Source organism: Marmota marmota, unplaced genomic scaffold (assembly GCF_001458135.2).
Source record: "Marmota marmota marmota unplaced genomic scaffold, marMar, whole genome shotgun sequence".
In the NCBI taxonomy this organism is placed as follows: Eukaryota; Metazoa; Chordata; class Mammalia; order Rodentia; family Sciuridae; genus Marmota; species Marmota marmota.
Genome location: NW_025999900.1, coordinates 60,893,125 through 61,021,535, shown reverse-complemented (window position 1 = coordinate 61,021,535; position 128,411 = coordinate 60,893,125). Strand labels below are relative to the sequence as shown.

Genomic DNA, 128,411 nt, shown 5'->3' with positions numbered 1-128,411 from the left:
CCTCCCTCCTCCTCCCTTCCTTCCTTCCCTCCCTCCCTCCCTCCCTCCCTCCCTCCCTCCCTCCCTTCCTTCCTTCCCTCCTCCCTCCCTCCTCCCTCCCTCCCTCCCTTCCTTCCCTCCTCCCTCCCTCCCTTCCTTCCTTCCTTCCTTCCTTGTACACCTTGCAAGGACATTTTTCTTCTCAGCGGCTGATGGTTGAGGCCTCAACAGAACACCCAGACTCATCCCAAGCAGCTGAGTTGACCTCCATCCATCCTTTGTGCTTTGGACACACAGCCTCCTGGGAGGGCGCAGGAGGCCCGCAGAGCCAAGTCTCCCAGGGCGAGGAGACTACTGTGTCCCCCCACTACCTCAGAGCTCACTGGACAGGGCAATGGCCAGCACCACCTCCCGGAGGCCCACCTAGCATCATAAACAAGAGCAGAGATGTGGCAGCAAGTCCAGGTCACGCTGTCCCTGTGTCCCAGGGGGCCATGACTCCTGCTTTACCTGTGACTAGCTCCACGTCTCATCTATCTTCTGCCAGCTGGGTGAAAGGCCCTTAATCCAATATGACGGTGTCACATAAAGGGGAATTTGCACACAGCACTCAGGGGAAGGCCGTGTGCAGGCGCGAGCTCCTCTGCCGCAAGCCAGGAGCTGCTAGGAGCTCAGGGAGAGGCCCCAGAAGACCCTTCCCTGCAGCCCTTGGAGGAAGCCTGGCCCAGCACACACCTCCATCTGAGCCTTCTGGCTTCCAGAACTGTGCAGCCAGAAATTTGCTGTTGAAGTCGCTCCATGAGTGGCGCTGCTTACGGCAGACCTAGCTTGCTCACACAGGAGGCAAATGTGGTTTATCTCCATTTTACAGATGGAGAAATCGAGGCTGAGAGAAGGAGCTGTCCAAGATCCCGCTGGTAAGAGGTGGAAAGGGGCTTGAGCTCAGCTGAGGCCAACCGGAGACCCCAGGGACCTGGGGCGGTGGGAACCTGCTGATTTTATTGGTGGTTTCCTGAACTTCATGAAGGGCCTCAGAGGAGGAGCTCAGGGACTCCCTCCCGCTGACGCCTGGGTGGGGAAGAGGGGTCTGGAAGCTGCTGGTCTTTATAATTAGCTGGTAATTAGCCTCAGAGAGAGCCCTCACCGTCTTGAGCTTTGGGCCCGTGGTCACATGTCTTGCTCGGGAAAGCGAAGGCCCACGATTCACCTCTCTCCTTAGACTACCTGTTTCCTCTTGAACACCCAAAGGTGAGCGCGGGCAGCTCCGATCATCGCAGGACATACCCAACATCCTCCAAGAGCCAGGCCCTGCACAGGAGCAAGAGTAGCCAGGTGTCCCGGGTATAGAGGGGACCGTTCCACCCTGCTGGCTGCTGAAGCCCACGTAAGGACCTCTCTCCAACAGACAAGAAATGCTGGGAAGGCCACTCTAAAGACCACACGGCCTCTTCAGGGTCTGGTCGCTGCATTGCTTGAAGAGATGTCCTTGCCACTGTGCTTCTTAACGGTGCCGTGGACGCCATAGTGCCCGGCTGCTTCACACACCAGCACGGCACACTCCCGTGAATCTAGTGCATCCTGGTGAGCTGGCCTCTCACTCTCCTGCTGCTGGGCTGAGTCATGAGCAGTTGGGAGGGGAGTCTTGGCCTCACCAGGAGGAAGGAGCTGCTTGGTGGGACAAAACCAGCACAGAGCAGGGTGCCGGGTGAGTACAGGCACTTCCCTGCCCTGTCACTATGGAAGTCCCAACCTACAATTTTTTTTAATTTCTTCTTTTTTTTTTTTTTTCCTGCAGTGCTGGGGATTGAGCCCAGGAACACTCTACCACCTCTACATCCCCAGCCCTTTTAATTTTTTATTTTTTATTTTGAGACAGGGTCTTGCTAAGTTACCCAGGTTGGCCTTGAACTTGCTATCTTCCTGCCTCAGCCTCCTGAGTCGCTGGGATTACAGAATGTGCACCACCACACCCCGCCCAACCTATGATTTTTCAACTTTATGATCATGCAAAAGCAAAACATCTCCATAGAAATCACACTTTCCGTTTTTAATGTCAATCTTCTCCCAGCCTGGTGACATGTGGTCCCCTCCCCTCTCTCGGTGCTGGGCAGTGGCACCAAGCTGGAGCTCCCAGGCAGCCCCACGCTCAGGAGGGGACACTGCCTACACTGCAGCACGTGGCGTGGCTAAGCCAGGGTGGACGGTCAGCATTTTCAATTACGATGGGTCCCTCACTTGTCAAGGAGCCCCGTGCTTGGCTCTGTGAGTCTTGCCCCGGCCTCACTTCTGCTGACCAACCACAGACCCTCTCTGATTCAGCCAGACATCATTGTCACTCCAAAGCCACCCCCAGCCACCACGCTCAGCCCGGGCAAGGTGCCCACTGACCCTGAGAGCCCCCTGCCTACTTCCTCTGTGTCGTAAGTGTACGGATGCTGCTCAGACACGGAGATGCCGAGTGGAGAACCTCCAAGTGCCTCATGGTGCTGTGTGTTAGAAGTGCCCCAGGGACAGACCTACAGGCTGGCAGAGGGCTTTGCCTGCGTGGTGGCCTGAACTCCTCGCTGGCCATTTGGCGCTTGGGTAGGGCTGGGAGTGCTGCATGGGGTCTGGCAGCAGATCGTGGCTCTGCCCTCCCATCGCTGTTTGGAACCTTGGATATGGTGCTTCCCTCCTCGCTGTCTCAGTTTCCTCATCTGTAAAATGGGGGAAGTGAAAGTGACCTGTGGGGACACTGTGTGTCTCAAGTCCACATAAAGTGCACAGGAAAAGGTCAGGTTTCAGAGAGTGCTGGACAAGGGACAGCTCCTCCTACCATCACCAGATGGGGTTCAAAGTGACCCCACCGAAGGGAGAAAGGGACTCGACTCAGCCCTGGCAGCTCTTGACTCACGCCATGGAAAGGAACTTCAGGACACCCCAGAGGAGGCACGAAGATTCGTTTAGGAAAGCACAGAGGTTCATTCAGGAAAGCAAGCCACAGAGCAGGCAGACACTCGGGAGGAGGAGGAGGGCAGGCGCTCGAGCCCAGGAGTGCTTTGGGGGCCTTGGGTTCCTCCTTTTAAAGGAAACCGTCAACAGTGAACAGGAGAAGCGCATGGGGACGTCAGCCTGGCAGCTCGATTCTCTTCATCATGGCGCCCGGGGCTGGTCGCGTGGCCTGGGTCTATTCAGAATCTCCAGGTTGCCGCCATCCAAAGATACCCAGATCCTAAGTCTCTAACAATATCATTCCCGTAGCTTCATTTAGTCTAAAACCCCACATTGTGGAAGCCAGCGGTGTGCGCAGGCGTGACTCACCTGGACTCCCAATGCTCCAAGATTCAAAGGCTCTTTCAGAATCTCTGTCTGAAGGAAAGTGACCCTGGGGATGGCAAAGGTGCAGGTGTCTGTGGAGCTTCTGAGATTGAGTCGCAGGGCTTCTCCCTTCCCTGGGGCCTCCTTTCTGCCCACCCTTATTTCTTCTAGCCTCCCTTCACCAGCATCCTCAATCCATCTTGTTTCAATTCCCCGGCTCTGGGTGCTGGTGATGGCTCCAAGCACATGCCCCTACCCCCATCGACACCCCCCTTAGTTATGAAACAAGGGACTCAACGAACCAACACCCACTCTCTTCTACTCTGAATTTTCCGATTCTGTGGTGCATTTCCGACTGCCATGCACAGTCTTCCCTCAGCTCACAGGACGGTCCCCTGAGTCCCTTCCAATGCTAAGAACAAGCACCCAGCAGGAAGAAGCAAGGGGGGCCACCGTGAGGCACAAGGACAAGTCTTGCTGGTGGACACGCAGAAACACTTGTGCTAAGGTTTAAAACTGTACCTAGACACCTTCTGGCTGAGCAGTTTTACTATATCCAGGTACGCATTTTATTTACACCCAGAGAACAGAGTGTGACAATGAGTATCCTGTAACGATGTCCCCTCCAACCAGTGGCACTCCTTCCTCCCCGCTCATTAAGACGAAACTCTTGTTAGTGGGTTTGCAAGTTGGGGAGACGAGTAATAATCAGGAGCAGGTGGTGGGTGCCTGCAAGTGCAGGAGTCTCACTTCCTCCCAAAGCAGCCACCTCCCTCACACCAGGTTTCCCTCCTGTCCCCGGGCAGGTGGGGCCAATGCTTCTCATCTGCCTAATTGTTGAAAAGGATAATATGCTAGATTTCAAAATAATTAGGCTGGTGGTAATGAGGGTTTGATTGTTTCTGAGCAATTAGATGGATGGACACAAACACTTTGCTTTCTAACCTGTGCTGAGGCTAATGACCTCAGGTGGGAATATGGAACACCACGTTTTGAAAGGAGGAAAAAAATATCCTGAGAACCTCAGAGAAAATAAATCACAGGGTGGGCTCCTTCCCGCAGATCTGTTGCTCCGGATACCCAAGCAGATGTTCCCTAGACATCAATAATGAAAGATTTCAGGCCAAGGGGAGCGTGGCGTCAGGAGGGACAGCTTGCTTGGGGTTTGAATCCTTTCTGCCGGATTTATTGGCTCTGACCTGGAGCAAGCCACCTCGTCCTGCTGGGGGTGGCACTGTCTGCTTCACAGGGCTGCTGCGTGAACCTGGCACACAGGAAATATGGAATAAAACTGTGGTGGGATCGGAGCAGGAGAAGCTCAGCATGGAAGCACCAGGAGCCAGGGCGTGGCAGCGGCCAGAAGCAGACAGTGGGTCCTTCCAGCTGGGAAGGGAGAACAGCATCGTCCACATTGCAGGCCAAAGTGGCTGTTCACAAATTCCCACGGTGCAGGGGAGGAGAGGAACCACCAGCTGACGGGGCTTGGAAGATCTGAGTGACAGTTCTGCCAGCACAGAGCCATGAGCCTTGAGGAAGCCCCTCCTCTCCAGGAGCCTCAGTTCCCCTCTGGGGTCCAGCGAGGGGGTACCTTCACCTTGCACGACACCACTGGGGAACCCAGTGCACACGCTTAGACTTAGTGGCAGGAACCTGGAAATCAGAGCAATGGAGCAGGGGCAGGGCAGATGTTGGGGTGGCTGCTGGGGCTCCCCAGGAACTGCTACCTTCAAGGCAGGTGTCAGAGCAGATTGGGCAACAGTGAGCCCAGGTCCTGGGTGGAGGCGTGGTCTTTGGAGGCCATCATGCAACACACATCTTCTGAGTGGTTGGCCTGCTTGGAGCCCAGTGATCATGCTTAGGGACAGAAAGAAATAACGTCCAGCCCCTGCCAGGTGAGCTGTCACAGTATAAACTGGTAGGCAGCTTAAGTGACATTTGGAGGGGACAGAGGTCAGAATGATCAGCTCTGCCTGGATGAGTCAAGAGGGCTTCCTGGGAAGTTTCAGGCTTGGACCTTGGAGGACGGATTGGTATGACAGGAGACCAGGAACCAGGGCTCCTTCCCTGGCTGGGGGTCCAGCTTACAACCCTGGCCGACAGGTAGCATGTGGGTGATCCAGAGAAAGGAGTGGGTGATCCTAGGAGAAAATGAAAACCCACTTTCTTGGCTACCGCAGTATGTGAGAAGTCCGTTTCTCTGCCTCCCAGTTCTTTGAGCCACTCTCATCAGACCTCTACCGGTGTCTCCCTATCCTCCCACACTCCACTGCCACACCAGCACCAGGCTGGCAGCCCCTGGGAACACTTGGTCAGGAGTCCCCAGAGACAGCAGTGTGAGGCGGGTGACTGGTCAGCACCATGGACAGAGGCATGGTCGCCTCCGCAGGGCAGGCTACTCGCCTGCCACTCTTTCCCAGCCACCCACTGGGCTGGAGAGAACTGTCCTCCTTGTCTGTATTCACATCCACTTTCTCCTCTCGTGACATTTTGTCTGCTGTTGGCAAACCAGGCACCGAGTCTCACTAGGGCCATTCACATCTTAGCGCTGCTCTTGGAGACTCTTTCCAGGTGCCCTTTTGATCCAGGTTGGCAGAAAGCTCCCAGAAGGGTGAACGAGCCCATGTTCTCTGAGAGTGGGTGAGTGGCAGACGGGATGGAGCTCACCAGGGCCACAACCCTGGGGCAAACGGAGAAAAAGGGCAGATGTTTCATTGAGAGCAAGATCTTGGGACTCTCCTGGGACCCTGTGAGTCCCAGGCTGGGGCTGCCTATAATCCCCCCATTATAGGATAGAAGCCCAGGGGGCTTTCTCTCTCTGACTCCTCTATGGCTCTGGGGAGCTTCCTCCCCCACAGGAAGATTGCAGTGACTTCAGAGAAAGTTCTGAGCAAGGGCACACCTGAGGTATGGAAGTACCTACGTTGACCGTGGGAAACTCGATGGGCCCCAGAAGGTGGGGTGTGGGGTGGCACCTGGGCACATCGGACACCTGGATCGAGGGTTTTCTTAGCATGAGCCAGCAGGACGTGGTGGAGCTCTGCATCACATGCAGACTTTGTCTCTATCTGTAAGCAGAGGTTTCTTCTAGAATCACCAAGGTGGAAGTCAGGAGAGACACCACCTGCGTCTGTAGGAATCCCCAAAAAGTCCACTGTTCCCGGGACAGAGCTGGGGGAGGGGCCCACAGTCGCTCAGCCCAGGCCCCAGGTGCAAAAGCTCTGACCTCAGTCTCAAAGCCAGAGCCCCAGGGGTCCCCTCTGTTGACATGGTTTCCTAGTAACCCGTGGGCCCTGCACGAGCCACCCTGAGGACATGAGCCCTGAGCTCATGACACCCACCTGTGTCATAGGGTGTCTGGCACACTGTGGAGCCTCTCAACTCTGCACTCACTCCTCCCATCCCAGGCCTGACTGGACAAAGCAGCCTTGTGACATTCTTCAAGTGCCCGCTCGTGTTTAATTTGGGGCATATTCTGTCACTTCCAGTAAATGAACTAAGAGAATTGGAAATATTCTGAAAATACTGCAATGCGTTGTGAGGATTAATAACAAAAAGCAACCATTCTAAGTGCCCTAGCACTCTGTCGGAGGTGTGAGGGCCGGGAAACAGCAGAGAGATGGAGGGCCTGCTCACAGTTCACTAATGCAGGTGAAGGGCACTCGAAGATAAGAAGCAAAATGTCACCCACCACCCGGGCTGTGTGAGCTGAGAGCCCGAGGGGCACATTTTAGCTGGTGGTCAGAGAGCCGCCCATGGCAGAGAGACATTCAGCTTGGAGATGGTGAAGGGCCTAAGGGTCAGGGCATGTCGGGGGAGGGTGGGCAGCAGGTCTGTCGGGTCCACTCTGCTCAGTTCTTTAACACACAGCTCCTGGGCCCCCCAGGATGGGGATCTAAAAAGGGGTCTCAGAATCCCTATTTCACCAGATCCTGAACAAGATTTGGTGGCAGAAGCAGACTTCTAGATGGACATTCAAGGTCATAAAGGGGTGGGGGACTGGATTAGAAGTCAAGGACAGGTCACTTTGGCCCTTAAAAGATGGAATTTAATAGAAAGGCATGAAGGAGACACAGAAAGCTCTAAGTTGAGGGGTGCACCGGCAGTGCTGGAACAGAGGGGAGGGAGGGATTTGGGGAGGGGGGCCTGGAGGTTAGGAGCCCCCATAGAGAGCCAGACCTAAAGTAATGGTGGCCTACACCAGGGAGGGACAGCAGCAGCGAGGGAAAGCTGGGGGTGGAAGTGATCGTGGCGTAGAACTGGCAGGACCTGGTGACGGCTGGATGTGGGGGAGGGGACCGCTGAAGATGATTTATTCAAGATGCTCTCAGTGTTACCTTTTAATATCAAATATAAATCTAAGCACACATCGCCTTGTATTCCTTAAGACTTTACCTGATTTGGAGAAACAGCTCCCCATTCTTCAGCTCCCAGAGACTTCCAACGGCTCAAGACAACATTAATAATGATGTATTTTATGGTATATGAACTTTGCCATCTGCGGTGCAAACACCAAAAAGTCAATATGAGTCCATTGACAGGCTCGTCAATGAGTGAAATTAATTTTCTTCTGCTGCTGCATCACTAAACATAATTTCAGAATGTCCTGCTAATATCTGCCACCCATTATCATGGCCAGGCAACAGAGACGGTCGAGTTAAAATATGGAGAGAAACGGCTGTATCACCGCCTCGAACGCCCAGGAGCACACCAGCCACCAAACGGGGGCTTGTTCCAGTGGGTGGCCAGCCCCCGGGATCTTGTCTCAGAATTTGTCATGTTTGCAGCCGAGAGACCTCTGCCCTTTGAACGTGATGAAGCAGATTTTAGCACGTTGCCCAATTTGAACCTGGCCCCAAGTGTTCTCCGTTAGAACAGATGGTCTGGCCCACAGTGAGACCTCAGGGATCAGAGAGCCCTGGCTTCTCATGTGACAAATGGAAGGAAGAGGCCTCAGAGGATGCCACATGGCGGGGGCAAGACCTGAACTGAGGCTTCCCGGCTGGCATCCGGCGCTACCCAGCATCCCTCCTGGTGTCGGGGAGAGGGGAAGGCCACCCTGAGGGTGCAGCCATTGTTCTGTGGGAAGAAAACAGGGCTGCCTGACCACACAAAGGAGTGGGCAGGCATAGGTGCCAGCCACCTGTCTGCCCACTCCACAGCGAATGTCGAGCACCGACTGTGGACACGCTCTGTCTGAAGCCTTGGGGACACTGGAGAACCAACACACAAAGCCCCGGCCCTTGCAGAGGTTGGGGTCTGGTGGGGAAAGACCAAAGATACCCCGTGGATAAGTAAATCAGGAACAGGCAGGAAGCAAGCAGGGCGTGAGTCAGAAAGCAGCCGGGAGGTGACGTGGTGTGACTCAGGGGACCTCCTCAGTAAGGACCCCAGTGGCTGGTCCCTGAGCAGCAGAGAACAGAGAGAAGCTGCTGTTCCAGGGCTTAGACCTCGCTCAGCCCGACAGGACACGGCCTGCTGTCCCCATGGAAATGACAAGGCCACTGAGCTGCAGAGAAGAATGGCAGCAGCCTGAGGCGACAGGCGGACACACAGTCTGTCTGGCCCCAGAGCCTTGCCCGGGACCCTGCCCCAGGTGCAGTTTTGCTGACAGCCCTCCTGTTTGCCCTTCCCACCAGCTCTGGCCCTTCAGGACCACAAAGTGGGCAGGGATGACGGATTCCCAGGAGCCCACGGTGGGCATCAGAATCAGAGCCCCACAAAGCCACGGTGGCATCCTGAGGTCACGCAAACAAGGCTTCAGGAAGCGGGACCTGTGCTGGCCTCTAAACCGGGAAGAACACTCACCTGCCCACAACCCGGGCTCTGGGGACAGTAGAATGGATGAGCATGTGCAGGACTCACTGCCTTTGCCACAGCATGCTCTTGGTGTGTGTGTGTGTGTGTGTGTGTGTGTGTGTGTGTGTGTGGCCTGCAACATCACGAGCCCTTTGCAGCATCAATGTCCTTATTCTGACAGTGGTGGCACATGGAGCCTCAGGACAGTCGACTGGCTTCTCTAAGCTAAGGTCAAAGCCAGAAATCAGGTCCCCTGACGTGGAAGCCCAAGTTCTGCCACTCATGGGAGAAACACCTCTGCACTTTACAAGGCCAACTCAGCCTCGTCCTGCCACTTGGCTCACTGCAGGGGGTGGGGGAGTCTCCCCAAGGCACCCTGGGGCTGCCTGGGGGGCACTGGCAGGACACAGAGCAGCGGCCACTGCCACATAGGACCTTAGGTGAGGCGCTACAGAGGAAAACCAGGATGGTGGCTTCCACCCCAGACCCAGCTGCTCAGTCTGGGCCACGCCCACAGGTGCTGCCTCTCCTTGTTCTTGGAGGAAACCGCCCCCAAAGTGAGTGGCCTTTCTTACGTTCTCTCGCTGGCTGGAGGGTTTCTGCCTTCCCGTTGAGGAGATGGTGATGAAGACGGATCTCCAGGCCGCTGGTGTGCCTGTGAGCCATCTATACGGTGGAGCCTGCAGCTGGGGAAGCAGCCCCTCTGGGAGAAGAGCCAAGGGCTCTGTGTTTTTGCACCTTGGTCCTTTTGGGCCATGCCACTAATTGGAACTTGCTGTCCCATTAATGAGTTTTCTCTCCTGAGAGTCCTGTGACCATTGTGACTTTCGGTCCCTGCCTAACAGACGAGCAAGTGACAGAGAGCCCACGCAGTGCTTCCCAATTAACCCAGGCTTTAAAAACAGAGTGGCAACATGACTCTCCGCCAGCCCCTGGAAAAGAGTGAACTCAGTATGATGTCAAGGCTCTCCCTCCCTGGAAAAGGCCAGCATGGCCACCATCTGGGCAGGGGACGCCAGGCTCCTTGGTGGCCAAGAATCAATTTCCACCCTGACTCTGCCACAGCTCCACCTTGGGTCATTAGGAGCCTGACCAAGACCCCAGAGGGCAAGGCCCACAGGACCAAGTCTTCCAAGGGCTCTTTCACTGCCTGGGAAATTGGTCCGTGATAAGAACAGAGACAGTAAAACTGTCCATCCCCAAGGAGGTCCAGGGAGGGGTCATAAGCAAGCTCCTCCAGCTGGGGTGACTGAGGGCCTCCGCTACAGAACCCTCTTGTTTCGCCCTGAGATTCCAGAACACCTCTCCATCTAATGCACTTGCAAATCTAATCCCAGTCCTCCCCTGCCCATGACCCTTTCATGGCCCACAGAGCAGTGCCCGTTCCCGTGGTGCCATGCGAGGCCTCCGGCTGCATCTCGGGCCTTGCATTGCCCCACACGTCTTCTCAAACCTGATTTCTAGAAATCCCAAGTTGCTTCTGGTGTCTGTGCGCCCTTGCCATCTCACACACTGAGCCCTGATCCCAGCTGCGTCCCCTCCCCAAATGTCCCTCCTGCCACTCTCCAGGTCTCACTGTAGATCCAGCTCTTGAGAAAAACATCTCCAGCCAAGCCCTCTGCTCCCCTTAACCCCACTCCACCCCCCGGCTCAGGTTTAAGTTCCCTCGCTCTCCTGCACCGTAGCTGGTAGTGACCATGACCATGACCACCTTCACTGCCATACCTGAGGTGAGGGGTGTGCATCTCTCTCCAGCCACACAGGGTTTCCCAACCTCGCACTATTGACATTTGGGGACTGTTAATAGTTGTGAGACTTCCTGTGTGCTGTGACAACCCAAGGCGCTCCAGACATTGCCAGCTGTCCCCTCGGGAGCAGAATAGTCCCCAGTTGATCACTGGGATCGACTGGAAGCTCTGGAGGGCCACAGGACAGAGCATGGAGAGACAGACGTGTGCACAAGCAGGATGCTTCTCCACCCGAGCCCCGGGTTCGCCCATCAAGTGGGGAGAACAATGTGGTAGCTTGCAGGCTGATGAGTCGGGCTACCACCATGATGCCGGCCGTCAGCCCATGTTGCCTCGCGCCGGCCGGGAAGCTGAGAGTTAGGTTCAAAAACTGGTGAGCCCGCCATGTACGCCAGGCTCCTTTCACCCGCACCCTTTCACTGGATGCTCACCATGAACACTGTCGCCACATCTTACAGACGAGGACACTGAGGCCCCATCATGGACTTGCCCAAGATCTAAGTCAGCTGCTGTCCGTGGAGCTGGACCCCTCCCCCAGCTCCAGGATGGCTGGTGTCTCCTTCCACAACCGGGCAGGTGCTCTCCCCTCTCCTGCTAGCTCCCCTGAATCTGGTCTCCCAGTCCACCCTCCGGCTTCAGCCTCATGCCCATTCCTGCCACAGCACCTGTGCTTCTCATTAGGGCCCCATCCACGTCCCCACTGAGCCCTGAGCTTGGCATGAGAGGGCCGAGACAGTGGTGGAATGCTCGCCTCCTTGTCCAGGGTGTGGCACAGTATTTACCCTCACCTGTAGTTAATGAGTGACAGGAGGAACTAAGGAGCACAGGGTGAGGGCCAGGACTGCACTCCAGCCGGGGACACGGCAGCCAGTGGGCCAGAGGGAGGTCTTCTGCACGGGGATCTCCAACCTCATCTAAGACACTGCCTCTTTATGACAAGCCAATGTGCCAGCCACATCAAATGGGGACAATCACAGAGGCAATAGCCATGCCAAGCCCATCCATGGATTGTCAAACAGAGGCACAGAGCCACCAGAAGCTGCCAGTGGCCAGCTCCAGTGGCAAAGCCATCCCATGCCTGCTGAGGTCCGTGGCTATGCAGGGACTTCCGGGGATGCCTGGGCCCTCTGGCCGGGCTGCTCTGCTCCCCATGCTCACTGGGCAACAGGCCTTGCCCCTGCACTTCCAGCTCCCCACACCTGCCAGGCCCTGCGCAAGGTTTCCAATCACCCGTGTGCTCCTGCCTGGCTTGAAACCCCACCTAGATGTGGCTCCTAGAATAGCCGCTCCTCCTGACCTGCTCTGCCTCGGCTCCCATCAGGTCTGCACTCACATGGGAAACGGCTCCCCCACCTGCATCCCCAGGAGACCTTGAGTTCTCGGCTCCTTGAGTGCAACATCCCCAGCACCTGGCCCCACACAGGTAAGTATGGAGGGAGGAATGGACACCTTTCACAGGACACTCACATTTGGTGCTGGTGGCCTAGTGCCACTGAACACTGAATTTCTGCAAGTCCCCTTCCTTGGTTCCACAATTTCCAACAACCCTCTGAAGATGACTGCATGTCTCATGAGGTCTACCCACAGGAGAGACGGGATTCTGAACTGCACACCTGTTTATAACCATCACTCGGAAATGAGGAAATTGGATTCTGGCTTCATCCAAGTAAAGCCAAGTACCAGGGTGACTCCCTTGCAGGGAATTGTCCACACAGATTTGCTGTGACCATGCTCTCCCAGGATCAATGTTGAAATAGTTTCCCTTTGTCTCCTCCCATCCCCCAACAGGCAGGAAAGGAGGGAAGAGGAGAAAATCCACACAGACCTTGCCTCACGATCTCATCTCGGCAAAAGAAAACTAGTGTTTACTGAAAAATATTGTACAAAAGAACCTTTTCCCACAGGAAGGAAAATGCAATCATCTCTTTAGTGGAAAAAAATACAGTTCCTTAAAAACATAGCCATACCCTGCATATGGTCTGTTTAAATGCATTTTATTAAGATTTATACCACTTAATGATGGCTTTAAGAATTGCTACATAAACAATACCGTTTTAATGCAAGAGGGTTGGAATATTTCTCATTTGAGCGAGTAAAAACTCACTCCTCGGTGGCTTATGGAACTTGAGTATGTTGATGTGGCACTGCTCAATTAATGACAGGCCTTATGGATTTCAATCTGGCTTGAAATATATTTAAACAAATGAAGTAGATACAAATGTTGGCTCTTTGGCCAGCCAGAACTCAAAAATCCATTTTCTATCCCATTTATAATAAGAACTAATTTGAATGTAATTTATCTGGAGCACAACGTTGCCTAATTTTTACATGCAACCATTACTTATAGTTTAAGTAATAGTTATATCCGTGGATCTTAGTGCACTTAATTGAAAATGCATGTTATTAAAAAGCAAGACTTAATCCTTCAAAAATAAAAGCATTATCCTAAAGAATAATTGAATACTCAGGCTCAGAACAAGAGCGAATGGGGGGGGGGACTCCTCCCCTTTAAATAGAGCACTTCTCTGTCTTTACGTGGCATTAGAATTATGTCAGAGTGAAATTAGCCACTCTCAACCCGCTATTTCAATTCAGATTACCACCGCCTCTCATCCGAGTGTCAGACTTGGCACCGGAGTCAAATCCGTCTGCCGAGGAGTGACATGTCAAGGGTGACAGTGACAAATTGTCACTAAGTGAGGAATAACACACGACAGGGTATGTGTCCGTAATGAGGCATATGCATGCCAGCGAGCCTCGGGACGCGCGAGGCTGAGGGCGGATGCTGGAAGCGCTCCTGGTGCCGCGGGTTCTCATTAGGGCCTCGCGCCTCCTCCGAGGGAGTTTCCATCATTAAAATAAATAAATAATAAATGCGCTCCTAAGTGAACAACACACGGACAAAGCCCGAGTCTGTGTTGTTGTTGGTTTTTTGATTTTTTTTTTTTTCCCAAAGAAAAGGAAATTCAAACATTTTTGAGGCTCCAAAATACAGTAAAGGCCTTCTTTGCAACCTCATCCTCCATCTTTTTGATTTGTTTCTTCATTTTCCTCCTTTAACTTCACCAAGATAAGCAGTAACAGACTCCAGGATGGAACAAACCTCCCTCCTGTGCTTGCACAAGTGTTTGAGAGGGGGCCCGAGTTCCCAAGCAGGGCCGTTAGAGGCACCTCACACAACACCTGGAGAGACTGCTCCTTCCTGGCTTCCAGGGCAAATCGCGGCAGTTTTACCCCAATCAAAATGCAAACCCCTGGGAAGGGGAGTGAAGGCAGGTAAGATATATCACTATGGAAAATTAGCACAGGAGGCACAAAGATAGGGAACATTAGGGACGGGAGAGAGGCCTGTTGTTCTGTTTTATTTCATTCTGTCATCTTTGGTTTCCCACATGGGATCTCTGGAATGGGTTTCCCCACGAACAGCAATGTTTTTATGCCCATGTTGCATGGATGTAAAAAGAAGTGCTATTGGATTTTACTGGATGGATGGATGAATTGATAGATGGATGGGTAGATGGGTGGAGGGGTAAGTGGGTGGATGGATGGATGGATGGTTAGATGTGTGGATGGATGGATGTATGGATGGATTGATGGACAGACAAGTAGGTGGGTGGGTGGATGGATGGATGGATGGATGAACAGTTGGATAGAAAACTGAATGGGTTGGGTGATGGATGGATGAATGGTTGGACGGGAAAGTAGGTGGAGTGATGAATAGGTGGGTGGGGTGTGGAAAGATGGATGGATGGGGAAATGGGTGGATGGATGAGCACAGAGGTAAGCCCACTGTGAGAGCTCACAGGTGTGGCTGGGGTAGGTTCTCTGGAGAATCAAATGCCACATTAATAACTTAGACTGTGTTCAGGTAAAGGTTTGAAGCTGGGGGTGAGATGGCCAGGTCTGCATGACAGAAAGGTCACCTGGCTTCAGTGTGTGCCATCCTGGCAGTTCCATGGAGCCTCTCCAGGAAATTTCTTAATAAACCATCCATTTAGAAGTGACTTATTAAATTTAGTGCCACAAACTTCTAGGTATCGATTCTGGGTGTATTTCAGACAGGGTCCTTGAAGTACGCAACCTAAATGCCTAACGGCTTAAGACAGCAGTTAACTCTCTGCTCATCCTTGACATCACAATGTCCATAATGTCTCTGTTCCAGATGGTTCCTCAGGGACCAGGGTCCCACTATCGTGTCCTTCCACCATCTGGAACATTCTGCCTCCTTGGTCACCAAGATCTTGGAGAATCCCATGTGGGCTTTCTCCTGCTCCAATCCTTGCCTTCCCACCTGTGAGCAGTGCATGGGCCAGAACTAGCCACATGACCTGTCGATCTGCTGGGCAATGTGGGATGAGCAATGGAACACCAGTGAGCGTCCCTGCCTCCGCCATCATTGGGAGCGTCCTCAAGCTAGAACAACAGAGTAAGATCAGTCTTCCATCAAATGCCCACAGAATGATACGAAAGATTAGAAACAGCCTAAACGCCCATCAAGGAGATCAAAATAAATTAATTATGCTACACCCATAAATAGGAAAAAAGAACTCACTTATGCAACAGTATGAAATAATCTCAAAGCATCTTAGGAGGTGCAGTGTGGCACAGAACAGGAGGTACAGAATCCTGACATGTACACTTGTTGGTATTTGTGAAATGTCTCTGATAGGATGAGCCAGAAGCTGCACCGCTGGTGTCTTTAGGAGGAGGGTGGATGGCTGGGATAGGGTGGGAGGGACAATTTCCAATGCTATCTTTTGAATGTTGAATCACGACCTATTCAAAATAACAAATGCATAACCTGTTCAAAAGTACACAATTATATTGTAAAAACCTTTGTCATAACACTGAACCTTTCACAGGCCTAAACAGGAAACTACACATACACACTCACACACACACACACACACACACACACACACACACACACACCAGCATGACTGAGATGCTCTGAGCTGCTGCCTTGTGCCCCTCTGGGCCTCATGCAAAGCCACCCAGTTACAGCTGTGGCCACAGGAGCCTAAGAAGTTCCCATACCTCCGAGCAAAGCTCTTTTGTGGCTGACCTTGCTAACACTGGCCTCTGGAACTCAGGAGGAGCCACTGCCTTGATTCCTTGGCACAAGACACCAAAGCTTCAGGACCTTTCCATTCATCAGAGAAGCCTCGAGCTAGCCACGTTGCTTCTGGACTGGGAACCTCGGAGGCCACAGACCTTGCTGAACAGCTTCCCCTGCCACCCCAGGGACCACACGGCCCACATCCTGGGAGTTGCACCTCCAAGCCCAGGCCAGCCTCCGGGGTAGGTCCGGGGAGAGGCAACACATCAGGGGGAAGCCCCTCCCAGCTGGCAGTTCCTGTCCAAGGATGGGCCCAGGAGCAAGATGATTGACAGTGATGGTAGCCACTGCCAGTGGCCTTGCCCCTGCCCAGTGGAACAAGAGCCCCAGAACCCAGTGGTGCGGCATCAGCCAGGCACCGGCACATTTGGCAGAGGTGGGAAAAGACGAAGACTTGGGTGGGAGGCAGCCTGCTTCCGGGGCAGCCAAAGCAGCAGGCACATGGAACAGGCCAGTAGCCATGCGAGAAACCCTGGGCCAAACCCAGCCTGGCAGGGGTGGGAGCCCCACCGAGAGGGAGGCTCATGGAGGCTCCGGTCCACCTAATTAATTTCAAGCGTTTGGGGAAATCAGAGAAAATTTGCTGAAGACAAATCCCAGACCTCCAATTGGACAACTGCTCCCCTGCTTATTTACCCCTCAAGTATAGTTCTCATGCAAATGTGTCCCCAGCCAGCCCTCTCCTCCTGTCAGTCCCCCTCCCTGCCACCAGCCCTCCTCAGGAGGAGGGCTCCCCCACTCCAGGGAGAGCCCAGACTAAGCTCCTGGCAGCCCCTGCTGTTACCCTTGCCTCACCTGGGCAACAAGTGCGACCCTCCAGGTGAAGATTTCAGTTGTCACGTGTGCGGGATGCAAGTCATGAGTCTGGCTGCTGAGATCCTGTGAGACCACAGAGGTCCCAGGTGGGGGAGGCCTGCTCCAGAGCACACACACGCATCGACTGTGTCCTAATCGCTGTTCTGGACATGGTCCCCAGGTCCTGCTCTAAGGGAGGACACACCTTGTAAAACAAGCAAGAGTGGCCAGGATGACAGCCCATAATACTCACAGCCCTGGAGTCCCACAGGGCTGCAGCCAAGGGTGGAGGCCAGAGGCAGGGGAGGGAGTGGACACTCCCAGGAGAGGCCAGGAGGAGGAGGCTGTGGAGCGGGTCAGCAGCGGGCAGAGGGAGCAGGTGTACACATGCGCCATAGAGGAACGAGCCGGGTGTGTTCCAGAAACTGGTGGAAAGGAGGGAGAGTGGGCCTGGGCAGACAGAGCCGGGGAGCTCACGTGGGGAGGGGAGGGGATTCTACTCCAAGGGCAGCGGGAGGCCATCAGGGGGATTTAGCAGGACAACTGGCAAGTGTGAGAACAAATTCAAACTTCATTAGAATTCATACCACCAAAAGACCCACTCTGGGGAGACAGTGCGCTCAGCCTTCGTATCTGTGGGCTGCACATCCACAACCCAGTAACTGAAGATTGAAAATAACCCAGGGGAACTTTGCCTGTACTGAGCACGCGGGCCCTTCCTGCCCCTGAACACTCCTGAACCACCACTACGGACACAGCGTGGGCACGGGAGAGGTGCTACAGGCTCTCTAGAGACGACCTAAGGTACACAGGAGCACATAGGTAGGTCACATGGAAACACCATACCCTTTTATTACAGGGAGTTGAGCAGTGTGGATTCTGGTATCCGCAGGGATTCTGGACCCAGTCCCCTTTGGATGGCAGGGGACACCTGTATTTGCTACTTGTATAACCAGCAAAGGGAGATAATCCAGGACATATACAAAGAGCATCTACAAATCAATAAGAAGACAAACACAACTGAGGAGGAAAGAAGCCCACAAATAAGAAGATAACCACCTCAAAAATAGTTGGGAGGCTGGCGGGTAGTAGAGGATAGGTTTAGTATGTACAAGTACTGGGTTCACTCCCTTACACACAAAAAAAGTCATAATAATAATTAGGAGAAGCAAATTTGTTGTCCATGGGTTTGAGAAGTTGTGGAGACTCAAGAGGGGACACCTCCAATTAAGAAGTAATCGTGTTAATTTAAGAATAAAATAAGAATATATTTCTTCAGTTTGCATAGATGTGTCCTTCAGATGGCTGCTGTCGTTAGCATATAAATATGTACTTAACAAATGGAGCTTTTGGTTCCTTCTCTTGGTTAAGGGGTGCATGGGAAGCAGCCAGAACCGGAACTTTTTTGGGGGGTGGCCCTAGAGAAGATGACACTGGCCTGGATGAGGCCATGAGGCAACCCCATAAGCCACTGAGGCATGGAGAGGGTAGAACTAGCTAAATCAGGGACAGCATTCTGCTGGGGTTGAGGTGACAGAAGAATGGACATGAGTTTTACCCTTGGGGCATCAGAGTTCCTCTGAGTGACAGCCGTAGTGCCCTGCCACTGCAAGTCTGACCAGCTATCAGTATGACCAGAGGCCTGATGGGGTCCAGAGGCAATAGTCCAGACCCCATGTCCCCTGAAAGAGGTATGCCCAGGCCCTGACCCCTGACCCCTGTGACTAGGACCCAGTGGAGAGTTAGGGCTCTTCACCGACAAGACACAGTGGGGACTCTGGGTGAGACCGGGCTGGAGCCAGGAACCCAGGATGGGCGCTCTTCTCAGAGGGATCTCCGAGGGATGCCCGGGGGATCGAAGACACACGAGACGCTGCAGGGAGACCCTGATGTGAGTGCCGAGGCAGACTGCAGCCAGGCTGCCACCCCCGAGGAAGGCCAGAGACACAGGAGGCCTGCCCTGGCTCCGTGGGAGGACCGCCTGCCCATGCCCTATTTGGATCTCCAGAACCTCGAGAGAACAAACGACCCGTTTGTGGCAACTGTCGAGGCTGCCCCAGTGGACAGCAGGGCCGGCCGGATCCCACCCGCCCCAGGAATCAGGGCCTGGGTCGTTCGGGTTCGGGACAGGGCTGTCACCCACCAGATCATCCCGTGAAGCAGCAGCTCAGGGCTGGACATGGCCTCCTGATGCAGGCTCACTTATTTTCTTCAAGGTCAATAGCTTATTGGGGGAAGTAACAGACACACACAGAACCTAGGAGAGGCTGGGGAGCCGTGTGCTGGGTGCTGGTCCCAGTTCCCCCATGTGGAGCTGTGAGCCTCTGAGACAATCATGTCCTTCTCTAGGAAACCAGGGCCCTCTGCCAGTGGCCTTGCTAAGGAACACACCGCATCTGACCTTCAGACCACCTGCCGAGGACCCTGGTATGTGCCTGTTAGCCTGAGGCACCTCCAGTGGAGTCACCACCATGGTGACGGTGACGTTTCTAGCCTGGGGAGGGCCGAGGAGGGAACGCTTCCTGAATATATGATTTGCAAGCGTTGCTGTGACGGTCCCCCACACCAGGCACACCGGGCGGCAGAAACAGCAAAATGTATAGTCTCAGCTCAGGAGGCTGAAAGCAGGAAATCAAGATGTCAGCAGGGCTGTCCTTCTAAGGCTCTGAGGAAGAATCTGCTCTGTGCCCATCCCCTGCCTCTGGCAGCTGAGCGTGCTCCCGGCTTACACATGCCTGGACGCCCCTGTGTCTTCACATGGTCCCCCCTGCGTGTCTGTGTCCACATGTCCCCTCTTACGAGGACACCAGACGCATCAGATGAGGGTCCACCCCAATGACCTCGTTTTAGTATGTCACCTTCTATAAACTCTATCCCTAAATAAAGTCACATTTCAAAGAACTGGGGGCTGCAGGACTTCAATGTACCTTTTGGGGGAGGTCACAATCAACTCATGAAACTGGAACCAAAAAAAAGGAATAGAAAATCATGTTCAAGCAGCTCTTCCTAGCCTCTCACCGTCGTGGGGACAGACTGTCCTAGAAGTCAGTCACCTGGGGAGGGAGGGAGGGTGTGACATTGACATCATGGCTGGGGTCAAGCCCGCGGCCACACGGCCTGGTCTGAAGTCCAGCTTTGTTCTTTTCTAAAAGCGGAGGCGATTTTCTTAGACTCACTGCTTCTTCTGTGACATAAGATAAAGTTAACAGTCCCAAGCACACACGTGAAGTGCCCAGGACAGTGCCTAGCACAAAGCAATCCCTCAATAAAGTCTTCCTGTCCCCGACTTCTGGAGACTATGGGAATGTCATTCATGTGTGATGAGAAAGTGGGATCATAAGGGATGACAGAGACACAGACCAAGAAGTCGGCACCATGTTGATGGGCTACAAATGACCTTAGCTCACTCACCCACAGAAAAACAAATGGACCCAGCATCTCACTGAGGCTGAGGCTCATCCCCACCAACGAACCCTCGGAGGGAGAAGGTAGGTTCTCCGTTGCTCCCACCGTCGACTGGTAAATGGTGTAGACTTATTTACCAGGCAGAGCAATTATGTATAATTATTCCATAATGCAAACACATTATGAATACTTACAGAGCCATTTTTCCCTCCTCCCAAGGAATCTGGCTGAACTCTGTGTTAAAGATATTTTGTGTAATTGAAATTTGGAACAGGTGTAGAAAGGAGAAAAGAGCCCTCCTAACTGAGGTTAAGGAAACTGCAACAGCCTCCTTGTTAAAATAGGAAAGCTATTCTGGAACAGAACAGAATCGAATTCTTTGTGGAAGAATCCTGCGCATTAGGGGATCAAACACAGATGTGCTGAGAAATCGAGAACACCAGTGAAGGGCCCCCCAACATGCCCAGTCCTAACATGTCACTCTTCTTCATCGCTTCACATTCTTAGCGTTTCTGAAATGATTCTTTATCGCTCACTTGTCCATGGCCTGCCTCCCTGACTCCAGGGAGAGAATTGTTGGCCCAGTTAACCAGTATGTACTTGTACCCCTCAGCACCCAGAAGAGTGCTGAGCAGGCAGTAGGCACTCAATAAATGCCTGTTGAAGGAACAATACACAAATGCACAAGTCCCTCCCTGAAGGGAAGGAGCAGGAGAAAAGGAATTATCATTGAATAAGCACTTACTATATCCACATAAGTCACATGATCTCATTTAATTCACACACAATCCTGGATTTGGAATTTTACTCCCAGTGCACAGATGAGGAATCTGAGGCTCTAAAAGGTGGCATGATTTGCCCAAGGTAAGCCAGGTGCAAAACTGTGAACCTGGCCTCTCACCCAGGCCTCCACACCGGCCACCCATAGACAGTCTTCTGTATCAAACACAAAATGATAAAAGCAGCATTGGGTACAAGTAGCCAGAACATCGTAAGTCACCCAACAGGACAGGCCTGATGTCATTGCACAGGAGCAGTCAGACACAGGCTATTTGTAAAAGGGAAAAGAGGATCCAAGGGGCAGGGGAGGCCACTGTTGAAGGAGCTCACTTTCCTGACATTGGAGGGAAACTTGAACTCTAGCCTCGTGGCCTGAAGGTAGCTGTGGCCTACGTCCATACAGAGTGGCGGCAGTCGGCCATCTGCCCTGGCCCTGCCTCCAAGGACCTCAGGCGGTAGACCTCACCCCCCTCACTTAGCCTTCACACACATCCAGACCGATCTCACTTAAGAACCAGTAAGGGCCTGTATTCCGCCACCCTCACAGCTGCTGGACAGTCACCTGTCCCCATCTGCCACCCCACCTGGGAGAGTTAGAGGTGGGGACCCCACTTTACAGGGAGCATGAGGCGGATAAGCCCTCCTGGGGGAGAGTGTATTACCTGAGGTGTGACAGATGAAACTCACCCTGAGCGTCACCCTCAGGGCCACAGGAAGAGACTGTGGACCTGGGGTCACACAGGCCGTGGCTTGGATCAAGGCCCCTCACACACCAGCTGTGTGACCCGGGCAAGTCACTTTCCTCCCATGCTCAGATGTCTCCGCTATAAAAACCAGTCCTTGCCTGTGGACTCACTGCTAAGATTTAATTCACTGGGACATTGAGAATGGGCTTCTTAAACATTGTCACTGTTGGATTAGGTGGACTCTTGGTGAAGGTCCTGCTCCCAATGTGGCTACAAATCTCATTCTTCCTTGAACAACCCTCCAGAAAGCTCCCTGTGTCCCGGAGCGCCTGGCTGGCAGCTCCCTGTTGCTCTCCGCCGCAGGGAGCTCGGTACTGTCACCAGTATGTGGGTCTGTATGCCCCTGCCATGCCTGAGCTTCAAAACAAGACTAATCAGTGAGCAAAACCAGATCTCTTCCTGTCCACATGACCCAGAGAAAGTGACTAGTACCTGGAAGGCACGTGGAAATTCACAGAGAACTCTGCGGAACAGGAAAACATTCGCAACGTGTAAGTCAGCAAAGGCTCACCATCTAGACTGTGTAAGACGCTCCCGGAAATGGGTGAGAAAAAGAGCAGACTAATAGAGAAATGGGCGAAGGAAAAGATCAGGCTAGCTTCAGAGGAAGAAAAAGGAGCAACAAATATGGCAGGGGGGCCCCCTGAAGAGGGAAGCAGAGAAACGCCACTTACCAAGGGGAGTCGTGGGGTGCTGGCGATGCTGCGGGACACGGAACCCCTTGGTCAAATCAGATGTCCCTTGCCTCGGCGCCTCCTGCTGGTTTACAGCCCAAGGGATACTCCCACCAGCCAGAAGGGGACACGTGAGGGCCAACGCGCCCATGCAGTGTCACCATACATCACTGAAGCCAAGGCTCACTGCACCATAAGACATGCCAGCGTCTGAGGCATTAATAAGAAAGGCAGGAGCGAGTGCTGCTGATTAAACAATGACCAAGTGCGTTCCTGCACTTAGGACTCTCATACTCATTGACAGGGCTCTTGTAGCTTTGCTCAGATCATTTGTGGGTCATTCTTGTCTCCTGTGCATGCAGTTCAAGGACAGCATGGTGGAACTGGCAAGTGCCACCCCCCACTCGTCCTCCCGACCCGACTCAGAGCCATCGGCACCAGGGACCTTCCAGAGTGAGCCACAGAGCGTCTCCCAAGTGTGCGCCAGTCCCCTTGCTGGGGGCCAACCCTAGTACAGAGCTTGTATGGGGGCCCCAGTGGCCACACATCATGACCGCAGAGGGCAAGTGTAAGAGGCCACCCAGTTGGAGATGCTAAATGTGCACTTAGGATCTCTGAGACGTGGCATCTGTGGGGTTTTCGGGCATCAGGGAAAGTTGAGAAAATGAGGTGGCAGGCAGCTCAATGGTGTGAGGGAGGGGGAGGGGGAGGGGGAGGGGGAGGGTCCCACCCTGTTGGCAGCTGCCCCCGTGTCACTTTGCCTCTGTAGAGGGAGAACAGTCACACCTGCCCTGGCGGGTGACTGGGAGGCTAAATGAACATGTGGAACATGCAGGTGCTCAACTCAGGGCCTCAGTTTCCCCTTCTGTGAATTGCAGATTTTAGTAGTTGGAGGATCGAATGGGTTGCATGAGTGGCCTCTCAGCATTTCTAAGACCCCACTCTGTTGTTAACTGCTTGTTTAATTAGTTGTTCCACTTCTCCCCACTCGGCTCTCCTGTGCCCTCCCACCACACAGCCAGCGGCTAGATTGTCATTGCCTTGGTTCACAAGAACAGTGCTCAACAGCTCCCACCTGCAGCTCTAGCTGTTGCAAAGGTGAAACTCAGAAGGGCAACTCTTTTTCCTGGGGTCACACAGCTCTTAAGGACAAAGTTGAGATCTGAGTTTGGATACGGGGCTTAAAACAGTCTCTCTGTAGCTGCCCTTTTCACCTTGAGGCCAGGTGAGAGGCTCAGGCCAGGAAAGGAAGCAGAAGGAATTCCATGTATCCCGAAGCCGAGTCTGCTGTGCATGCAAAGGCCCTGTCCATCAGGAGACCGAGGACCGGGGGCAGCTGCCAACAGGGTGGGGAACCCCCCTCACACCACTAAACTGCACAGAAATCAGTTTCACTTGCTGGGGGCAAGCAGGGTCAGCTTGGTGCACAGACCACCACAGGCATCTCTGCTTGACCTCCAGGCAAGGCACAGAGCATCTGACTCCCGAGCCCCCATCCCTCTGTCCTTCCTTCTGCCCAGGAACACTCTGAACCTAATCGGAGGAAGATGATTGACACCCCAGGGATGATTCTGATGCAGCTGGGAGTCAGGGAAGCATCTAGAAGAAAACCTCAGAACTGGCAGAAAGAGCAAGGGCAGCCACTCGGCAGGGGGAGAACCCTGTGAAGAGGAAACAGCAAATCTGGGGGTCAGACAAGGACCCACCCCCACCTCTCCAGCCAACCAGAACTGGAAGTCCTGGCCAGAGTGGCCAGCAAGAGAAAGAAGCAGAAGTCACCAAGTGGAATGAAGAAGTGAAATGGCCTTCGTTTCCTGATGACGTTTCATATAGAGCACTGTCATGGTGTGGACGTGAGGGGTCCCCCCAAAGCGCCCGTGTGAGGCAGTGCAACAAGGTTCAGAGGAGAAATGATGGGGTTATGAGAGCCTTGACCCAGTCAGTGGATTAATCTCCAGATGGGATTAACTGAGGGGTGACGAAAGGCAGGTAGAGTGTGGCTGGGGGAGGTGGGCGTCAGGGACGTGGCTTTGGGGCATATAGTTTGTATCTGGTGAGTGGAGTCTCTCTCTCTTTCTCTCTCTCTCTCTCTCTCTCTCTCTCTCTCTGCTTCCTGATCACCATGTGAGCTTCTTCCCTCTGCCACACTCTTCCACCATGTTCTGCCCCACCTTGAGCCCAAGGAATGGAGCCAGCCTTCTATGGACTGAGACCTCTGAAGCCGTGGTCCCCAAATAAACTTTTCCTCCTCTACAATTGTGCTGGTTGGGCTTTCAGTCACAGCAGCAAAAAAAAAGTTGACAAAAACAAACACCCCTAAAGATTCCACATAAAAACTGTTAGAACCGATGAATGAATTCAGTGAAGTCAGAGGACATCAAACCAACACAAAAAAACAGTGACATTTCAGCTACACCCCTTCTCAGTATTTATCCTAAAGAATTGAAGTCATCGTGACACAGTGACACAGGCACACCCATGTTCATAGCAGCACAACTCACAATAGCCAACCTCGGTGTCCATCAGTGGATAAATGGATAAAGAAAATGTGGTCTATATACACGATGGAGTTTTATTCAGCCATAAAGAATGAAATCGTGTCATTTGCAGGAAAATGAATGGAACCTGGGAACATTATGTTAAGTGAAATAAGTCAAACTCAGAAGGTCAAGGGGTCACATACCTTCTCTCATAAGAAGCAAGAGAGGGAGAGGGAAAGAACAGCTATGGGGGCAGGATCTCACGAGAATCAAAGGGAATCAGTCGAGTAGAGGAAAAGGGCCAGGGGAAGGTAGGGAGGGAAAGGGGGAATACTGGGCCATGTGATGTCAGCCAAATCATATAGTTATATTGTCTACATGTATGAAAATGTAACAACAAAGCCTACTCCTGCAACTACAATACACACATAAAAACACAGAAGAAAACACTAACTGACATTTCTATGTACTCACAATCAACTATTCAAAAAAGAAACCAAGAAAACAATTCCATTTTGCAGTAAGTGTTAAAAAAGAAAAAAGTGTTAAATACTCAGGAATAAATTTAACCGAGGAAGTAAAAGACCTGTACACTGAAAACTATAAAATGTTCATGAAAGAAATTACAGAAGACATAAAGAAATGGAAAGGTGGCTCATGTTCATGGATTGGAAGAATCTGGATTGTTAAAATATCGACACGGCCAAAAGTGATCTACACCTTCAATGCAATCTCTGTGAAACTCCCAAAGTCATTTTTCATATAAGTAGAAAAAGTAATCTTAAAATTTGTATGAAACCATAACAAAACCCGAGTAGAGAAGGCAATCATGAGCAAGAAAAGAAAAAACAAAAAACACTGAAAGAATCACAAACCTGACTTACGACTATACTTCAAAGCTATAATAACTAAAGCTTCGTGGTACTGGCAAAAAATACACACACACACACACACACATACACACCTCAATGGAACTAAATATAAAGCCCAGAAACAAACCCACAAAGGTAAGGCCAACTGCTTTTTTAAAATTTTTTTTAATATCCATTTTTTAGGTATAGATGGACACAACACAATGCCTTTTTTATTTTTTTTTTTTATGTGGTGCTAAGAATCGAACCCAGGTCCTTCCCGGGCTAAGCGAGCGCTCTACCGCTGAGCCACAATCCCAGCCCCAGGCCAACTGCTTTTTGACAAAGGTGCCAAGGTTATAAAATGGGGAAAGACCAGGCTTCTTAAAAAAATGCTGGTGGGAAAACTGGATACCTACATGCAGAAGGGTGAAAGTGAAGCCTTATCACATACAACATTAAAAAATCAACTCAAAATGTATTAAAGACTTAGACACAAGACAAGAAACTATAAATCTACCAGAAGGAACTATAAAGCATTGATCTGGGCAATGACTTTTTTGGAACAGGGAACAGAAAGCAAAAATAGACAAATGGGATTACAGGGAGCTAGAAACACACAGAAAACAATCAACAACACACAGCGACAACCTATGGATTAGGAGGAAATATCTGCTTGTCATACATCTGATAAGTGGTTAATATCCAAAATACATAAGGAGCTCAAACAAGTAGAAAGAAAACAAAACAAAGAAAACCCAATTAAAAGCAGGAGACCTGATTCGACATTTCTCAATAGAAAACATCCAAATGGCCAACAATTGTGAAAAAATGCTCAACATTACTAATCACTGGAGAAATGTTCGGTAAAGCCACAGTGACACATCATCCCACACCTGTCAGAATGACTGTTACCCAAAAGATGAAAGATTACAAGTACTGGATGAAGGTGTGGAGAAAAGGAAGGCTTTGCACACTGTTGATGGGAATGTAGGTTAGTACATCATCATAGAAAACTGTGGAGAAGTTCCTCAAAGAAATAAGTAAATAAAACTGAAAATGGAATTACCAGGTGACCCAGCAATCCTACTTCTGCGTATTCACCCAAAATATTTGAAATCCGTCTCTTGAAGAGAGACCACCATACCATAGTCACGTCAATCTCAACAGCCAAGCTGTAGAGTCTGCCTGCCTCAGTTGGCAGATGAATAGGCAAAGAAAAATGTGGTGCCTATACACAACAGAACACTACTCATCCATAAAAAGATCGACGTCTTCACCACACAGGAGTGCTGTTCGAGGTGACAGATACGTTCAATCTGATTTAAACATTATACAATGTACACATGTATCAAAACACCCCATTACCCTATAACGACGTACAATCTCATGTGCTTATACATCAGTTAAAAAGCAGATTCAAATTTTTAGAATTCTGAATTAAAAAAAAAAAAGAATGAAATTCTGTCCTTTACCACAATATGGATCAAATTTCAGAACATCATGCCAAGTGAGAGAAGCCAGGCACAGGAAGAGCAGCACCACCATTCCCACCCAATGCCGAATTCAAAACAGCTGACTTCAGGGAAGCAGAGGGAGGAAGGGCAATGACAGGGGCCGGGGGCTGGAGGAACAGGGGAGGATGGTCCAGGGTACAGAGTCCCAGACAGAAAGAATATGGCGGCTTTTTAGATCTACAGCACAGTGTGGTGAATGGGGTTTATAAGAGAGTATTACACGTTTCAAAATTGTACAAAAGAAAGTGAATTTCAAATGTTTTCACCACAGAAAACGTTAAGTGTTTGAGGTGATCATATGTTAATTTGATTATTCCTCATTGTGTTCATAAATTATAACCTCATTGTTTGCCCTATAAATATTACGACTGTAAATATGAACATAATAAAAGATGAAATTTCCTCAAACCCATCAATGATTTAACTCATAATTCAGTTGGTTAGCAATTTGGGTGGACCTCCGCTGAGAGGCTCTCCTGCTGGCCCGTCAGCTCAGACACTTGTGCGGGTTAAGTGGAAGCTCACCCATGTGTTGGATAATCATCTGATGGCAGCCAGATTACAAGGGTACCTGGGCCACGCATCTCGCTCATCTTCCAACGGACCATCTTTGGCTTGTCCACATGGTGGAAGAATGACCAGGCAAACCCCTAATCATTTGTACATGTGCAAACCCCTAATCATTTGTAATCATTTGTACAAGTTGAACACGGGACACAAGAGGGAAAATGATGATGTTACATCCCTTTGCTGATATTCAGTTGGCTAACACATGTCACATGGCCAAAGAGAGGAGAAATGGACTCTATCTGTTGATGGAAAAGAAGACTTGTGGCCATTTTCACAATCTGTCATTGCCATTATTTCAGAAATGTCACAGGTGTCTAAAAAAGAACTTAGGAAGTCTTTGTCAACAGTCAGATTCAACGGAAGCCTGGGAGTCCCACTGGGTATGCGAATGTCTCACCTCTCTCCCTACTTCCCAGCTCTCTGTGATAAAAGCCAGGTATTTTGAGTGGCAGAATAGCTAATGGCAGAAATAGGTTTGGCTCTGTTTCAAAGGGCCCTTCCCCTTTGGGGGCAATGGCTGAAGCGCAATCTTGGAGCACGCCTTCTCAGGGACAGCCACAGCCCTCTGCGTGAGGCATCATTCTGAGGATGGCACTTGGAGCCTCAGCCTCCACAACCCAGTGGGGAGAAGCCTGATCTCACTTATCTCCTTCTCAAACAATCATTTGAAATCAACGAGCTCCACTCCACCATCCTCCTCCCCCGTGATTACGGAGTTGGAGACAGGGAAACAGGCATCTCTCCTCAGAGCCTCCACCAGTGATTACCATCATTGCATAATTGCGGACATCAGAAGCAACGCGGTGCCGCTCGTGGCCAGGCCCAAGCTCCCCGTCAATGACACTCTGAGTTCAGCTGCCAGAACACAGGGAAATGCAGCTAATTGAGACTAAAGACTGCTCTGCGCAGCTTTCTAATTTCCACAGTCAGTTCCTTTTTATTCTGCAGTGGTATCCTTTGGTAATTGACTTTCAAATACTACTTGTTACATATCACACTTAAACAGGAGAATTTCTGGCAGAATTGAGCTGCCCAATGGATCTCGAAGTGGATGTCATTAGGGGAACCTGCTCTGCAGATCGGAGGCCCCTCCACAGTGCTGGCCACACGCTGATGCTCAGGAAAGGTGAGCCCGTGAGACATGTCCACAAGGTCCTCAGTGTGCAGGAATCACGGACCCATCTGTGTGCGTGTATGGCGACCGGGCACATGATCAGAGAATTCTCTTTTTTTTCCTCTCTCATTTTATGCTACCCAGTGAGTTTAGGAGGACAGGTGGTCAATGGGAAACTGAAGTTCATCAGAGTTGGGGCACTCATTCTCACGGCTCGCCAGCATGCACATCCGCTCATGCCAAGCCCTGGAAACAGACGTGAACAAGGCAGCCCCAGACTTCAAGATGGCACAACATAGGGGAGAGGTGGGGGGAAACAAAAGGCCAATAAATTATAACAATGCTGCAGGTGAGTGTACCTAATGTTTATACACATGCAAAACAGGGCAGAGAGGAGAGTAACTCTGTGGGTCCTGGAGGAGGGGGGTCCAAGTTAAAACTTGAAGGACAGCGAGGAACCAACCTGGTGGAGAGGGATCTAGACAGCCCAGGCAGAACAGCAAGGCTGCCTCCTGCCAGGAGGGAAGCTCTTGGGAGACGCTCTGGCAAGGCCATGGCAGAGCTGAGACCGACCTCAGCCCCCACGTGACATGACAGCAGCACACGGTGGCAGGAACTCTGCAAGGGAGTGGCCGTGCCCCACTCCTGTGCTCCGTGGAGCTTTCCTGATGCCGCTTGGAAAGCCGCACACTCATTTTCCTGGGGCTGTCACTGCTCCAACCTCATTTGGATTCTTATTTTTAGAATTGCCACTGGAGTCCATTTGTAAGCCATAGAATGGTTTTGTTTTTATAGCAATGCATTGTTTTTGATCCCAAGTGCTATATTCCTCAGCACAAATACCCACTTTGTTGCTAGATTTGGCTCCAAAGAATTTGGAACTATTCCAAGCATTAAATATACCCTCAAAGGTTGATGATGGCCACTTCACTGAGCATGTACAAAGAAATGCGCTCTTGTAGAAGGAGGAGACACCTCAACCTGCTGCCTTTCTCACCCCTGGCCAGGGAAAAGGCACCTCTATCAGACAGGTCAGCTACCAGGACACACTGGACTACTCTGGGCAGGCAACTGGCTAGAAGGCCAACAACCTGTATGTCCACGGGTGACACTTTCCCTCCATCCAGTGGGACTATTAAATTGGCTCTGTCCCTATGTCTGCCTTGAACGTTCAGCCAATTTTTCCCCTCTCATCCCAACATGTCTACACTTCAAACTGGTGTTGCACCAGGCCAGCCAGAGGAGCCTGAAACCCTAAGGTTTGGATTACGGTGAGGAGGAGGGTCCGCTTACCTTTGTAGACAATGTATTTATTAAGACACAAACAAGAGGGGCTGGGGCTCGGGGCAGAGTGCTTGCCTAGCATGTGTGAGGCACTGGGTTCGATCCTCAGCACCACATAAAAATGAATAAATAAAATAAAGATATTGTGTTCATCTACAACTAAAAAAATATATGTGTGTGCTTAAAAAGAAAGAAACAAACAACATGGAATGCTTGTCTTAAAATATCTGACCATTAATTAAAAGACACATCTTATGAAAAAAGCAAAGGCCGAATGTTTTCTCTGATAAGAGGATGATAATCCGTAAAGTGGGGGGGCATGGGATGAGTGGAGGAACTTCCGATGGGCCAAAGGGAGGGTGGGGAGGGGAGGGGGCATGAGGATAGGAAAGTCGGTGGGATGAGACAGACGTCATTACCCTACTACATGTATGATTGCACGAATGGTGTGAGCCTACTTTGTGTACAACCAGAAGTGAAAAATTGTGCTCCATTTGTGTGCAATAAAACAAAGAGCATTCATTCTGCTGTCATGTATAACTGATTAGAAGAAAGAAAGAAAAAACTTTTAAAATCATAAGACTTAAAAAAAAAAAAAAAGACACACCTTATATCCAGTCAACACCAGAAAGGTATATTCCTGTTAAAAGTGATTACAAAATCCTTTCCTTGAAAGGATCATGATCTGAACCCAGATGGGGACTAGGGACAAAGAGCCATTTCATGCCCAGCGTGCCGGCCGCAGCTTCTCTTCCAGGCTCTGTGCACCTCTCCTCACACAGGGGAGCCTCCCCCACCGGAGACTGGTGTGAAGCCACCACCCAGAGGCCTGGCCCCGGGAGGAGATGGGCTACGCTGCCCAGCCAGCACTCAAAATCACATGCTGTGAACTATTGGAAACAAACCCCCAGGGCCACACAGGGCACCCGAGAGGAGGACTGGCATTTCTAGCTGGGAATTGCAGATGGAGGCTCCACGGGGGGAGGTTGGGGGTTCCTGCTCCTGAGGGCAATCAGGGCACCTGGCTGCCCTGCTTTCCACGGGTGCTGGCGAGCACTGTGACACTGTCACTCACTAAGAAAAGTCACTTCCCAAAATACCATACGTTGCAGGTAAATGGAAGAAAGGTCAGAATGATGTCGGCGTGCGTGTTATAAACCACTTCGTACATAAAAATTGCCTAATTACTGGAAGATACGGAAGAGGATCTAGCACTCTGTGAGCAGCTAACCCTCCGGCTGGCTTCGATGGGGCCACGTCTTGGAGCAGCTTAACCCATCAGCTCTCAGGCTGGCTTAGCTGCCGAGAAAATGCCAAAATTCTGTATGCCCCCAGCCCTGCCGCATTGTTACGTAGAAAGCAATCTGTAAAAACAGCATGAAAACATCATATGTATTTGAATCTTTGTATTCATTTCATACTTAAGTAATATGACTAATCATTGTTTTTTTTACCCTTTGTCCTTGGATTTTCATTATGAAGATTCAAAAGGTATAAATTTCATCTATTAGGTTTGGGAGCATACATAGTATGTTATTTGAATGAATTAAATTTTGTTGACGTCTTTCTGCTCAGCCAGATTCTGAAATAACGTGGGCAAACCTCGCATCGGCCATCATCTGCTTATTTTGCTTGGTATCTAATCTCTGTGCCCCCAAATCTACAAATGGGGTTATTACTCCCCCAAATCCCTTTGAAAGCAACATAGTTCATTAAAAATTCACTTTTTTTTTTGGCTGAGTTTTCATTATATTGTGGGTATCAAGGACCAAGTTGGACCCAATATTTCTATGAGCTTGTTGAAAAATACAAGGACAGATATATAGTTGTAAAAATAGCCATTTGTAGATATGAAACAGGGAGAGAATGGGAAGGACAGCTAAGCCGGACAGTGGCATCAGGGGAGGCTTCCCAGAGAGAGCTGTGCAAGACTCCCACATCAATAGGAGTTAGCAAGGTGGAAAGAGGAGAGGCTGCCGGGTAGAGGGGGTGCCACATGGTGAGGACATGGGGCTTGACAGCGGCGGCAGCTCATCTGCAGAGGGGCAAGCAGCTCTGGAATGTGCATGCCGGACAGGCATTCTGAGCGGCAAGACCATTGCTTCCAGTTGGTTTTCTGGGCAATGGATGTGGGACATTCCTGAATCTTCCTTCTTTTTATGGAAACCCTCAGGGTATGATTGTAAATCCAGGCATTAAGTTTATACCTTTGTTTTAGGTAATAGGCAATATTAGAGAGAACACATAAGCCAAGGTAACAGGTTCCTAGAGACACAGAGGAAAGTTAGGGGACTGAGAGAGCAACGAGACCATGTCTCTGAGTGAGTGTGTGAGTGTGTGTGTGTGTGTGTGTGTGTACCCTAGGGGACATCTGGGATAGCTCTTGGGTCGTTTATTGAGGTAGAGGGTTGACTAGTGACAGTGATTACATGACTTAGGAAGAAAACCTCAGAAACAAGAGCTACTTCATCAAAAAGGAATAATAATTGCAGAGCAGACACTGAGTTGTGTATATCCCAGGAATTGCCTGGATGCTGGTCACAAAAGCAAGAATACCCCCAAGATCCTACCTGTTCATAGGAAGGAAATGTCTATAACTATGGTGTGGAGGGAACCACTTTGATCTCTTGAGGTCTTGCAAAAATATTGCTTCCTTGTGAACCTCACCCACCAAATGTATAATGCAAATATCACCCGGTACGTTCCCTTCACTGGAGTTCCTTAAGCTTGTAGTTTCCTTGCACTGTTTTCTAAATTTCCAATACTCCCATTTCCCCAAAGATAACAGAAATATATCAACCAGAACTCTTCCCAAAAGTCAATCACACAAGAGAAATTCCTTATCATATGCACTGATCATGCCAACACAGAGGTTCCCACTTAATCAGTCTTTCCATTGGTGCAATAGCTTCTGTGACCACAGACACGGAGGGCATGGGCCCAATGCCGATGAAATTATGGCCCTAGTTGGAAAAATTCGATTCGCTTAGGATGTAACAGCATACACCAGAAGGAAGCCAACAGCCTGAGACACCCGTGCAGAATGGGAGACCCAGTCTCCAGAACTTTACTGAGCGTTTAATCACTGGCTCACCCTTCCATCCAATATCCTACGTCTACCAAGCACCTTGCAGGTGCCAGCAGCCATGGGGATTCCAGGGAGAGAAAGAAGTATGTTTCTTGCCACTGAAGAGCAAGCTGTGAAGACATGACTGCAGTGCGGGGGCTCAGCCTCAGAGGGCTACACCTGCACCGTGCAGGATGGAGAGGAAGAGTGGTACCATCTGCCCTTCCCTAAGAAGGCCATGGGGCCCACTGGGCAGGCTTCGAGCAGGTGGAGCATTTTATCCAAACCTGGAAGGACAGGGAGGAATTGCATGCACCTCCAATTCTCAGGGGTGAGTCTGGGACTCTCATGTGCCCCCAGTCTAGATGGTTATGCTCTTGTGCCACCTTAGCACTGGAGTCACCCACAGAAGACCTGCAGACTTCAAAACGCATGGGAGCTGCTTGTGCTGAGAAGAGCCATGGACTCGCTGTGGTGGACCTTAGCTGGATTCCAGATCTGCTATTGGCTTAGTGACCTAGAAATGACAATGACCACCCAGATGCTCCTGCAGGACTGGGGGACCCTCCTCCCAGCTGCTCCCAGCACCAGTGGCTGGTAGCTGCGAAGAGCTGCCCACAGTGAGAAACAGCCGCCTGACCCTGGGGCAGCCTGTATCTTATGGTCCACGGGGAGTGAGGGGAGAAACTTCAGCCAGGTGTCTCCAGCGCTTCCTAGGACTGCCTGAGGCTTTTCTTGTGACGGCTGCAGAGTTGAACTTCTTCCCTGCCTGGTCCTGCTTGCCTCACCCCCATCTGCAATGGGGTGCTGGAGCTGGCAGCCCAGCCGGTAGAAGTGGACGCCATGCCCCTTGCCCCACTCTGCACCTGCTGACATAAAGCTCATGGGAGAATTTACACCAGGAACCAGGAGCCCCCCCAACCCCCACCCCATGGCTGTCAATTGCAAAGCCTTCTCAGGAAACCTCCTGGTCACAAGACTCCTTTGTGTCCCAGAATCTATTTCTCAGGGACTGAACTCAAGACAATTGGTGACTTTAGGAGGGGTACATCTGCAAACCAGACAGGCCACTGACTTTGGGCATTTCACCTAATCTCACCTAGCCTGTTTCCTCATCATAAAATGAAGCACTTGGTCTAGACCTTTGAGTTTGGGGCTGTGCTACATGGAGCTCTTGAAGGCCCAGGGTATCTTAAGATCAGGAAAAGGACGTCAGATCCCTGAGAGGTCTGAGACCTAAGTACTAGAGCCTCATCTACAAAATGGGGACAGTCTCAGGTTGTAAGACATCCAAGACCACTGACCAGAGGGCTCCTAGCAACACCAGCCTACAGGAAGCTCCGCAAAGGAATGTCAGGTTGGACAGTGCTCCTGGACAGGGTCCCAGGAAAGCAGTCATCACTCACCCACAACCTAGGACCTCAAACACGTGTCAGGCGATGACAGGAAACAGCCGAGATCGCAGAACACAGCATGGAGGCAATCACCGACCAATCCAAACCCAAGATCTTCACTCCAATTTCTTCTTCTCTGTTAACGCCATAAACAGAAGACAGTTGGAGAATTCTAGGAGAGGTTTTCAATGGCCAAATGGTCTGTTGGAGCCACATCTTTAGAACTGCATTTTGCTTCCGCCACTAGGCTACCTGCTAGTGCCTAGGAAAGCGTCTGCCTTGGGGCTGTGCAGGGCCCTGGTGCTTCACAGCGGAGATCACGGTGCCCTACCTCCCTTTGTCCAGCCACAGTTGAGGCTAATTGTTACCGTGGAGTGGTTGCGGCCGCGCTTCTCCCTAGCAGAGGGCAATGGAGAGGACGTCTGGTAACACAAGACACAGCATCATGCCTCCCCTGGAAGCAGATGAAAGCCACTGTCTTTGACATTCTGTCTCGATCATCCCTGATTCCCAAACTACGTGTTCAGGAATATAATCTGAGACGTTGCTACTGCGTGGCTGCTCGGCAGTGTAGTTCCTGAGCTCTGTCTCATAGTATCTGAAAATTAGCAGCTGCCGTGTCTCAGGTGGGGCTTAGCAAGTAGAAATGCAGGATGCCCAGCTGAATTTGAATTTCAGATAAATAAGGATAATGATTTTAGTATAAACATATCCTTGGCAATATTTGGAGCATATTTTTGCTAAAATTCAAATTTAACTGGACATCTGCTATGGTTACAATGTTTGTGTCCTTTCAAAATTCATGTTGAAACATAATCCCCACTGTGGTGGTATTCAGAGGTGCTGTCTTTTGGGAAGTGATTATGTCTTGAGGGATTCACCCTAGTGAAAGGGATTGAATGTCCATTCAAAAGCGGCTTCAGAAAGCCCCTGTCCTTTTGGGGTTGTCCAGTCTGTGAGAGGCACTGGGTTTGATTCTCAGCACCACATATAAATAAATAAAATAAAGGTCCATTGGCAAATAAAAAATATTTTAAAAGAGAGAGAGAGAGATCCTACCCTTTTGCCTTCCTGCCATAGGAGGACAATTGGTGGCTTTAGGAGGGGTACATCTGCAACAAGAAGGCAACATCTTGGAAGCACAGAACTAGCCCTCACCCCATGTGGAATCGGCTAGCACCCTGATCTTGTATTCCCAGCCTCCAAAACCATAAGAAACAGACTTCCAGTACTTAAAACTTACCCAGTCTAAGGTATTTTCTTATAGCAGCAGAAATGGACTAAGACAGCATCCTATATTTTATCTGGCAATCCTAACTTTATGGACTTCCGGAAATCAAAAAAACGTAAGAAAAATTGGTGAAGTTCCAATTGAAGCAGCTTCAGCCATTTCTTATTCTGTGTTCTGAGGGCATCACTGCAAGTCATCTCCTCTTGTCAACTCTAGCCTCTCTAGTAGAAGGTCACAGTTGAGAGGAATATGGGAACATGCTAATGAAGGAGACCCAAACCCCTCGTATGGCCCAGGACTTGCCCTGCAGCTGTAGACCGAGATCCCAATGGATTCCTGCATTCCTGGACCAAAGGCAAGAGCACAAAAGCAGGGCCCATCCAAAAGGCTCTATTTCTGTTGACTGTAGTACAATGGGATCACAGCTCACCTGTCCACCAAGACTTACAGCCAGGGGGGTTACTGAATGAGAAAGTCCACTAGTCATCAAACATCCTTTCCACAAGCTACAAGGGAATTCAAGTCTCATACTGAACATTCGTGCCATTTAGGCCATGATCTGACGTCAACACTTGACTGTGGTTTCTGACTTCCTATTGCAGAGGTGAGAAGTCACTCGCATTGGCCACCAAGTCGCCCTGGTTCTCCTGCTGCAGCCAGGGTCACAGAACACTGAAGAGAAGCAAATCTCTGTTTTTCTGTTTGGTAAGATTTTATTTTTTTAAGAACAGTTTTGGGTTTGTAGCAGAACTGAGAGAAAGGTATAGAGTAGGGTTTATTATTGCTGTTATGCATTCCATAGGTTTGAACAAATGGGTGTCTTATTTCCACCATTATATTATCATCCTTGTGATTTTTATGCTACTGAGATTTCAGGACCTTGTTACTGCAGCATGACTTAGCCCATGCTAACTAATGCAATCAATGCTGAAATATTTGGGTGGTTGGTGCAGGGCCCAGAGTGTGCAACTATCATGTTACTCACAAGGATTACAGCTGCAGAGAATTGTAAAACTGTGGATTTTGAATGATAATGATCTGTCAATGGAGCCTCATAAGTTGTAACAAATGTGTCACTTTGGTAGGGAATATTGAGGATGGAGAGACTGTGTATATAGTGACAGGGCAGTGGCTGTAGGCAACTCTGTAGGCTCCAGAACCAGGGTTGGGCTCTGATGCTATTGTATGTTGAGAGCCACAGCCGAAGGGGCCCCAGCAAACTTCCAGCTGCCGGCTGATGATTGGCTCACAGCGGCCCCAGCAACATCTAGCTGATTGGCTCCTCTGCGGTGATGCTCATTGGGCTGTTTCCCTGCCCTTTCAGACCACGGAGCTGCTCATTGGGGGACTTTTTTGGCTCCGCCCACATGACCCAGCCAATCGGCCTCAAGAGCAGGAGGATTGTGGGAGGTGGAGAGAAGCTTGTGTGGGAGAGAGAGGCTTGTGGAAAGCCGGTGGTGGCAGTTGAGGCTCTGAGGGTTTTTCCTGAGAGGCTGTTTTGTTTGGCGTGTGTGGTTCTAAAAATAAAGTTAGTTTCTTTTGACAAGTGGCTCCTGATTGTGCCCAGCCAGACTGCGGCAATTGTACAGCTCATTAACTATGATTCTGGGCAAGCCACTTGACCTCTTTAAGCATGAGATTCCTGGGAAGTCACAGCTCTCTTGTTATGAAGATTAAATGAGACAATACCTACCAAATAGCACTGCAGCTAGACACAGTGAGCACTCAACAAGTTAATATTAATAATTTTATTTTATTATTAATAAGATGGTGGTTCTAACTAAGAATTCCCACAATGCATTTAGCAATCTCCACTTGAAGTTTCCAGAGGTGAGGAGTTTATAGCCTTGGGGTCTGCTGGTTTCATTTGGACTTAAATTGCTATCAGTCATTGCTTGTGTTGGGCCATCTCCCTTTAACTTCCACTTCATTGGACCTAGTTCTGCCTTCTCCATTGACTCAGAAAAGTCTTATTCTTGTTTCACTTGACAGATTTTCAAATACTCAAAGACACTGACCTTCTCCATCGTGCTCCCCATGATCACCTCTGCCCTCCTTTCCAGATTAAATGATCCATTTTCTATTTCCTCATGTAACACGGTTCTTAACTATGCTCCATGCTGACCCCCTCATTTGGAAGCGCCTCAGTTTTTCCAGGCCCATGTAAATGGGGCACCAATATGAGAGGTCTGTGGGTGCCAAAAGGAGTGAGTCTGCTGGGTGGCCTCTAGTGCCACTGCCCTCAGTTGACCTGGCCTAGGAGGGCGTCCAACTCCAGCCTCCTGCTCCTTCCCCACTTTGCTGTTTTGCTTGTCTCCTGCCTGTTCGTGGGCAACTGACCTTTTTCCATTAAAATATATTGATTTAATTTGCTAGTTTCCATCATATTCTAACCATTCATTCATTCCACAAGCATTTCTCTGACTCCAACCATGGGGCTGACACTGTGCTTCATACTAAGGCTAAAAAGATCTAGACAAGAGATCTGAGGGCTGCTGAGACGGCAGGCCATTGGTGACTCCTCTGGGTGAGCTGCACCAGCCGGCTGACTCCACCCAAGGGCACTGTGTCCATGCGCTTCCTCTTTCCCCAGGCCCCTTTGCCTTGTTTAAATAAAGTCACACTCTCTTTAGTCCTCCTTAGTACTAGCAAAGTAAACATATGGTGGGGCGGGTGGGGTGGGGGAGGGAGAAAGAGAAAAGAAAGAAAACTTAAAAAGTGAAGAAAGAAGAAAAAGATTGAGCATAGCATTATCTACTGAAATAATTTCATGCTATGGTGGAACACTGTCATTTGAAGAGGAGTACAACACTTGACCATTTCAGGTCTCTGGAATTTTCCACAATCATTCAGAATTCCCCAACAGTGCCTCTGCCACCACCCACTAGCACATTCTAGCTGTCCCCTGGCGTGCACTGGTCAATGCTTGGACACTTGGATTTTTGAAGTGTGAGATTGTTCCTCTGAACTCCACACTTCTCTTGAGCCTTGAGCATGCCTTAAGGAAGAATTTTCCTTATTAGGAGAACTGAAACAAACACGGAAATAGTCCTGCCTGTTCTTTCATCTGCAGCATGAACACAGAGCCTGGCAGAGTACGAATCCAATCAATATGTTAAATGAGAAAATTTTCTGCAAAAGTAGAGAGGACGTAGGCAACTGACCTACAAAGCAGAGGAAGTCCTTGAAGCACCCCCTACCCTGAGCAGCTCAGGATTCCACTTTCCTCTGGGAGCTGGAAAGGAGGTGGAGGGTTGAAGATGAGGAGGCCCCTCTACTACTCAGCATAAATATACTTATATACTTTAGAGCATAAATAAATAAATAAATATAAATGGTGAAGGATAAAGATGAATAGCTCAAAAATTAAAAATAAAAATAGGTGAGGGTTTCAAAACATGGCGCCAAAAGTTCTTCTAGGCTTCGTACTAATATGAAGCAGAGAAACTAGAAAAAAGGAAGAAACCCAGGAGCAGCTCCTCACACCAACAAGCACAGCACTCTGGTCTTTGAGGGCCATTGAGTCAACACCACATGGTGTGACAATCTGAATGACCTCCTTCCTCATGGGTCAGCCTGCCACCACTCTTGGCACTCTGGAGCCTCTTGTCCAGGGCTGCAGGGGAGATTCTGGAAAGTGAACAATGAAGCCCCATTGCTCCCTTGAGTCTCACTCTCCAAGCCACCTCCCTCCTGTTGGCAGTCCTACGTGATACGGCTTCCGCGGAGCTCACCCTTCATTTCCTCGCTCTATCCTTTGTCTGTCTCGCTCCAGCCACACCATTCTCCATGTTCCTCCAACACACCAAGCTCAGGCTTCCCACTTGCTTTTGCCTCTATCCAGACTGCTTTCCTCCTCCCTCCTCCAGGCCTCAGCTGTAACCTCACCTCCTGGGAGAGATGTCCCCTGGGCACACTAACAGAGTATCTACCATCCAAAAGACCGTCTTCAGCTTCATCTTTCTGTTTTATATTCTTTGTACTTGTCACTGTCTGAAATTGTATTTATATATTTCTTATCTTTTTTCCCTTACCAGATTATAAGTTCCATAGAGTACAAATCTTATCTTTCATATTCACTACAGTATCTCTAGAGTTTAGAGCAGAGCCTGGGACAAAGTAAGTCTTCATTATTTGATAAAACTATTGAGTTCCCAGGACAACAAATGACAAGAAGTCTCACCAAATCACATCACCATGAAATATTATAGCACCAAATATAACAAAAGGCTCCTAAGAGTCTCAGAACAAAAACAGAATCAGAATGGATGAGATTTTCCCTCAGCAACATTAAAGGCTAGAAGACAATGAGTGTTTGACACCTTAGAAAATCTGAAGAAGATAACTTCCAACATATGGTTCTATACCTAGCCAAACTATCTACCCAGATGTAAAGGTGGATCAAAGATATTTTCAAACATATTAAGACTAAAAAACAAAAACAACAACAAAGTTCTTCCCATTCACGGCTTTAAAGAAGATTTTGAGGTTGTTCTGGTGCAGAGCAGGAAAGAAATCAAGAAGGAGGAAGCTTTGATAACCAGGAACAGGAGATATGACACCGCAGGGTGGTCAAGAAAGTTCAGAATCATGTCAAGGAGGAATGTTAGGTAATGACGTGTGCTGAACCCAGAAAATTTTTGACTTTGGAGGGAACAAGGAAGAAGGTTCCAGAAGAGTGTCCCCCAATTAAAAGAGAAGAAAAATGAAACTGAAAGCTACTGGTGGTATTCTAATGGATCTGGTAGAATAATTGCAAATAATAAAATATGTGCAGAAAAGTTAGAAGTAATAAAAAATGAGTGAGACAATTTTTAATTCCAGAAGAGGACTTTACAAAAAAATGGAAAAGATATCACAGTGCACTAAAATAAATAGGATCTACGAGGTCAAAATAATTTAACTCCAGATTATTGATTTATCTAAAAAATTTCAGTACATAATTGTGGAAAACAGAGTATAAAGAGAGCCAAATTCCTATCTACATAGCAAGACCTCAATACTAAATTGATAGTGGAAAAAAAAAAAGTAATTTTGTAGAAAGCTATTTAATGATGTAGAAAAATTCCAAGCTATGTAAAGTTAAAAATAATATCAGAAAATACATATATTATAATCCTCTTTATAAATGCATACATGCATGCAAAAAAATGACAGTGAATTTGTCAATGTCCTGGGATGCAAGGTCAAGGCATATAACTTAATCGCATATTTTTAAGCTAACAATGAACCTGTGGAAAACAAAAATTAAACACACAATATATTTACAATTACTTCAAAGAAAATTAAATACTTAGATATACACTTAATAAAAATAAGTACAAGATTGGCATATTGAAACTTAACAGAATACTGATGAAAGAAATCAATTAAAAGCCAAATAAATTGTCACATATATGTTCAAGGATTAGAAGAGTCAACATGGTAAAGATATCAATTCTCCCATAATTGATTTGTCATTTTAATGCTATTTCTATCAAAATACCACCAAGGTTGTTTTGTTTTGTTTTTAGTAGATATAAATAAGCTTATTCTAAATTTTACACAGAAAGACAAAAGTTCTAGAACAGCTAAAACAAACTTAAAACTCAAAAGTGGAAAGAATCAGTCTAATGCGAAGACTTACTATATTGATATTTTAAAAGTGTGAAATTGACAGAAAGGTGGACACATAGAAGAGAATGGAAATCCCCAAAACAGACTCATTTATAAATATTTCTAAGTAATTTTTTTATAAAGGTGCAAACTCAATTCAACAGAGAAAGAAAAGCTTTTCAGAACATTGTCCTGCAAGAACTGAACACCCATAGGTAGGAAACTAAACTTTGACTTAACAAGAGATAAAAATCTTTTGTAAGGAAGTCGACCAGTTCAGGATGAAAGACTCTAAGACAACCACATGGCAGGGAGCAGGTTACCTCTTGTGCACTGATTCAAATTGGCTCTCATTCCAGCCCACTGGCAAAGCCCAAACCCATAGCTTCCCCAGTGCAACCCATTAGCCCTCGCCCTTCCTTGTCTGCAGGTTGCACTGCCTGCCAGGAACAGTGGGCACTCCACAGGCTCAACTTAGAAATGTGAAGAGTTAGCACCCAAAGACGGGTCCTTAGGTGCATTTCACATGCTCTTAGGAAGAGCCCGCATAATAAAGAGTGCCAGTCACCCTGAGCTCTGGCCAGCTTAGTGATGCACCAAGTGATTCTCCCTTCTTGCCTGCTATTCCACCCTGTCTCTCACTTCTTCCGGGGACTACATTCACAAGTAAACTACATACATGCCTTTGTCTCAGGCTCAGTTTTCAGAAGATCCTGGATTAAAAGATGACATTCTTCTAGAAATAAATAGCCACCCAAGGAGTTGGGAAAAAAATAAATAAATGACAGCTCCAAGTGACCTCCCCTCACACACACAGACTCAGAACTCCCCATCAACTGGTTAAAGGTTTACTTTTTCATATCAAGATAGCCAAAGATTACCAGGCATTTGAGAAAACCAACTAAAATTGAAGGCAAGACCAAAACAGGACCAGCCACCATAGCACACACCTGCAATCCCAGAGACCCTGAAGCCTGAAGCAATAAGATTACAAGTTTTCAGCAACTTACCAAGACCCTGCCTTAAAATCAAAAACAATAAAAAGGTCAGGGGATATAACTCAGTTATAGAATGTTCAAACCCCAGTATTACAAAATAAATAGACAAAACAAACAACAACAACAAAACAAAGACCAAAACAAATAGCATAACTTGGAAAAATAGAAACTATGAGGGACAATGAGGCTTTAAAAATTATAACAAAAATTCTTAAGAGATATAAGAAGAACCTGCATCTGTGAACTAAGATCAGGATGATTTTTTTTTTTTTAAATAATGGGGATTGAACCAAAAGTGCTTCACCACCAAGCTACATCCCCAGCCCTTTTTAATTTTTATTTTGAGACAGGGTCTCTCTAAGTTGCAGAGGCTGGTCTACTTGCAATCCTCCTGCCTTAGCCTCCCAAGTAGCTGGGATTACAGGTGTGCACTACCATACCAGATAGAAAATTAAAAAAAAAAAAAAGAAAAATTAAAAGGGGTGGGGATATAGCTCAGTTGGTAGAGTGCTTGCCTCGCATGCACAAGGCCCTGGGTTCAATTCCCAGCACCATTAAAAAAAAAACAAAGAGCTCCTAGAAATTAAAAACATGATGTCAGGGAAAAAAAGTCTTCAGTCCAAAGATCTAGAAGAGGACATTAAGGAAACTTCCCAGGAAGTAGTGCAAATAAGACAAAAGAGAAAATGTATAGAAGTTCCAGAGAGAACAAAGAAAAGGGAAGAAATCAACAAAATCTTATGACAAAAATTCCCAGGACATGTTTTCTGATTAATAGGATGTTCCCAGAAAACAGACCCACATCAACATATCTTTGCAAAACTGAGGTCATTTGGGAAAGAAAGAAAGCCCTTCAAACATCAGGAAAAAAAAAAATAAGCCATACGCAAAGACCAGAAATCAGAATAGTTCCAAGTCTGCTCAACAGCAGTAATGGAACCAGAGATAGTAAGCAATGCCATCAAAATTCTTAAGTGAAATTATTTCCAAATTGATAATTCTATACGAGTCAAACTATCAATCAAGAGGAAAGGAAGGACAAAGACATTTTCATATAAACAAGATTTCAAAAAAATTGTATCTCCCACACAACTTTTCCTTAAGCAAGTAATGGTGGATGTGCTCCCAGATGAAGAGGGTAAAGCAACAGGTGCACACCAGATCAGGAAGCAAGTAACCCAGCATGGGAGAAGCACAAGGCCAGGGGCAAGAGTAGGGGCGTCCCATGAAGACCACCGTGCAGATGTGCAGCAGGCAACTGCTGCAGGCCAGCAGGGCTTGGGAGACCGGTGCCTGCCTGCGTAGGCTTGAGTCGGTCACTTCCCTCTGGATTCCACTTAGAGGTGAAGCCAAAGTATCTTCCACTGATGGAAGTAATTAAGAAATCTTCAAAGGTAATGTACAATTGAGACCAAATATATTCCCTCCCTTTATGAGTTAACGTTCACATCTGGCGTTTGAACCCATAGCTTGGTGAGAAGCTCTATTAGTCGGTGTTCTCTAGAACAGAACCAATAGGCTGCAGAGCAGGAGAAACCAGTAGCTCTAAGAAGCTGGAGCCTCAGAACTGGAGGGACCAATGATCCCAGACTAGGAACAAAGGCTGGAAGCTCCCTGGAGTCTCTGGTCAGAGTCCAGTTTGGAAGAGTGAAGGAGTTGGAGTCTGAAGACCTCAGAAGACCACAGAAGTGACTGAAGCACCACTTAAGAATGGAGCTGGGTCTGCTGCTACTTCCTCATTCTGCCACCTTTTGTTTCAACCAGGCCCCCACCAAGTGGACTGTGCTGCCCATATGTAGGTGGGTCTCCCCCTCAGTTTGCTGTCCCACGTGCCAATCATTCCTAAAAACACCCTCACTGACATACCCAGAATCTTCTTAATCTTACCCCCCATCTCTTAATCCAATTGACAATTCTGATTAGCCATCACAGAGACTTTATCTCAATAAATTGCAACATAGAAGCTATAGGGACATTAATTCCCTCTCTCTCAGGCCATTATTTTGGGCTCCTTGTTGCAGAGGTTCTGCCCTTGCTTGGCTGGCTCCAAGTCAGAAACACCATGGGAGAAGGGTGTGATGAAGAGAGATGTGGGAGACAGAGAGAGACTGAGATAGGGAGTAGGGGACCCCACTGCCTACAATTGCCATCCAGTAGTCCATTCAAATTATTAATTCATCAAATGGACTAATCCACTGATGAGGTCACAGCTCTCCTAGTCCAATCTTTTCCCCTCCCAACATTTCTGCATTGCCTGACACGTGAGCTCTTTGGGGAGTGAACTAGAATAGAATTTAATTTTTCCCAAGATTTTAGTTTTTTAACACAATATGGTCTTATTTTCTACCCAGATTTCTTGGAGGTCCATGATCTTCAGTATAAGATCTTTCACTATTTACCTTTGTCCCTTTTGATTTTTGTGTCCTGTATTGAGAAAACAAAACTTTCCTAAAGATCAGTTAAAAATGAGGCAGGGGTAGATGAGGGTTAACTGCACTTGGAGCCCACAACCCTTATCAACTAGAGGGGCCTTTAAAAAACCCAGCAAAGTGGTTGCTGCTTCAGTCTGCAGAGAAGCCATCAAGCCTGACCTCTCAGAGAGTCTGCGACCTGATTTCCAAAGTCAGTTCTATTTTTATCAAAGGCCAATTAGCTACACATACATTTTTAATAATGTATTAATTTCACTTCATATAATCTAACAGTGAATTAAATGGCCTCTTTTGCCCTTTTCCATCAGCTTCTGGTATAGAACAAATATCACCAGAGACCTTCCAGCATTTTTGGTCCTTTGTTAAGACACATGAAGCCCTTTCTCTACCTGTGTCAGGAAAGCCACATTCTGGCTGGCAGTGCCTCAGCCCTCTGGCAACAGCTGCAGAAGCAAATGGGATGAAAGATCCTGTGTCACTGTGGGCAACTACATCTGTTTTAAATGGAAATACAACGTAATGAATGTTTGGGTTTCTCTAGAATTACTTCCACTCAGGTGCTGGCTGCCCAGTGGCCTTCTGTAGGGAAGACACTTCAGGTAAAGCTCAGGTGGCTCTGGGGATGAGGGGCAGCTAACGGGAAGAATGGTCAAATACAGGGAGATTAAAATCACGCAGACCAGCGTGGCACTTTAGAAACTGTAGGGTTTAATTACAATTCCTGGTTGTCTTCTGGATGGGCCAGCAAAGGACATGATTTAAAGTGTTGTTTTCTTCTGTACATTTTGAAGCAGAAGAATGATTCATTTCAAAGCTGGATGGTGGCAAAATGGAGCCCTCTGTGGAAGGAGCCTGTTCGGACTCAGCTGAGCCAGGTGAGGGGATGTCTTTGCCTTAAGTTTTGCTCAACATCTTCATTCCCAGGGTTCTCTCAGTTCGAAGATGAAATGTAAACGGCACACACCCTGTGCCCCTCTGATCTGACAGTCTGTATCATAAATCATAAAAATGTGTGAAATTGAGTCTTTTTTAAAAAGTGGAAACCTGACCCAGTGTTCTAACTTGGAGAGAGGAGGACTCAGCACAGATACTGAACTCCTGGTAAACCGACTCGCCATCATGGGCATGTCAAAATGGGCTTCTGGATTCAGCTGTAACAATGGGGACTATCAATTAGGCAATGAGCGCTCTGAGCCCATGTGCTGGCTCTGCTACAATTTTTTTTTTTTTTTTTTTTAATGTCTGGCAGAATGTTTTACAAACTGAACCCAGCAAGACTACAATCCTACCAGAAGGTGCCTCAGATGGTTTTGCTAATAATTTTGATCAGCTGAAATGGAGAAAAACATCATTTCAATTATTCACTTTTCAACAACCGTCAATTTTAATTTGGAATATTAAAGGCCTCTTTCTTCCTCCCTTTATCACCATCAACCAAGTAAATGGAAACCCAAAAGCACCCTCAGAGAAAGGAAAAAGGGGCAGGCAGTGACATTTTTGAATATGGCAGCATGCTAAAAATCTTGTTCACCTGCATTTCTCACCACTGTGAAGGTGGGTTCCGCCTATGTGTAACTTGTGGATGGAAAGTAAGTAGGTTCCTTTAGGAACTCGGGGGAGGCTGGCACTGCTACTGCTGCAGAGATGCAAGTGTGAGCCACCATATATTGGCTTTTGTTTTAATAGCCTTTTAACCAACTTTGTTAATGGACTGAATGCAATTTAGATATGGAACTTGGCTAAAACGTAGCTTCAATTGGCTATTAAAATTTAAGAGCCAACTAAGATAGCTAATTACAAAAAAAGCTCCAGTGATAATGCTGAGCAGAATTAGTAATAGCAAATGACAGTCTGTCTAGTCTTATTCCCATAGGGAAAGAAACTCTTAACTGAGAAGTCAACCAGACAATGTGCAACGAACCTAATTGCATTACTGGTATTATGGCATACAAATCTGGCAGCTCCCTGGGACAAAACAGGGAGGAAAGTCTGTCAAACTCAAGTCAGAAAGCAACTGACCCTCTTTTACATAGCGGTTAGAGCAGATTTCAGGATATTTTCTTTTTACTGAGTTGATGGGCAAATGCTCTTTTACTGAGGAACATTCCTATAAAAGCCTAGTGGGGAGGAAGGGACAAGGAGGGAGGAAACAGACCTTCCAGGACGCACACTGCTGAAGGAGGCTTCACCTGGCAGAGTCCCATTCTCCCTTGGGATATTTAGGTCTAAAAGAGGCAACAATAAATATCTGACTGCTAAAAAGTTGAGCTTAAAGGGAAAATGTTCTGCTCCTTTGCTTCGTTACAGATGCCCTCATCATGGCATGGCGAGTGCAGCCAAGCTCTCCTGTGAAGATTTAGCATGCTTGGTGGCCACTTTGAATCGAGGTACTGGAGTCTTTTAACATTCCCTCGTCAAGTGTCTCCCTGCTGTGCCTGTAAATGTCAGTCCAGTTTTTTCACGGCTGTGCGCACAGATTAGAAACAGCAGGAGAGCGGGGAGCATGACTACAATACCAGTAAGGACACTTGTCTTCCTGGCACTACTCAAGTGATTCTTGGAATGCAGGACCCTGCTGCTTTCTAATATTTACACACAACTGGAGTCATCAAGAGCAGTAAATGCAGTCTAAAGGCAGCTCGATTCTTTTGTGTTAGGGACTTTACATTCAAATAGGGATATCAACAATACCAAAAAAAAAAAAAAACTCCTATTTTAAAGTTTCATATTTCCCCTCAATTTTGTCACTAAAAGACCAACCAGGTATTATCATGACTGTTCACTTAGCTTGACCCTCCCTTCCAAACACTTTCTATGTGCATCACACAGTTCATTGGGAACAGCAGGTGTTTGGGATTCTTGACCTCAAATTGTGTTTTTGTAGGCTGTGGTTTCTCTGACCTCTACAGAAACAAGACAGGGTCTTGGAAACCATTTTGATGTCATTTCAGCCACCTGTGTTTGCTGAACATTTTGCCTGACATATCTAAGACTTACCTTGAGAGTGCAGCATCCAGAACATAGCTTCATTCAAAAGCCTGCTTCGGAACTCAGAAAAAGGGGAAAACTCACCACAACTGTGTATAAGAAATGTCTAAAGGACCCTTCTGCAGATTATAAATGGTTGGGTAAATTATGTATTTTGTCACAAGCTTTTAGATATCTGCCAAGGATTGTACCTGAAACTTGGGCTGCCAGGGGGGTGGGGGGTGACACAGAGCCCAGATATATACCTTTGCAACTCAATGTCAAGCAGACCAAGATGGGGACATTTCCCCAGTTGAGCTGACTCCTGTTAGCACCAAAATATCCTACACCAGTTAATGTAATAATAAAAATAATAATGTAATAAATGAAGACAAGAGAACGGAGTTTGCGTGGGCTTTTGTGGGGGCTGCATGTCTAGAACATGAGAAGTCTTTGAAGAGATCTTCAAGACACATCTCTTGTGTGCCATCCCTCTCTCAGGCATCTCCTTCACCTTTCAAACACCTCCAGGGACATCAATCTACAGCCAGCCCTAAGTGTGCAATGGATACTATGGATGAAGAGCTTTCTGTGCTGGTGCTAGGGCCCAGTTACCTCCAGAAAAGATCAAGAAATAAACTATTACTCTCTACTTTCTTTACAGGCAACTTAATAGAATCAGGATGTACTTCCCGATTGTAACTTCCCCTGCAGTCACTGTCCTAGGACTTCCCAGTCCTCAGGGTTAAGGGGCCCTTCAGTTGATATACTCTTAAGCACTAGCCCATATGGGTGTGATTTTTGTAGTAGTGGTGAGACCGTAAGTGAATTTCTTCTTTTGTGATTTCTGTTAATGCAGTTTGGATAATAAATGGGTCCCTTATAGGGAAAGCCTGAGGAAGTATGCTGGGCCTCTTGGATCTGAGAATTATACCATGGACTACTATCATGAACTTCCGTACTCATTTTTGGTCAAGTGGAGGTCAGAGAGAATATTAAGCACAGCAATTTTCCCATTTTAAAGAAACCATTGCCTAAGTGTTAAAAGCTGCTTGTTTTACTCACTTGTAATCACCTTTCACTACTGTTCACCTTACCACCCCCTCTACTCTGGATTCACTCCTCAACTTCCTGTTTTTGTACGATAAGCACAAGCATTATCTTACAGATCACCCCAACTCATATTTCTGATATTTCAGAATACCATTCTAACTAAGATCAAACTTAGATAAGTTGTGAGGCTCTATTTTTTTTTATTTAATTTTTTTTGGTACTGGGGACTGAACTCGGGCACTTAACCACTAAGACACATCTCCAGCCTTATTATTATTATTAAAATTTGAGTCAGGGTCTAAGTTGCTTAGGGCCTTGCTAAATTGCTGAGGCTGGCCTCAAACTTCTAATCCTCCTGTGTCGGCCACCCAAGTCACTGGGCTCATAGGTGTGCGCCATAGCACCTGGTATAAGGGCTGTATTTATAAAGACCTTTTTACAGCATTTCTTCTTTAGTGTGCCTTGTACATCTCTGTATCATAGAGCTCAATGAATGAGGGGGCTCAGAATAACCCATGGATCTTTAAAAAAAATTTACAAAAATTTTATCCATACAACTACTATACTATGAAAACTTATAAAGCTAGAAACGAAGGTAGGAATAACCTAGCCAAAGGGCAAGAGTGTGATTTTTGTAGTACTGGTGAGGCCATAAATGAATTTCTCCATTGTGATTTCTGTTAATGCAGTTTGGATAATAAATAATAAAGTAAATAGCCTTAGTTAAATCAGTGTGGTACTGGCCTAATGAAATGAAACAGTCCAAAAACAAACCCTGGTAGAACTCAGGATGAACACAGCAGGCACCACGAGCCAGTATGCAGGAGGGTGGGGCAGATGGTTATTCCTGCAGTACTGGTTTGCTCCTTTCCGTGTGAGCCTTACCTCATGGCATAGACACACCAAAATAAATTCCACACAGGCTGCAAAATTAGAATTGTTAAAACAAAAAGTCTAAAAAAAGTCACAGTAAATATTTCTGATTTCAGGATAGAAAATATTTTAAAATGGTGGCAAAATTATGATGAAAAGATCAATAGATTAAAGCCATAAAACTAATCTTCATGCTGGGTGCAGTGGCGCATGCCTGTAATCCCAGGGTCTCAGGAGGCTGAGACAGGAGAATCACAAGTCCAAAGCCAGCCTCAGCAATGGCGAGGCACTAAGCAACTCAGTGAGACCCTATCCCTAAATAAAAATACAAAATAGGTCTGGGGATGGAGCTCAGGGTCCAAGTGCCCTTGGGTTCAATCCCTGGCACCAAATAAATAAATAAATACTAATCTTTATAAAAACTAAAACCATATCCAAGAGGAAATAAATAGGAAAAAATAAGTCAGCAACAAATAGGACAAAGGGTTAATTAAGGTCATTATCATATAAGCAGTATACTAACACAACAAGGAAAAAAAATAGAATGATGGGGCTGGGAGTGTAGCTCAGTGGAAGAGCACTTGCCTAGCACACAGGTGTGAGGCACTGGGTTTGATTCTCAGCACCACATAAAAATAAATAAATAAAATAAAGGTATTGTGTCCATATACAACTAAAAATAAAAGTTAAAAAAAAGAAAACCTATAAAAAAGGAAAAAACAGAATGTCTAGTATATAAATAAAGAATCGTTCAGGTTCACTAGCAATCTAACAAAATTTACCTTATCAAATAAAAATAACAATGTCTTAGTTCGATCTGGTATAACAAAATATCAGATTTGATGATTTAAACAACAGACATTCCTTTCTCACAGTTCTAGACACCGGGAAATCCAAGTTCAAAGTACCAGCAGATTTACTCTTGAGGAGGGCCATATCCTGGTTTTTGCAGATGGCCATGTGTTGAAGAGAGATCATCTGTCTTTTGTGGGCACTAATCCCTAGAGGGGCCCTGCCCTCAAGACTTAATAGGCTCCACCTCCTATAACCATCACTTGGGAATCAGCCTTCAACATGAATTTGGGGAGGACACAAACATTCAGTCCACAGCACTTAGGATAAAACCGTAAGTTTTAGGCTCTCCAATTTACTGGTCAAGGCATTAACGAATAGACTTTTATAAAATAATTTGAGAACATGTATCCATTTCAGTCTTTGACCCAGCGGTTCACTTTTTTAAATCTAAGGAAATATTCATACATGTTGACAAAGATTTCTACCCAATTTTGTTCAAGAATTATTTATAATGTATCAAAAATGAAAATAACTTCAATGTTAAATATTAGGGAAACAGTCATGAAAGCATCATACACCCATGAGAAAAAAAATTAAAACACAGAAGTTATATTCATAAAGCATCTGTAACTACATGAAAAGTATTTCATGTTAGTTTTAAAAAGCAGAATATTAGCTTTACATAAAGTATTTAGACTAGATAAAGTGTATAGAAAATTTTAAAGAAAATGTGTCAAAATACTGACAACACTAACAGTGGTTGCCTGTGGGTGGTAGTAAAGCTGTTTTGCCTTTTGACACTTGTCTATATGTTTTCAACGTTCTACGACAACCACAGATTGTTAACACACCATGATAATCAGAAGAATACAGAACAATGAAAATAGGATTTTAAAGAATAAGAACGCTCAATGGCATATAGATAGATTACACACCAACACATAAATTATTTATATTTCAACACTAATTTACTGTTATGGAACTTAGGTCTTTTAATTCAAAGAAATGATCAGGGTTTTATAGCTCTGCTGTACTGGCATTTTGTCTTCAGAAACACAAAGAAGAACTGTTGAAGAACACCAAGAAGCTACTTTACACTGGGCTTTAGTTAGTTATCTAAGACTTATCAGCTGCTATCTAGAAAACACACAGCACACATAAATTCTATCATGTGGGACAAGAGTTTGGAACAGGTGCTGATCCTCAACAGACTAGAAAACCTCAGCTCACTAAGGACCCAAGAAAATGGCAGAGAAAGCAGGACACAGTGGTGTTACGACAGGTTAGAATATGGAGGCTGGACTGTGGGGGGGAACAAAAATAGAAATCCACTTCTTTCGGATTGGAAAGAAAATAAAAATAATGCAAAATACTGGGGGCAGGGGGAGAACTAAAGAACTGCAAAGGGCAAGGAAAAAAGCTTACCACTGAATGCCAAGTAAGTTGCTTAGCCACTTCTTAAAAATAAAGGGTGGAGGAAAATCCAGTGCACAGTAGGGAATAAAAGAATATCAGAACAGGGGCTGTGGCTGGTACATCAAACTGGCTAGCATGGATAGTAGTTTTGCATTAACTTCTGTAGCCCTGCCAATACAGTAACATTCGAGAAAATGTCAGCACTTGTTTAAAACAATGTGATGAAATATTTGTTTTCTTAATGTTTAACCAACACGTTTTGCTATGTTTTTGTGTTTTGAAAAATAAAAAGGGCTACAGCATATATACAAAAACACATCACACACATTTTATCCTATTTTAAGCATCAATGTGTTTAAAACAGAACTTGAGAGTTGATTTAGGTGTTACAAATAAACTTGGGCCCATAACACTGAACAGTACTAAAATCCAACATTCTACAGGAAGCAGGACTCCCTGCCCAAAATTTTATTCTCTCTTCTGTAAAGACACATAACTCGATACCTTTGGGAGGCATTAAAAATTGATTTTAAAAAACTGTGCAGATCTGTTTTGCATTGAAAAATATCTGCTCATTATAGGGACAAATACTTCACATGACAACTTCACATGACAGTTCTACACTGGAGAACCAAAAGTTATTGTCTTTGGGTTGGTTCAGTTTCTCAAACTTGGTACAACCTTGAAAATTTTTGGTATGCCATACCCCACCTGTATTATTACAAACTTATTATGTTTCTATATCAATTCACTTTTTAAAAACCCAAATATCTATTTTAGGCTTGTCCTAAGCTGTAGAGAAATCAACACCTTAATGTGCCAGTAATATTTTGAATACTTGTTAAAATACTTTAACATTTAAATAAGACTGTGTCCACACACTACTTTAAAACACTGAATATGCTACAAGTGATAAGGTGTTCTACCCACTGGAAAATATGTCTGATCCCAATTTTCTAACAAAGTAAACTTTGAGAAATATATATTGGAATTATTCATAAATATTAAAATTCTGAGGTTTTGTTCCCAAGACACCTTAAAATCTCTAATCACTGAAATTTTATAGTGCTTGGTTTGATGTACAAATAAAAGTTTTATTTGCTACACAAATAAAACTTGTAAGAAAATCATCTCCTGTGAATGAATATATCCGGTAGACAGGAGTTCCTTAAAGGCAACCAGGCTCTACACAATCTGTGACAGTGTCCCATGTGATCATTTATCCCATTTTCTTGTCAGAAGGCTTACATACTCATACCATTCTTCTATAATCTAATTTTCAAATATGTGTGTTTTCTCTCTCATAAATACACTGTGCCTACTGCATGTTTTTATAGCCCTTGCCCTTGTGTGCACCTCATGTCTCATACAGCAGGTGCTCAATAAACATTATGGAGAACAACAACAACAACAAAAATCAATACAAACCAAACCTTACCACCACAAAAAAAAAAAACCAAAAAACATATTTATACCAAGCAAATAATGAGACCTTTATTTTTCAATTTTCCTTAAAAATGAAGACTCCACCAAACATTTCTGTCCACTCTGAGAAATGCACAATGATTAGAAAAGTGTATTTTCATAGTAATTTTTCTTTTATGTACTCTAAAACTTCATGCACACACAGACTGAGATAGCTTAAAGAGCAAACCTGAAGAATTTGGAATTTCATAAACTAGTCTTTAATAAACTGTACAGGGTTCATTTTAATTAAAAAAAAGTTTGTTTTTCAAAGACATAGGTATTTAATTATTATTCCCACCCCTCAACACTCCCATGAAAATAAAACTTAAAACAGAAAAGGAGAAAAAAAAAGTCAAATGAAAAGGAAAAAAAAGTTGGTTCACTGCATTTGATTTACTTCTGGACTTTCTTTCTGGTTCTTGAACCTTGAAGAGAAATCAAAGAAATTTAAATCATTAATTTATATAAGCAAAAGAACAAACGTACAAATACTTCTATCTATAGCTATTAATACTTTAAAATCTAATCGACTCTGATGATCAGTTTGTGGATGAAATCTCCACAGAAGGTACAACTCAACATCATAAAAATCTTAGAAAATTATGTTAATTCTTTTAATATGTCAAAAAAGATGCTAGCAAAGTCTATCTGCATTAAGAACTCTTCTACTGGTAAAAACACATCCAATTTACATTGGTACTAAAATAGTTCTCCCCCAAATTTAAAATACTGACCCCAAATGTAAATAAACTACAGCAACAAACACCCACTTCCTAGGGGTAAGTGAGAAGGCAAAGCATGCCAGGGATTTGGGGTTTAAAGTTTCACCTGTGCTCTTTAAGTACCAGACTAGGTTAGAATAAAAACCTTTCCCACTGGGAATCAAGTGGGAATCACACGGCTCCCACCAAGTGGTCTCCTAGACAAGCATCATGTTTGATGCTGTTCAAAGTCTCCAGTGACAATCCCTGGCCCTCCACCCCAGATGAAAGAAACAGGGCTGCTTGAGGCTTGCTGCAGCCAGGCCACACTGCCTAGTGCTGCCATTTCCTTCCCAGGCCTCCTACTTCTCCCTAAACAGAGCAATGGCACCAGAGTGAGGCACAGCCTTGCAATTCCTGATTTATCAGTGAACACTTTGAATAGCAAAGAGATCTACATTTCTTTTCTGAAAAGGACACAACACGTTCTAGTCTGGGACAAAATTTCTACCATGTATATAATAATAGTCTCTTACTATTAAAGATTTTCTTACTGTGGGTTTATTTACTTACTTAACTGGAAGATCAATTTAAAAAGTAACATGTTATTTCTGCAAGTTACAGTTTATTCAATTACCATACATTTCAATTACAGCAAACTTTAAATTTATATAAATTACCCTTTTTCTTGTCACTTAAAATACACAGTGTTTGAATTAAAAACTTGAGATTTTTTTCTTAAGTTTTTGTGATATAGCCTTCTATTAAAATTACACCACAGCAGATTTTTAGGTTTGTATTTCAAGAATTTTTAAATTAATTTTACATCAAAAATTGGAAGTATTCTGGTTGTGAGATTGACAAAATGATGTATCACAAAAATCAAGGTCAATTGATTAATCAATACAAATCAATAAAAAAATTTCCATAAATTTTGAATTTATGGACATATTACAAAGAACAATACAGCTATATCCAAATAGCACTATTCTCATTAATGTCCTAATTTGACATTTTGCTCTTAACTATTACTGCTTACCAGCTTCAGTCTAAAGTTTCTCCCAGCAAAAAAAAATCAAAATGCTATTGCTACCCTGAATTTATTATGTAATTAGTATGAAGCACCTTGGAGACTCTGTTGTATTATTAATTCAACATTTTCCCTAATACTCAATTCTGATTGTTATAGAATAGTCTGTTTTCTTTTCTCTTTAAGTTAAAACATAATTGTTTTCATAATACACTATTAATGATGATAGGTCATAAGATCTGTGTAAAATCTGGTATTTGAAAAATAACATACATTAGTTTAGAATACTCTTCTATAATTGTATAATGAAGACAGTAAAAAAACAAGTGGGAAACTTCTTTGTAGGGTGCCTTTAAAAACATGTATTTCTTGACCAGTCATTCCTTCCCGAAAAAATCTCAGGAATGGATAAAAATCCATGATAATTCAAAAATAACACCAAGAGTAATCTCCATTTTATGAACAGGAGGGACATGGTATACTAGCCATAAATATCATGGTTACATTAACTAATTTTTAGTATAATTCTAAAATATTGGCATGGTTTTGAAATGCCAGAATATGCACTTTTTTTTTAAGGTTTATCATTCTGTAAATGGGGAAAATTACCTGCAGCAAATAACCAAATTTTCTCAATTGGTAAAAATTATGCCTTGCATAAAAATAAAAGGATTAGAGGCCTCTGTTCTTCTTGAAAACCACCCCATCACCCCTCTCTTTTTCTGAGAAAGCCCCCACAATGCCCGTGCAGAAAGCTTTCAGAGTACATTCTCACACAATGGACCCCCAGCTATTCAAAATGAGCTTAGGTGTATCAAGAAAATTATACATGTTTTTAAAATGGTCTAAATAGATATTAAAGGAAAGTTGCTCCCATTTTGCTAGGCACAGCATTCTGAAAGATCACACAGTGAGAAAAATCTCTTACCATATTGTAAACCATAAATTGTGTTTGAAAATAAAATTGCTAATGAAGAAACTGACATTTCTAAAGCTGCTGTTAGAGGTACCTATTCTTGAAACATGATTATGACACAAAATCTTAAAGCCCTAAAACACAAAATTCACTGAATTGTATTATATATTTCTTTAATTTTTTTTTAAAAATCAAACAGACTTACTCCTTCAAGTTACATTAAACTGAGAATACACACACATGCATGTTTATTTATATGAGCCTATAACTTTTTTTTCCCTCTTTTTGCTCAAAAGCAATCACATTTTACCATTCCAAATAATATTTCTCTTAAATGAGTATTTTTAAAGTAAAATACCTTGACTTGCACTTTAGGCGAAAAATGAATTACAATGGGAAAACTTTTTTAAAAATTAAATAAAGCAATTCAGAGTTTATATGAATAAGGGGAAATTTGATCATTTTTTATCATCTTAAGTTATATCAAAAAATCTGAACTGTTCTCCTTAAATTATCTATGAGTCTAGTCTCTTTTCTCATTAATAAAATAAAAATATTAATATATTTTCTTACAGGAAAAACTATCAATGTGAGGACCTTACATTAAAATTTCAGGCACTAAAAACATTTTTCATATTTTACTAGAATTTAAAATCACTTATCTATCAAAACAAATACCTCTGGTGCTCATTAAGCCAAGTTCAGGTAACAATGGCCTGCAGGCGGTTAAGAGAAGCCTGAGTCTTCCCACACACAGCTGTGACTCCGCTTGCAAGCCTAAGTCTTACTGGGCAGCAGCCTTAACTAGAAAAATGCACCCTTCCTAAACCAAAAACACCAGTCTTTAAATGTAAGGGATTTTGAAAAGTAAGCATATTACCCTATCTTTATCAGTGCTCCTTAACTTGGTTCCCACTCACTGTCACAGGGGCTGCTGCTAGCCTCTAGCTGAGACAGGCTTCCATAAGTTGCTCCTTGGGGCGCCTCACTTCCTAACAACAAAATGAACAAGACAGGGGAGGAGGGAGGGAAAACAGCAAATAACAGAAAAAAGGGGGACTACTTCAAAACCTTTAGTCTCCAGAGTAAAGTTATAGACTGCCTCCTCAGATACCTCATGGTTCTCAGTTTATGCAGATAGGCTCTAAGCACAACATATAATAAAGAAAATGTTTAAAAAAAGTCAATCAGGACAAAGATGACTCTCTCTGAAAGTTGAATATTTTGCTTTCCATACACAGACACCAGGGAAACTATCAAAGGGAAAAGTAAAATCCATCACTGCCTTAAGTCAATGGGACATTTATACTATAATGAATTTTTTACCAAAAATAAGCCTTTGCATTAGAAATCAAGAAACAGTCCAGAATCAACAAATAATAAAAAGGTAATGAGATAGGAGAGAAATCTTGAAAAAAAAAGTTTTTCCGGGCAGAACTGACTCTCTTCCTCCCTTACTCAGGCAAACATCTCTCCTGAAACCTGGAGCACACTGACTACACATGTGAGACAAAGTCCACTGAGTCCTGCCCTTGCATATGCTGCTCTGCTAATGTCATTTCTGGAGGTACTCCATTATCAGAAGTGCCTTCAGCCCAGTTTATCAGCCACCTAAGAAATGACTTCAGACCTTGCCTTTCGCCTCAAGGGCTTTGAAAGCTGACAATGTAATGCTTCTTCCTTGCCTCCTAACTTGAGAGAGAATTGGCAGGCTTCATGGGGACTAACCAGGCAACTCAGCAAGAAGTTTGCAAGTGTGCTAAGCCATACTGACTCCTGACCTTCACTTTTCTCTCCAGGTATGTGGATCAGTGGGAGGGAGTGGAAGTTACTGGTCAGAGAGTTAAAAGAGTTCTGGCCTCTACCTCCTGCCCTTTCACAACAGTTCTGCCATTTAATTGCTTGGTGCCAACTCCCAGTCCCAACTTTACGACCAATGTTAAGAATAAATAAGATAATGTGAGCATAGAAGACATTGTGATATGTGCTATGCAAATATAAGATTTATATATTTTGTAATAAAATCAAAATGTTATATAACCCAAATAACGCATCTTTGTGCCTAATATAGAAGGTATGCAAAACTGTTCAACTTACGGGTTTGTGCGGCCTCCTCTGTCTGTATATTTGAGCATTCCATATCTTCAACACTAGATTCGGTGCTTTCCTCTATTTCTTTCTTTCTCTTCTTACATATAAAAATAGAGAGATGCAGTCTGATTAACTAACTAGTAAATATACAAACCTATCATAAATTAGTAATTAGTATTTACATGAATGTATATCAGTGTGGCTGTGTCAAAACATATGGGAAGAATCTTTATAATTTCAGGGTAGTTATTACTTAAGAGAAGGAATGGGAAGTGGAACAAAAGGGGAGTAAGAGAACTTCCGGCTACACAGTCTGGATGATGGGCATATTTGTTCTATCCACCTCAAAGTTTTCATATTTAATATAGTTCACCGTTGAAAGCTATGTTTGACCATCAGGATGATCAAAGAAACTCACTTTCAAAATGAAACGTTTTACAAATTTGCTGTCACCACTCAGGCCAATGATAGTCATGCTTCTCACTTTCAGATGTGGCAGGGGTGGGGGCTGGAAGGGGAAGGGTAGCTACTTGAAAAATGGAAGAATACACACCTTACCTCACATATTGTGTCAGTGGTTACACAACACCAATACTGGTGATAAAATCATACTCATGAATCAATAATGACAAACTTCTAATAAATTCTCTTTTTTAGAGTACTTTTTTAATAAAAGTTTAAATATGAAGGTCCTAACCTTTACTGTGAATGAACAACCTTAAAAGTATGAAGCTTTCCTAAACTTTCAAAAACCACTATTCATCTTCCAGGTTGGGTGTTACCATCCATTCTTCCCAAATATTCATCCAATTTCCTCTTATTACATTCTATCATTAAAACATTTTTAGCTAATCCAGTCCTATGTCAAGTTTTTAAGTTACTTAATATCTCTCTATATAATTAACAAGGGACATTTGTCATGAGTATAAAATGTATTTTTTATAACTTTGTCCCATGTAGTTTCAAATTTAAATGGGTAAAAATCCAAATTTTAATTCAGAGCTTCTGTAGGTTACTTAAAATAAGTTTGTACCATTTAGGAAATTATCTGATATGTCCCAAATTTCAGAGAATCACGATGCACCAGAATGTCCTTACTTATATTTCCTAACAATTAATATGAAGTTAGACTCCATCTCAGAGCTTTCCTTGCTGCGGGCCATTTTGTATATCGCTATAAAACAAGATAATACCTGCTGACAGCACATTGTTCTGTCTCCTAATGGCAACAGTGGGTTCTTTTCCACAGAGAACTACATGAGAAAGCTGAACTCTATTCAAGCTACATCATCTTAAACCCCACAAATGGTCAGAACTGTTATTATCTAGGTATTACAATTAATCCCACTGTTTCAAAACATGCTTAAGGTGGCTGTGGAAAAAGATCAGAACTCAGAGACACCCACCATGTCCCTAAAGAAAATTCTTCACAGATACAAAAACAACAACTTGACTAATCTTAAACTTTAAAAGGCATTCATTTAGCCGATTTGTATATGGAGGTATTGTTTCTCAAAAATAGCTCTAAGAGTGGCTATAACTTCACATAACTGATGAGAGAAGGAGAGAGTGCCTTACATCTTTCTTTTCCAAAGTGTTGCTTCATGATTACCATCTAAACCCTGCTGGGCTGAACAGATTGGTTCGATAATTACATACAATAACTGCAGTGGGCAGGTAACCCTCGGCTGGCACAGGGCAGCTCCCCCGTGAGAACTTCCATATGCAAGCTGCACTGATGGAGTGCATTAGGTGCATCCTGCCTGCCGGTGCACAGGCCTGATTAACGCCAGCCAAGACTCCAAGGTTAGCATGTCAGCAGATTTGTGATGCATTAGGCAGGAATAAACACAGACACTTTTGTTCGTTCAGACCAAAATTAAGGAGGAATATTTCAGTACTATATTGCTTTCCACACAAGAGAGAATGCATTTTCCAGTTTGGGGAGGGCAGATATTTAAATACTCATTATAAAGGGAGCTATCCAATATTTTCTACCCAAGAACCTAGAGCATTCATCTTATTTTCAAGCTTATTTAATAAAAAGGAGCTTTCTTAATCTCCATGCAGGTAAATTACATAGGAATGAAAATCAGACAGTATTCAACTAACAAAAGAAATACCTGTGCTTCAAGACTGGATCTACATTTTGGCCAGGTATCGCCTGCCCAACTTTTCTGATAACATATGTAACTGTGATAGCAAGGACCAATAGTCAAAGACCAACGGAAAAGGCCAAAGTTCTTCAAGTTTAATAGTATTTAAGTATGTTATTCATTTTATAAGGCGATGAGTAAAATTCCAAAAACTTGCTGTAGTCTTTCTTCCGAGTATCTCCAAATGCCTCCTTTCATGATGTGTCACCATGCTTAGGTTTCCAGAATCACTTATAAAATACACTCAGAATAGGGTATTTTGGGAATATCATATCGTTAAAATTAGGTTTATTTCAAAGGGCATTAATATACATATTACACATTACATTCCTGAGTATGCAAATATTCTAGGTTAAAATTTAGTTAATTAGGAGCTTCTCACTTCCCATTTAGAAAAAGGAAGAGAAACCAGCTAAATAAATTTAGACTGATAATGTACTGATGGTCTCAACACTGACTGGAGACCAATAAATCTGTTTCAATGGAAAAAAGAACAAAAATCTTCAAAACCAAACCCCCAGACCAATTCTCTGCTTCCCAAGTCAAGCACCAAAAGATTACCTCCAAATGCTCTTGGTAGTCTCTAGGAAAAGTCTATCAGACCCACAGCAACATCCAAAGGAGACTTGAGTGCCCTGGCAGTGTTATTGGGATTCCCCTCCCCTTATTCCAAAATCATACATATTTATTTTTATAACAGAATTGACAACCTAATATTTATAAATGTTTGGTATTGCACATGTGTTAAAGAACTCTGAATATAAATTATGTGACTGCTCTAATTATTTAATCTTATTTGATTAAGTCCATTTGAAGTCATCATGCAAATATAGACAATTTACAAATTATTACTATATTCCTTAATAAAAACTAAAAATAGGATATTCATTGCCCAAAAGTATCTGAAAACAATGAAAATACAGGATGTATTTTCGATGAAGGGAAAGCAAATCCATGATTTAAAACACAATATTTACAAACTAGAAGATTTAGTTAAAATCCACGGGACAGACAGGAAAAACTGGGGAAAGAAGAAAGCCAGAGGAAATTTGCTCAGAGTTTCTCAGTTGGCGGTGGCAAAAAGACTAGAACTCAGAGCTCCCTATCCTTTCCACAGAGCTATGCTGCCTCCCTATGTGACTTTTTAGTATGGAGCAGCAGTTTCCCATTGTTGTGACTTCGATGCATTTTTTCCAAATAGGTACAGTGCACAGATGTGTGTACTTCTTAATCTTCACACCCCTCTGTAGAATCTTCCTCCTATGTATGGCTCTTCTTGGGAAAGGACTGTTTTGCTCATTTTTCTAATCCTTGCTGAACTTAGCACAGGTTTGATACGTAAATATCCATGGATGTTTACCCACAGAGCAACTAGTCAACTAGTGTTTTAATAAAGAGATGATTTCAATATCTTACCCTGAATCTCACAAAAACTGTTATTATTTGAATGAACATTAAATAATTACAGATATGTTGTAAGAAATGCATGGAAAGATTAAATATAAGATATAAAAAGATGCTAAGCAGGTTAGGAAATAAGTGACTTATAAAGAAGAACATGTGAATTTGAAGAATAATCTAAACATATTTTGCTAGAAAACATTGAAGTGCTTTGCTCTTTTAAATGAGCTCAGTGATGAAGACTGAAATATTAAAAATTTTCTTCCAAAATAGTACTGATCTCCTTCTGAACACAGGCAAAGAGTACAATGTAATCCCACTTACATAAAATTTCATTCTGTGAGTATCGATCCATGTGTAAATGGACCCATACATGGCTTCATAGTCAACCCTTGATTTTGTTTGTTTCATTTGTTGTTTGTTTACATTTAGATTTTTTTCCTGTCAACACTTTTAGTTATCTACTCTGGAGGTGGGAAAAGAAAATGTAACTCAAGTAATGTGCTAACTATTAGCAGTTCTGGGGAAAAGAGTTTAGTACTTGAACTAATAAAGAAAGTTGATATTCTAAACTTTGTTATAAGTTTAGAATATCAACTTTCTTTATTAGTTCACACTATCTCACTCTTTAATACCATGAAGAATTTACTATAATTATCTGAAAATTGTACACCCAAAATTACCACTAATCCATATGAGAGCAGCTAAAAATACAGATGCATTTGTAAAGTCTGTCAGAACAAGTAAATGAGAAGACACGTGGGTGGCTGTCGCACTGCCTGGTCCCTCCATGGATGAAACACTGGTTAGCAGGAGACTGTTTTCACATGCAGTCATAACTTGCCTACCTCTTCTCTTAAGGCCTACTGTATTCCTTTAGTTTGGCCAACTGATAGAGAAAGCTGCTTCAGAGCCTCCGGCACTTGTTCTGGTGTTAAGGAGCACAAAAGCTGAGAAAATACCATGCCTCGATTGCATGACCTATGGAAGAGTGCCAGGCAGCAGAATGTACTCTCATCAAAATTTCATATAACAGCAACCACAACCTAGAAAGATCTTCCAGCAGCACTTCTGAAACCAGTAAATCCAACTTATTGGCAACAATGGCCTTTTCACATCACAAGGACCATGCAACTTCAACATGAGCAAACTTATGGTAGTTTAACAAGCTAAAAGATGTTTCCAGAGATTCAATGAATCAAGCTCTAGAAGACTAATTTGTCAGAATCAACAGGACATCTATTCGTCACACCACTGATGACAAAAACTTTTGAGTGAAATTAAGATGTTTTAAGGACAATTTATGGAGAAAGGCAAATGGGTAGCTAGCATGTCTTCATTACCTTTAGGATTATGCTTAAAACCAAGTACTTTAAAAGAGATGGGGGTAGGGTAGATTTTTAAGTACCTTGAGTTTCTATGACCCCCCCAAAATAATGCTCTATGAATATATATGAATGTATAGTAATATTGCATGACCCAGGGCAAGTCACTTGGCCTCCTCTGAGACTTAGCTTCATCATTCTGAATGGGTGTGTCTCATGTGAAAGTTACAAAGTACACATAACCCTTGCTGAGTTTAAAATAGTGTTTGACACATAACTACCTACATATATTTTAAGAAAGCATAGAGTAATTTAAGTCCTGACAGAACATAGAGTACTACACAAATGCTCAGCAACAACCTAAAGTTTAAAGTGTTGATGTCCTATTACCAGTACCAATTCCTCTGGAGAATACCCAAAATAAGAATTAATAAAAATAAGGTGTTGAAAGCTAAACCAAGGAAGCTAATATTTATATGGAAAAATACTTCAATGAAAACCTAACAGTATATGGTAGTGGGAATTTAAATGATCTCAAGTCATTTGTGAACAAGATTCTTAGAAAACATAGGGTTATGGTAGAATTACTATTTTTAAAGAGACTGACTGATCTTCCTTCAATAAATCCATTTCTCTCAAAAACCTAGTCCTTAAACACACAGGCAGAAGACAGCAGACAGAAAATTTGCCTTGTGTCAACTGCTAGTATCCTTTACCAATCAACAGCTTCAGGAGGAACTCCATTAATTTGACACATGCTTTTAACTTAAGTAAGATGGAGCTACACTCTGGAGTGTTTATTTCACAGTAATCACCTTTTTCTCTTTCATTGCAAAATCAACCTTTACCAATTCATAGTCATTTACTATCTAAAATGATCTACAGCACATATGCTCACCAAGCAAAAGGTAAGCTGAGCTTCATTCATATGTATCTGATACCTACTTCATAAACTGGACATTTAAGAATACACAATCTTAGTTCTAAAGATGGTGTTAAAAGAGATTCAAATAAAAAAATTCCATGTGTTATTTTCTTATCATCAAGAAACCAGAAAGATGAGAAAATTTAAATGTCGGTAAAATAATTATTACCACAGTAATAATGTAGTTAACATTTGCTGCACACCTAGTAAGTGCCTGCTGCGGCTCTAAGCACTTAGTACACCTCTTCTAATCCTCATAACAATCTTAAAGGCAAAACAGAAAATCTCCACACATACACACACAAAAAAATCTTTAAAATCATTCCTCATTAAAGACACAGAAATGTTTAACATTCCCTAAGAACTTGCCTAGTATCAAAGAAACATGGATTCATTTTATATTGAGCATATCTTATAAATGCATTCCCTTCATTACTTCAACAAATAAATCCTCCATCCCGTGAAACATTTAAGGCATTTGTATGATACAAAATTTTTTTCTATAATCTCTTATAGCAAGGTACTTATTATACACAAACATCAAAACAGGGCATGTGTGTATCATTGCTTACACAGAAAAAATGGTCAATGAGGCTGTTAATGAAAACATTAACAGGTTCACAGGCATTCCAAATTGGGCTCTAGAATGCAGTACTAAAACTAGTCAATCAACAAAAAATATGATCAAATAATAGACTGACAAATATCTGGGAAATCAAAGAGTCAAAAAAGATACTAAACTCTAACAGAGAACTAATCTCTATGCCAAGAGTCAATATAAAAAGCTTATAATTGCTATTCTCCAAGAGACTTAGACCATTACAATAGTAAAACAATAAGATGAGGTGCAAAGAAAGTAACAGTTTCCTTAAAATATGACTGGAAGGGAAGTTGGGAACGTAGCTCAGTGGTAGAGCATGCTCCAGGACAGGGGATGGAATTTCAATACCCCAAAGAAAAAAATATATATGACTGAAAACAAGGATAGATGAAATGAGTGAGCTAGAGGAAGCCACAGACCCACCCAGAACAATGTTAAGGACAGAAAAGAAAAATCTGAAGAAGAGTCAGGAGATGCAGAGGAGAGAGCTAGCTTCCACAGTTCCCAAGCTCCTCCAGCAGGAGGTCCTTGGAAGGGAGATAAAAGAAAGCACATACATACATGCCAAGGTCAAGTTTGCAAGAGTTTAAAGATGGGTATTAAGTGTTTAGACACGAAGGGGCCACCAGGTATCAGGAAAGATGAAATACACACTGTTGTGAAATTCAGAATGCCAGGACAGAGAGAAAATGAGAGATTCAGCACTAGAAAAAAAACAGGAATCCAACAAGAAACGGAACCAACAAAACTGGATGCTAGAAGATAACAAAGCAATTTCTTCAAAAATAAGAACTCTATACATGGCCAAATAACTCAAGTACAACAAATACAGACAGGATTTGAAAAGTTACCACTCAAAAGTTCTTTTAAAAAACTTACTTGAGGGCTGGGGTTGTGGCTCAGAGGTAGACTGCTTGCCTACCATGCATTAGGCACTGGGTTTGATCCTCAGCACCACATAAAAGTAAAAAAGATACTGTGTTCACCTATAACTAAATATAAATATTTTTTTAAAAAACTTACTTGAACATATACTCTGAAAACTGATTCCAAGGGAAGGGACAAAACAAGAAAAAAAGTTGGTAACAAAAATATCAGTAAGACTCATCAACTTAATGATACACAGCATACAAAAAAACAAAAACTACAACTAAAATCTCAGACAACTCTAATATGAGAGATAGTTGTGAGGAGTTAAGAGAATTCATTCTCGTGGAAAAAAGACTCAGACTCTAAATGATCACACAAAAGTTAAAATGTTTTAAAAAAGAAATGACTGGGGACATTTGGGGGCATTTCACAGCTTCCTCCCACCTAAAACCTGAAGAAATGTACCCAAAATAACCACTAAATATTTCAGAAATATTTCAGCTACAAGCAGAAGTGGAAGAACTTCACAGCTCAACCTCTGAAGGTGATGACCAAGCAGTTTGCCAGAGCCTTCCAGGAAGCTTCAGGGAACAAAATATGAGTGAACACCATTCTCAAGTTGTCCACCAGTGCCTCTCAATTAGAAGGCAAAAAGTTAGCCAGCTTGGAAAACAAGACTTTGAAAAGACCCTGAAAAAAGGAGATACTCCCTACTCCCACAGACCCACCAAGAGCAAGACCATAGATTCTGCTTTCCTCCCTCACCAGAAAAAAAAAGTCTGGATAAAGAAAGCAAAATAATAGAAATCATTATAGACTAATTATCTTCAACAATAATCAGGGAATCATCAGATAACAAAAAGAAAAAGAAAGAAAACATAAAGAACTAAAGCCATGAGGCGATATGGTAATGTGGGTTACTAAAAATGACCCAAGTTAATGACTCAAAATTTTGCCTCTTAACTAGGAAGAGAATGGAAGCAACTAAGGGTGGGCTGACCAAACAGTTTGGCTATGGCTCACCAGGTTCTCCTCAAACACACACCCTTAGACAAATAAAACAAACTAACAATACTGAGTCCTCAAATCAAAACTGTTAGGAAAAAAGAAAAACAGTCTCATAAGATGGGAAAGTCCAAGATTAACAAATTCAATAATCTGGCAAATCCAGATAAAACTCCCTGTTCAATATGAATAAGATCAAAAGAAAAAGCATGCCAATGACATCAGAGCACAAAAAGAACTCTCTAGCATGCAAACAACTACTGAAGGCTCCACCCTGAAAGAAAATGTCACCCTCCAAAAGGAAGGATAGTTGTATAAAATGCATCAAAAGCTAAAAAGATGGAAGAAATGACTTTTTAAAACAGGAGAACAAAGGCATAAGGAGGAAACTGTAGAGTCGAACAAAAAACAGTCATCATCACAGTACTCACATGTTAGAAACAGGAAAAACAGCAGAACCAGCGGATGCCTGAATGACACAAAGGAAAGGCTTGAATTAATCCCAGAAACTCAGAAGAAATAATAATTAAGCTGTTAGAAGAAGATAGAGATGGATGATGTGTAGGATGCCTCCAGACATAGAAAAACCACAAACACAACTGAGATAAATGAAAGAACATCTAAATAAAGATAGGGTCAGCCATGTTCACAGAAGAGAGCACTGCTGATGGACGAGTCAGTACACACATGTGATACTACTGACTCAGGAGACTGAGGCAGGAGGACCACAATGTCAAGACCAGTCCAGGCAACTTAGCGAGGCCCTGTCTCAAAAAAATAAAAGGGGCTGAGGATGTGGCTCAGTGGTAGAATGCCCCTAGGTTTCATCTCCAGTTCTACGTGCGTGTGCCCACATACACACACAGTTTCATACATGCACACCCAAAAGAATACTATAAAGGAGACAGTTCTTACCAAATAGATCTGTAGTCATAATCTGATTCTAAAATTCATCTGTAAATGCAAAGGGACCAAGAATGGCAAAGACAATCTTAAAGAACGACAAAGTTAGAGGACTTACGCCAGCAGATATAATCATGAAGCCAGTAGTTCAAACAAGTAATGACACTAGCACAAAGAACAAGCCCATGTGCAGAAGGGGGTATCCAGAAATAAGCCCCAAACCTACAGCCACCTGAGTGCCCACTTAAGTGGTCTTTTGGATAAGTGGTTCATGCTGGGGGTTGGGAGAGACACATACTAACTCATACCATGCACAAAAATCTATTTCTGTTAAATTATAGACCTAAATATGATGAGTAAAATTATCTTCATGATCTTGAGGTAGACATAATTTCACTAAGTAGAATACAAAAAGCACTAAACAAAAAGACTGATTAACTGGGCTTCATTAAAATGAAAAACTTATTTATCAAAAGGCACCATATTAAAAGAATGAAGAGATAAACCACATACTAAAAGATAGTGTTGTACATGTAGTACATACATACCAAGTGCCTGACTTTGACAAATTAAAAGAAAAAATTTTTAAAGGGGAAAAGAATCACAATGCACGTCACCAAAAAAGGGATAATAAAGGCCAGTGAGCATATGAAAAGGTGCTCAAAAATCAATATTCTTCAATGAAATTAACTTAAAACTACATAAAAGTCAGTTCACACGTTAAAATAGGTAAACTGAAGTATAATGCTATAGCTAGTGTCAGTGAGCAACTGGAACTCTCATAGATTTCTGATGGTAGTATAAACTGAGAGCATCTTTGGAAAAACTACTTGGCAGTATCCACTAAAAAAAACTGAACATAAATAAACCCTATGCCTCAGTAATCCACTACATATATACCCAATGTGAAATACATACATATGTTTCCCAAAATAAATTATAATAATGTTTGTTTTAAGTTGGCTTTTGTGTGACTGTGACCAAAATATCCAATAAGAACAGCTTAGGGGAGGAAAAGTTTATTTTGGGCTCATGGTTTCAGAGGTCTCAGTCCACAGACAGCTGACTCCACTGCTCTGGGCCCAAGGTGAGGCAGCACATCATGAGAAAAGGACCCAGATGAGGAAAGCTGCTCAGCTCATAGTAGAGTCAGAAAGCAGGGACGAGGCACATAGGCAGGTGGGCAGGAAAGATGCACACTTTCAGTGGAAGGCTGCTGCTCTATTCAAATCTTTGTACCCTGCTCCAGGCTGAGCACCGGCAGGGGTTTAATTGACAATAGTTGATAAGTTTTAAGAGAAACTGAAAAAAAGGACAACTAGTACAATACAATTGAAAAAAAATTTAAAAATGGGAGGTAAAATGAGGGACAGGAAAGAAGATATGTGTAGATCATTCATAGGGATAATATATACTGTCAGAAATTGAAAAAATAAAACACAAATTTCAGGGCCATACTCTAGATCTACTAAAAAATTCCCTAGGGATAAAAGTCAAGTGAGTCCAATCAACAGCCAGCCCTTTCTTTTGAGTTGGGTAAGCATCTTGGTCAAAACCCTAGAAGAAAACAGCTAATGGAGTTATTAGCATTCTTTTAACTTGCTGAGTTCTTTCCAGTAAATTAAGCCATTCTTAGTCCAGATGGGAGAGGGAGTCCAGTAAATTAAGCTATTCTTTAAGGATGGACCACACATTATTGACCTGGGCAGGCCTAGAGACTTAGCTCAGATCAGGTACATAATTTAGGCAATCTACAATGACTATTGAATGTTCATTTAAGAGTGCACACTAACTCCAATAACTACTGCAATGTACATTCTAATGAAAGTGTTTAGTTCTAATCAACAATGAAAATCTTTGGGCTTTGTACTTTTTAAGGGCATATTTATACTTGGCCTCTTTCTTTTTCAGCCTTGCACCATTCCAAAGTTCTGGGCTTTAAATAAAACTCTTTAGCTATTGGGAAGAACATATTTTCCCAAGTAGACAAATTTCTTATTTAACTGCAGTTTGCACATACATTTCACCATAAAAGAACATGGTTGCAAGATTCAAAAGAAACTTTGCTTTATTCCATTATTAATTTATTCCTAAAAATTGTACCATAAAAGATATCTCTAGTAACCCTACAAGAAATATATATTGACTTATTTAAACTTACCCCTTTCAAAGAGAGACTTCTGATAAACACAAAGTATATATACTTTTTACTTCCAACAATTATGACAAAGGAAAAGAGGGAGCAAATATACTAATTATAAGAATTAATAGTGTTTCTAGTATAAAGCACCATTTTTAGTTTTGAGTCTCCTGGAAACCAGAGCAAAAAAAGACAACTGAATTATAGGCCTTACAAAAAAGAGACAGAGTACTAGTTTCTCAGAGAAAGCTTCCCCCCCCCGCCCAGGGAGATGCCAACTTTTCCATCAGTGGAACACTGCTTTCATTTGTTTTAGTGGAGGCATTTACAATTTATTATAAGAAAATGTTTTCGGAAAGAAAGAAAAAAAGAAAGGAGGGAGGGTGTCGGGGCAGGCAGGCAGGCAGGCTGGCTTTTTAGAAAGTGGTATCATCAGACCATTTCATCTCACAAATGAAAAGAGAAAAAGTGAGAACTAGTTAACTCACTTCAGTTGCATGGATATCAAGCAGTTTCATGATCTTATCTAAACTAATCTTAACCTGTAATAATATCTTTTTGCTATATAGAATAGCCCTGGGTCAGCAATAGGTATTGAAAGGGGTGGGGCACGGAGGGAAACAGTAAACTAATGAAGTAAACCTCCTCATAGTTCAATTTGGCATACTTTTTTTTCCTGCCTTAAATGAAGCTTTAAACATGTAGGAGATGGTCCAACAGGAAATTTCCAGACCTGTGAACCACCCAACGACACAAGAGAATTATAAGGTCACAGAAAACAAATTTTATCCAGCATGTAGATTCAAACAACAGGGATTTGCAAAGGAAGGAGGAGTTACTCTAGACAAGTCTCACTGTAGGAGAGATCTTCTCAATCAGCAACAGTTTAGAAAGCAACACTATAGGAGCTAGCTATAAATATTAACGCAAAGAAATCTGTCCTAATCAATAAAATGCATGCTGTATGTTTAAACATGTGTGCAACAATGAGTTTACTATCTTAATGAAAAATTTCACTCAAGATTTCCACTTTACCCTCTTCATTTCAATCCTGAATCTGGCTTTCAGGCCATTTGTAGACCACAAATATGGAGTAAATGCAATTAAGACAAACTTATGAAGGAACAAGAAAAAAATTACACATATGACAACACACATGCATATAATTCCAGACTCTATAATAAAATTACGAAAAAAGAGACCAGCTATTCGCCAAAGAAAGTAAAATTCATGAACCAATTTTGAAATCCCTATTTCCTTTTTAAGTTAAAGGCTTAGGAAAACCTTTTAATAGGCTGTTTCCGATTTTAAAAGAGAGGAAAATTTTTTCAAGCTTTTTTCTAATAGTTTGGAGTCTGAAATTACCAGAGAAATGTATTGGGATTTATAGAATTAACAAGAGTAAAAACAGCCAATAATTTGAAAAAATATTTTTCTTCTAAATGTAGTTTCCATTTCCTTATTTAAAAAAAAAAGCTAATTGATTTTACTAAATAATTTCAGATAATGAAGAAAGTAAGGTTATCAATAAATAACCAACAGTATCAAAAAATAACCAACAGTAAATTAATAACAATGCACACCTATAAATCTAAATTTTTAAGTGATACCAAGAGCTCTTTACATGCTTATGTAATAATTCCATGATAGTAAGTTATTATTTCTTCATATTTCCAAAATATGCAGATACACTCGACATTTCTTTAAAGAGCAAAACAATGTTAAAATACCAAAACTAAAAAAAAAGGAAGTTTTTGGGCTGGGGATGTGGCTCAAGCGGTAGCAAGCTTGCCTGACATGCGCACGGCCCTGGATTTGATCCTCAGCACCACATAAAAATAAAATAAAGATGCTATGTCCGCCAAAAACTAAACAATAAATATTTTAAAATTCTCTCTAAAAAAAAAAAAAAGGAAGTTTTCATCCAGGTGTGGTGGCACACACCTATAATCCCAGTGGCTAATCCGAGCAAAAGCAAGGCACTAAGCAACTCAGTGAGACCCTGTCTCTAAATAAAATACAAAACAGGGCTGGGGATGTGGCTCAGTGGCAAGTGCCCCTGAGTTCAATCCCTGTTACAAAAAAAGAAGAAAGGTAGGAAGGGAAATTTAAAAAAAGGGAAGTTATGCCAACTTTCAAATGGTAAACACTTTTCCTCTACCCATAAATAAGATCAACCCTAAGGGAAGACTTGAGAGAAAATAACACATAAATCATTAATTTAGTGCTCCATCAATATCCCACTGCCAGACACCAGTATCTCAAGTTAAAATCATTTTAGATATTTAATAATTTGCTACTGGACATGAGAAATATATAAATATTTATTTTTCTACAATCCTGTACATACTGTTATGTTGTCATAAAAAGAGTTTTCCTTTGCATAGTGGTGATAAACATTTAATTGCCAAGCAATCTGTTATTTTCTTCATTTAGCTACTGTTTTACTTTCCTAAAAATCAGTATTCATTGCAATTATAATCAGAAGAAGCCTGAAGGATAAGTTAATAACAAAATTCACCTTTGTTGCTGTTTTTGCTTTCAAACCTCCATTCTCCACAACACTGAGGTCCAGCTTGCCATCATCCTTACTTCCTATAGCTTTTAGTCCTTGCAAAAGTATATCACGTAAATTTTGATAAAGAGGTTTTTCTGTATAGTCCAGTAATTTCACAGTTTCCATGTATTTAGCAATTTCACCTGAAAGAATAACACAACCATTTCTAACTTTTAATCACAAATATGACATGTTTATCTCTTACTCCTAAGAAAATGATTCACGGTTATAGTAAAATCAAAATGGAAGCATACGGACACCTTGTTAAGATATGAATTTGTTAATCATTTGTCCAGCGAAAGTATGTTTTTCAATTCAGGAATTGTCAGGCAAAATAAAAACATATTTTTAATTGTGAGAAATAACAAAAGAGAACATAGACTTAAAATTTAAATATGCATAACATAACTGTAGTTTTCAGCTTAAAAAAAAAAAAAAGAACCTAGAATAAAATTCTGGAACTAAAATGTCCTTAAGTACAACAAGTATCACAGCCAACATTTTTTGGGCATGGAAACCAATATTACTATAAAATACAGCAGCATTCTTTGTGTTAATAAAAAATAAAACACACCAAAAGCAATTAAAGAAAGGAACAAGAAAGCCCAGTTTTTCCATAAAAATCAGCTTCTGGTTTTTCTGCACACTGTGGCAGAACCTTATCATAAGAATAATTCCTAGAAGATCAGCATTGTTTAACATTCAAATTCCTTCCAGGGCTACTGCCACACACACAGTTCTTTCCCCTGACCCACAGACCCACATATTCCCTGCCTCACATGCTGGTTCTTAGATATGTAATTGTCCCCTCAAATCCCAATAAATTCAAATCGAAACTCCTAACCTAACCGTAAAACCTACTCCCTGCAGTTTTCCCTGTTACTGAGTATTTCATCCCGGTTGAGGCCAAAATCTGTTTTTCTTAAATCTCCTCCTCTTCTTCTTCCATTCCACATCAATTCATGGAGGCATTCTGTCAGTGGTACACAGACACACTCACTAATTCCAATACTGGAACGCCCGGGGCCCAGGTACTCTGTGTAGATACTTGGGACACAACAAGAAAAAAATCCCAAACTTCCACTTTTTTATTCTGAAAAAAGGGATCTACAAAACACCTAAAACAAACATCACTGGGTCTAGCGAAATACTGAAAATTTTCCCTGAGAGAGAAAAATGGAAAAGATCTAATTTTACTACTTCTATTTAGCATTACTGAAAAAAATCATACATTTTTTTAACCAATACAGTAAGGAAAGAAAAGAAACAGAAGGCATAATAAGCAAAATAAAAAATATAAGTCTTTAGCTGCAAACAACATGACAGTACATGTAAAAGAATCTTCTACAGAATCTAAATTTTTTAAAAAAAACTACTAGAATTGGTGAACTTAGCAAAGTCACAGAGACAAGGTAAATATATTATAAAACCCATTCTATTTGTACATCTATAAAAAATCAGTTGGAAAACAAAAATTTTAAAACATACCCCTTAAAATAACATTCCAAAACATCAAATGCCTAACATAAATACAATGAAATATGAGCAAGATTTTTTTTGTAGGAAAAAGCTATAAAACCCCATCAAGAGAACTGTAGGACAAATTTAATGAATATATTCCCCATATTAGTCAAATGGAAGACTCACCACTACTACAAAGATGTCATTGTTACCCAAACTAATCTAAAGAATCAATTCAGTCCCAAAGCTCTAGCAAACTTAGTGCATGATGTACACATGTAGAATTGACAAGGTGATTCTAAAATTTATTAATTAAAATGCAAAGTGCCAAGAATAGCAAAGTCAAGTTTAAAGAAAAACAGTGCAAGAGGATTTAAACTACCAGATTTCACCAGATGCCAAGATGTAAGATAAAGCTACAATAATTAAGAGTGTAGCTCAAAAACAGACAAAAAAAACAAATGAAAGAAAAAGTTCAGAAATAGATCTATACCTGATTTATAAGAAAGTGGCATCAGAGGGAAAGAGCAGTCTTTTTAAGAAAGACTGCTGGGTAAACTCCATACCAACCTGGAGGTGGAGGAAAAAAAAGTGACCTATTATAGAACACACAGAAGTCAACTGCAAGTAGACAACATACCTCTATGTATATGCAATTGGCAATCTGTAACTGTTGAAAGTGAACATATAAATAACGGTATATAAACATAATGGAATACTACACAGAAATGAAAATGAACAACTACTCTTCAACATGCAACAATGAGGATAAATTTCACAAATGAAGCACTGAGTGAAAGAAAAAGGATATTAACAGAACTAAACGCTAATTTCATGAGGGCAGGACTTGTATCTATTTCATTCAGTATATGATTCCATTTTTATAAATCTCAGAAACAAATCTTTGGTGTTAGAAGTGAAGCCAATGAGGACAGGTTAACTGGTTGGAGACACAAAGGGTAATTCTGGGAAAGCCATTTTATATCTGATGCGGGTGGTAGTCTGCAATGTTAAATAGCATAAATAAATAGGACAGACATTTCTCTGAAGAGGAGGACAACTGAGCAAAGGCCAGAAAAGACTTCTGTATATATGATGTGAGAGAAAGAGAAAAAGAGAGAGAGAACGAGCACACTTGTCCCTCCTCCACTGCCACTTCCCTTGCTTTGATTACTATAGCCTCAGAATCTGCCCCTCTATAGTGTGTCACAACAGAAGCCAGAAATTTCCCTTAAAGTCAACATCACTATTTCTCCAAACCTTACACTCTTGCTCAAAAAAGGACATATTTCTCAAATCCACTTGGCATCATGTCCCTTCTGCCTAGAACACTAACTATTCCTCAGCCTTCCAGAGCTTACTCCCTTACTGCCTCTGAAAACTGCTGAAATGTCCCCCATTTAGTAAGGCTGTTCCTGATCTCTTTATGCAAAATTTCTATCCTCCTCCCCACTTTATTACCTCTCACATCTCTATATCCTAATCCTATTCTCTGTTTTCTTATTGTTCCAGAGTAATGACATGAGGTATGATAAAATTCACTTACTTGTTTACTATCACTCCCAACTAGAATGTGAGCTTCACGAGGGCAGGGTTTTATTCTGTTTTGCTCAATGATGCATATATCCCAGTGCCTAGAACAGTCCCTACCATACAACAAAGCCTCAATGAATACCAGCTGAACAAGTGAGTGAAATTGCTTCTTTTCCTCAAAGCACTGAATAATTCAATGAAGCACGAATATTCACTTGCAGCTCACCTCTGAAAAGGGAAGTGCTTTTTTAGGCGAGCAGGCTCAGTACAATGTCCCCACTTAAAACACCTATACGCTTCCAATAGAAGGCACTTCACAACACCACACATTCTTCTTTCCAGAAAAACAAAACCCCTATGAACATTTAAGAAGTCTTTTCCTACCTGGCTTGTTTTTCTCAGGAAAACATTTCTCCATCAAATCTGAAATATTTTCTCTGTATCTGTTAAAAATTAAAGAATGGGTCATTGTTTGAAGCTTGAAGTCACAGAATATTGTTAAGAGTTAGTAACAGTAATGAGCACATTAAGCAACATTGAATTACATCCTAAATACTCTCACAGGCATTCTTCTAAAATAAATTGAAGTCCAAGAAACTTTCCTGTTCAATAAGTACTTTCTTACTTCCAGATTAGTATCATTTAAAACTACAGCTCCTATTGAGAGATTCTGACCAAGAAGAACATTTGCCCTATCATGCTTCCACCCCCCAAAATAACTCAATTTGTTCTTTACCTAATTTTGGAATCTCTAACATAGTTAGGATCTTTCAAATTATCCTCCCAGGGGAGTTGGCCACTAAGCCACTGAATCATGCAATAACCAAGTATTTCCAAATCACCACGTCTTGATGGCGCTACAAACACAAAAGAAGAAAATTAAGCATAATAAAATAACTTTTATTTCAAATATATGTGTGTCTATATACACCTATATTATGTACTATATATGTATATATAATATGTATTATATAAAAGCATATATATTACATATACATATATATAGTACATATATACATATACGTATAATACATATAGTGCAATAAGGTAAAACAAGTATTACTGATAAACCCTAGGATTTCAAACTAAGTCTATACATGGAGGAAATAAACTATAAAACCATGACACATTTACTATTGTCTTTGGAAAGCCTGAAGATACTAAAACTGTTAAGAACTGGGTGTTTGAGACTCTCCAGTGTTCGACATAGAAAATATAAATGACTGCAGAAGAAATAAGCTTAATCGGTGACAAAATAAAAGCTACCTGTTCTAATATTGTAGCTGAATAAGAAACTTACAGACATTAGAAAAGAAAACAAACAAATATTTCAATTAAAGCTATTTAAAACCAAAAAGAAATCTTCACTGGAATGAAATGAACTACCTTGCCACTGCAACATTCTCAGACATCTTGGAAGGATAGGACATGAGAGGGAAGAGAATGCATGAGGGCCATGTTATATAACTGTAGGAGTCTAACCTCTGCCGTCTTTCCCCATCCCATTCTGCCTCTTTAATTCTTATCTCCCTGTTTATATTTATGCATAATTAAGACTCATGTAGGAATTCTGTTGAAAACATTAGCAGCGTATTTCTCATTCAAATACCGAGGACATACCCACGCCATTGTGTGCATCAATGCTGGTGAATTCAAGAGTGCCATCATGACATCTTTTGGGGTCCTCTTTGTATTCTTTATGAACTCCTTCTGGACAGTACCGATAAGCAAGGCCATAATCTACCAAGTAAACCTATAAATTTTCAAGTACGAAGACAAATTAAAGCCAAAATCATTGTAACTATACTTCTTTGCTGTACAGAAATAAAATACTTCATTTGAGGGTGCATTCACCTACAAGGACAAACTACAGCACCACAAACAGGTTAGAAGCAAAATGTACACAATAATAAATATTCAATTCCGAAAGGCTTTCAAAAAAAAAAAAAAAAAAAAAACTTTTTTACTTATTTTTTGCAGTTCTGAGTACCAAACCCAGGTCCTTGTGCATGCTAGGCAAGTTACTCTGCCATGGAGCCACACATCCAGCCCAAGATTTTTTTTTTTTTAATAAAAATGTTAAATGATATGTCGCCATGGTCCAAAGTATTAATTGACTTTGTATACTTTTTAAAGTATGTACTAAACTTGTAACCAATCTTGTCTCCTCAATTTACCAACTCTTATAAATCTTACTTTATCTTATAGAGAGGTTAAAACAAAATTGAGCACAAAGTCAATCATCAATACATGTGGCAACACAACTAGCACTTCCCACAAAGAAAAGCACACAGAGCATAAGACTGCTAACAGAACAGATAGATACAAGTTATCTTCTATTCCTATTACTTCACTTATAAAATAATCAAATATGAATTTACTTCATAAAAATATTTCAAGGATCCTAATAAAGATCATTAAGAACTTTTAGATAAGGCCTTTATCGACATTTAAATACTGTATATTAAAGCAAGTCTTCATAATCTAAGCTAAATCTGAATAATACATACACACATATCTGGGGGCAGATACATGTGGATCTGAGTAGCACACAAGACTGCATATTTGGCTGTCTTCTATCCTATAGCCATATATCACATCTCTAATTCTGGGTAACTATTACAAATATATGCATGCAGGCAAAACAGGAAACTGAAGTAAAAAATACAAAGATAGATCTAATACTGAAAGAAGAATCTCTGAAAGATAACAGAGCTACAAAATATTTCCACATAAACAAAAGCAGCATGCTTTAGCCAAGTGCAAACTAATGTAAGTTGCATTTTTATCATATTATACAAGTCCATACTACTTTAATTAATGGAATCCTTACTGCTCTGGTTCTTGGCTATTTTATTTTCAAGAGAGAAGCACCTTAAATGAGATGGCTAGAAAGAGTTGGACTAATTCTGAGACTGCTTTTAAGATTTGTGAGTCAAACTATAGCAACTTTCTTCTGTTAAGCGACCCTTATGCCCACCACCACTGATGTGGGAGTAGAGGGGAGCAAACATACAAGATAATGGTAAAAAGGAGAGCCAAAGCAAAAAGCAAAATGAAGCAAGAGGGAATTAAAACAGGGTTTGAAAGAAAAAAAGAATGACATAAAATACTAACAAATGATTGCAATAATCAAAGTACCCAACATATTTAGAATGTTTAAATCTTCTATGTATATCAAGCTAAGAAATGAGAATTATGGGGCTGGGGGTGTGGCTCAAGCGGTAGCCCGCTCGCCTGGCATGTGTGACGCCCGGGTTTGATCCTCAGCACCACATACAAACAACAATGTTGTGTCGGCTGAAAAAAAAATAAAATAAAAAATAAATATTAAAAAAAAAAAAAAGAAATGAGAATTATGGCCCAACTATGAGTGTCAAATAAAGCTTACTTTTATCAAAATTATGGAAGATACAAGAAAATTATATAGATTCCTCTACTCCAACTAAACTGATCCCCCAAAAAAGGTATAATAACATTAGCTTTTCTCCTTGCCTTAAACAGTAAAATATCACAAAGAGAATGTAATAAACTAAAAAACGCACATTTGAATTCCAAACACTAAGGGTATACAAATTTAGACAGCTCAGATATTTCTGTAAACCAATTGATTTGAATAATCAACATGTTAAAGACCAAATTTTCCATGTAACAGAACACTTACATTTGATGGATTTCTTGAACAAAGGAAATAAAAAAAGTGACAAAGCAGACAGGCAAACATAATTCATTGGTGTACTATATAATTTTAAGCTTCCACCCCCAAACAGCTATTTGAAATTCATTTTGTATCACAAGTACTTCTTCTGAATATTATTTAGGGCAAAATAGCCAACTTGATCAAGTGCCAACAAATTGCATCAAAAATGTAGAATGTTAACTAGATAAAAGTGTCAAGAAGAAATATTATTATTACCTTTTTAACTTCAAAAAGTAAAACTTCTGCATGGGTTCAAGAGTTCAAAGCAACCATATTTGTTTTCAAATAATACATTTTAAACAGAAGAAACTAAAGTTCCAAAGCTACCTGGTCAGGATTCTTGTAGCTCAGAAGAAGATTTGAGGCCTTAATATCTCCATGTACATACTCATGCTCATGAATATATTCCAGAATATCCAGCTAAGGAAAATATCATACAAAATAAATTAATGCAGTACCTAACACAACCAGCAGAGGACCAAACTTCAATACACAGTTAATACAGCCTTTGCTTTATTAAAAAAATGATTTTTTAAAAAAACATGAAGAATGTAGCTCACATACAATTCTTAAGCTTAGCTTCAAGACCGTTTTCCGAGAAAATCTTTTGGCATTTGCTTCATATATTTTCTGAAGGTCACTCCCAAAGCGATCCATTATCATAAACCTGTAACTGAAGTCAAACAAGAAAAGTCAATGAAGAAAATATAACTCAGGAAAACCATACTTTGCACTGAGAACTCTGCTTTCAAAGTAATTTTTTTCAAGGAAATATAGAGTAAGACAGTAGTCTAAAAATGAAACAAAGAAATATACACAAACATTTGAAATATTTCTCTCAACCAGAAATCTCAAAAAAAGTCAGTGCTTTCCTACCTTGCCCTTTACTTGTACAAGGGCTCTGTTCCTGGTCTCAACTAGTTAGAAGAGATAATATTTAATTTAAGATAATGCCCACAAAGAGAATCCACCAGATTCATCTACAGCAAAAATAAAACAAAATAATAAAAGCACTAATTATTCTCACAGTTAGTATTAATTTATGTTCCTAGATAATAGCTTCATTCTTTTGACTATTTTCTCTATTTTTAAGGTACATTTCAGCAGCACTAATAATCTATACCATGATCATCAACAGATGCTATAATAGATACATAAAATGTCTAAATGGTATAAACGGATGATACATTAAAAAGTTATTGGCTGAAATTTACGGAAGAAGAAATATCCAGGAAAAATATGACGATTTTTAGTTTTGCAAGAAACCAATCATGTCACCTTGGGCAAGTAACATTACTTCCTTAGGCCACAACTTCTACAGACATAAAATGAAGTATTGAAAACTCACCCTTTCTAAGGTCTGTTATAGCTTTCCAATTCTAAGATTCAGTATGTAATGAAAAACATTACTGCTTTGCAGAAGCTTTCCAATTTCTAACTTGTCTAGTTAAATCATTCAAAAAAAAAAAAAAAAAAAAAAAACCAAGACCACACTCAAAATGTATCCAGCTATCTTCCAATAGGGTAGGATTACGAATCATCATCCTCCCAAGAGCAAGCATACGCTGGATGCCTGGAGTAAGCACAGCACTGCTCTGAGCACTTCAGCCTGGCCCCATCCATAAGGCAGATACTCTGATCACCCCATCTGTCCTCCAGCAGTTAACCACTATATCCACAGTACAAAATAAACAGCACTAGAAGACAAAAATCCCACTTAAATGTTGTAGGCTTCTATATTAGAAATACAACATGAATTTAAAAGGGAAGGAAGAGCTAACATTAAAAGACAACACACCAAATTTACAAAAAAAAAAAAAAATCAGGATTCTCTCCATTTTTGAACTGGAAGAGAATTAAAGATCTTCTTGTCTATATATCTTTTAATAAACAAAATAATATAGGGAGTCAAGTAATACATCCAAAGTCATACAATTAATTAGTGGCAACAGGTATTCATTCCTGTAAGATTTCCTGGTATCCTGAAATAATAGAGGGAACAGTGATTTTGACTTTCTGATTTCTTTTGTATAACAGGGTTTGAAAAGTTGAGATGACACCAGGACACATGTACATTTTTGCTTTAACAAATAAGTGATGGGTGTAATTATTATAATAACATGCATAACAAAAATACAAACTTCTGCTGACAGTCTGAAAGAGGGTTAAAACACAATTACTTGATGCAACATAGGATCTATTAACAAATCATATCAAATAGGTCTTTGTCTTTATCCACAGATCACCCCATCACTATTCTGTTGAAAGCCACAGCCGAAGGGGCCCCAGCAAACTTCCAGCTGCCGGCTGATGATTGGCTCACAGCGGCCCCAGCAACATCTAGCTGATTGGCTCCTCTGCGGTGATGCTCATTGGGCTGTTTCCCTGCCCTTTCAGACCACGGAGCTGCTCATTGGGGGACTTTTTTGGCTCCGCCCACATGACCCAGCCAATCGGCCTCAAGAGCAGGAGGATTGTGGGAGGTGGAGAGAAGCTTGGGGGGGAGAGAGAGGCTTGTGGAAAGCCGGTGGTGGCAGTTGAGGCTCTGAGGGTTTTTCCTGAGAGGCTGTTTTGTTTGGCGTGTGTGGTTCTAAAAATAAAGTTAGTTTCTTTTGACAAGTGGCTCCTGATTGTGCCCAGCCAGACTGCAGCACTATTCCAAACAATCCCTAATCTCACCATTTCTAAATTATAAATATCAACTGAAGCATGATTCTAGAAAGACAATTCTATCTATCATAGAGTAGTAAAATAAAGGTTATTTCTGAAGAACTCCTTTAAAGTAAAACCTTTCATGTATTTTCTTCTGGGGAGTTGGATGTGACAATTCAAGTAATGGGAAAATATAGATCAGTATAAATGATTTCATAATGATAGCAGCTACGTTTTTACAATCTTAACACTGTTCTAAGCTCTGTGTGTGTATTAATTTAAATAAGCTACAGGGAAAAGTGATGATTTTTGGCAGGAGAGGTGGTTAGAAGAATAACCTTACTATTTTTTTTAAACTGTTGATAGACCTATAATAGTTATTTTTAAGAGCTTCCACCTAAGAAGTAAATCAAAACCTCATCCATGATTTTAGGCACGAGTCATGTACTCAGTTTATAAAACAAACAGGCTGAGGTAAGGTGTCCCATCCCCCACCCCCGCACACACCACTTGTGAACAGTGAGCTAACACAGGCAGGAATGTGTCTGGTTCCAGTCCCCACACTCTGGCACTTCTGAAGTTCTCTTCTGGCGTCCTTGCCACAGCTTATGCCAGCCTATGACCCACCGTGTCTCTCTGGCTCTGGTCACCTCAAAGCAAACTTGTTCCATCAAAACCACAGGTAATGTTACATGTGATATCAGGGAGTTCCCATACTCCCCAGAAACGGATGATTGTCAAGAGCTGCCCCTGCTCTATCTTTTCTAATGGCACCAATTTGGTCTGGGCATCTGCCCTCCTCCACACAACCATGCGTTGCACCAAGTCAATACCTGTGACCACCTTGCCCCTCCCAGTGCCTATTGAGAGAGAGCACTAACAAAAGCCTGACAAGAAAATGTAAGAGGAATTCTGCCACAGGACTCCAGGGAAGATTTCTAGAAAAGGGAAACTCAGGAGATGATGGTATCATTTTCTGCCATTGGGTCTGTGTCTAGAAGTGGGACATCCACCCTGAGGCCATACAATGGAGAACTACAGCCAAGATGAGGCAAAATAGGAAGACAAGATACCTGGGCCCTGGGTGATTAAGATGGCTGAGTCAAAGTTTTCCTTTCCTTGTAACTAAGAGCATTCTAACCAATATACCCAGTTCCAATCATTCATATGAATATTTAAAAGGCACCAATTATACAAAGTATTAGGAGTTTTCTCCAACTCAACTATTCCAACAACATTCTATTCTCTCAATTCCTAAAATATCTTGAGACAAATTCACAATTTAGCATTTAACTGTTCTTGAAATGTTTCATGCATTTTGTTTTCTCTCATCAACTAAACTAAAGCCTTCATAAAGAATAAGACTCTAATTTCCCATGGTCAGATAATATATCCAACATGAAATACCAAATGGAATCCTAAGGGCTCTCTTTTGCCTCAAGAATGTAGTGGTATGCATGTGTTTATTTCAAAGGGAGGGAAATGCAGGGCCCTTTGGGCTTTGTTCCCTTTGTCAGGCTTCAGCTAATTGATATTGCTCCATAGAAGTAGTTAAATTAGAGAGGCACACCCTTTCTAACAGAGTATCAGTCTGCTGCTATGTAAAGCAGAAGGTAGAGATAACAGCTTATTCTTCTTATTCGCTGACACACTCTTACCTACTGACATTGTTGGATGCTCAATACATAATTCTTGACTAAAGCAAATGGATAGGAAATGCTCAAAAGAGGGAAAAGAAAAACAAACCATGCATTTTTACCTTTTTCCATTTTTATCATGTAGGCCAGATCCCCAATACTTAGGAACACCAAGGTACTTCATTTTATGTGTACGAACCCATTTCTGAACTGTAAGTTAAAACAGAGGCTTGTGATTACAACTACTATAAACATAATAATTTTTTTTTAAATCACTAAAAAAGTAGGATGTACTTACACAAGACTTCATCTTTATTCATAAAAGTACAGTATAACCAAAAACAAAAAGTACAAAGCATTTTTATTAGCCTACAAAATTGTTACCTAAATTGCTTCTAAAGTGAAAAACCTGCAAAAAGCATTTTTTTAAAAGCCACTGTACTTCAGTTGCATTTCAACTCTGGCTATGTTTACTTGTTTCCACAGGACAACATGCCCTCTAGCCCAATCTGTAAGTTTGGTTTTCTTCCCTCAGTCATTAGATCTCTTCCTCAATCAGCAAACACAAATCTAGGAGATACGGTAGCTTTTTGGTAGCTTTTCTTCGTTCCTATTGTAAGTTTTGGATTCTTAGAGGGGAGGTGTTAAGATAGAAGGAAGCAGAGCAGCTGGAAGAAGTTCTGCTCTTGACTCAGACACTCTCTGTTCTATCTCATCAATTATGCAACCCCCCAGGTTATGCTCTACAGAATTTAGAAAAATACTCAAAAAGATTTGGAGATTCTTGAGTCTAACTCACAGATTAGAGTTACTGCTAAATTTTTTAACAATATTCCCTAAATCATACTTTATCTTTATTCTATTTTTTTATCTTTATTCTATATATCATCAGTAAAATCTTATAACAAACCTATTAAGAAATCCGAATCATTTCATACAAGTCTCATTTAAATGAAATTTATTTATAAAGCAAAAATAATCAAGGGTCAAAAGATGTAATGCTCTAGTCTTAGATGACACAAAATAACCTAAAATGGGATTGGTCATTTAAAAAGTATTAATATATGTATATTGTATTTCTTACTTTGCTCTGGTTTAGCAGCTCGCTGGTAAAATTTCAATTCAGTAAAAAGAGGTCCATTGTCACTAGGTTCCTTAAAATATAAGACTTAATTAGTACCAGTACTAGTTAAAATTATTGAGTTATTTACAGTGAACTTTCAACACAGACTAATAAATTAATTTCTTTCAAAACACTGTAATTCTCATACTTAGATTTATAACTGTTTAAAGATTAAGCCCAACTATTTAAGAATCTTTTCGATACTCTCAGAATAGTCCATAACTTATATATCTCTCAAGTTCCATTTTCAAAACCAATAAAATATACAAAACCAGATACACAGCTCGGTCTTTGCAGAAGTTTAAGAAAAACGTTTAAACTAATTTTCATCTTTATTAAGCTTTCCCTTAAGCAAAGACCAGCAACCATGTTAACTGTATCACCAAGGGGCTACAAGATATTTCTGAGATTTAATAAAATCTCAATACCTGATTTAACCAATTAATGGCAAACTCCCACTCTTCTGCTGTTTCTCATCACAGTTTGTTCCAGTGTATCAGAACTAGAAGAAACAGACCTTAGCATTCTGGATCTCCAAAGCAAGCGAGCACTGTCCACTGAGCTGTATACTTTCCTTTCTGACACTGATTCCCATTATTTTCCAAACCAAGGAGCCCTACAACTTATTTCCCATATAATAATTTAATGTCTAAAAGAAAATGGGGCTTAGTGACAATTTTCCACCAACTTACTGAACTGCATTCATTTCATATTTTAAGGGACATCAACAAAAAGATATTCTGAACAACAGGAAATAATAGCTGGTAAGGAGTTTTGCCTTGTTAAATAAATATGGAAAGGTGAAAAACAGAATTTTATGGACTTCTTAAATTGTGAATTTTTACTCATTTAGTATTTACTTAGTGTTTGATATTTTCTTATTTATTATCTATCTTATTTATTGAGAATTGGGGAAAAGTTTAAAAGCAGTGAAACCTTCAAATAAGGAAGTAAACATTTCCAAATTAATTTGAGAGTTGCTCTTCTTTAGGAGGTATAAAGAAAATTATTTTGGATGGAATAGCTGCATAGCTGAAGTTTAAGGTTCAACAGAGCAGTAAGAGACCTCATAAATGAGGCCCATCATCTTAACTGACAGAAAACTTGTGAAAATATATACAACTGTTTTTTCCCCCCACTCAAAAACCCTCAACTGACACAGAAGTTCATTTTGCTCCATGAGATTTAAATAAAACCACACTTATACATACAGTGTCTTATCCTGGATTTTTGTAATTCAAAAAATAGAAATCCCTAGTTAAAGTACTTACAGGAAGACTGCCAATCTAGAGTCAAGCAATACCAGTTATGAATGAGTATAACAGCAAAGGGGCAACCTGTGTAACACTTGGATCAGGACCTAAAAATAAGCTTTCCTCTTCTGTCAAGGTAAGTATACTTGCCAGCCCAGCCTTGGAAGAGTGGTTCACATGAGCTTGGCATGGCATCAACTCCTTAGAAACATATCAACATATTGAACCAATCAACATATTGAAGTTCGAGGATACAATCCCTAAATTGCCTACTCAGCACCTCAAGTTTTTCCATAACCTGTGCCCCCTTCTCTAGCAGTAATGGTAGCTGAGAGACATGTATGAATGTTGCAAGGCAATGACGGAGTAAGAGTCACAGAATCAGTGTAAGAAATAAAGAAAAGGAAATAAAGAGAAGGAATTTTGGTTAACTTTTGGAATTGTTCAATAATATAATTCAGGTTTGTAAGGGGTTTTCCTAAGACAAATCCTGGCTTATTACCATCAGTATAAAATTTTTGATTTATTCAGTTTCAACCTATGTCATATCAACTTTAATTTTCAAGTTTTCCTTCAGGCAATAATTTATTAAACTTATAATAATGAGAATCAACCATATAAATCAGGCCATTATAATGAAAGCCCCACTACAATGAAGGCTCTTTGAGCTCATTTCATACTTTTTTCTAATCCAATAAGCTTCCATTATAACAAAATAAAGGAGCTACTTCCTTGGCACTGCATTCTAGCCAAAGCTAGCTATTTCTGTTGGAGAAAATACCTTAACTCATAACTAAAATTTTATTAACATATTTCAAACCTAAAATACTTTGCCAACTCTATAATAGCCAAGATTTAGAAAAGAAATTGGGACTGACATTTTAACTAGAATATCACTAAACGTTTCTTTAAGACTTCTAAGTGTCAAAATGAAGATGACAACAGAAAAAAAATTAAAATGTGATATATTTCAATGGCACCATCTAAAATGAACTGGCTGCCATTTAAAAATTAAGCTGTACAAAGTTTCTTCTTCCTACCAAAAAATTATGACATATGAATTGAAAATTCAGGTCACTTCTCATAACGTCAGCAAGGAAAATCAAACATCAGTCTGCAAACTTCTTTCTAAGCAACTTTGAAGTACAGATTTCTATCAGTTCACACTGGTAAAAGACTATGATACAATGAACTATTATGTTACATGATCCAAAAACCTAATCTCCACCTCCAGTTCTGCTACTGGCATAAGCACAAAGGGTGAGTACAATTCAAAAAACTAATTTCTTGTTGTCTTTGTTAGCAAAAAAGAAAAGAAAAGAAAAAGAGAATTTCTTTTTTTGCATTATCCAATTTATTATCAATCTGCCATTTCTCTCTGCCCATTTACTTTCCTGAAACAAAATAGAATATACGTTATCTAGAAGCAAAGAATACAAGCTTCTATCCTTGGTGATTCAACATCACCATGTCACAGCTGTTTTCACAAGTCATGGATGAAGGCCCAAAATACAACAGATCTTCACTGGATAGAAGGGAGAACATTATTTCCAGCATGTGCCTAAACATCTACCTTAAATATATATGTCTTCGCTTCACTCCAATAACAAATATGAAAAATGTGTACATTAACTACTTAGAGTTCTTTTCACGAGCAGATACATCAGCAGTAACAAGTCTTCTACATTAAGGTGGAAACCCACAACAGAAGCACAGGGTACCCTACCTGCAAGCCCCTACTTGCCTAGAAAATGATCAAAAAACAAGAATAAAAATGTGGGTGCAAACATGATTACACTTAAAATAATTCAGGTGTTCTGTGTGCCAGATTCTATAGTGGTTCTCAACTTTGATGCACAAAAGAATCACATGGGAGCTTTACTAAAAATACCAATAACCAAACCCTCCAATCAGAGATTCTGATTATACTGTAAAACCAGGATTGCAAACCACTGTTTAACATACTATCACATTAAGTCTAACTTCAAAATAAAAATCAATTTCCCTTTATTTCTTAAATGACATTTGTAAGAATTTTCTCAAGACAAAATACATGTTTTTTTTTGAAATGTGAAAACATTTTGATATATTTTCTTCATATACAGTCATTTTATAAAACAATTTTTATATTATATAGTACATGCAAACAGAGTTTTGAATCCTACTGTTTAGTAATCATTAAATTTTCCCAGTTAAGTACTCATTCTCTGAAAAGATGAACTTTGGGATAGAGTGTGGCTGAGTATTAGAACACTTGCCTGGCATGTATGACAGTCCTGGGTTCTGTCCCTAACATTACCAAAAAAGAACAACAAACAGAAAAACATGATCTTTAACAGTCCCTAATATCAGAATGAAAATTTCTCAATAAATATTCTGACTTTAGTACTAGAAAGACTTGATACTCATTATATTGTCTATATTTAATGATTCATTTCAACTTTGAATACTATAAAGCTACAAGAAGGTCAATTATGAATGCGCCTATTTGAAAGAAAAGTGAATGGCATCAAGAAGTTTAGAGTAGGGCTGGGGAAATGGATTCAGTGGTTAAGCACCTCTGGGTTCAATCCCTGGTACAAAAAAAAAAAAAGTTGAGACTAAATGAACAGAAAGAACAGTTAAAAAGGTGGTAGAAAAACTAAGGTTAAAAATAAATAAAATAAGCTTTTAAGGACTGTATACAAAAAAAGAAAGTAAAATAAGGCCCTCATTAGCAAATAACTTAAAATCTAGTTAGGGAAATAAACACATAAAAAAATCTAAAAACAACTAGTGGTATAAGAAGGATATCACAAGCTTGGCATGGTGGCACACGATTTGATCCCAGTGGCTAGGGAGGCTGAGATAACAGGATCTCGTTCAAAGCCAGCCTCAGCAAAAGCGAGGTGCTAAGCACCTCAGTGAGATCCTGTCTCTTAATAAAATACAAAATAGGGCTGGGGACGTGGCTCAGTGGTCAGGTGCCCCTGAGTTCAATCCCTAGTCCCCTTCCACCTTTAAAAGAAGAAGGATATCACAGGTGATATTGTAAAATAAATGTTAATACAATGAGTGATATAAGAGTTTAAGGGAGTTCTGAAAATTCGAGTATCAGGAGAAAAAGAAGCAAATAGCTATTACTAAATTTCCCTTTTAAAGGGAAAAAAAAAAATCAATAACACTGCTTCAGTTATCAATTCTTTCAGGATTTCAAACTACAACACTGAAAAAGTTATTAAAATATTAAATACAAAAGAAGAATCAACTGAATATTTATTACTCTCCTCATTACAAAGAGAAAGCAATAAGGGTCAATGGAAACAGAACTAAATGAGAAGACAGGAGACGCAAAGAACTAAAATAGGTTTGATAACAGCCTTATAAAGACATGTAATTTGTTCCCCTCCAGTACAAAGAAAATATGTTCTCTATCTATTCTTCCCCTTAACCATATAAATTTAAGAGGGAGTAAAAGTAAAATTACACTGAATAACAACAATATTTATTTTCTGAAGAGCAGGGTATTGGCGATTTAACACAGGGATGTTTTTCCACTGAGTTATATCCCTACATTCCTCATTTTTATTTTGAGATAGGGTCTCACTAAATTGTTTAGGGCCCTGCTAAATTGCTGAGGCTGGCCCTGAACTTGGAATCCTCCTGCCTCAGCCCCCCAAACCACTGGGATTACGGGCATGTGCTACCACACCTGGCAACTACTGAAATAATTCAAATTATTCATAATAAATGTAATTCTAAGATAAACATAACAAAATCTCAGGTAACTGCAGAAGAAAAAAAAAAAAAACCACGTTTATATTCTACTTCCTTCTAAGAGACAGAGACCATTTCACAAATAAACCAGCCAAGAGGGTCCAAGGTAACCAGATCATTTGAACCTCACGACTATGAGAAGTCATAAGAGGGCTTATTTCTCACAGTGAAAACCTTTAGAAGATCCTATGAAGAAATTAATCTTGCCCATAGATTTAATATCTTAATTTGCTGTGTCAAAGACAAATGTAGATAATATTCTGCAATTCCATGCAAATTATCCCATTTAATGTTAAAATTTTTAGTTCCTTGGACTCAGCAGCAAGCTGAATCATTCAAAAAGAAATGTTATTCCAAAGTGAGAAAGAAGAAAACTCTAAAATGAAAGAGCATCAAGAAAGGGGAAATGGTAGGAAAACAAAGCACTGACACTTAACTTTAATCATTTCACCTGTTTCTGGGCACAAGGGAGAAATAAGCAGGACCCAATTAGCCTCCCACTGTAAACAAAAACAAATACAGGAAATCACCAGTTTCAGAAATTAGACAAAAAGTAGTTCAGGACCATGACCTCTAAAAGACAGAAGTGGAGTATGCTCCATGCAAACCTTAGTTTTTTTTTCTTGGAGGCACTTAGAATAAAAAGGAGACCAAAGCCCACTCACGTGGTCCTAATTCCCAAGCCCAGCTATGAGATTAGAGAACTCTAAATTTACTCCTTGATCCACTTTGAGTTGAATTTTGTGCAGGGTAAGAGACAGGTTCAATTTCGTTCTACTAAATATGGAAGAGCAAAAAATAAAATCAATAATCAATAAATGGGATGGTATCAAACTAAAAGCTTCTGCACAGCAAAGGAAACAATCAAGGACATGAAGAGACATAAAGAGAGAGCCTACAGAATGGGAGAAAATCTTTACCACCAGCACCTCAAACAGAGCATAAATCTCTAGGATATACAAATAACTCAAAAAACTTAACACCAAAAAATAAATAAATAAATAAATAACCCAATCAATAAATGAGCAAAGAAATTGAACAGGCACTTAACAGAAGAAATACAAATGGTCAAAAAAATATGAAAAAACATTCAACATCTCTAGCAATTAGAGAAATGCAAATCAAAACTACACTGAGGGCTTCGGTTGTGGCTCAGCAGTAGAGCGCTCGCCTAGCATGTGCAGGGCGCTGGGTTCGATCCTCAGCACCACATAAAAATAAAATAAAGGTATTGTGTCCAACTACAACTAAAACAAAACATAAAAAAAAAAAAAAAAAAAACCTACACTGAGATTCCATTTGACCCCAGTCAGAATGACAATTATGAGGAATACAAGCAACAATAAACACTGGGAGAATGTGGAGGGAAAAGGATACCAATTTGCTGATGGGACTGCAAATTGGTTCAACCACTCTGGAAAGCAGTTTGGAAATTACTCAGAAATCTTGGAATGGAAACACCATTTGACCCAGTTATTCCACTCCTCAGTATATAACCAAAGAATTTAAAATCCACATACTACAATGGTGCAGCCTCATCAGTGTTTATAGCAGCTCAATTCACAATAGCCAAGCTATGGAACCAATATATATACACAACGCAATATTACTCAGCCATAAACAAGAATGAAATGATGGCATTTGCCAGTAAATGGATGGAACTGGAGACTATCACGCTAAGTGAAATAAGCCAATCCCCCCAATCCAAAGGACAAATGTTCTCTTTGCTACGTAGATGCTAACCCACAATAAGGGAGGGGAAGATTAGCCATTCATTGGACCAATCAAAGAGGAATGAAGAGAAGGAAGGAGGCATGACAACAGGAAAGATAGTAGAATGAATTGAACATATCTTTCCTATCCTCATATATAAATACATGACCAATGTAAGTCCACATCATGTACAACCAGAATAATGGGATCCTAACTGGAACAAGTTATGCTTATTCTCTGTATGTATAACACTTCAAAATATACTGTCATGTAAAAAAAATTATAAAAAAAAAGAGAAAATTCTAAATTTAGAAATACTGGGGGGAAATTTAAAGACTAGTATCTCTTATGAAAAAAGACACAAAAATCCTTAACAAAATATTATCAAAGCAATTTCAGCAATAGGTAAAAAGCATAATACAATTTGACTGGGCAGGGTATGTGTTAAAAATGCAAAGTTAATTCTACACTCAATTATCATCAATGTAATTGCCATATTAACAGAATAAAGGAGAAAATTGTATGATCCATCTCAAAAGATGCAAAAAAACAATCAGAAAATGAACGAGCAAACTGGGGGAAAATATTTACAAAACATGTTCTACAGGACTTATATCCAGAATAACTTTCTTTTTATTCAATTTTAAAAAAGCAAAAACAACCCAGCTACTAAAAAAAATGTAAAGGAAGCATGGGAAAAGAATGGAGAAAGCACTCCATACACAAAATATATATATGGATGGCTATTAAGTAAAATGAAAAGTCCTCAAAAATATTAGTCATGAAGTAAATGCAAATTGAAGCCAAAATGAGACATGGATGCACATCCACTATAATGGCTAAAACCCAAGCCAACCTGACAAGGACAATACTAAACTAGAGAGACTGAACAATCAGAATCCTCATGCATTACTGATAGATGTGCAAAATGGCACAATCACTTTGGAAATCTGTCAAATACCATTATAAATCTGAACATGTGATCCCTATAAACCAGTAATTCAAATTCTAAGAATTTATACAAGAGAAATAAAACTATATCTATAAAAACACTTGTACAAGTGTATTTATAGAAGCTTATTCATAGTAATCCAAAGCTGGAATCAACCCAATTGTGTATCAACAAAAAAATAAAAGGGAATGAATGACTGATACACCAACAATATATGTGACCTTTAAAATATTATACTAAGCACAAGTGGTATATATTGCATAATTCCATTTATGTAATACTCAGAATAGGAATAACTAAACCATGGCAAAAAATCTCAGACAAGTCCTTGCCTCAAAGAGTTTTGGGAAGCAGAGATTTAACTGGCAAAGGACATGAGGAATCTTTTTGCAGGGGTGGACATGTTAATAGGATTAAGAGTTAAACAGTTACACACATATTTCCAGAAATCTTGGAACTATTTTATATCCACATATTTCCCTGTAAAAATTATAACTCAATTAAAAATATATATAAAAAAATCACTTAAACAATTCCGTTCCAAAAAAACTGGGTGAAACAAAAACTGAGTGAAACAAAACGAAAAACTTTCAAGTAATTCTAACTCATGAGTTGTGAAGCCTTTAGGAAAAACAGGGAGTTATATATTAATTTCCCCAAATAACACATTCTGCTGACTCTTATGTTTAACAAAAACATGTTTTTCACATGTATCAAAGAATTCTGGGGGTCAGGCACAGAAGCTGAGGTTCCTGGAGGCTCCAGAGGCTGACGCCCTATGCAACTCGGTAAAACCCTGTCTCTAAATAAAATACAAAACAGGGATGGGGATGTGTGTGGCTCAGTGGTCGAGTGCCCCTGAGTTCAACTGCTGGTACCAAAGGAAAAAAAAACACCCTGGGGGAGGGGACATACAAACATTGGTAAGTAAAAAGGTGGATAATTGATTAAAAAAAAAAAAAAAAAAAGTCATCTTTTTAGTTCATAAATTTGCAAATTGACCTGGTTATTCATAGTGTGCTTATTATGTAAGATGAGATGTTGTCAATCCTTACACACTAATTTTGACATTAGCATATAAGAGAAAGGCCAACAATCATAAATAATTTAATTTACTGAGCTGAACAAGGAAGGGAAGAAAATCAGGAATAAGTCAAAAGAAAAAATATTAACCAAGTGGAAGTCTAGAAATAAATGCAAAATATAATAAAATTACATTAAATCAGTAATGTAAATATTAAATGTATCTCACCTAATCCAAACAGATAAAATGAAAAGACTGAGCTGAATATTTTTACTCCACAGCTGCATATTTCTACACTTTTATTCACTTAACCCTAAATACCAGTACCACTCTAATTCAAAACAGGCCAGAAGGACTTCTTGAGCACAAGTTACTTCAAATTGTAAAGCTTCTTTTGTTTCTCATAAAATATTTACAAAACATTATTTAAAAAGTAATACATTATGGTTTAATTAATTATACTTATCAAAAAGGATGTTTTACAAAATAAATATTATGTAAACTTCAGTTAAGCAAAGAAAAATATTAGCTGAAACATTTTCTTACCACTTTCACCACACAGGGTGCATCACTGCCAACCGATTTTGAAGAATTTCTATCAGCTGTTTAAGAAAATTAAATAATAATCAGAACAAGTAACATTATTATAAATATTATACCAATATTTAGATCTATATATCTGTAACCCCTTGAAAGAGTAAGTTTCAGTTCCCATATGTGTTTCAGGATATTATCACAGCACATTTCCTCAATTTTAGGACTGTTCCATGTTTTAACATGTCTGAAACTAGAACGCATCTTACAAACTCTGGTTTCTAGAATTTGATCAATTTAATTGCAGGAAACTCCAAGTTTACGTTAAATATTTCTTTAACTCAAAAGTATTCATGGCCTTTGACATTCTAACATGCGTTGTGAATTCCCTGAAGAATAACTGATATAATTTTTAAATTTTAATAAACTATGAAATCTGTTTATAAGGAACATCTGAAAGGTATGAAAATAGGGAACTGAAGTTCAAAAACTCCTAATTTGGGAAAAACTCATCCAGATCAATACTTAAGGATGTACTTAAGTTTTAACTGCCATCCAAAATAATTTTAACATAACTGTCTTTTTATTTCATGCAAATAAAGAAGCACTGTTTTCTTAGAATACTGAGTTAAGCATATAACATTGCCCATATTCTCACTATTTACCAAATACCTCTTAAATGCCAGTTTCTAGAAAATAGGGATTTAGAAAAGACACAGATAACAAATAAGTATGTTTGATGGCAGTAGGTACCAGGGGAAAAATTAAGCCAGCAAGGAAGGGAGGCAGAGTTACAGTGTAGGAAGAGACCTTGTGGACAGCACTACTCAAGTACTGGTCTCAAGGGATCCAGGAAGTGAGCCAAGAGTACAGAGGGAAAAGAACTCCAGGCAGACCAGCACAAAGGACTAGATGTGGGAGCATGCTGGACAAGTTTGTAACTGGGAGAGAAGAAGTTAAGGAGGAGAAAAGTGACAGGAGACATCAGAAAAGCAGCAGGGTTTAACAGGTAACATCAAGGTTTTGAGAAGGGGACTGGCAAGATCAGACTCATTTTGGTGAACAGGGGGCAAAAGCAGAATCTGGCAGATCAATGAGCAAGAAGTAATAGTACTCCAAGGGAGAAAAGAGTGACCTTGAACCAGCGTGGAAAACAAGGGAAGGTGTTGATAATTGGTCAGACTGACCTCACATTCAAAAGAGAGCCAACAGGATTCATTGATGGATTGAAGGTAAAGGTTTAAGAGAGAAAAATTGAGGTATAGATGCCTCCATGATTTTGGCCTAAGCACTGGAAAGAGGAAGTCGCTAATATGGAGAAAACTGCAGAAGGAACTAATTCTTTGGAGTATCTTAAGCTGCAAATGTTTATTATACATCCAAGTTCAGATGGATGTTAAAAGGCAGTTGGATATTTAAATCTTGAGTTCAGTAGAACAGCCTAAGTAGGGAAAATATATTTGAGAGTTATCAACACAGATACACTATTTATATAAAGCTCTGAGACTGGAAGAGACCCCCTAGGGAATGAATGTAGAAACAGGAAAGAAGGAATTCTAGGACTGAACCCTAAGGCACTCTCACATTAGAAGCTGATGAGATGAAGAGGAACAGGCAATGGAAACCAAGAAACTACAATCAGCTGGGAAGCAGCAGTGTTTAGAAGGGCTGAAGCTAAAATACTTCAGACTAAAGAAGAAAGACCAACTGATAAAAATGGCTAATATGGGCAGATGAAGAGGTTGAGCTCCTTGAGGAACAGCCCCAGGGAATGTCACTTGGATATTAAATTAGTAATAAAGCAGGTTCAGATTTTTTAACAGAATATTAAAATGAAGATAGCATCCCAATAATACTAGATAATTCAGATGAGGAAAGGTGGGAAGGAAAGCAAGCTCAATAATCCACTCAAACAGTACGAAGTGCAAAATATGCCAGGCACAAGGAAAATAAGAGCTGTACTCGTCAAGAAGTACCTGTTTATTCTGGAATTTAAAAAAGTAATTTCAAGGCATGTGGAAACTATTAAGCAAGGGTAAACACAAGGGGAACATAAACATATAGTACCTGTTCTACACTTAGCTCTGAGGAGCAAGGAGCATCATATAAAGTTTTCAATGAGATATGTGCATTTCCATGTTTCTCTGAAGCATTATATACAGTTGCCAAGACATAGAAACAACCTAAATGTCCATCAAGGGGAAGAATAGATAAATATGTGGCATATAACAGACAACTGTGTTATGATTTGGATTTTTAAGTGTCCCCAAGGGTTCATCTGTTAAAGGCTTGGTCACTAGCTGATGGGGCTTATTAGGAGCTAGTGGAACCTTTCAGGAGGTGGGTCCTAGTGGAGGAAATGGGTTATCCAGCACATGTCCTTGAAGGAGCTATTGGGACCCTGGTCCTGTCCTCTCTCTGCTTTCTTTCCATCATGAGGTGAGCAGCTTGGCCCTGCCACATGCTCCATGCCATGACATTATCACATTGGCAATTTTATTTTAATTATATGTTGAAATGATTTATGTTGGATGTATTGGTTAAACAAAATAAATCAGTAAGTTAAAAAAAAAAAAAGGCAGCAGCAGCATATTCACAGATGAGAGACAAAGGGCAGACTGATGGCTGAAGCATAGATTTGAGGAAACAAACATATATAGGGTCCTGTATGCAAAAAAAAAAAGCCTGGCTCTTTGAGGGCACTGAAGATCACTAAAGAGATTTAAACAGAATGATCAAATGATCTGTTTGGCATATTAGGCCACTCAGGCCACACTGTGAACAATGGGATGCAAGGAGGCCAGGACTAGATGAGAAGAAAGAATCTCTGGTTCAGTGTGAATCCAGAACAGACAAGATAATGGCCTAACCTAGGGTACTGGCAGGAAAGAAGGAGAGAAACAGATGGATTTGAGAAGTCACAGTTAAAGCAATAGGAGTAGATAAGGTACTAGAAAAATTAATGAGGGAATATTCAAGAACATCTTCCCAGTATCTAGCTTAACAGGTTTCATTTATTCAGACAATCCTCTCCTAATCATGACATGATCAGAAAATAAAATATGATATAAATTTAAGACATGTCTATGGGACATCCATCTAGGGACCTGTTGTAGGCCACTGGCCATGGGCCTGAATATAGGAGATCAAGCCCTAGGTTATAGATGAAAGATATGGAAATCAAAAATAAAGAGAAGTAACAAAAGCCATGAAATCTAATAAGATCAGTCTGAGAGAATACACAGAGGGATAAGTGAGACAAGGAAGGAGAGCTGAAGAACATATGAGTACTTAAAAAGAAGACTAAGCACAGCCAGAAGAAGAAAACAAGGGGGGAAGGTATAGTGTACCATGAAGACAATGGTGGAAGCATGGTTGGGGGGGGGGGCGGGGAGAAAGAAAGATATACAGTATCGAATGCTACAGGGGGGAAAAAAAAAATCAATGAAATTTCCAAGGCAATCTATTAATTTCATGAATAGACACTGAAAATGATCTTGAATATGGTGTTTCAATGTATAAGTGTGTACAAAGAGATGAACTAGAGGCAGCCATATTCAAGCAAATCCATTCTTTTTAAATTGGTCAACCCAGGTTTACAAAAGCAAAGTTTTACCACATAGTGATATAAAACCATTGATGTTAAAAAATAACACTAGATAGCACCTGTTAATAATACATACAAACAAAACATTTAACACACATGCAGAGCAAGTCTCAAATTTGCAAAAGGTTATAAATTAAAGCAAGTTAATAGAAAAAGGGTCTACTTGTTTAGAGACAAGTTGCCATTAACAAGTCATAAATCCACATATCCTGCAGTAGAGACAACTTACATATAACCTACCCATTTCTCCTAAACCACTTGGCTAATATAGCTACTACTTTTTCAGGGTTTATGAAGATTTTCCCCTGAAGTCAAATACAGCCTAATTCAGTGGAATGGGTATGACTCTAAACAAGATCAAGGAATCAATACCTATTTTCCCAAAGACAAGTTTCCCCTGCCTATATGAGTCTTATACAATGTATAAGATATAGAAAAACACCAATTTTGAAGCTATGTTTTATGAAGACAGGCCAAGAGACTGCAGCTGACTAAGTGAAGCCTACTGATAGCAGAGGAAGTTAAGGTAGGACCTCTCTTGAGTAAGAGCAGCTGCTATTTTACCTGTGCTGTGGTTCTCAAACTTCAAACACACTGCTGGGCCCTCTCCTACAGTGTTGAATGCACAGGTCTGGAGTAGGGCCTAAGAATTTGCAGTTCTAACAAGTTTCCAGGTGATTCTCATCTATGCTACACTATTAGCTTGAAAGAAAAAAAAAGGTTCCATGGCTAAAAGTACAATTTCATAAACTTCCATGGAGAAATTAATAAACAGTTAAATAACTAAATTGAGATGAGGTGGGATAACAACAACAATTGGAAAATTTAAAGAGAAATATCAAAAGCTAATACAAAATGCTTTGTTAATACAACCCCTACTAATATTCTTGGTGAAGCAGAAAGCTTTACAAATACTCAGGTAAAATATTTTTTAAATCAATAATTTAACCTACAGAATTTCTAAGTTCTAAATGTATCTCCAAAAATTTCAACGTAAGTATGTTAATTAGTGGTACATTTGATCAAGCCCAATATGCAGTTTCCAGGTCATTCTCCTAATTCCATTACACTGATTGATTTGGGTTGTGCAGAAAGGAGAGGAAAAATCCACAGCTGTAAAAGACATGTACAATCTGTCAAAGAGAGAATAAATTCTAGTTGGGTAGAAATGGGGGAGAAAAGAAGTACATAGCTTTGAGTCTCAAGACATTAAAATTGTATAAAATACCTTAAAAATCTAAAGCCATAGTGCACACTAGTGATAGTATGACATATATGTTATCCTTTTTCCACTCTGATTAAATGAGCAATCTTCTACTCCTGTGTCAGAGATGCATTTTTGCTTAATCATACAATATTAAGTTGACTGCAGATTATTAGGAACATCCAATAATAGCTCATAAATGAGAAACCATTTTGATAAGAAAGCACATAAATCTTTGGATTGATGATTAGAAGTAGTCATACACTTACCAAGATATATACAGCCAAAGCCACCTTGGCCAATGGGTAATCCTAGTTTCCATTCCTTTTTTGACATGTCAGTTATTATCTCTCCAGCTGCAAATTGTTCTGCAAGACGTCTCTTTGCAGGGCCCTGTCTTACAGCCTGAGCTGCTTTCACACGAGGCATTTTTCACTGTAAGACAGAACAAAGCAACACTCATAATTATAATCTCAGTAGTGTTCAAAACATTTTTCCTAAAGGAAAGCTTCTGTGCAAAGAGGTTGTTCGAATTCCTACTTATCCCAACACTTAAGTTAAGGACATCTGCTAATTCTGATTTATAATGGCTGAAATTCAATTTCATTATCTCTTAGCTTGGATAGGAGACTATAAATAAAATGATCTATGAAATTACTTTCAAGGAAAATATTTAGTTTTAAGTTTCAATTACATATCATCTACAATCAAAATGCTATTTTTAAAAAATCGTTCCATGAAGTTGAGGGGGAAAGGTGCACCAAATAGAATGCACACATTATAGCAATGCCATGAGTAGTTTATAAAGGTTAACACTGATGTGACAGGTACACAATACTATTGTATTATGAAAACAAAATACAATTAAATACAACAGGCCCTTAGGAGAGCACTTAGGACACTAGATTAGATGCTTTAAGTAGATCTCATTCATTCTCAAAAGTCTGAAGACCACAATATCACCTCCATTTAACAGAGGAGGGAATTTAGGCTCAAGGTTAACCCTGAGCCTGGTGGTTGCAGCAGCACAGCTGTTAATTCTCCTTGAATTCCCCCCAACAGCAGACAGGACAACATAAAAGCAAAACTCCAAACCCACGGATAACAAAACGGGGGGCAATATCTCTATCTCCAAAAACCCAGAATTTGAGCTGGTAAGACAAACCATGCTGGACTACACAACTCTCCAAAGTAACCAGCCAGGCTCCACCCAAGCTAAAGAGAAAACGCTGAGGATACAATCCAAAGTAGCATCACGAGGATAATACAAGGTTCTAATAAAGTGCATCTGGGTACTAGCCCCCACATTTTAGAAGACTACACAAAAACAAATAGAGAGGGACCTCTAGAAATAATTCAAAGTCCAACTAAAACTAACTGTACATAAAGAAAACTACTTGTATACAAATCTCAGCAACTGAAAAGAATCAAGGTCTAGTCCCACACAAAATTCATATTAAGGGGAAAAAAGAACAAAGAAAATATCCCTTCAGAAAAACACTTCTTCCCAGAAAATTAAAAGCTATAAATGTTTCAAAACAAGGTAAATAAAAATTATATACAAAGATTAACAAAAATCATCATTAGAAAAACTCATAAATTAAGTGGCAGAAAAAAAGTAATTAAAAATAAAAGGAACTAGGTGTACAGCTCAGTGGCAGAACCTAAGGTTCGACCCCCTACACAAAAAAAGAAAAAGAAAAATAGATTCAGAAATGAAGACTAAATTAGAATGCAAGTAGGCTGAAAAGAAAAATACTTTAGGCTTAAGAGAAACAGAAAGCGAAAAGGAAAAAAACAAAAATTCAGAAAGGGCAAAAAAGATGAGAAAGTGGTTTTTTTGGTTTGGTTGGGTAGTGCTGGGGATGGACTCCAGAGGTGCTCCACCTCTCATCTACATCTCCAGCCCCTTTATTTATTTATTTGTTTGTTTCTTTAGTTTTGAAACAGGCTCTAAGTTGCCAAGGCTGGGTTCAAACTTGGGGTGCTCCTGCTTCTGCTTCCTGAATAGCTGAAATTACAGGTGTATGCCACAATATCCAGCCAATGAAAATGTTTCATGTGAAAAATCACGAATTCATAAAACAAAGAAAACCAATACATATAATAGGGAAAATCAAAGTACAAATATTGTGAAGTGTTACTAACAGGGAAAAAGGTAACAAGAATCTACTACAGACCAAGTCTCAGATATCCAAAAGCACTAAGGAAACATCAATAGCACTGCACACTAAATTAATAAATATGCATACATATACAAGTGTAGAACTGAAATGAAAAAAGGGTTACAAAGGAGAGAATGGAGTACATAAAATGGGCATATATCCAAACAATGCAGACATATTCCAACTATAAAAAGTGGGAGAATATATATACAAAAGCAGCAACTTTCCAGTAATCATACTGTAGTGATACTGGCTTTTGTAAACTAAAGCTATTGTGTCCATATATGTGGAATGATGCAAATAAGTAAAATAACCCCTCACTAATCCTTTCAGTTATCCAAGGATGAACAAGGTTTGAAAATATTAAATTGAAAATTCCAGAAATAAACAATTCATCCATTTTAAACTGCATGCCTTTCTGAGTAGCATGATGAAATCTTGAGTCATACCACTCTGCTCAGACCTACACGTTTCATCTTTTTGTCCACTGTGTCCATGCTGCATACCCTCAGCTCCCATTAGTCATAGCAGTCATCTTGGTTATCACCACTGACTGTCACAATAATGCAATGCTTTTGTCCAAGCAAAAAAGGTGAGCAGTAGTAGCCTAAGACCACATCATAATGTCCAAGTCACTTCATCTCATCAGATAGGCACCACAAGAAGAATAAGTGTAGTACAATAATGTTTTGAGAAAGAGACACACATAACTTATTAAGGTATAATTATAATTCTGCCACTGTTATAATTTTTATTGGCTTTTATTTTGTTCATTTATTTATATGCAATGCTGAGAATCAAACCCAGTGCCTCACACATGCCAGGCAAGCATTCTACCACTGAGCCACAGTCCCAGCTCCATAACTGTGGGGTTTTTTTAATATTTATTTTTTATTTATTTATTTTTATGTGGTGCTGAGGATTGAACCCAGGGCCTTGCATGTGAAAGGCAATCACTCTACCACTGAGCCGCAACCCCAGCCCCTTCATAACTGTTTTATATTAATAGTTATTGGTGTTAATCTCTTACTCTAAATTTTAAGACATTTATAAATTTTCGACAGGTATGTATATAAAAGAAAATACATAGTATACGCAGTATATCTGCGGTTTCAGGCATCCACTGGGGATCTTGGAATGATTTCCCCTGTGAATAAAGGGAGACTACTGTAATAAGTAACATTCTTATTCTATTATCCTTGGTGTCTTTAAAAATCACAATTCAAATTTGGAAGAAAGGAGATATAAATGAGAAAAAAGGAGAAGTACATTAAAAATGCTGTATTGAAAATACATTTAGGGCTGGGGATGTGGCTCAAGTGGTAGCATGCTCGCCTGGCATGTGTGCGGCCCGGGTTCGATCCTCAGCACCACATACAAACAAGGATGTTGTGTCCGCAGAAAACTAAAAATAAATAAATAAATAAATAAATATTTTAAAAATTCTAAAAAAAGAAAATACATTTAATTTATAAGACAGTTCACCTTTTACAAAAAGTACACACATATATATGTATACGAAACTTTGTACTCCCTATCCCTGTTCACAAAAAAGTTTAGATATAATGAGCAACCCAGAAAGAACAAACATCCTGGTGGTGAACTGTAAAGAAAACTGTTTCCATTAGAAGAAACTAGGTTTCTTTAATAATTGATTCCAGTTCTGGAGCGGAAAATCTCTAAGAGAAGCTTAGGACATCTTGTAATACTAAATGGCAAGAAAGTTATCAAAAACCACCAGGGTTTATATAAAATAGTCTAAGGAGCCAGTTTCAAAGATAGTCCAACTAAGGGGAAAATTTGAGTCAGTAAAAATAATAATCACAATGCATTCAAACACATAAAATGGATATATCCAAGAGTTCACAAAAGAAACCCTAATGAATAAATTTTAAGAGAATAACAGGAAACCAATTCATTATAAAAACTGGTAAAGAGAGAAAAATCAAGGTTTTATTCTCTTTCATGCATGAATTGTACCACTGGGTAAGCAAATAGAAGATGAAGAGAAATTTCTCTTTAAGAAATATTTCAGCTAATAAAAAAGAATGGTTTTAGATTAGTACCATTTTCCCCAACTCCATCTCCTAATGAATTAATGGATCCGGGCAATAAGCACTGGTAGCAACTACCATGGAAATGAGAGAGAGATCCACTTGTCTCCTGATTCACACCACCACCCATAAAGCAATTACACCAAAACATAAACCAAAACCAAACAGAACTTGAATCTGATCAAGCCTATTAATTTACAAGATACGACAAGAAAAACATGATAAACTAATACAGGAATGTGATCAGTAAACTCCTGTGGGAATCCTGAAGCACATACAATTTTCAACAAATGAAGGAGGAACCAGAATAGGGAAGAAGGAAACTGGACTTTAAAAAACTTAAAATATCTAAAACAAAAGAAAAAGCAGGTAAATTTAAACCACAGTACTTAGGGGATGAAAGTTAACAATGAAAATAGGAAAGCGGTTATCATAAAAGATAGACTTTAGGGCTGGGGATGTGGCTCAAGTCGTAGCGCGCTCGCCTGGCATGCGTGAGGCCCGGGTTCAATCCTCAGCACCACATACAAAAAAACAAAGATGTTGTATTCGCCGATAACTAAAAAATAAATATTAAAATTCTCAAAAAAAAAAATAGACAGACTTTACTTGGGGTAAGCATGTGGAAATTGTGACTAGGATGGGAGATGTGGCAGGCAAAGTTTTATTTTTTGATTAAGATGGTGCTCATGAGATCACCTTGAAAGATACATTCATTAAACCTGTTTGCTTGATACAGTTTTCTGTATTGTATATAATTTTAAACATTAAAAAACTACTCCTCCTATAATTAACAATCACTAAGGGATCAAAACTGGAAACCTTTTTATACTCAGTAAGCTCATCCCATTCCCAGTCATCAAAAAGAAGAAAGACTTCTAAGCAAAATCTGTACTTCATTTCCTGTGAACTATTAGTGAACTGTGTTCATTTTCTTTCAGATTGTTATTCTTGCTTTTTGTTGATAGGCAATTCTTATATATTACGTATTAAAGAAATTACTTCTTTGTATTGCAAGTAATATTCCCAACTTATCTTTTCACATTGTTTATTTTTAGCTTTTGGATTTTATGACACCCTCAGAAAGACCTCCACTGTTTAAAAAAAAAAACAAAAAACTTTTAATGGCTCTCATGTTTTCTTTTATTATTTTATGGTATATATTTTGCTGGTAAAATTTTGATCTGTCTGTATTTATTTTGGTATGAGGTAGGAAACCAGCTTTTTCCAAATGGTTAATCAATTTTGTTCTTCTTTTTCTCACTTCTCATACACATCAGGGGAACCCACAGTGCTCAAGGAATTTAAATATACCATAGCAACCCAAGAAAACCAAGCACAAAAAATATTCACATAAAAGTGACTGGCAGGAGACAGGGCATGGGGAAGGAACCACCCCTTATAACTCTCAGCTCCACCAAGGACTCTCTCAACATTCTACCTGAAGCCCCTTCCTTCAAGGGAAAACTGGGTCATCCTGTGGTTAAAGGGAAAAATGTAGAAGACCACAAAAGGAATTCAAGATGAAGGGAAAGTCTCCCAAAGATCTTCAGTCTATGCAATAGCCCAGAAACTGACCTAAAGTTAACTTATTACTAGTTAGCATATCATTAGCATTGCAGTTTGCTTCCCTCTGTGTGTGTGTGTGGGGGGGGGGGGTGAGGGGACACTTATGCATGGGTAATAAAGAAGAAATTATGCCAGGTTTTGTTGTCAAATCAAGAGTCAATCAACCCCAGATCCACCCCAGGAAAAGGTGGAAAAACTAACACTGCCCAAATAAAATCCAAAATCCAAAAGTAAAAGTGAGCTCCACTGTGTAGATGGGACTCCAAGTTACTCTGCAGCTCAATCCATCTACTCTCACAGAGCATTTTCTCTCAATTTCAATAAACCTCTGTCTTGCTTGTTAACCTCTCAGTTCTTGCTCAATTCTTGGCTCAGGATGTGAAGATCCTGGACCCAAGACCCTCTAGGGGACCCTGGCCTTGCTACAGGAACAAAAGTATTTACATATAGTTCCTAGCTAATTGATTTCTTTGCAAAAATCAAAGAATGAAAAACATCAATAATATTTGAAACTAACTTTGTCCTTGGGTTAAAAGCATACTCACACCTAAGTTAGCTCCACATGAATGTTAAGGAATCACTGACATATACTCTGGCTCAGACAAAAAGAAGTCACTATGACACAGAAATATTTCTTTAAAATGTACCTAGATGAAACTCCTACATGTGGTTCCTAACGAAAAAAAGATGTGGAGGACTCCCTTCTGCTGCTCCCTATAATCTCAGGATGACCTCAGGCAACCAATGGCCATGTCAGTGCTCAGGGGCTGCTTCTCATGGGTGCAAGAGGCTCAAGGACAATGTATTAGTAAACAAGCATTTACTCAACATCTTGTCTCTTCAAAGTGTTGAGAGTTATAAAAAAAAAAAAAATGTAAAGAAATGCAGTTAGTATACCACATACTTGTAGAAGGCATTTCAACATAACTGTTCCTAGAGGGAAAAAAAATTATACTTGGTGATGATGATTCTTTAATGTGCTTCTGGGTTATTTCTATTTGTTAACATTTTATTTAGAAACAAAATTCATATAAGACTGATCTATAAATTAATTGTCTTCTGTCATACTTAGGTATTAATAATATGCTCACTTCACAAAAAAATTCTGGAAGCTTTTCTTCTTTTAACACAATCTAAAACATCAAAACAGCATTTAAATATCTATTCCTTAAAGGTTTTTTTAAAGACATCAACTGTGAAAGTCTGACAATACCAAGTGTTGGTAGAAGGTAGAACAACTGGGACTCTCTTACATTCTTTACCATTTCAACCATTCTGAAAAATCCATTTGACAGTAGTTAATTAACTGACCTAGCAATTCTTCTATGTATGTACCTAGGACAAATGAAAATATGTCCATCAAAAGACAAGTACAAGAATAATAGCAGCTTTTATCACAATTGCCACAAACCGGGAACCCACATACCCATTAACAAGAAAGCAAATATAACACAATGGATTAACTTCCCAAACACTATGTTGAGGGAAAAAAAAGCCAGACAAGAAGAAATACTATATGGTTTCATTTATGTGAATTTCAATAAAAACAAACCTAATCAATGGTGACAGAAATCAAACAGCGGATACTTTTTCAGGAGGAAATGACTTAAGAGTTGGAAGAAGGCATCATGAGGAAGGTACCTCAGGATCTGGCAATGTTTTAAAGCCAGTCTTGATGATACTTAAACTGTATGTTTAATACTTCCTAGAAGTTAATCAAACTGTACACTTGTGATTTATTTCACTCTATTTATGCAAAATTAATAGTAAATTACACAAATCATGAGTTATAACAGGGTTCACTCAAAAGACAGAAAACATATAAGTAATTTAAACAGAATCTAATACAAAAATTATTAATTTATAAAAGGTGGTCAACCACTAAAGGGAATAAAAAACAATTTTAAGGAATGTGGGAATAGAAAATGCAGGCAAACTGTTACTATTTCAAAGGCTAAGTGAAAGTACCCAAGAGAGTACTCTTCATTGGAGTGGTTGTGGCAATACCCTGTTGGGTGGTAGAGTTTTCTGGAGTACTGGTAAGCTGGAAGCCGGTCCATTGGAGAGTACTGGTGGGAGCAATAAGCTGCCTACTGCAGTGCTAAAAACACTCACAGTAGAGAAAGCACTGCTGGCAGCTGGACCTTGAGAGAGAGAAAAACGAACAAATGAAGAAAAAAGACACAACAACAGCAAGAGAAGCCCCTTCTTCTGCTATGTCTTGCAGTGACCCCCTCTCACCTTCTACCAACAAAACCTAACATTACTCCAGAAAAGAGAAAATATTTACAGAGTCCAGCTCAAGTATTAAACAGAACAAAGAAGGGGAAAAACTGGAGTTGAGAGGCCATAAATTGATAACTGCACACATGTATAGAATGATATTCTTTTATATATGAATACACACTAATACAACAACAACATAGGACATTGTGATATCATAACATTGCCTAATGTCCTTTTCTCTCAATACTCTCATGTTCTTCCAAACAAAAGCTTAGTAGTGTGCCTCTCAAGGGATGCACTTACTTTGGAGAACAGGATTCTGCAAGCTTTGTCTGGGATCTGTGTCTACACCTGAGTGTCCCTTTCAATATCCTCCCATACTCCTGGTTGACCTCACTGCTCTGGAAGTGCCTGTTATTTTCTAGTTAAGGACTATTATAAGAAGCCAACTAGTTTCTGAGAATATAAAATCTGTTGTATCTCAATCTCCTTGTTCCTTTTCAGATAATTTCTGAAAGGGGAATTATTTAAAATCAAATCCCTGCTCTCAAAAGTAACATAAACACAAGTCCTTGCCTTAGTAGTTAACGAGTGTTCTAAAATACTAATTTGAATTAAACAATTGCATTAGTACATTCCAGACTTCTTCTAATAATGAAACCAATATCTTCATTAAGGTTTCCATTAAAGAATACACTGGAGGGTACAACCCATAACCAAATTAAATCTTTCTGCATTAATTTCAGATAACTTCACTCAAATCTACTATAATAGTAGCCAATGCAACAGAGAGGTTTCGAAGGAAAGAAAAAAGTTTTATCACATAATCCATTACATAATCTGACTGCTTCTTTTCCCTTTGATACTAACTGGAATGCAGATGCAACTGAAAAGCACATCAAGATGCAAATCAATACTGCCCTTTGCTGAAATCACTCACTGGTATATTCCATATTAGCATATTCACCAAAATTTAATTGTAAACAGAGTAATTATGGTACTAAAGTTATTAAATACACAAAGCAAGCTTGGAACTATACATATTCAAATAGAATTTCAGTGGCAGATCAACTTTTATATCTGAAACAATAGCCTAATTAATAGTCAGCTCTGATGATAAAATGGTCCTCTGTTTTTCAGATAACATTCCAAAAAAGTTCTGCTATGAATATTAAAACAAAGTTTTGTGAATAGATTTTAAAATTTCAATAGCTATATTTATCATAATATGGTACTGTATTTAGACAACTGGCATTTTTTCAAGTTCTAGATTCAAATTTGGAATTTTTTTTAATCTGCTGAGAGGGGCAGGGTGGGGGAGAAGCTTGAATGGATCACAACAATGATACTAAGACACTAAGAGCTCTATGAATTCCTCATACCCATGCTGGGAAATTACAATGCTGTATAAAGCTCATTATACATTGCATGACTACTCAAAGTTTCCCTAGAATAGGTATGCATATAAGCTCCTTTATTGGGTCATATAGTTTTATGAAATTTTCTTTAAAGCCTCAAACTTCTCTGATGTTTCATGCTATACAGAAAGACACGGATTCAAGGATAATTTAGGACAAGCTGGACTACTCCTCATTCCACTAACATGGTACCAACACATTACCTCCACTCTTTGGCCTTTTCTTCCTTATACCACTCCCCACCCAAATACATTTATTAAAACCTTTCCCATACCTAAAAACCTATCTCTTCCTTGAAGTACTGTTCACCTCTTCTTGCATATGAGAAAGATTCACTATAAATTTATGGGCGGCCTGGATACAAAAATTGTCTTATTCACAATACATTATACTTTGTAGGAACTCCATAAATTTATTTTCTATAACTAAGAGGCAAAACGTTTAAGTCAGTTTTTAATCCAAGTCCCTGATGCCTAACTTTATGCTGATATCACCCAACTACAGAGGACACTGCCACTGCTTTTAAGCTAAGCAATCACTCCCTGTGATTATGTTATTTATTCTTCTTCAAAACTGTAATTCTCTTCCTAACTCATAATTCTTAACAGATGATATAAATCCTAGTTTTGAAAGAAAACAGGCTGGGCACAGTGGCAAACACCTGTAATCCCTCCCTTTTCTTTCCAAGAATCAAATCTACATGCCACTTGCACCCACTTCAAGTCCAACTTAGCATCCAATCCTAGCTTCCTTCTCTCCTATCACTATGTAAAAAAGCTATTCTCCTATGGAACATCAGGTCCTTCACCTCATATTCTATCCTCTCCAACCTTCTCAAGATTTATACTATTAATTCATCCTTCTCTCATATAATCAGTGTCTACGACAATTGCATCCTTCACATCAGTTTTGAAAAGTGCCTCAAGGCTCTCTGATAAAAAATTTAAAAATAAAAAAAATGTTTAATCCCCCTCCAATAGCATCCTTTATTTTCCTTTTCAATGCCAAATGTCTCAGTAATCATCTGTACTTGCTATAATTTCCTTTTTCCTCACATACTCGATTCATGCCACCTGGACTCCATTTACATAACTCCACTCTAACAACTCTTGCTAAGTTCATGACTGGCCACCACATTATAAAATCCAGATGACATTTTCAATCCTTTCTTATTTACTTGCCCAACTACACTCAACACTGTTGCTTCATTCTTCTTTTCTTGAAACAAACTCTTCCTTTTGGTTTGATTGCATTCTCCACTCAGGTTATTCACAGTTCTAGATAATTTGTGTGTACAAGTAACAGCTTTTTCTTTCAAAAAGCTTGCTGTCCTCTGTGAAATATAATTTTCCAGAACTGTACCAAAGGTAGAAGCATGCCTGGCCAACAAAGAGGAAGGATGCCAGTGTGGCCAGGGTGAAATGAGCAAAGAGAGGAGGCAGAGGTGAAATGAAGGGGCTAGCAGAGCCTTGAAGGCCACTGATGGGACTCAGACTTTGGCAAAAGGTCAGACTTTGGCAAAACCTACCTTCTACAAGGTTTTGGAACATATTATACTTGCATTTTAATTTGCAATGTTTCATTAAGAACATCTAAGTCAAGTATTTTCCCACTGACTTATTTCTTACCAAAGCTTTTACATTTTTTTATATTTTTCACTAACATGTATAAGTTCATTCTCAAAATACATTCCATCTATAAAATGAACTATATAAGCTTGAATCCAAAATTTTAAATACTTCATAGTATCTGTGTCAAAAAAGTCACCTCAGGGTAGGAAAGGGTTTATAATAGATCAAATTCATCCCTGAAAAGTAGATGATGGAGCTGATTGCTACGACACACACCTTTAATCGAGAGTGAGTTAGGAGGACAGCACATTCCAGACCAACCCTTGCAACTTGGTGAGACCCTATCTCAAAACAAATAGGAAAGGGAGGGTTGGGAATGTAGCCCAGTGGTAGAGCACCCCTGGGTTCATCACCAGTGCCACAAAAAAAAAAAAAAACGTAGAGGATAGACTAAGCCTTATTCTTCTTTACATTTTATTAACTGAGCAGTTCTATTAGACTGAACAATTTGCATCTTTGGTCTGGCGCAGGGGTGGGGGTGGGGGTGGAGGTGGAGGTAGGAGTGGCTTGAGGAGTGAACCCACAGGCTCTTTACCATCTAGCTAACTAGCTTCCTTCTCTCATTTACATAAAATTTACCCTAGGAAATTTTATTTTTTATTTTGAGACAGTTTCTCATTAAGTTGCTTAGGGCCTTGATAAGTTGCTGAGACTGGCTTGGAACCTTCATTGATCCTCCTGCTTCTCCCTGCCTCCCAAGTAGCTAGGATTACAGGCATGCACCACCACTCCCAGATGCAAACTTTTTGACAAAAATGAATATTTTTACCATACTATGCCACTTACCTTAAAATAAAAATATCAAGTCCCATAAAATTCTATGTTATTACTATGTATACTGCTTGCTTCATTAACTCATTTGCTCAATAAATATTTATTGACAGCATACTGTGTCCAGCACTATTCTAGAAGACAGGGATAAAACAGCAAATGAAGCAGACAGAAAGTCCTAGCCTTGTGGAGCTTATATTTTATTCACAAGAGAAAGATAAATTTTAAAAATTAAAACATGTAAAACGTCCAAGTGTAATAAGAGCTAAAAGGGGTGGGGGGAAGCAGGGACAAGGAGTTGAGGCATGTGGGGAAGGGGGATAGAATTTAAAACAAGGTCTGACAAACCTGACAAGAAAGTGATATTTAAGCAAAAATAAATAAAGTGAGAACAGATAGCCATGTCAATGATCTGGAGAAAGCATCCCACATATAGGCAGGGGCAGGGGCAGGTGCAAAGGCAGGAACATGTCATGTCCATCTTGTTCTCAGACAAGGCACATCGCAGCTGGAGAACTACCCAAGAGAGAGAAATGGCTAATGTAAATGGGCACAGGGTGGAGAATATGTCCCACCCATGGGCCACTGTAAGGACTTAAACTTTAGTTCTGAGTGAGACTGGAAATCATTGAAAGGTCCTGAAAACAGAAGTACCATGCTCTGACTTGTATTTTAAAAGTATCACTAAGGTTGAAGCATCAAACATAGACTACAAAGTGGCAAGGCAGAAATAGCTAACAGTTGTTAAAATAGTATTGCTAATGCAATAAGCACTGAATGCATTCATCTTTATTAAGTAATAAAATACCAATTTTTTAAATAACTGTACTGACTGAGCCACTAAACAGAGAGGAACAGAATAACTTAAGAGTGTTTTTTTGATTTTGTTTTGTTTTGAACTTTATCCAAGCTGCCCTCCCCTCCAAAAAAATAAAATAAAATAAATCTACAGTGCCAAGTAGAAACAATTGATCTTAGTGACAGATGGTCTAGGAAGCACGCTTATCATCTCTTAACTCTACATTTCCTAAGCTTTCTCTTTATAACAGTTTAGTTCACCAGGAAATTAAACACTTGAACCCATCTATTCCAAAGGCATTTATAAAATACCTCCATAGTATGTGCAGGAATCTGTGAGGGGCTGAAAATTCAAAGATGAATAAATAGCAACCTTTGGTCTGCACTGAGCTTCATGCATTCACACAGTTATAATTTAAAATTATTCCACCAGCTTCAAATATCAATAAAAACTCTTCCAGGTAAACAATGTTTCTGAATGCTTTGGCAAAACTATAAAGACACTGAACAGTTGTAAACATCTAAAAAATTAAACTGTATCAGGCTCACAGAGGTGGGAAAGTGCCTCTTTCAATGATCCAAGTTTTTAAGATATCAAAGAGTCATGAAACTGCTGGTTCCTCTTTTCAATGAATGTCAGGAAGTTCTGAGCAAAATAATAAAGTTGCTTACATAAGTACCCATCATCTAAATCTAGGGCAATAACTGTCAATCTTGCCTTGGCTATATATCAATTAGCAGTAGAACTCTGGAATAATAATGACCCCATCCCACAACAGCCCCAGCATCTGTATATCTTAATGCTTCAGGGGACAATGAAGCACAGACTAGACCATTGGCCTAGATATTCGGGTACATATTCCTTTCTCCATTAAGTCATTCATATGCAGTGTAAATACTCTGTTATCTCCATGTCTACTGTATTTGAAGATTTTAATAAAATCTGGGCAAATATATAAATTAGTGAACAAATGATTCAGGAGGAGCCCAAAACAAGGCTTTACCCATCCCTAGGCCAAAATGACTCATTTGTATTTCAAACTTATTTGGGATTAAGAATAATTACATGTTTTGGTGCAAATGGCTTCCAGCCAAACTATAGTAAGTCAAAGAATAAAATCAACAGAGATAATCGGTCAACAAAGAACTTCATCACCTCTTTCACTAAATTACATCAGGAACAATTTGAAAGCAATACATCTAAAGACAATCCTCTCACAAATGAGTCAGCTAATCGGAGGTTGACTAATGCATTTGATTAGTGCTAAGAAATCATCTGAAAAGTAAAATACAGAATTCTCAGTTTATACAGCCACTTCCCAGTAACGCAGAAAGTCTTCATCTAATTTCTTCTTTTTGTTCCCACAATTCTACATTTGTGACAATACTGTAAGAATATCCAATAAGGATAGAAAATGTGCTTTTTTAAAAAAAAAAATAACTTATTACCAATACCATTTGACATAAAAATCTGGGGCAGAGGAAAGGTAATGGACCTTCCTCTGGGTTTCTGTTTGGAATACCAACTCAATCCCTGGTTTCACTCAGAGAACCATGCCTATCAATATGACAGATACTCACAGCTATATGATACCTTTTGAAACAATAACCATGTAATTATCAAAATATAACACAACAAACCATGAAAATGCAGAAATGAACCTCCAGAGATAATGAACCCATAAATTTATAGATTTATTCCTAAAAAACATTAAGCTAAACTCAAACTGTGACACAATCTTTAGCAGCAATTGTCACACTAGTCATGTTTTCACACCTAAGCTGGAAAGAGCTAGGTGAAGACTCACGCTTCAAACTCAAAAAAAAAGAGCGAATATAATCAAAGAAAGAAATTTTCCTAGTGACATTTTTTTACTTGTATTAAAAAAGTAATTAACATTAGACTACAAAATTTTCAGTAGAGTAAAATGCTTAAAATATAGTACTAGATGTGCTTACTCAAATTTTATTTTCTTAAATGATTTTTTTTAAAAGTTCTAAAAAGGTTTTACCAACTGCAGAACAAATTTTTAACTGAGAACAAACACTATGTTCATTTCCAAACACAAGCCCAAGCCACCTCACTGCCACCATTCCCCCATCTCCCAGAAGGAATGGATTCTGTAAAATCTACACATAATTCTGACTTTTTATGCTGTGGGTAGAAGATTCATGCCTGGGTTCAAAAAGATCTCCCAGAACCAATAGTGAAGACACCAGAGTAACATTCAACTATTTCTAAAAGATTAGAAACTCATTGCACTATTGATGCAAGATAGTCAGACATTTTTAAAATAGGAGCAAGCCTAAGGATGTCACCTTTAAAGGGAAGGGATACCTGGCTCCTAACCCTGACCCCAGGGCAAAAACTAAAAGAAATGCTTCTTTATGTAAGGCAATACTAAAACTCCTCTAAAACCAGAAAATTTGAACTGTTTTACATAACACTGAGAGTACTCAAAAATTTTGTAAATAACAGATTTTTCATTAACTCTTATGGGAGGGGAGGGCAAAATTAACCACCAAATTTTGTTTACAATTAATTCTCTAAGTGTTCACTTTTAAATCATGATACCTACTGAATAACATTTTTCCTGAATTACTCTTGAGGCAGAGTTCTAGGGGAGATTATTACTAAATATACTGAGAAAACTATGATGACCAAATAACGTAAGCATATAAGCATCATATTACAGCATGAAAACACGAAAAAGCTTTAGAGTCTGATAAGTTTTTCTAAGCAACACATAAGCCATAAAGAAAATTGATAAACTGACAAAAAAATTGAAATTCTACACAGATTTTTTTTTTTAAATGCACCATGAACAAACTCAAAAGACAATGAAAAATAGAAGCCAAGAGCTTCTCTACATTGGATATTGTGAGCATAAGACAAAAGGCTAATTTTCTATTATTTAAAAAAATCCTTGAAATGATAAGAAAAATAAGATAAAAGTCTAATAAAAAAAAAAAGGAAAACGGCAGACCGGCAAATTCATAGAAAAAAAAAATATATAAATGGTTTTTAAAAGTAAGCTTCTTATTACAGGAATTTCCAAATGCTTACAAGTTACAAAGTGATACAATGAGCGCCCATATATATATATATCACTCTATTTCAAAAATGAAACACATGGTCAATTTGTTTCATTTATCCCAATGCACTAGTTCCTCCTAAGATTATTTTAAAGCAAGCCCCAGACACCACAACATTACAAATAAAAATGCTTTTAACAGTTACTTTTAAAAATATATCTATTATACATCATTGCCTTAGAAAATTAACAGTTCCTAATAAGGTTCAAATCTCCCCCAACTACCTCAAAATATATCTTCTTACATGCTGATCTCCAAACAAGACCCAAAAACTAGTCACTGCATATGGCTGATCTGTCTTTGACTCTCTTTGCAAATGCCACCTCCCTATTTGTTTTTCTTCTTGTCATTTGCCTGTAAAATTTCCCACATTTTGAATTTTGCTGATTGTAGCTCTATAATCTAATAATTTTTGTTATTGATATTGTTGCTCAAATTGTTCTACCTCTTGTGTCCTTCAGCCAAAGACCACCAGGAATATACACAGTGAGGAATAGTGGAGCATGTGAGTAAGGGGATGATAGAATCTATTCCAGGATTTGGGCATTGCTTTGGTAATTTGGGAAATGTTTTAGGAAAAACCTTTGGATATTGTGAGAAAGTGGGACAATTCTATAACTGAGTATCTCAATTAATCTGATCTAAGCTGGGGTACACTAAAAGAAAGACAAAGCAGCCATTAATGAAGAAGAAAATCACGCATTCAGGCTAAGTACTCTGTAGGCAGCACACTGACCTTAGTTTTGGTTTTGTCTATGCTTTGCCTCATTTTATCATGACCTGAAAGAAAACTTGTCCAAGGTATTCTGTGAGACTCATCATGTTTACCAGGAGAAAACATGGCCTCACTGAATGCAGGCCAGCTTCTGAACGGCAGGGCTGGTTTTCTCTTTTTTCCTTTCTCACTAAAAACAGAACCCCTTTGTGTTGTCACTGTTTCCTTTTGAGAGGACCAACAGTCTTAAAAATGTTTCCTTGCTTTCCACTGCAAGATGTTCCAGATTACTCCTATTCACTTTCCTGTTCCAAACCTAAAATCAGCCACTCCTCCAAGGGGCCTTGTTTCCTTTCAATTGAAATCACTATTTGGAAACCAAAATCCAGTCCCAAGATAGTCACTATTCCCAGATTGTCATTACAACCTGGAGTGAGCTACAAGAATTCTTTATCAGGAAAACTATATCACTATACTGGCATTTCCTTTTCAAATTTAGAATTACAGGATTTTTGGATAATTTGATTTCATATTTGCAACTCTTTTCTCTTGTTAAAAATCTTAGTTCCTATTAATGTTAGTCTAAATACATAATAATTTTTTCTTTAAATTTTTAAAATTTTATAAAACATTTGTTTCCAAAGCACAAAAAACAAAACGTGTCAGAAGCACAACTACTATTTCTTCTCTCCTTATTCTTTCTCTTTCTCCATAGTAGCTGCTTTTTAGTTTTTGGTTTATACTTCCGGTTTTCTCTTTATAGATATCAAAAAGACATTTATCCGCATTCCCCCACTACCTAGAAAACAGGTCAAATATGATACATCTTGTCCTACACCATGATTTCTTTCACTAACAACACAGCTTGCAAATAAATAGCAAATTGGCTCAGCTTCATCCATTAATAAAATGCAAATTAAAATTATTAAACTGACATTTTTCTGCCACATATTAGCCAAATTCAAAGAGTCAGAAAATGCACTGGGTGGGCTGGGGATTTGGCTCAAGCTGTAGCGCGCTCGCCTAGCATGCACAGGGCGCTGGGTTCCATCCTCAGCATCACATAAAAATAAAATAAAGATGTTGTGTCCACCGAAAACTAAAAAATAAATATTTAAAAAAATTCTCTCTCTCTCTCTCTCTCTCTCTCTCTCTCTCTCTCTCTCTCTCTTTAAAAAAGAAAGAAAGAAAGAAAATATACTGGGTTAGTAAGAGTATGAAAGAGAAAAAAAAAGCATATCAATTTGGCATTATCTATCAGAATTTAAAACGCATATTCACCCTTCAGCTCACCAAGTCCACTTTTAGTGGTTTATCCTGCTACACAAGCTGGAATGCCTGCCTGGATATTTACTGCAACAATGTATACAGTAACAGAAGACAAGAAACATCCTTAACTTAGATCAAGAGGGGACTTATTAAATCAATGATGGTATAACCACAGAATGGAAAATCATGCAATTTTTAAAATGAAGTAGATCTACATACATCAATATGGAATACTCTACAAGATACATTGCTAAGGGAAAAATGTAAGAAAGAACCATGTATTTGAATATGCCTATGCACATAAAAATAAAGAAATCTCTGATTCATATGCTACAAATAATTTTTTATATATTTATATATATATAAAACTGGCACCCAGAAAAGTTGCACAACCATCACAAAACACACACACACACACACACACACACACACACACACACACGGCTGACTGCTAGAAACCTATGTAATTAATTAGTAACAGGCAATGCCTTAGGGGTAAGAGGCTTACTTTTCATTTTTTACCCTTTAATGAAACTTTTTAAATTTATTATTTGTGGTACATATGTATTAACTTTTTGATTAAGATATTTTTTAAAAAATTCTTCATAAATAATTAAAAGAACTTGATTAAATAAAATGTCAAAGTAATGCTTTCCAATGTTCTTAGTTTGGAATCTGCCAGTGCTTCTGTAATATCAGGTTCAGTACAAGTTGGCCCTACCAATTGCCTCAAGTAACACTACAATTAACTGTGTAGAAAAACAACTCTCAGTATCTTCATTTGCAGACAGATCATGCCTGAATGTTTTGATGGTGAAGACTAGTCAGTCTTTAAAGAACAATACAGCTTGTACTCTTCAAAGAATAATACATCTCTAAAAGACCAGTAACTGAAAATGAACACCGACATGAAGTTCTTACATTAACACAATGATTTATTTTTGCTCAATTATGAATGACTGAATCTATACCAGAAATCATTTAACCACTAATTATAACATACAACACTTACGTATAAATGAAATGTAATACATTATTGTTAGGCATCTATGTAGCAGGCTGTACATTAACTTAAACATATTATCTCAATTTTTTACAGTAACTATAGAACATAGGCCTTATTATACTGACTGTACACAGAAGGAAACTGTCCATAAGGGAAACTGAATAATTTGTCCATGGCCTCACAACCACTAAACAGCAAGGCCAAAGTTCAAAATATATGTACGCAAAGTATAATTTTTGCAAAAATACCCTTTTCCTAATTAAAAAACACACATATTGTAAACAGATCATTTGCAAAACTAAAAGTCTTAAGGTGGTAAAATATTTGCTTTAATTACTAATAATACAGCCAAAATTATAATTTCCATAGAGTATAAAAAATAAAACAGAAATATTTTCATATTATTATAAACACATATCTCACAGCCTAACTCTACTAAGTAAAATGAGTATGGCTTTTAAAGATTAAAAGAACAAAAGCAATAAATCACTGAAATAAGTCTTCAAAAATATGTTTTAAGTTGCTTTTTAAAATGGGTTAGCCAGGCATGGTGGCACATACCTATAGTCCCAGCTACTAGGAACACTAAGACAGGAGGATCACTTAAGTCCACAAGTTGAGACCAGACTGGGCAACAGACACTCCATGTTGAAATACGTGTGTGTGTGTGTGTGTGTGTGTGTACACACAAAATCAGTTTGAAAAAAACTTGATATTATAAACCACTGCAGGATATGGGGGAGGGGGGTTAGAAAATATTACATGTATAAAAATAGTACATTTAATGAGACTATCTTCTTGGTTCCAGTGCAAAACCCTGAAGATTCTAAAGTCAGTTTCTTCTGTAATATCAGCATCTGAATGATGGCATTTTTGTTAACACTTTTTACTAAATGGTCCAGACAAAATCAACTACTCAACAATCTAATCTGCCTACATACAAAAGAAGCAAGATAAAACTCTCAGCACTGGGGCATGTTAAGAGCACTGAGCATACACATCCCTGTATACATTTCACAGCACTAAAGACACTGTATTGCCACTGGCAGTATATCTGTCAGTCTCTTTTGACATATTTTGTCAGAATCTGGAAATCGGGAATCCTGTCTTACTCACCTTGGTATCTCTTGAGTCTAACATGATGAGAAACAAACGGATATTTCCTAAGAATGGGCTGAATTAAAGTCATGGTCCAGGTCCACCTCCTATGAATTCAGACAAGACCCAACTTCTCCAGGTCTTTTTTCTTAACCTGTAAAATGAGAAGCTTAGATTACAGTCCAAGCCAGGCATTTTACCGGTTTGTAGGGAAAGGTATAGTTCATTTTAGAACCGGTAGGAACACAAAGGATGTACATTTTCTAATCTAAGATAATCTACAATCACATATGTTGCCAATGGAAGGTCTGGGAATTCTTTTAACCCTCCTGCTCACTACAGAATGACAACTCCCTGAACACAATAGAAGAAAAAATAAAGAAAAAATGTTTTGAGTTAAAGATAAATCAAAGTGAACATCAAAGGTTAATGAATTCAATAATAAAAATAATTCAATTTTTAAATAGGCAAAAAGGATTTGGATAGACATTTCCCCAACAGAGATAAGCAAATGGCCAATAAGAACCCAAAAAGATTCAAACTCATGAGTCATTAGGGAAATAGAAATCAAAAACAGGAGATACTACTTCATACCCAGGTATAAACAAAAAGGCAGACAATAAATAACAAGTATTAGTAGCATCTGTAAAGATTGGAATCCTTTACACATTATTAGTGAGAATGTCAAATGGTGCAGACCACTTTGAAAAACACTTCATTAGTTCCCAAAAGTTGAACCCAGAGTTATGGAAATACACATCTAAACAACAATTCGTACTCAAAAGTTCACAGCAGCATTATTTACTATAGCCAAAAAATGTAAGCAACCCAGCATTCCTTGACGAATGGGTAAATAAAATATGGTATATCCATACAATGGAATATTATTCATCAGTAAAAAGAAATTAAGTCCCAATATATGGTAGAACATGAATAATCTTAAGAATATGTTAAATTAAAGAAGCCAACCATAAAGGATCACAAAGTGTATAATTCCGATTATAAAAAATTTCCAGGATAAATTTATAGATAAAAATCAGAAAGTGAATTCTTAGGAATGTAGGATAAATGGATGGTGACTGCTAATGGGTAGGGGGTTTCTTTTAGCACTGATGAAAATATTCTGAATTTCACTATAGTGATCACAAGCCTGTAGATATACTAAAAACCACTGAACTGAAACTCTTTAATAAATATATTGTATGATATGTGAGTTACATCTCAAACTTTTTTTAAGTCAATGAAAGGAAAAATGTAACATCAAGAATAACAAAGGAAGGAACACCAGCTACACTAAGTAGTACCATTCTGTGGAAACCAATCTAGACCTACTGAAAGTTAAGAAGTCACCACAAAGCAGGATGCTAAGAACACAAAAGCAGCAGCAAATGATAGATTTTCTGTTATTCTAGATTTTCATTTCATGGAAATCTGGCTCCTGACTTACTCTTCTCTCAAGGACCTAGCATGCAAACCTGATACAGAAATTTATAAGGTATGCCACTTTCCTGGAGCAAATATTAAAGATGGGAGAGAGAATTTGTCAAGATTAGAGCTCATTGATCATGAATGACTTCTGCTTATTCATGAACTCCACATTTCATCTATGATTCGTATAAGTTCAAATAAGAAACTAAAGGAAACAAAAAATAAAATGAATAGCATGTACAGATGACTTTCAAAAATGAAACTGGTATCCTCATTCATAAATTGCTAACACAGAATGATGAGCTCCTCCTAACAAAGGACAAGAGTTCGTGTGCCAGTAAGATGAAAAGAAGATGCCTGAACAGAGATTGGTCAACATGTCCTTCATAAGCCACTAAGATATGGATGCATATCCATACCAAGATAATATAAACCTGGGAAATATCATAAATACATTAGAAAATAGAATTCAGATACAAGATTCTAACAAGTCTCAATAATACTGCAAAACTAGGTTCAATGATCTAGCAAATCCAAGTCAGAGTGAAATCAGAAAACATTCCATCCAAATTCTTCAATTTACAGATGAAGCTGAGGCCAGAGGGATTTAATAACATACCCAGCAAAGTAACTGAAAGCTGAAAATAAAATCCTAACTCCCAGGCTGTGTCCACCTGGCCCAATGTAACCTGCTACACTTGTACAGATTAAGTGTGTAAATTTAAAAAAGAAAGAAAGAAAAGAAAAGAAAAGAAAAGAAAAGAAAAGAAAGAAAGAAAGAAAGAAAGAAAGAAAGAAAAAATCCTGACCCCTACTTTACACCAAAGTCAATTCTAGAATTCCTAGAAACTTAGACCTAAAAGTGAAAGACAAAATATAAAGCATCTAGAAACAAGTGAATATTTTCATAACCATGAGGTAGCAAAAACTTAAGTGGAACACTAAAAGCACTAACCATAAAGGAAAAGATTAATAGAAATTAATTAAAATATAGAATTTCAGTTCATCATAAACACATTACAAGAGTAAAAACGGTAAGCCACATAGAAGAGGGCTTTAGAATTCAATATTCAACAAAAGATTGTATTCAGAATTTACATACAGTCTAACATTTTGATATGAAAAAGGACAGAAAACCTGAATTGTTTAAAAAGGTGGGGGGAGGCAAAAGCTGAATACTTTTCAACAGCGGAAATATAAATGGCTAACAAATACATGAAACAAGGTGCTCAAATCATAAATCATGAGGAAATGTTAATGAAAATCACACTGAGATCTTCTATGCAACTGTTAATATGGTTTTAAAAGGGTTTTTTAAATTGCTTAGCTGACAGTTTCAAGTAGAAGCGAGGCTTAAGAGCAATTGAAATTCTTTATGTTGGGAGGAATATAAACTGGTACAACCACTTGGGAAAACTGGCAATATCTATCAGTATCTATTAAAGCAAAAGACATTACAGCATACACTATGATCAGCTGTTCTACTCCTGGATATACACCCAACTAAAACTAATATGTGTACCAGAGACATCAACATACTATAATTACTTTAAAAATGTTACCAAAACTAATAATTACTTTAAAAATGTTACCAAAACAAAATAATTCTACTTATTCATAATTACCCAAGTATTAACTATTTAATATCTATCTGTAATAGAATGGATAAATTCTAGTATATAATTTGTGGTGGCTTTAAAAAACGGCCACAAATTCTTTGGTACAACTTCCTAATGCTGGGCAGTCTATGTTCCCTTTCCTTGAATCCCAGCAGGCTGTGTCTATTTCAATCAAGAGTGTGACACATGTGACGTTATGACTCTGAAGCCAAATCACTATCAGGAAGGTACCTCTGGGAACTCAGCCAACATGCTGTGAAAAGCATGGCCTCATGGCCCCCATGAAGGTTACTCCAGTCAACAAGCCTGGATGATCCTGGTCTTCAAGACATCCCAGTCAAGATACTAGAAACAGGGGTGATGGAGCCTCTAACTCATTCTAGACCCCAACCATTGTAGAGCAGTGACAAGCCATCCCTGCCAAGAATTCATGAGCATGACAAAATGTTTTTTACACCACTAAATTTGGAGTGGTATGTCATGCAGTAATCAGTAACAAAAATTAGTGTGTTTGGCAGTAACTGATGACCAGACTACAAAAATAACATGGGTAAATCTCAGACAGTACAATGAATGGTAAGAATCTTGCAAAAAGTTAGGACAAAGTATATATTACCCCATTTACACGAGTTCAGAACCAGACAAAAGTAATCTATAGTTAAGAAGTCAGAACAGTGGTTACCTTGGTGGAAATTTCACTGGAAAGGAGCACAACAGAGGTATCTGGGTGCTAGAATAATCCATATCTTGATCTGGGTAGTGGTTATTATAGTGTTGAGTTTGCATTTTTTTGTTATACTTCAAAAAATGTTTTAATCAGAAGAATCCAGTAATCAAATAGATGCAAATGTGTGAGGAAGAAATGAAGAATGACTCCAAGCCTCCAGGCATGGAGACTAGGTACTGTCATTAACTCAATAGTTACGCAATTGTGGCAAATAAATACAGGAGCGAAAAGCAGCAATCATGTCCTGTTCATTTTGTATTCCTCTATCTACCAGTCCTTAATCCAAGTCATTCCAAGATACTCCTCTCATTCTCATCCTACCTCTATGACCCCCTTCTTGGTGACCTACATTGCCTCCTCTGTCTAGCTGCCTTTTTAATTTCAGGACTTTCCATCCAGGCTTCTCTCCTCAATTCTCTTTTCAATCTGCACACCTAAACATGTGGATAGTCTTTTATCCCCCATAATTCCAATCTCAGCTGGTACAACTTCCATAATTCCAGTCTCAGCTGATGACATCATCACATACTTGTTCTTTTAAGCTACAAATTTCTAATTTGATCAGGAACCAGGATTCCAAAATATCTTAACAAGTTGAGTTAGGCCAGGCACGGTGGTGTACGCCTGTAACCCAATGGCTCAGGAGACTGAGGCAAGAGGATTAAAAGTTCAAAGCCAGCCTCAGCAAATGCAAGGCACTAAGGAATTCAGTGAGACACTATCTCTAAATAAAATACAAAATGGGGCTAGGGTTGTGACTCAGTGATTGACTATCACTGAGTATAATCCCCAGTAACCTCCCCCAAAGAAAAATTGAAATTATCAAGAGCTCTGTAATGTTTTGAACAACCAATAATAATAAAAAGAAAGAAAAATTGAAATTAGCCAAATCCATTAAAAATAAACTTAAGATCATAAATATAAGCTCCCATGCCTGTGACCTAAAACTAATGCAAAACAGCAGAATGAAGAGACGTCTTAGTCAGGTTTTATTCAAGTCTAGGCTCAATATATGGTATGGTCATCCAAATAATGTAGCTATATATTAATAAAAATACAATATGTAGAAAAAGGAAGGCAATATTTTCCCCAGAGTAACAGAAGAAAAGTGCAGTATCTAGAATAAGAGATGCAACTCCATTTTTTTAATATATTTTTTTTAATATGGAGTACTGTTCTCAATTCTAAGCACTATAACTTAAAAATGGAATTTTAGGGCTGGGGATGTGGCTCAAATGGTAACGCACTCGCCTGGCATGCGCGGAGCGCTGGGTTCGATCCTCAGCATATTTATTTTATTTAAAAAAAAATAAATATGTTGTGTCCACCGAAAACTGAAAAATAAATATTTAAAAAAATTCTCTCTCTCTTCTATCCCTCTCTCTCTCTCTTTTTAAAAAGAAATGGAATCTTAAAATATAGAAAGCCACCAGTGTGGTGAGCCAACATAAAACCATGCCATGTAAGAAATAGCTAATGAACTGAAGATGTTTCACCTCAGAAAGATTGAGAACACTTGATGACTTTTCACATATTTGAAAGGATGTTACATGGAAGGGGGATTCGGCTTGTTGTATGTGTTTCTAAAAGAACAGAGTAGAAAGAACAAGATTGACGATAAGAACTTTATCAAAAATCTATCAAAACTTTAATAAAGAAAGATAGGCTGTCTCTAGAGCAAGGTTCTCAACTAGGGATGACTCTGTCCCCTGGCCACTAGACATCATCCTACGATGCAAACAATCCCCAACAACAAAGAACAACACCTCTAAAATGTCAACTGTTTAAGGGTTGAAAAACTCTGCCCTACATGTAGTACCTTTCCTTCACTGGAGTTCTCTGTCATTGTATATAAATAATACCAGCCAATCTCTAGATGATGTCCAATAAATGATTTTCAAGGATGGAGAGAACAAGTCACAAAAAGACATTGTTCTGCATAACTCCGGAGCTACAGAAAATCACCTTCAGGTATGTTAAGGTGATAATGATGATGGTGACATTTACTGTAGGTCAAACATTACACCAAGGTCTTCCTCTACATACTTCATGGCTAATTCTCACAACTTTATAAAATACATATTATTTTACCTTGATTTGATGTTAAGCTAGACTGCTCTAATGTCACATAGCAGTCAATAAATGAGCTCTAATCTACCTGATTCCAATGACATATATCACTATACAAGGCATAAAAATTAAGTGACTTTCAAAGCTTTCACACTCCAGAAAAGAAAAGAAAATATATTACAGAAGTATCCGGACAAAGTCAAACAGGTTTATACTCATTGCAAACCTAGTTGGCTAGAAAAAATAGGATTATTTGAAGTAGTCCTCTGATGAAGGAGAGAACAATTATCCTGATTGTCCCCAATTGCCTACTTCTATAAGAGCCAAGAAGCTCTATATACCCATGGAATCTCAGTCAGAGCTGGGATTAATGATGACATCCCTTTATCCATAGGCGTGAAAGCTCAGGATGGACAGACGTTTGAACATCCCCGACTGGGAATCCTGCCCTTAACAAATACACTAGATGCAGATACATGGTTTCTTGGCTGCCTACACTCACGCCCATCTGTCAGGATGGCAGTGTGCCTGCTCACATGTTGGTCAAACTGTCACTAGGGCATAGGTGCCAAGCAATGATAGTTTTAAATGGGCAGCTTGCATAGCACTGTAAGAGCTTGCTCTTCATAGGGGGGAAAAAAAAGAAAAAGAAAAACAACTCTGTCTGATAATACTGAAGGGCTGCAATCACAAACGAAATATCCTTGATCAACCTCAATATTTAAGTAGAAAAGAGATCTGGACCAATAGAAAAGAGTCAGACTAAGGAAGTTAAACAAAAAGGTATTTTTGAAACTCAACTGAGGTGTCACAATAAAGCTTTTTATATCACCGTTTCACAAATGTAAATCATCATAACCTTTTACACAGGAAAGCCCTTTGCTCACCAAATTACTGTCTTTAAATGGATGCTATTTTTCCATGATCTAAACAAAAAAGTAAAAATGCATTCATTTCTAGTAGTTTGTTTAACATTATATAAGTTTCATTTGTTAGCTGGTTATTTTTTAAATGGAATGTCTTTTTTTAAATATATCTTTATTTTTTTTTATGTGGTGCCGAGGATGGAACCCAGGGCCTCATGCATGCAAAGCAAGGGCTCTACCACTGAGCTACAACCCCAGCCCCAAGGTAATCTTTTAAATGCCTAAAAGAAAGCAGAAAACACATGAAATTTCCACAGATGAAGTGGGGGCAGTGGGGATGGGAGTACAACTTATATGGGAAAAGAAATCAAGAACTAAAATAGATGATAAGAAAACAAAAACCAAGTATTTTAAGTCACAAATTAAAACACTGAGACTCAAGGGCAAGGCTATTAATACTATGAGGTCCCTTTCACTGAAAGCAGAATGTTCCTAAACCACATCTAGGTTACTATTCTATCTTAAAGCCCTTTTGGATCACTGGCATTATGTATCTAATTTCTTTCCTGTCTGGAAATTCTTCCCTAAGACTTATACCCTAGTACTGCAATTTTAGCCATTTGTTCTTATTCATTCATTCCTCAGTGATTTTTGAAGAACAGCTGGTCATCATCATTCTCTGAATAGTTCTTCATGAAAGTATCAGGACATACTGATTAAAGAACCCCTGAGTTTCTTCTTTGCCATAAAAAATAAATCTGATAAATAAATCTGATTCCAAAAATTCTCATTGGACCAATTTATCAACTCTTTCTTATCATTTCAGCTGCTCAATTCCTGGACCCTTTTCAGACTTGACAAAAAAAATGTCATCTACATCAACAAGTCAGCTGAAACTACTACTCTTCACATATATACAACTTACTAAAAGTAGCATTGATAATGAAGTCCAGCAGAATTCTCAGTGTCCATCACTGAAGACAGGGCAAAAGTCTAAAACACACCATTAAATTACCCTTTGCTATAAGTTTGGATAAGAACCCCAAAGATCCTTGTGTTAAAATACAGAGCTTTGATCACACAGTGTGGTGCTACTGGGATGTGGTGAAGCTTTAGAAAGTAGTCTAGTAAAAGGAAGTTAGGTCATTTCCTTGCACCTATGAAGGAAATACTGGTACCCTGCCTCTGCTTCCTGAAAGGCACGAGGTGAGCAGCTTTCTCCACCATACACTCCCTCCATGATATATATATACTGTCTCACCACAGGCCCAAAAGTAACAGGGTTAACTATGAATTGAAACCTCTGAAACTGCAAGCCAAAATAAACCTTTCCTCCTTTTATGTTGATTACTTCAGGTCAGAGTGATAAAAAAATGACTAACACAGTCTTCTAGGACATACTAGTTTCTTACAGTATTCTGAAGCAACATCATTTTTTTTAGCTTTTTGGTAGACCTTTGTAACACAAAGTCAAGAGTCATGGTTACATCCTACTCTTCCTAACAACGTATTATGGCCATACATGTCCCTAAAACAACTTCTCTTAAATACCAATTGTACCATATCATTTTCCTGCTCAAAAACAGTCAACTCTGTAGCAGCCAATGAAACTGATTATAAACTCTTCAAACTAGCTAGCAATTCCTTTACGCATAAACAAATTATCCTTCCTTAAACTCCCTACTCCCCTTAATTCACATGATTCCCCCAGTCAGATATTACTTATTTTCTCTAGGACATGTCTTTGCTCATGCTATTCTCTAAAATGTCTTCCCACTTTTTTCAAGATTCAAGTCATGTCATGTCATACCTTCAGAAATCTATATTCACATTTACTTAATTGCTCATTCATCTCCTCCTGTGTTCACTTTGGTACTCCAGTGTACAATGTATTTTTTGATCATAGTTTAAAAAAAATTTTTTTTGATCATGGTTTAAAAAAAATGTTTAATGAAAAAAAGGTACTCTTTTCAACAAATGTCTCTGAAATAGCTAGACATCTATAGACAAAAACTAAAAGAAACAAGATCTAAACCTCATATCCTGTGCAAAAATTAACTCAAAATGGACCATAGATATAAAAATAAAACATAAAATGATTAAACACAAGAAAACAAGAGAACATTCTCCTAACCTAGGGTTAGGCAGAAAATTTTGAGACATGCATAGCATCAAAAACAATCCATATACTGGATAAACTAAACTTCATCAAAGTTTAAAAACTTTTGTGCTATGAAAGATACCATAAGAGAATGAAAATACATGCCAGAGACTGAAAGAACACATTTACAAATCAAATATTTAGCAAAGGGTTATACAAAACATACAGAGTTCTAAACACAGCAATAAGAAATCAATTACAAAATGGGAAAAATACTTAAACAGAACAGTCAAAGAAGATATGAATAGCAAATAAACACATGACAATTAGTCATTAGGGAAGTGCAAATGAAAGTCTTGGTGATTACTACACACACACACACACAAAAAAAAAAACATAACCAATAACAAACAATGGCATTGATGTGGGGAAACTGGATCTCCTATTACAGTGATAACAGGACTGTAAAATGACACAGCTATGCTGGAAGTCTGGAAGTTCCTTAAATTAAACATACACTTACCATACAACCCAACAGTAGCACAGCTGGGCATTTATCCTAAAAAAATGACAACTTATATTCACACAAAAACCAGTACATAAATGCTCACAGAATTACAAAGAATGCTTTATTTGTAACCACCCAAAACTGTAAACAACCCACATCCTTCAATAAGAAATGTGGTAGTCATATAATGGACTTATTACAATTATCAAAACAGTGATGAAATCTAGGACACTGACCTTGCTATAGTATGAGTAATTGAACTATTCATCCAAGATGCATTTTTAGATTCTTTATGTGTGTGTATAGTCCTATGACCTTTTATCTTCTGTATACATTCATATAACCACCACCACAATCAGGATACAGGGCTTTTCTATCATCCCAAAGAAATCCATCTCAACAAACATTGACCTGTTCTTCATTTTTATAATGATAACATTAAATGCTATATAAATGGAATTGCTGGCCTCCAGGAGAGGCAGGCACTTTTAGGAACTAGTTCCTATACTTATGGGAAGTGGGAGCTGCTGCCCCATTAAAGATTATTAATACACCTTCAAAGTTCTTTTACTTTTGGTTTCAGCTACGGTTCTTTGCAGAAACTTACAAGGAACAAGCCAATTTCACCCAGTCACTGACTCAATTTTAGGTGCCCTAAACTTTGCTCATTATAATACCAATTTCCCAATTTCTCAGCCCAGAGAAAGTCCTGATGACCTTTTTTTTTTTTTTTTTTGGAGGGGGGAGAGGGGAGAGACATGTGATTACCACCTCCAAATGACCATGCACAGGAATGTGTTTATCTCTGTATTTAAGGATGAATCTTCCCTATATGAGTAAGTTTCCCCAATAAAAACATCTGGCTTTCTTTGTTCTGAGAGAACATTAATTTGCACACAAACTCCACTGCTCACCTTACTTGCTACAAGAAATAAACCCAGACTGGGGATATAGTTCAGCTGGTAGAGTGCTTGCCTTGCACGCACAAGGCCTTGGGTCCAATCTCCAACACCACAAAAAAAAAAAAAAAAAAAAAAAAAAAAAAAAAAAAAAAAAAAAAAAA

At 40.2% G+C, this 128,411-nt stretch overlaps 1 protein-coding gene across 2 annotated transcripts; it reads right to left on the bottom strand.

The window, feature by feature from the left end:
• Positions 1 to 53,444: 53,444 nt before the first annotated feature.
• On the bottom strand, positions 53,445 to 118,202 carry Vrk1 (VRK serine/threonine kinase 1). Of its 2 annotated transcripts, none has more exons than XM_015495423.2 (13): positions 118,048 to 118,202; positions 98,483 to 98,648; positions 93,415 to 93,470; positions 84,132 to 84,201; positions 83,170 to 83,257; positions 79,323 to 79,431; positions 79,086 to 79,178; positions 76,679 to 76,811; positions 75,795 to 75,915; positions 75,443 to 75,501; positions 72,029 to 72,207; positions 58,188 to 58,278; positions 53,445 to 53,868 (listed from the first exon to the last, which is right to left on the bottom strand). In XM_015495423.2, exons 2-13 carry the CDS (start codon positions 98,640 to 98,642, stop codon positions 53,837 to 53,839), a joined length of 1,191 nt encoding a protein of 396 aa, XP_015350909.1. In that variant the 5' UTR covers positions 98,643 to 98,648; positions 118,048 to 118,202; the 3' UTR covers positions 53,445 to 53,836. The 2 variants fall into 2 exon arrangements, with proteins under 2 accessions (XP_015350909.1, XP_048655263.1); XM_048799306.1 differs by having other exon boundaries at positions 58,188 to 58,275.
• Positions 118,203 to 128,411: the final 10,209 nt, after the last annotated feature.

Excerpts from the sequence above, each read along its gene's own strand:
- Vrk1 (XM_015495423.2), bottom strand. The coding sequence starts at position 98,642 with ATGCCTCGTGTGAAAGCAGCTCAGGCTGTAAGACAGGGCCCTGCAAAG. Across the intron at positions 76,812-79,085 it reads GCTACAAGAATCCTGACCAG|GTTTACTTGGTAGATTATGG; the intron begins GTAGCTTTGGAA and ends GAAAATTTATAG. Across the intron at positions 53,869-58,187 it reads AGAGGAGGCCGCACAAACCC|GTTCAAGAACCAGAAAGAAA; the intron begins GTAAGTTGAACA and ends TTTCTCTTCAAG.